Source organism: Magnolia sinica, chromosome 16 (assembly GCF_029962835.1).
Source record: "Magnolia sinica isolate HGM2019 chromosome 16, MsV1, whole genome shotgun sequence".
In the NCBI taxonomy this organism is placed as follows: domain Eukaryota; kingdom Viridiplantae; phylum Streptophyta; class Magnoliopsida; order Magnoliales; family Magnoliaceae; genus Magnolia; species Magnolia sinica.
In genome coordinates, this window is record NC_080588.1 from 14,915,909 (window position 1) to 15,060,087 (window position 144,179).

Below are 144,179 nucleotides of genomic sequence, written 5' to 3' on the forward strand. Positions count from 1 at the left end.
ACTATAATTCAGCAACAACACAATAAAAATCATATAGACAATCCACCCTCATGCAGAGGGATATAAGAACGACGAGTCAGTAGCAATTTAGTGATGTGCTCCTCAGTATGTTAAAGAGCGTCAAGACACAGTTTAATCCCGAAGAGTCGATTTTCACACTGACAGAGGCAAGCTTCTATATTGGACTGCCCTTTATGAAGTTGACGAGCTGGATCGTTCTGGAGAAGAAGATACCTAGTGCTGATTGACAATGGACTTGGTGCAGGCACCACGGTATGACATGAATCCCAACTAGTGGCCATGGGAGTGTATTGAACTTCTTCTTTACCTTGCATTCATGATTGACTTTAAGTGCTTTTAATAGTGTTTTCTTCATAAGGTATACTATAAGATATATTGTATCACAAGTAGGTGGTATAGCTAGAAACTTGGAAAGTTTGTAGATGACGCTTGGAAAAGGAATACTGTAACGTCTCGAAAAAATCCGTACAAAGACACGAGTATCACCTAAGGCAGAAATCACTAAAGACCAAATCATTTAGAAATTAGGCGAGAATTAAGTGCTAAACTGAATTAATCAGTAGATTAGCGTGAACTGCTTTCTATACGAACTGTAAGACCCAAAACCAGTAGAATCACTAACGCTACATTACCTAAAAACGTAAGATCAATCTCAAAACCCAGTTGCTCTCGGGAGCACATTGAAACTCCGCATTGGACCTGGACCGCGCGTCAAAAGTCCGATTACAGCGAAACTATACGGTTATGATCGCCTTACTGGGCTTGACAACCATCTTAGAAATCAAGTCCTAACAGTATCCATAAACGCACAACTTGAGCCCGGAGCGAAGTATATGAGAAATGTGAATATCTTTAGAAAATAAACTCAAACTTAAGTGAATTGGGCTGTTCGCTTGTAGGCCAAATCTAAGGTTTCAGACCATCAAATTCTGACCCAACTACACCCTTAGATCATGTAAATTTTCCTACACATGTCAATGCACTTGTGGCCCTGATCGAGTGACGATGACCGTTGAACTGAAACTAGTCCTCCGCGGTCGATCCGTAAATTCGATCAGACTGAAAACTTAACTTGACATAGACCATTGTCAGAAAACTTTCTTCAGACCGTATGCAGAAAACGGCCCTCCAGATGAGCTCCGTTGGGCCGAAATAGCCGCTCTTTGGCTATAACCTAAGTATACCATGGCCCTGGGGCCATTTACACTAGTTCTGGGCCTATATAAGGGTTTTACCCACCCCTCTCTCATTCATACGAAAATCCTAAACCCTAGGAGAGAGAAGAGAGAAAAGAGGAGAAAAAGGTGAGGAGAAGTGAGAGAAAGCGAGAGGTAGTTGCTGGGATTCAATCCCACCGCTCTACGTGCTGAATCGCCTCTCCTGTGTCGCTATACTAGCGATTCCGATTCTGTTGTTGGGTAAGAAATCCTAACCCTAATTTGTTTTAGAAATTCAGATAGAGTAAATGGTGAAATAGTTAACCTATTTCATACTAGAGGTTATCGTTGTGCCGTAGACGAAGACTTAGTATTCGAACTGAGTTCGATACGAGTTTATCGGCGAAAGGTGCGGACTATAAACGTTTAGGTTATGGTTTTCAAGGCTTTCAATGTCAGTAATGATTTATGACTGACTTGATTACTATCACATATGCTTAGATGCGATGTTTTACGTATATTACATATATATATATATATAAACTATATTGATTTTAATGCATTCCATGTGTTTGTTGAAATGTTTATATGAATATGGATTATGATTTGTGCTTGCCATGATTGTTATTTGGGCATACATGATTGTTGTACGTGTTGCAACTCCTATGTGGAAAGATTTGCTATAATATGTGTTTTAACTAAATTATTACATGTATGCAATATGTGTAGTCCAAGTGTTTGATAAAATGCCTGAATGAGAAAATGCTTGTTGAAATATATTTAAATGAGGGTGTTGAGATAAGATTCTCAATTTCCTTATCTATAGTTACAGTTTCCTTTATGTAGCCTATCTTATTACTATGTGATTTATGGATGAAATGCCTCTGTATGATAACATGTGTACTATTTATTTGCTGAAATGCTCAAATGAGGTTTATATCTAAATTGGTTGTCACATGCTGTCTTTGATTACCACATGTGAATAGTATTGTTTGGAGTGTGATTGAGGCTACGATGTAGTCCAGGCAATCGATGACGACTTTCGATCGAGTGGCTGAATCAGTTTAGCCACCACGGATACATATGATGAATCCAAGTCATACGATGATTATCGACAGTGGTTAGGCCACAAGGAGTGCGTACGCGCTCCATGTCGATTAATTCAACGTGTGCTCGTACTAGTCGAGCTTGTCAAGTAACCTGATTGACCTAATGTATGATCATCATGTATGGACGTTACTGCTTAAATCAAGGTACCAACTTACTAATGAAAAGCCTGTTTAACCTTGGTAGCACAATCTTCCAAGACTCATGAGCTGGGCATGGTATGGCACACCGTGGTCGAGATGTCGGCCTACGCTGGGGTGACGACCCTCCCCGTAATGTCTATTGAGCAACCCAAACTCATGAGTCAAATACGGTGGTATGGGACACTGTATTCGAGCTGTCAGTTTATGCTAAGGTGATGAGCCTTTCCCGTAGTGACCTCGAGTACACACTAGGATTACGCTAAGGTGACGAGTCTTTTCGTAGTTACCTCGAGTATAAACTAGGCCTGCGCTAAGGTGACGAGCCTCTCCGTAGCGACCTGAAACTTGCCTAACGTATGTGATTAACTAGGATTGACGACCCTCGATGGATCATTGTTTGGGTTAACGATATAAAGGGAGGTACCTTAACTTCCTAACCTGCTGTATGAATAAGACTAATTAAGAACTTGGCTAACACAATCATGCACTGCATTGCATGTGCCTTTGGCGTAGGAGTTGAGCACAGTGGAAGGGGTGCATGCCGCGATCGTGAGATGATGTCGCAGAGGGAGTGTAGGCGAGGGCATGCATCATTAACACATATCATCCTTGCATTAAGTAGAGTACCTAGGAATGCTTGTTGTATTGCTTTATCATTACTGCCTGACTGAATTGATAACATGTTAACCTTTTGCTTATAGCTCCACTGAATTGATCACTCACTCCCACTCTGGTACGGTGTTTTAAAACACCAACCAGACTCTGTTGTAGTTTCAGGTGATGATGAGGCTTACGAGATGGAGCCTAATTTCTATAATGACGAGGAGGAGTTCTCCTACATGCAACTCTCTGGCTAGTCTATGTAGACCTGAAATTGCACATCGGGGCTACAAAGATATGAATAGATGACATTACACTTCACATTTTGTACATTTTGGAATTATACTATAACTATTTAACCTGGTATTATGTTCATACTCTGAGGACTTACAATCACTTATATGTTTTGTATACTTATCACAGTCTTCTACTTTCGTAATCTAACTGTCTTTGGAGTATGATATATTAATTTGGTATAGTCCCACTCATGTTTAATGTACTAATACGGACAACATTTAATCATCATTATCTATGTTGGATACGTGATGCGTTGGAACTCGGGAGTTGAGCTTCTGCTCGACCCTCGATTTTCAGGGCGTTACAAATACTTGTGTGGTGAATACTTTTGACCACTTAAATTAATTATTTCAAAATTAGAGTGGGTAGACATATTTCAGTTCTCCGATAGTTATCATATAGGGTATTTAAAACAATTGGTGAGAGAATATCTCCAGAAACTTCACAAGGATATGCATTGCTACTCAGTATCTCGTGAAGTGCTTTTGTGGTATATTTTAGATGCAATGAAGACAGGTAGTTTCTTCTATTTCTAGGTATCATTGAGTCAGCACACGGTGTTCTAGTCACTTCTTTCCAGACACATGGATCATTTAAGCAACGGTTAGTTGGTGAGGTATGTGTGACTGGAAGATTCAGAAGTTGTCCCAACATCAAAGGAGTGATCTCCTTGGTTTGGTTCATATAATTGATGTTGATCGATGGAGGATCATCTTGAGTATTATGATAAGAATTCAAGAATTGATAAACAAGGTCATATTGTATTTCTCCTCCTAAGTAAAGGACGTTATCCCACCCCATTGATCCCAGATAAATGTCTATCCCATATGGCTCTATAAGACTAGATTTAAAAAATCGATCAAAGGTAAATTTGTTTGCCTTGATAGTAGAATGCAGATAAGGAGTATAGGTTCTGATTTTTCTAGATATGGCTTCTCCTTTTACACCCCCCTTTCCTTTGTTCTTGACCACGTTGTGTTGAAATCATAAGTTAAAAACAATAAGTACAAAGACAATAATAACTAATCTAAAAAAAATTTGTATCCTCTGACAGAATGAGGTTACAGTTATAGATTTTTCAATCAAGTGCATTTAGATCATATAGTGAGTTCCTTTAAAAAAACAACCCTTTTTTATTATGTGTAATTGTAATTCAGTAGGTTGTTTAGAACACAATGGTATCCTTATAAGTGTTGATATATGGTATGGAGTGATTTAATTATTCGACCATCACAAGCAACATCAAAACCCCCTGGTAGTGTGTAATGAGACAAAGTTAATCGGGCCAAGTTTTCATTGACATTTTTGCACACACAATCTTTTGTAAAAATTTTGCAGTAATGGGCCTGGAAGGATTAGGGTTTTAGGAAGATGAGGGTTTATAGGTTTGGCTAAATGATCGCCCTCATTTTGGAATGCAGAGTTTATGCTTAGTTCTGGTTGATTCTTCAATGTCATGTTTCTTCTTAGATCGATTTTTGTCTAGGTGGGGATGACTCCATTTTGCAAAATGAAGTGGAATGATAAAGGACCCATCAAGAGAAGACAGACCTAAGGCAAACGATCCTAGTTTTTGAGATGTAAAGAGAAAGCACTAGGAGATATCTTACATTTAGCTGATTTTGGTTACACAGCCCTTCAACCGAACTTTAAGACTCACAAATTTCTACAACGGATTTTCCTAATATACACATAATATTCTAAAATAGGATTCCATGATATGATTAAGAGTGAAAATCTGTCATGGAATTACCAAAATGTTTAGAGGCCAAGAATCCTCATATTTAACAATTAGACCAAGCATCAGGCTTAATCCTTTGGTTTGACTCTAATGCTTATATAGGAGGCATGATCCTCGGATATACCAATTTAGTTCAAATGAACCAATAATCATTTGTTATAAATGGTTGATCAATGTGTTATAAGTTTTTTATTGTAATATGTGTATCAACCTTTTATGATTCAAGGTAAGTATCATATTATTCACAAACATTTTAAAACTTATGCATGATACTTGTTTTATATGGAGTTGTTTATCATAAAGGAACTTTTTATCAAACTCCATGGATAAAGAAATTATTAGTCAAGAATTTATTTGTAAATTGATTCAAAAATAATATGCATTTTAGTGTTCTAGAATCAATTTTAAGTAATTGTGATTCACTTATTGACCAATCAATTTTTTTTTAATTGTTCATTTTTATTTATCAACATCTCCCCCTTTTTAAAGTTCCTGACCCATTACTAAATATATCAAAAGATGGGTCAAGGTAACTTATTGATTTCCATGGACTAGATGTTACAAGAGCCTGACTTACTTTCAGGGCACTTGTATCTGTCTTGCGTTACCCATTTGGAAACCATTTTCTTTGAGCTAGATGAGTATTTCTCTGAGTGACTTCCAAATGATTTAGATGTGACTTTGTGATTTATCTTGGAAGTAACATCAAATTTCTTGACCATAGGACATTCCCATTGTAGTATCATATCATTCCAGAGTGATGGCATTCAATTGAATCTTTCTGATCTGGAGTAGTTGAATTTGTCATCATTGATGAGGTAGATGAGGATTCTGATTAATATCCTAGGTCTGTCATATTTTTTAATTTTCTACCCATGCCTAGAAGTTTTTCAAAATTTTCATTGCTTTGAGTAAATTTCCGAGTTAGTTTTGCTGTTTGATTAGAATATTTTACTTCTATTTTTAGTTTCTTGTTTTCTCTTTTTAATTTTTTAACTTTCAATTCTCGAAGTTCAATTTTCTTGATCAGATTATCAAAAGTTATGCTTCTAATAGTAGTTCCTCTCCCCTTTTTAATTTTCTCAAGATCAAGTTAATCTTCCTCATCCAGATTTTTAGGAATGACTGTAGTGGTGGAGGCTATGAGAATCTTTAGTGATTTTGTGTCTCCATCACTTTTTGTCTCATTTGAATATAAATTTGAGTCATCAGTGTCATCCCAAGTGGCTGTTATAGCTTTCCCTTTGGACTTCTTTGTAGGACATTCTGTGAAGATGTGACCAAACTTTTTACAGTTGTAGCATTGAAGCTCTCTAGACTTGTTGAATTTGCCAGTTTGGCGCTTATGGCCCAACTGAGCTCCCTTGTTGTTGTATGGTCTTCCACGGTTCTTATTAAAAAATCTTTAAAATTTTTTAGCTAAGAGGCAACCGCCTCATCTCCATCTTTGTTCTCGTCATCTTCTTTTTTTTATTGTATTCATGGTTTTAGAGGTTTTGAGAATAGTATTTTAAAGAATAGTGTTGTTTAGAAATTCGCATAACTTAGAGATTTTCTGATACAGCTCCCCATCGTTAAGATTGCGAGGCTGCATAGTATTCCAGTTTCGATCGTCTCTGATACGGGATTCGAAGATTAGTAGGGTTACCATAGTATTGATGATGCATCTTGGGAGGGCGAGGTTGTGATTAGAGAGTGCTATCTTCATCCTTTAGTAGATTGATTGTGCCTTGACTTATATACTTGATGATGTTTCCTCTTTCCTTGTCTGATCTGTAAATTTCAAGGATGAAATTTTTATTAGGAGGGGAGAGTTGTAAGACCCGTATCCTAGCTCGTATTGTTCCGTATGCTTCCGCGGTCCTCTCGGTCGAATTCCGGAGACTTGCGACTCGTAAATAGAAGTGGCGCACGATCCTGAGTTGTATCCCATATTTTAGAGTTGACCGGACCCGAGACTTTTACCTTAGCGTTGCCGGGGTTTCGATGTCGCGTCTTGCGCGCCGAGGCAATTCCCAGGCCATGAGATGTGGGTCCGCGTTCAGTTCGAGGAGACGCCGCGCATTTGCGAAACCAAGGCAATCTTTCAAATCAATCACATCACATCCCATCAATCAAGTAACCTATCACACCTCATGTCAAGTGCACATCACCTTTCACCCATTCCCAAGCAACCCCAAAGTCAATACTCTCTTACAACCAAGTACACTTCCATCACCCATCACCCATCACTCTCCCATCTCTCTCTCTCTCATCTCTCTCCCTCATTCTCCAAGCACTCCAACGTCTCAACCTCTCCATGAGAGAAGCCATGTGTGGCCCACCTTCCTACCTCCCATCCCCACCATCAAAACCTCATCTCCACCGTTGGATCACGTTCCTTGGAGCTCTAGGATGTGTTGATGAAAGAAGAAGTCTAAGAAGATCGAAGGTGGGTGATTTTATTATTTAATTTTGTGATTTGAGGGCCCACTTGTGGTAGGACCCATCTTGATGTTTGTGTTGTAAGAAACGGAGGGCCCATAGTGGCGGGGTCCATCCACCACCATCCATTTCCTCTCTCTTTTCTCTTTCTCCCTCTCCCTTTCGCCTTTTGTATGAGGTGTGTTGGTGCGGCCCGCCATGATGAGTTTGATCCACACCGTCCAATTTTGGGACCCACCATTGCTGCCCGTCCATTTGGATAGGCCTAGATGAAAGAAAAATATAAATATCAAGTTGATTCAAAGCTTTGGTGCGCCACCATGTGGACCCACCTTGATGTGGGTGTGCAGGACGCGCCATGATGCGTGTCCCACATGCACACGTCCATCCATTTTGTTTAGGCCACAGGCCCACCTGATGCTGACCGCCCAGGCTCGGGCGTCTAGCAGCAATGAAAGAGAGAAACAAATTTTAGGCTCGGGCGTCTAGCTGCTGGACCATATGAAAGGGAGAAACAAATTTTAGCTTGGTCTGTGACGTGGCCCACCTGTCTGTGGACCCCACCATGTATGCGTGCCACCTAGCCATCCATCCATTTTGATGGATGAGGGGCCACCTTGATGATGTACCCACCACACGGTCCGTGTATGGGACATGGACCCCACCCATCATATATGTGTTATACTATCCATCGTCCAGCAGCAGGTGCTGCTGGATGGGCAAGCACGGATGCCTACTCTCTGAAGTGCTGGTGGGCCACATGTGTGGACCCACTAGAGGTATGTGTTCGTCCATCTCATCTACCGTCCAAATGGTCTAGATGGTGTGACCCACCTTGATGTGTGTATTACACCCCAGCCATCCGTCCCTTTTTTCTGGAAGCTGGGCCTCCCTGCTGAAGATGTCAGCAAGTTCTGTGAGACCCACGCAGCTGGCAACTGCTGTTCGGTTAGCAAGTTCTGTGGGTCCCATGCTCGATGTATGTTTTATATTCCTTACCGTCCATCTGTGGACGGTGGGACTCACCGCGATGCATTTGCCTTACATCCTTACCGTCCAGCTGTCTGGACGGTGGATGCCACCGTGATACATGGGTTTCATTTGCACCGTCCATGCAGTGGACCATATTATGAAATAAGTATTTTATCCCAGCCGTCCATACGATTTCAAGACAGTAGGCCCACTGTTCTGACGTCAACAGGTTCTGTGAATCCCACCGATCCTGATGCATGGGTTTTATCCCTAGCCATCTATTCTGGACATTTGATGTATATATATATATATATTTATTTATAAATAATACTAATAATATTATATTAATATAAAAAGGTGGGATGGCCACCTACGTGGGACCCACTTGATGGCATTGCTTTATCCACAACGTCCCACTAGGTGGGACCCACTGATGTATTTGCTACATCTCACCGTCCAGTACGTGGACGGTGGATTGCATGTGTTTCGTCAACGACGTCCATCTAAATGAAGAGAAAACACTAATATCAGTTGGATCCTTCCAGCTGGTGGGCCACCACGTGGGACTTGCCGTGTATATATGTTATACTCCCATCGTCCATTTATTTAGACGCTGCTGGACTGATATCCAGCAACTGTGGGACCTGCTTTAATGCATCTGTTCTTCCACCGTCCATTTGTGGGCAGGTGGAAACCCACCTATTGTGTATTTGAACCCCAACTTGTTGTGTATTTGAGGCTCGGGATGCGGCCCACCTTGATGTATTTGTGGCCTATCCATTAAGGCCCACCATGATATATTTGTGGCCCATCCATAAGGCCCTACCTTGAGGTATTTATGGCCCATCCATGGGGCGCAATTGGATGTATTTGTGGCCCATTGATGCAGCCCAACTTGTTGTGTATGAGGCCCATTAGTGCGGCCCATTGATGCAGCCCACTTGACATGTATGAGGCTCATTAGTGCGGCCCATTGATGTGGCCCACTTGGCGTATATGAGGCCCGACTTGATGTACACGAGGCCCATTATGATGTGTATTAGGCCCTTATTGTGCGGCCCATTGTGACGTGTATTAGGCCCATGACGCATGGCCCATTTGATGTATTCGAGACCCAGATACGTGGCCCATTTGATGCATACGAGACCCATGTGTAGGGCCCACCTATTGTGTATTCGAGGCCCATGGGTTGTGGCCCATTGTGATCTATTTGAGGCCCATGTGCGAGGCCCGATGTGATGTATGTGTGGCTGTTACGTTGCGTATAAATCCCTTATGTGAGCCACTCCTTGGGAGCAATGTTGGTTAAATGTCCACATTGATGGGGCAATGATGGTTAGATGTCTTTATTGTGACCTTTCCTTAAGCCTTGTCAAGCTCATTCTTATCGATTCCGATTGAAGTGACCGATTTACTGATTCTGATTATCGATTGATTCCGATTGCCATGACCGATTGCCGATTCCGATTGACGTGATCGATTTGCCGATTCTGATTATCAATTGATTCTGATTGCCATAACCGATTGTCGATTCCGATTAACGTGACCGATTTACTAATTCTGATTATTGATTGATTCTAATTATCATGACCGATTGTCATTCCAATTGTCGTGACCGATTTGCCGATTCTGATTATTGATTGATTCCGATTGTCATTACTGATTGTCGATTCCGATTAACGTGACCGATTTGCCGATTCTGATTATCGATTGATTCCGATTATCATGACTGATTGCCGATTCTGATTGACGTGACCGATTTGCCAATTCTGATTATCAATTAATTTCGATTATCATTACCGATTGTCGATTCCGATTGACCTGACCGATTTACCGATTCTAATTATCGATTGATTCCGATTGTCATGACCGTTTGCCGATTCTGATTGACGTGACCGATTTGCTGATTCCGATTATAGATTAATTCTGATTTGTCGATGCCAATTGTATATGCCTATTCCGGTTGTTGAGGCCGAGTGTCGGGCCGATTTCAATTTTTAAGACCTATGTGATGTATATGCAACCCGTATTTGAGGCCCATTGTGATGTGTAGTCAGCCCATGTTTAAGGCCCAATGTGATGTTTATGAGGCCTATGTGATGAGGCCCATTGTGATGCAATTGAGGGCTAGGCGATGGAGCCCATTGTGATGTACGTTAGGCCCATGTGAAAGGCCAATCGTGATGTGTATTAAGCTCTTGAGTGAGGCCCATGGTATTGTATATCAGGCCCTTTGTTAGGTCATGGGTCCACTATATGTTAGGCTCTGTGTGGGCCACCCCTTGGAGGCAATGTTGGTTAAATGTCCACATTGTCGAGGCTGATTGTCGAGGCTGATTGTTGATGCCGGTTATTGATACCGATTATGAGTATGTGACAGCATAACATCATGATACATGCCCATACACATCATCTGCATGTTTAATATGAGATATGGTTGACCGTTGCATATGTCATGGGGCAGGTTGTTCATGAGACTCCCTGATGGGTGGAGTTGCCCCACATGTGCGCATGGTATGAGCAGGATTGATGCATGAATGGATTATGTGACTCATACATCTTGCATTATGTGACTATTATTACCGTATGCCCTTGCGACATCAGAGCTGTGGCCTCCACATGCATATCGTGGAAGGCCAGATGGGACACCGAAAATCTGTTCTACTTGGGGCGGTATAGATATCCCTGGGTGAAAGTCCCAGAACCCTCTTGGTTCCAGAGGTTGCTCCAACGTCTAGACCGAGTGGATGCATGAGTGCATGAGGGCCGTATACCGTTAGGCCGCATCTCCCACTGTGTCGTGGTCGGTTAGAAGGGGGTATGACCTTACCTACCCGAGAGGAGGGGGCAATGCTAGACTGAGTCTGATTAGCTCGAGGAATGGGTCCGCTATCGATGAGTAGGGCCCGATATTGGCAAGCGGATAGTGAGGTCTCTTCCACCCACCTTTTTGCGTGTGATGGGGCGACAATCTGGTTTGGAGTGTAATAGACCCCGGTGATTTTTCAGAGAGGAACCGTACTGATATATGGACTTATTGAGTAGGAGTTACATACTCATATATTCATTTCATTCACTATCCACTTAGGTTGGTGGTGAGCAACTAATTGTTGTGTATCTTCGCATGGCTAGGATTTCGGTTGGGCGCGCGATTAACCTGAGATCAGGAGTCTACCACATTGGGTCTAACTATCTAAATTTAGGTATGGGACTGATTTGGATAGAAGCCCTTTTTGATAGACCCCGTAGCTTGCGATACTACGTACTACCATCCTGACTTCGCAGTTCAGCTTGGTCATTTCATTCGCATCGCATATTGCATTGCATCCTCAACATATAGGATTGAACTTACTGCCTCCACATTGTATAGCTGATCTACATTTCTTCATTAGTATATGATATTAGTTTATTATATTTTTACATCACATATGTAAGACCCGTATCATAGTCTATACCATTCCTTAGCCTTCCGCTGTCTTTCCGGTCGGATTTCGACAATCCTCGACCTGTATTCGATGTTTGCGGGCGATCCTAAGCCGGGTGCCGCATACCGAAGTCAATTCAACCCGAAACATGTACCTTAGCGACCGCGTCGTCACCGCGGTTCTAACGCCGTGACTTGCGCACTGAACCGATACCCAGGTCAGAAGATGTGGGCCTGCGTTCGATTCGAAGAAAATGCCGCGCGTTGCGAATTTCGAGGAAATCTCTACGATATGTCCCATCAATCAATGTCAAGTACAAGTCAAGTCACTCCATACCCCAAGTACATCAACCCATCCCTTCCCATTCCCAAAGTCAACTCTCCCTCTCTCTCCACCCATCCCTTTCTTACAACCCATCACTCCACCCATCACCCATCACACATCACTCCATCACCTCTTATCAACCCATCACTTCTCCCTCTCTCCCTCATTTCTCAAAAAAATCTCCTAAGCAATATCCCACGTCCAAGCTCCCACCCTGCCAAACAACAAGTGTGGCCCACTTTCCCTACCCTCTCATCTCACATCTCAACCATTCATTTATCATCTACCACCATCAAACTTGAAGGCAATGAGCTAAGGAAGATAGGGGAGTAAGAAGAAGGAAGATAGGTGGGTGATCCACCGTTATTTCTTATCTTAGGGTCCACTTGTTGGTGGGACCCATTTTGATGTATGTGATTTAATCAAGAGGGGCCCATAGTGGCGGGGTCCCTTTATCTCATCGTATCTCTCTCTCTCTCTCTATATCCCTTTTGTATGATGTTTTGTGGCCACCACGGTGTAAGGCGATCTTGACCGTCCAATCGTGAGGCCCACCTTGTAACAGATCCATTGGACGACCAAGATGAAGGAAAAACACAAGTATCAGATTGATCCAAATCAGGTGGGCCACGTTTATGTGGGACCCACCTTGACTAAAATGTGGGCCACGTCCATGTGGGCCCCACCATGATGCTGTGTATATCCATGTCGTCCAGCGTCTCTGGACGCTGGACGTGAGGCAGGGGTTGGCTAACATGGAGTGTATGTACTGACATGGGTGTGTGCTAATAAAGCTAATAAAAAAATTTACTTTTGGGATAGGCTACCCATGTAGGCTCCACCTTGATGTATGGGGCTGATTCACGCTGTCCATTCTATTCTTCAACTCATTTTAGGCGTTGAGTCGAAATATGAAGCTGATCCCATTTTCTGACAGGCCATACCATAGGAAATAGCGGTATTACCATTGAAATCCACCTTGATCCTTATATTCGCCAAAAACAGGCTGTATATTGGACTCATTTGGTCGGTCTTGGACCGTGGAATCCAATGGCTGGAGTGGATCCATCTGATGTGGGCCCCACAAGGGAAAAACCATAGAATTTCTACTTTAAAAAAAAAAACACAACCAAGAGGCAGCGCTGCTGCCGCTGACACACCAGAGATGTGCAGGCAGGGCCTGCGGCTTCTGGGCGGACGGACAGCAGGGACCATTGGGTCCCAGCCGTGGGCCCCACCATGATGTGTATCACACATCCACACCGTGAATTTTGATGGGGGCCCTTAGGGCTATGATCCCTCCAAAGATCAAGCCGCTCTGACGCTCAGGTGGCCCACATCACAGGAAGACAGTGGAGATTTAACGTCTGTCATTGGGACCCTTTTGGGTCAGCACAGAGGTTTTGAATCGATGTGAAATTTGTTTTTACTCTTCATCCAGGTCTGCGTGACCATATGAACGGATTTGATGGCTTATAAACATTATGGTGGGCCCCACGTGGAGCCCACAGTGATGTATGTGTTTTATTCACACCGTCCACCACTGTCGTGGATGGTGGAGCCCACCTAGATGAATGTGTTTTATCTCTGTCGTCCAGCCATTTTAGGTGGCTGCTGGATGGCAGGGGGACCCCACCATGAGGTATATGTTTCATCCATGCCGTCCATCTATATGGGACCCACCCCACGTGTGGGTGCCAACACATAAAAATAATCATAAAATAAAAAGTTACTTTTGAAAGTTGAAAAATAATAAAGAATAATACATACATATATATATATATGTATGTATTATATATACAATATAATACATACATACATATATATATATATATATATGATGGTGGGCCTTTATGGGCCCTACCATGATGCATCTGTTGCATCCAAGCTGTCCAACCATTTTGAAATAAAAATAAATAAATAAAATTTGTAAGGCTTGAGACAAATATAAGACAGATTCATTTATCAAGTGGACCACACTGCACGGTGAGGACTGAACGGCTAACATTGACATCCTTTGGGACCGTATAATCAGATTGAATGGGAAATAAATGTTATGGCGGGCCTTGGAAATTTTAATAGTGGTAAATATTATCACCACGTATATTTGGGGTGTGGCCCAGTTGTTATACACGGGGCCCATTGACGTAACCCATTTGACATACACATGGCCCATGTGGTGTGGCCCACTTACCATACTTATGGCCCATTGTTGAGGCCCACCTTGATTTGTATAAAGGCCCGTTGTTGGGGCCCGCCTTAATAAATATGGGGCCCATGTTATGAGGCCCATTGTGATGTATGCGAGGCCTATGTGATTAGGCCCACTTTGATAGATATAAGACCCATGGCATGAGGCCCATTTGACGTATTGGAGGCCCATGAGTCGAGGCCCAATGAGATGTACATAAGGCCCATTGTAATGTGCGATTCCACCATGGTTTATGTGATGATGCCCTGGGAGCAATGTTGGTTTGACGTCCACATTGTAGGGTGATGTTGGTTAAATGTCCGCATTGTCACTCTCCCTAGGGCCCATTGTTAAGCCCATACTGGTAGTGTAGGCCGTCTAGGCCCATCTTCATTATGCACAGAGCCCATCACTATATAACATGCTTAGTATAGATCCATGATTCATGATCATACGCATCATATGTATGCTTGATATGAGGAGTGATTGATCATAGCATATGCCCTCGGGCAGATTATTATGGGCTCCCTGATATGCGGAGTTGCCCTTCATGGCGCACGGTATGCGCAGGGTTTGTTGCATGTCTAGTAGAGTGATTCACGTACTTGCATTTGTGTGATAATGATTATTGTATGCCCTAGCGACATCAGGGTCATAGCCTCCACCGACACATCGTGGATGGCTGGAATGGACACCGAAAATACTGTTTCTAGCATCAGGGCGCCATAGATGTCCCTGGGTGAAAATTCCTAAACCTAATGGTACCAGAGGATGACTCCAACGTCGAGACCGAGTAGATACACGAGCACGCGAGGGCCGTATACCAGTAGGCCGCGTCTCCCACTGTGTTGTGGTCAGTTGGAAAGGGGTGTGACCTTACCCGCCTGAGTGAGGGGGCTATTTCTAGGTTGAGTTTGACCAGCTTAAGGAATCGGTCCGCTATCGACGAGTCACGCCCGATATTGGCAGGCGGATAGTGAGGTCTTTCCACTCTCCCAGTTGTACGTCAGGATAGGGGCGGTAAGCTGGCGTAGAGTGTATTAGACCCCGGTGATTATTCAGAATGAGAACTATACTGATATTGATATTGTGGATGAGCATTGGCATGCTTGAGTTGCATCTCGTGTTACATGGTCTTGATATGGCCGATAACATTCATATCTTGTACTGCATAGCCTTAGTACGACTGATTGCATTCATGTACTCATCAGCATGATTCCATATTACTCTGACCTTGCATTCTGAGCACGCTCATATTGCGCACACACTTACACCACCCTCTAAGCTTTCTATAAGCTTATGCATGATTGATGCGTGCAGGTGACATCAGGACATAGCCGTAGCATAAGAGCAGTAGGAGCGCGCAATCGATCTTTTGGAGTTTTCGTTATTTGCATTATCTTGTATTTTCCTTCAGATGCATTGTACTCAAAAGTTTTGATCATAGTGGATTTTGTGATGGTGTTCTTGTAGTTATTGTTCGTGGGTTATGCTTGTGGTTATTCTTATACTGAATCAAAATCATGCTTGAAATCTTCCTTGTAGGATCCCAAGATCGGAACCTAGTATATAGATGCCGGGAGCCGAGAATGGGGTACTACGAAGGCTATCGGCGCTGGATTTGGCGATCCGAAATTTTGTGAGCCCGGTTTCTGAGTTCGGGGCGTGACAACATAGCTTGGATAAGGCTGATGGTATTTATGGGCTTATCAGCATGTCTTCGTATTACTCTGATATCGTATGATTTATGAACTTGCTAGTATTTCTAATATTGTATGATTTATGGGCTTGTTAGTATTTTCGCTTACTCTGATTACTCTAATATTGCTTACTATGCACTTACCTTGTGCACACACTTTCACCACCCACTATAAGCTTATGCACGATAGATGCTTGCAGGTGGCATTAGGTTGTAGCAGCGTTGAGCTTGGAGCGTGCAACGGTCTTTTGGAGTTTTGATTTTCAATTTATATATTTACCTTTCAGTATTGTACTCAAATGATTATATTAGTGGATATGTGATAACGATATTGCCTTTGTGATTTGGGTAAACATGTGGTTATGCTTATTATGAGATAAATGTACGTTAGAAAATCCTCTTTGTAGGATCCCAGGATCGGAATCTAGCGTATGTACGCTGAAAGCCGAGAATGGGGTACTACGGAGGCTGTCGGCACCAGATTCAGCATTCAGGATTCCTGTGAATCCGATTTCCGGGTTTAGGGCGTGACATTTAATTTTGTGAAAAACTCGATGAACGTCTCATCTTCTTTCGTCTTTATTTGTTCAAACTGAGATGTTAGGAGTTGGAGCCTTGACATTTTTACCATGTTAGTTCCTTCACGGGTAGTTTCCAATAACTCTCATGCAGCCTTAGAGTTTGGACACATTCTTATTTGATGAAATATTCTTGTAAAACTCCGCAGCAAATTGCATTTATGGCTTTGGCTTCACACATCCTCATCTCTTTGTCATACTGGGTCCATTTGACCTTTAATTTTGGTTTGGTGATTGTTGTGCCATCCTCAAGAACAATTTGTTTTGTAGGTGCAATATATCTATTTTCAACAATCTCCCATACATCATCATTTAAGGTCTGAAGAAAATATATCGTTCTGGCCTTCCAGTATGCATAGTTTGTACCATTCAAGATGGGTGGTCATGAGACGGATGGTCCCTCTCCATTGCCCATAATTCTTTCTTCAGTCATGATCTTCCACTCGGCTGTTAAATCTTTTTCAGAGGAACCTCACTCTGATACCAATTGAATTTGCGGTTTATACCACTGATACTAAAGAATGAATATAAGACAAGGTCCTAGAGGGAGGGTGAATAGGACTTTTCAAATATTATGCTTATTTAAAAGTTCTAATTGCCTAACTTAAATAATCATTCAGTTTTAAGTAAGGCAATATAACTCTTAAGGCTTCCAAGCTAATAGGGGTTATAATCACATAGGTTACTTAACATATGTAAAGTAAGAGACTGTCTTATATCATAATGAACATGTGTATCTTAAACATTCATCTAATCATGCATAAATAATAAATCATTCAACCTTAAATAAACATGATTAAATAGGTGGACAAATGACAATTCCAAACACAAGGATATATAGTGGTTCGGCTACTTGCTTACTCCACTCCCAGCATCCACACTCAATCCTAGAGTGCACCGGATTTCATTATTAATGATTTTAAAAGAGGTTCACCAACACTAAGGACACCAATTTATGCTCTCCACAAGAGCAAAGGTCCTACACTAAGAACCCACATTTAGGCCCACCAGCCAAGTTCCCACACAAGGCACCTCCATTTAGGCCCACCGGCCAAGATCCCACACTAGGCACCTACGTTTAGGCCCATCGACTAAGGTCCCACACTAGGTACCTAATCGAGTTTGTTAATAGCAACTCTTAGCATCAATCCTACACGAGGATAGAGACTGAACTGTGGACTCTTAACAATGACACTTACTTGTCGGATTGATTCATTTTTGTTAGCTCATCGTAGGTTACTTGATCTTTGCGCTCTCGTGCTTGAATCAGCTTCTCGATGCTCCCCCGATCGCATAGCTTGGATTTTCCTGTTAGTTCAGTTTCACGATCAAGAACCTTGAATAAGATATACCTATAAAGGTGACCAAGGTAATGAGAGTTGTTGAATCTCTAACGAAGGTTATGAATGAATTTTCTAAGAGATTCAACTGATGGATGCACTAAAGTATGGTTGAGACTAAGGATATACCTATATGTTTGGTCTCAATACTCTAGTGAAGGCTTAAGATCATGTTCTTCATAAATATGAGCTTTGAATGCTCATGAGTGATGAAACACAATGAAAAGAACATGAATCTCATGTGGATAGAGTCTAGGATAAGTGATTTGAACTTGGGACAACCTAGGGACTCTGAAATGCCTAAATCCACACATTCTACAAAGTTCTGGGTCCTATATTTATAGAGAAAAGGTCTCTATCGAGTGAAGCTTCGGTAGTACCGAAACTTACTCGGTAGCACCGAAATATCATTCAGTGGTACCAAATTAAATCCTGAAGTTGTTGGATGAATTTTACTCCTTTCGGTGGTACCAAAATTTGTACATCAGTAGGAGTCAGCGGTACCAAAATTCCAGTTGGTGGTACCGAATTTTCTTTAAAAGCTGTTGGAACGTTTTGAGCACTTTCGATGGTACCGAATGTATCTTCAGTGCTATCGAAAGTGTCATTCAGTGATACCTTCTCCTGCCAAACTAGAACAAATTTTCATGTTTTAATTCTTTGTCCTATGATTCATCAACAGCTTTAACTTTCTCGAAGCCAAGATTAATAGGATAGAAAGTATGAACTTGGATTTGGCTTTGAATAGATGACCTAAGTGGGTTTTATGAACTTGGAGTTGGCTTTGAATAAATGACCTAAGTGAGTTTTCCTGTTTAGGTTTGAGTCATCTATAGGCAAGGTCATGATAATAGAAGCGGTTCTTTGTTTTCAATGTGGCTCTGGTACTTCTGATCCAGTTGCGTTAGCGATCTTCATTTGCCAAGAACTCATATGACTACTTGACACAACTAGTCATGTAATTGACAAATAAGTGTGCAAAGGTGGGTGCACTTAGATGATCATTATTTGACATCTTCTCCGGTTTTGTTTCCATTAACGCCTTACTCAACCCTTGTGAAACTAGGATGTCCTTGACCTTCCGCTGCCATATACTGGAATAATTCTCCCATCAAATTTCTGTATATCGAATTTTGATCCTGACATCTTCGCTCAAACACAAATGTCCAACTTGACACTCTGATACTACTTTATTATGAGTGAACCCACTCTATATCACACCATAATGATGTAAATTCGAGCCAACAACAAACCTGGATCAAACAGTAAGTGTTGGAAATTCATATATAACACCACCGTCAATCCATGTGCTTTGTGGAAGCATGATAAATGAAAATAGAACAATATAATGATGCAAGATAACCAAACTAAAAAGCAAACGATCACAAACACAATGTTATTTTATGTGGAAAAACTCTTATGAAAAAAAATATGATACAAAGCGACAAAGATCCACTATGATAAAAAACCTTAGTGGTACCGACTCGCCTTCTTCGATTACAAATGTAGATGATCTTCACTTGTGATGCGCGCCTTTAGGAAACCCTAGATCACTCGAGAAATCCTTCATAAGCCTTTTACAAGTGTAAAAAAAACCCCTCCCTTGACCAACCCTAGCCCCTTTTGTAAGCACCGTATCCTAGACCATACCATTCCATAGGCTTTCGCGGTCTTTTGGTCGAATTCCGGTAACCTTCGACCCTTAACCGGTATTTGCGCGCGACCCTGATTCATACACCGTCAACCCGAGTCGACTCAACCCGAGACTTGTACCTTAGTGATCGTGCCGTCGCCACGGTTCCAATGCCGTGTCTCGCGTGCCGATTCGATACTCTGGCTAGGAGATGTGGGCCAGCATTCGATGCGAGGAAAACGCCGCGCATGCGAATTATGAGAGAATCTCTACGAGATGTCACCTCAATCAATCAATCAATCCATCCCATCATGTCAAATACATGTCAAGTACACCATCACCTCTCACCCTTCCCTAAGCAACCCCAAAGTTAAAAAGTTCTTACACCACCCATGCCTTTCTTACACTAAGCAACCACAAAAGTCAAACAGTCTCTTACACATCCATCACCCATCCCTCTCTTTACTTACAACTCTCTTTCATTTCTCAAAGTCATTCCAAGCAACCAAGAGCTTCACGTCCAAGCATTTTCAAACCTCCATGAGAGGATTTTGTATGACCCACTTCCTACCCTTTCATCTTCCATCTCAACCATCCAAACCTCATCTCCTCAGTTGGAATCAAAGCTAAGGAGCTAAGGAAGCCTAGGGTGCAAGAAGAAGCCGGTGGGTGATCTTGGATGTTTGTCTTTTATCCTTTTTTTGATTTAATGGTCCACATATGTGGGACCCACCTTGATGTAGGCTTTGTATCAAAAGGGGCCCATAGTGGCGGGGCCCCTCTATCCTCTCCGTTCTCTCTCTCTATTGTTTTGTTTTCCTTTTTTTGTGGGTATGATGACTTGTGGCCCACTTGATGCAGGACCTTATCCACGCCATCCATTGATGTGGACCCCCACTGTTTTCATGGGTGGTACGTGCTATGGGCAAAACACAAAGATCGGGCTAATCCAAAATAGGTGGGCCATGTGGGACCCACCTTGATGAGGCATACCACCCGTTCGTCAGTGGAGGTGGCTAACAGTGAAGTGTTAACTGATAGTGAGTGTGCAACATGAGTGTGTACTAACATGAACTGTGTACTGACATGGGTGTGGAGTGACGGTGGGGTCCATGGGACCCACCCACGTCATCAATCCATTTTGGCGGGCCACACCATGCTGTATGTGTTTAATCTAAACCATTCACCGTTCCTGGACAGTGGGGCCACGTTCGTGTGGGGCCCTCCCTGACACACCCACATCCATAGCTCACTGGCAGACTGAGTGAAAGATACCTCATTTCAACGCTGAGGTCTGGCATGGGTGGCCGTCAATGAAGTGCGCCCTGACTTGGGGTCCATGGGACCATCTTTGTCGTCCATCCCCTTAGAGTGGGCCACACCGTGCCACGTGTGTGGTGACCACTGTCCCTAGATGGTGGGACCCACCCCATGTGTGGGGCCTCCCTTAAAAGCATGTGACCGTCCAGGCTGTCCAGTGATGACGGTCGAATATTGCATATCAGACCCTAATTAGTGCATGATTTTACATACATGATAAGGGACGGAGAACTAAGATCAAGAATTCACATGCCACCCGAGGAAATCAATCACATTAAAAGGCCCGAAAATGGTCCGTAATGCAAGATCACATGGTTCCCGCCATCCGATTGACTCACTTCATGCATAGCCTGGATGCCATAAATAAACCGGACATATTAAATTTCAACCATTGGATATCTCGAGAAGTGGGTCAATGGACACATTAGCCCATTAATCTCCAATTTTAGGCCCACCTACAATCTGGATATACTTCAAATTTGACTTAAACGGTTTAAAGAAGATGAGCAATAGGATGGACGGATTGGATTTCTCGAAATCATCACAGTGGACCTATATCTATAGCGTGTGTACACAGTGCACATGTGCACTGCCTGAGCACCGACGGACAGCTGTGGGCCCCACCGGTAGCACGTACGGTTAATCTAAACCGTTCATCGTGTAGAAGGGCTCAATATTTACAAAACTATGTTTTCCGTTTATGCCCATACGTGCACACGTGTGAGCTACAGAGGTCACAAGCGGGCTGCCCTATAACGTTCAAAACGTCTCTGGGCCGCGTCCACGCAAATTCAAAACCACCCATATGCGGTCGAAATCTCATCCTGACTGCCAAGTAGAAATTGGTGAAAGATCCAAGCCGTCCATCATGTAGACGTGCCCGACACCGAGCGACTGATCCGAACTCTGAAGTTCCGCAAGCGTTTCAAGACGCTCTCCACCGCCTACACCCATGGGAACCATTCTTCGCCGTCATTAATCTCCATGAAGCCTAATTTGATTAGCTCTTGTATTGGTTGATTTACTTTGAATATTAATTAATTTGTCTCTTTCTCTAAGTGGGCTTTATGGGTTTAAATTCTATACTTCTCCATCTATGAACTTGATTAAAGTATATATATGGATGTTGTTTGGATGCTTATTATAGGTGCTTGTGTTTGATCAAGAACAAGTTTCCTATAGAGGAAGAAACAGTGTGCTTTAATGAATGTACATTCCATGTACCCGACCATATGCCCGATTAAGGACATAGATTGTGCTTTCTCTATATAAGTGGTATCAATCTAGATCAAGGTGAATCAACAGACAAAACAAGGGTTAGGATAATTAGGAATTAATTGTTTTTCATAAAATTGTGCTTAGTAATTCATTCCATTATTTGTTGGATTAGTTAAGGAGAATCATAGATTTGAATTGTGACGACCAGTCCTCGTGGGAACGATCTCGTAATACGTACCGTATCTACATCTGATTCGTATACTTGCGAGTTTAAAAATCATTTAAATCATGTTGGTTTAAATAAAACATCATCCAGGGCCTGGACGTTGTCAAATTTTTTTAATATATAATATTAATATATTATACTATATTGATATAATATATAATATATATTATATAAAATATTATAATATAATATATCATTAAATTTCATGTTGTGGTGGGCCCTACGTGGGACCCACCTCTCTCCTTTAAAGGCAGAAAAGATGCATGTACAGCAGCAGCTAACTATATATATATATATATATATATATATATATATATATATATATATATATATATATATTATGTTACATATGAGGGTGGGCCCTACGTGGGACCACCTCTGCCCCCCTCCCCCTTTAATGCATTTAATGTAGCTACTATATATATATATATATATAATATTATATTATATATTGTATATATAGAACGGTGGGCCCTACATGCGACCCACCTCTGGCCGCTTGATGTATAAAGCTTCATAGCAGCAAGTTTTATGTATATATGACATATATTATATAATATATTTATATACTACCCTGTGGTGGGCCCTACGTGGAACCTACCTCCACAACAGCAATCTCTCTCTCTCTCTCTCTCTCTCTCTCTCTCTCTCTCTCTCTCTCTCTCCCCCATTCATTATCAAGCTGTGCAGGTTCCACGTGATGTACTTGTACATCTATGCGATTCTGATTGATGGTGGGACCCACTCCAGATGCATGTGATTCATCCATGTGGCGTGGGCTCCAACGATGTATGTGCTTTATCTACACCATCTACTGTTTGGATGGTGGGGCCCACCATGATGCATGCGTTATATTCCATGCCATCCAACCAATTGTGAGATTATTTTATAGCATGGGTAATGGGTGAGTCTGATCTAAAGTTCAAGTGTTACCCATCGTTTAAGCAGTGGATCGTAACATCCACCGTTCAAACTCCTAAAGGCCGTGACAATTTTCAATTTGGCTGATGTTGTTTTTACTTCATCTACCTCTATGTTAACTTATGAATAGGTCGGATCTCAAACACACAAGGGTGGGCCCAATTTAATATACATTTGACCCATTTGACTCGGCCCATTTGACTAGGCCAATGTGATGTACTTGGGGCCTAGTTGGTTAGGCAGATGTGATATATGAGGCCCGTTGTTGAAGCCCACCTTGATATGTATGAGGCCCATATGATTAGGCCCATCTTGATGTAATTATGGCCTATCCATTGAGGCCCACCTGATATACATAAGGCCCATGTTATACGGCCCATTTACTGTATCTAAGGCCCATGGGTCGAGGCCCAATTGGATGCACATAAATTCATTATAATGTATGACTCTACCATGGTTTGTGTAATGATGTTTATGACAGTCGTACCTTGGGAGCAATGTTTGTTTGACGTCCACATTGTAAGAATAATGTTGGTTAAATGTCCGCATTATGATTCTCCCTAGGGCCCATTGTTAGGCCCATACTTGTAGGCCATCTAGGCCCATCTTCATTATGAACAACATCTATCACCATATAACATGTTTAGTATAGTCTCATGATTTATGCTCATACGCATCATATGTATGCTTGGTATGAGGAGTAATTGACCATAGCATATGCCTTCGGGCTGGTCTTTTATGGGCTCCCGGATAAGCGGTGTTGCCCTACATGAGCGCACGATACGCACTGGATTGCTACATGACTAGATAGTTTGATTCATGCATTTGCATTGTGTGATATGGTACTGTACGCCCTAGCGACATCAGGGCCGTAGCCTCCACAAGCGTATCATGGTTGGCAGGATTGCATACCGAAAATCTTAATCTACATGGGGTGCTATAAATATCCCTGGGTGAAAGTCCCTAAACCCTTATGGTACCAAGAGGTTGCTCCAACGTCTAGACCGAGTGGGTGCAGGAGCGTCGAGTGTCGATTAGCAGACAGCTACGCTTTCCACTGTGTCGTGGTCGATTGGAAGGGGATGCGGCCTTACCCGCCCGAGAGGAGGGGGCAAAGCTAGGCTGAGTCTGACCAGCTCGAGGAATAGGTCCGCTATTGACGAGCCGAGCCCGATATTAGGCGGATAGTGAGGTCTCTTCCACTCCCCTTATTACGCGCGATGGGGTGGCAATCTGGTTGGAGTGTAGTAGACCCTGGTGATATTCCAGAGTTGAGCTGTATTGATATGTGGACTTAGATGAGGATTCGCATGCTTGAGTTATATTTCACACCGCATGGCTTTGTTATGGCCGACATCATTCATGGATTCATCAGCATATTCCACATTATTCTGATACTGCATAATTGTATTACTACCTTACGCACACACTTACACCACCCTCTAAGCTTTCTATAAGCTTATGTACGACCGTTGTGTGCACGTGACGTTGGCTCGCAGCAGCAATGAGGCAAGAGCGCTTAGCAGATCATTTTGGAGTTTTTGTTCATCATCATTGTATTTCCCTTTATGCTCATTGTACTTGTAAAGTTTTGATCATAGTGGAAATGTGATGGAGTTTTTGGTTGTTTGTGGGTTATGCCCTTGGTTATGCTTTTACGAATCAAACTGATGTTGAAAATCCTCCTCATAGAATCCCAGAATCGGAACCTGGTGAATGGGTGCTGGGAGCCGAGAATGGGGTTCTACGGAGGCTGTCAGTGCCGGATTAGGCGATCGAAAATTTTATGAGCCCAGTTTCCGAGTTTGGGGCGTGACACCTTTAGAGAAAACATGCATATTACTTTAAGCCCTAATGAAAAATCGGGTTTAAATAATCTATTTGCACAAAATCGCAGAACTTGATAGTCGCACCACTATTGACCAACAGTTGACCGTGAACATCACAGCGAGTCACAATTGACCATGAAATTCCTTGGTCGATCGTGAATATCATTGTGACAAAGCATCGGGTGGGTCCTACATAAATGCATTCATACATAAAGTTTTGTAAAACTCAAAGTACCTTACTGCTCCTCTTGGGTGAGAAGCACAACCCCAGGGGTCCCTCCTTCCGAGAGTGGGTGTGAAGACATATATGTATGGATTTCACAAAGCAAAGAGCTTTGCATGAATTCTGGCTACAAGTGGGAGTCTCGGTGCTTGAATATTCTCTCATAACGGAAAGGCCATTGATGACCAAAGAGGAAGAGGAGAAAGGCCAACTCAACCATCCATAGCTCGAGGGAGTAAAATAGGTGATCGACTACTCCTCTTAGTCAACAAGTGGAATGAGCAAACAAAATTGAACAAGTGGGATTCATATTCTTCTAAGCTCCATAGTTCATCAATGATAGAAAAATGCCGGTAAGTTTTTGTCCGTAATCTCTTCATGATTGATGCTCGATGGTCCAAATCATGCTTGCATTTGTAACACCCTGTACTTTCCAGTACTCGAGTGTTACTAAGTAACCTAATGTAATATAAATACAAAAATAATACAACAAAAACATATACACTATGGAAGGTTATTTATATATACTTGTAAGATTTAAGATTTTCATATTGATATGTAACCATAATCCATACTATGTGTATACGCTTACAACATCATAAATATAAATTACAAATTATATAATTTATAATACATAAAAATAAAATATACTAGAAAGATTTATAGTGGATGACATATTTCAAGCAATTTAACAACTTGTATATGATTTAAAACATAACACACGTATCACCATACAAATGAGACACAAATAATATATAATAAGCTTCGCTTACTTACATTCATACATTTTATACATATTAACAATTTGTGAAATTATAAATTAAATATGACAAATTATATAAATGATAATAATAATATAAAATCATAAATGGGACCCACAACATGACTAAAATGCATGCATAGTGGGGGAAATAATAATAATAATAATAATAATAATAATAGTATAATATTATTAAAGGTAGTATAACACAATATTTAGTGTTATAGAAATCAGAATAGGCCATATTTCTATAATCTGACCATTAAGTCTTAGCTTAAATAGTCCCTTAGGCCATTTTAGCCGTTGACGTTCAATTTCGGGCTGATCCGAAAAACAAATCAGTGGGAAATCCATAAAAGAGACCTGAAGGAAGTTGTGGGGCCCACCTAGGCTTTAGGTTTGACTGATCTTCAGTCGGAGGACTTTAGTGAGGCCTATTAAGGGAATGAATGGTGTGGATTTCATCAAATCCACTTGTGGACCCCACGTTTCCTTACACGTGTACACAGTGCAGGAGTACCCGCCGTGCACCGAACTACCAAGAGCGGTCAGAGCTCCTCTTACCGACGGTTTCCTTAAGAAGAGAGGCTCTCTCTCTTTCTTCGTTGGAGACAGCCAACGGACAGCGTCTGTTTACAACGTACTGTGGCCCACCATGAGGATTCCGTAGACTGATCTGAACCGTCCATCTGACTTAGGTCGTGAGGTCGATCAAAACCCAGCTTCATGATAGGTTTTCATGTATGTATGGGCACACATTTCGCGGTGCAAGAAGGGCCTACAAACACAAGTTTCTAAAAATGGAAACTGCCAGCTAGGCGATCCGCATGAGGTGGGATCCTCCAATCCCAACCTTTTGTTTAGAAGAAATCTTGACCGTCCAAATGAGCAAATATCAGTCTTCTATTCTCCCTAATGCGGTTAGGGTCCTCGTAGAAAAACCAACTCCAAAACCATTGTTTCCATAAGCTGTTTCTCGAGACTAGGCAGCGGGATCCAATCCTGGACGCTCGTTGCTCATCTAAGTGTTGTGAGAGAACTAGGGCGTGCAGAAAAGGACCCGAAGGTTGAGTAACGGAAGCTCACCTTTCATTTTTACAGCCGCACTAGAGGAGCGACCGATTTCCCCTTCCTTTAGAACCACCACTCAAAGCCTTTCCAACCTTTGTTTCAATGCGTCGAGAAGCTTCATGGGGTTCATCTAGACTGCCCAGAAGAATCAGTTCGAGGAGATACATCCTAAATGTCAAGCCGCCATAAACGGCCAGCCTTCTTCCTCGTCCCAACTATACCAACCCGACTCAGTTGGGTTACGGTTAGAGTGGGTCTCGCTGACTTCAGATGTTGGATGTGGGTGCGAAGGAGAGGGAGAGAAGTAGGAGAGAAAGGAAAAGGAAGAGAAGAGGGTGAGAGGGTGGCTGCCAGTTTCAGTTCAACCGCGCCGAGTTGGGCTAAGTCAAGCCAAACTCAACACCCACGCTGGATGTTTCCAGTAGACCGAGAGAGAGAACAAGAAAGAAATAGGAGGAAGGAAATACAGAGCAGGGAAGAGAGGAAAGAAGAAAAGAAAAGAGAAGAAGAAAGGAGAGTGAGGAACGACTGCACCAAACTGCTGTCCAGCTTCATGACGGATTGAGTCACGGCCTGACCCGCTGATTTGGCCATTGGGACGAGTCAGATAATTTCTGTCCGAGACCAGATGGTGCTAGACTAGTATTGCGAGTAGGGAGAGAGAGATCGGAGGAAAGAAAAGGGGAAAGAAAGAAGAGGAAGAAAATGGAGAGAAGAGTAGAAAGAGAGAGATGGAAACCATGGCTGCTGAGTTGACTTGGTCGAAACCAGATCCAGCCGAGTCGAGCTGGGTTTGGACTGTCCAGACTCTTGCTAGATTTCCAGCATGTGGGAAATAGATGGGGAAGAAAAGAGAAAGAAAAGAAAGAAAAGAGAAAGAAGGAAGAAGTGTGGGTTGAGCCGAGTCAATCCGGTTTGGGACTGGGTTAGATGGGCCGAGTCGAGCATGGGTCCTCAGTTTTATACTCAAGGAAATGGAGGAAACAACATGCTCATTTAGTGAGAAGAACTTCTCGGGAAAGGAGGAAAATCAACTAACTCGACTCTAACTGAGTCGACTCGCCGTTGGGTCAACTTACATGGGTCAGCTTTCTCTCCTAGCCTAAATTGTTTAATTCACTATTATCATTGGTGTTATTATAACTATTGCGGTTATTAGATGCGATTAGCTACTAGAAGGTTATTTGTGCTAGTACTAGTTACTATAAAACTACAACGGTTAGATGTTACATATTAGTAGTTATTCCTAAATATTTCCATTGACAATAGATCACACTATGTATTACCATTTTTACCACTATTCTATGAGGATTGATAACCTTAGGTACGTTTAGCCATTGGTAAAGTATTTGTGCTCAACCTAGTTATTATAAATAAGTTTTAGTTACTACAAAGTAGAATTTCATGTAACTCTCTTAAACATCATTCTTGATGGTAGATCATAATATCTATTACCGTGACTAAATCCATTATGGATAGTTATTATTATTAGTATTATCATTAGAAAATATTTATCGTTTTCCTTGTGGGATTAGTATAACCCTTATTAATATGATTATAAGTATAAATTCTTATTATATTAGTGTTGGTAAAGAAATCCTATTATTATTACTTGCCCTATTAATCATTACAAGAATAATGGATAATGTCGGCATGTTTAGATAGGACCTTGTGCACCTTCATCATTAATACGGATGGGTTGATACTCCTACTATGAATGTTATCTGACCCATTGTACAATAATAATAATGATGATAATAACATTAATAATAATAAGTTAGAATTCAAATCATAAAATCTAAGTATGGGGCTAGACCATAGGATAAAACCCTAAAACCCTAAAAGATAACCCTAAGCTATGATCTTAAACCCTAGGTGGTATGAAGAACTTGGATCTAATTGTACATCCTGATTTATGGTAGGACTTGATCTTAAGGGAACGCGCATTCCCTAACGATGCTGATAGGCGATGCAAACTATAAGGTGATGATTCTTCCCCTTGAGCTTTCCATATTCTCATTAGCTTAGGTTATAGTTTTTATTTAAATTCATAAATGATATCTCCCTTTCATAATCACATGTGTTAGCTGGTGGAAATTGAATTGTTGTATTATATGCTTTATGATTATCCTGTATAATTGTTCATGCTTGTGGATTTCTTTCTATGGATTGCTTATGGAACTTAAACCGGTACATTAATGGAAAAACTCCCACATATGAATGTACACCCATACTTGGGATGTAACTTGACTAGTTGTGATCGTAATGGACCTTCGACTTGGTGGTTATTGAGTGATGGTCTAGATGGATCATTGATGTGGGCCTACCATCCAGGGTTGTTGTGTCCAATGGCTTTCAAGGATGGTCTTTTATCGCACGGTTCTGATACTCGCCCTATGTGGCCTACTTTGATATCACCCTATGTGGCTTTGTTCTAGTGTTTTCTCTATGGGTCCGATGTTTTATATTATGCAACCATGTGATGCTAAGCCTCGTATATTGTAATATGATTAACCACTAGCTGACGGATTTCCATTAAACATCCTAAGATGGGAGCCTCACTGGCCGGGGATGGTGGTAATGGGACACTATGCCCGAGCTGTCGACCTACGCTGGGTTATGTACTCCCCGTAGTGACCGTGAGCTTACTTAAATTGGCTGGTTGCAAATGGACTAATAATGAGCTGACAAGTCATGCATACATGGCATATTTCGATGACTTGGATCACTCTACCTTGCGATTACGCTGCGTGTTGCGCTTATGACTAGTCATTCGATTATGATATTGATTCAGATTATCATGCCCTGCGATTACGCTGTGTGTTGCGCTGATAACGAGTCTTATCCATGGGTGACGACCCCGTTGCCCATCCGGATGTTTTACCCGGGGCACAGACCGTCTGGATGTTTTACCCGGGTCGATCGTTACATTCATGCATCCATGCATCTAACAAGACTGTATTTACTCTGTTTTGGTTGTCTGTATGTTTTATACTATTTCTTACTTAATGCGACGGTGTATAATCTTGAGGAGAATTCACACTGAGTTAGTCACTCATCCATCAAATATAAAACCGTAGAGGTAGTACAGGTGGCTTAAGTGATATGCATGTTCAGACTTGATAAGGAGCAGGGTACGATCACCAGGAATGCTTGACATATGCTTGGAGGAGTTGTGCGATCTTGTGGCTTATATTTATATGCTTTTTATTATTTCTTATGTATTAGATCATGTAATTCTTGTATTTGTTAATTTTGGAGACATTGGTTTGTATAAGTCATTATGCGCATATTTTAATGATAATGAAATTTTTTAATGTCGATTTGTCCACACTACGCTCATTTGCTTACTCTAATAAAAGAAAAATATTATATCTAACGATCCTTTAAAGTTAACACTCGGGTTTTTGGGACATGAGTCATATACTCGGGTCCTGAAAACCAGGGCGTTACAGTTGGTATCAGAGCATAGTTTGTAGAAACTTGGCCTTGGGAAATGATCTTAGACAAGCTTTGAAATGTCTCAAGTTAGAATATTTGAAACTAGAAATTTGAACTTAGGAGAATTTCCCTTAAACTTACAAGAATGATTGGGAATGTAGAGACCCAAACTTAAGTTCCCTTAGAATTATTAGAGCAACTATTGAGAATTTCCTCTGTAGCTAGGAGGAATTGAGAACATAGGAAATCAAAATGTTATGCCCCTTCAACAGTTGTTTAGTTAACCATAGAACTTAAAAATGGACTTAGGTTCCCTTTGGAATTGTTGGAATGCCATTCAAAACTTATATGAGGTTCCCTTGTGTTAAGGAAGGTTGAGAACTTAGGAGCTTAAAACTTTAGGTCATTTGAACATCGCAGGTTTAGTCATGTTTTCATTTCCATGAAAACTATCAGCATCGTTGTTTAAACTTAGAAATTAAACTCATGTATCATGGAAGAACGAATACCCAAAGGACATTTTAGGAATTTATGATCCAAACCTTTTCTGTAATTTCCCTTCGTAAAAGATAACATGGTCACAACACTTAGTGAATGAAAATGACTTACTCATTGTAGGGATTTCCTTGATCACCAGATTGTACACTCGATTGGACACAGGTGCCCTCTAAGCTTAAGAATCGCAACGGAAAATGTAGTTTGAATTCCTTAACACATCTCTTTACTTAGAATTAATATTCCCTACAAATTCTAGCACATGAAATTAATTAAAGGTGAAGTTATGGGGTTTTGGGTAAGTGGTTAACCCTAGATTGAACATATTGAGCCTATATTCGAGAAATGGGATAAGTTTAAAGTCTTTCAAACAAAAACTTTTATGTTAAAACTCTGGTCTTGAAATTTGTGTTGAGTACTTGGGTACTCAGAGTGCGCACGAGATGCGTGATGGTCGTTCGTGTCTATTCACATAGATTTCGGGTGCTCTCATTTTCAGGACAGAAGATTTTGTAATGGTTCCCATGAGTCTAGAATAGTCGGGATCATGGATTGATGAAATCATGATTGCGCGATGTGTACGCTGTTTGGCTTAGATTCTAAGTCCTAGCTGATCTCGATGATTCCAATGCCCTGATCAGGCAAAGGACCGAGGTTTAACAGGATTGTGAATTGATATCTAAATCCTCTGCTATACGTAGGCGAAGGATCGAGGTATCGGGCTCAAACCCACTACGACATTTATCCGTGACAGCTCGAACACAGGAAACCATGGGATTAGTAGGCATGAAAACAAATTGCTAGTTTTGGTGGGTACTGAGAAGAGTTGTAAGTTCTTATGGAACCCATACGCATTAGCCCATTGATTAGCTTATAGACTTGATGAATTAGAGATCTCTTGGTGGAAGTGGTGATTTCACACTTAGGCACATACGAGATAAGATACACCATTAGGCTAACCCTCTTTCTTATACCGTTAACGATTAGGGCGAGTATTACCAAATCCCACAGGTAAAACCTTCTTTAAGGGGGGTAGATGGAATGATTCGTGTTCTGATAGTAAGTCATAGGCGCTTGCGCACACAAATAAACCCAGTGAGAAAACTACCAAACATCGTAAAATAAATTGCCGCTAACAATCATCGTTAAAGTAGTGAATTTCAGGATGAAATTCTCTTTAAGGGGGGCAGTTTGTAACACCCCGTACTTTCCAGTACTCGAGTGTTACTAAGTAACCTAATGTAATATAAGTACAAAAATAATACAACAAAAACATATACACTGTGGAAGGTTATTTATATATACTTGTAAGATTTAAGATTTTCATATTGATATGTAACCATAATCCATACTATGTGTATACGCTTACAACATCATAAATATAAATTACAAATTATATAATTTATAATACATAAAAATAAAATATACTAGAAAGATTTATAGTGGATGACATATTTCAAGCAATTTAACAACTTGTATATGATTTAAAACATAACACACGTATCACCATACAAATGATACACAAATAATATATAATAAGCTTCGCTTACTTACATTCATACATTTTATACATATTAACAATCTGTGAAATTATAAATTAAATATGACAAATTATATAAATGATAATAATAATATAAAATCATAAATGGGACCCACAACATGACTAAAATGCATGCATAGTGGGGGAAATAATAATAATAATAATAATAATAATAATAGTATAATATTATTAAAGGTAGTATAACATAATATTTAGTGTTATAGAAATCAGAATAGGCCATATTTCTATAATCTGACCATTAAGTCTTAGCTTAAATAGTCCCTTAGGCCATTTTAGCCGTTGACGTTCAATTTCGGGCTGATTCGAAAAACAAATCAGCGGGAAATCCATAAACGAAACTTGAAGGAAGTTGTGGGGCCCACCTAGGCTTTGGGTTTGACCGATCTTCGGTCGGTGGACTTTAGTGAGGCCTATTAAGGGAATGGACGGTGTGGATTTCATCAAATCCACTTGTGGACCCCATGTTTCCTTGCACGTGTACACAGTGTAGGAGTACCCACCGTGCACCGAACTACCAGGAGCGGTCAGAGCTCCTCTGACTGACAGTTTCCTTAAGAAGAGAGGCTCTCTCTCTCTCTCTCTCTCTCTCTCTCTCTCTCTCTCTCTCTTCGTTGGAGATAGCCGACGGACAGTGTCCGTTTGCAACGTACTGTGGCCCACCATGAGGATTCCGTAGACTGATCTGAACTGTCCATCCGACTCAGGTCGTGTGCTCAACCAAAACCTAGCTTCATGATAGGTTTTCATGTATGTATGGGCACACATTTCACGGCGCAAGAAGGGCCTACAAACACAAGTTTCCAAAAATGGAAACCGCCAGCTAGGCGATCCGCGTGAGGTGGGATCCTCCAATCCCAGCTTCTGTTTAGAAGAAATCTCGACCATCCAAATGAGCAAATATCAGCCGTCTATTCTCCCTCACGCGGTTAGGGTTCCCGTAGAAAAACCAACTCCAAAACCATTGTTTCCATAAGATGTTTCTCGAGACCAGGCAGCGGGATCCAATCCTGGCCGCTCGGTGCTCATCTGAGGGTTGTGAGAGAACTAGAGCGTGCATAAAAGGACCCGAAGGTTGAGCAACGGAAGCTCACCCTTCATTTTTACAGTCGCACTAGAGGAGCGACCGATTTCCCCTTCCTTCGGAACCACTGAGTCTTTCGAACCTTTGTTTCAATGCGTCGAGAAGTTCCATGGGGTTCATCTGGACTGCCCAAAAGAATCAGTTCGAGGAGTTACATTCCAGATGTCAAGCCGCCATTAACGGCCAGCCTTCTTCCTCGTCCCAACTATACTAACCCGACTCAGTTGGGTTACAGTTGGAGTGGGTCTCGCTGACTCTAGATGTTAGATGTAGGTGCGAAGGAGAGGGAAAGAAGTAGGAGAGAAAGGAAAAGGAAGAGAATAGGGTGAGAGGGTGGCTGCCGGGTTGGGTTTAACCGAGCCAAGTTGAGCTGAGTCAGGCCAAACTCAACACCCACGCTGGATGTTTCCAACAGACCGAGAGAGAGAACAAGAAAGAAATGGGAGGAAGGAAATACAGAGCACGGAAGAGAGGAAAGAAGAAAAGAAAAGAGAAGAAGAAAGGAGAGTGAGGAACGGCTGCACCAAGCTGTTGTCTGGCTTCATGACGGATCAAGTCACGGCCTGACCCGCTGATTTGGCCATTGGGGCGAGTCAGATAATTCTTGTCCGAGACCAGATGTGCTGGACTAGTATTGCGAGTAGGGAGAGAGAGATCGAAGGAAAGAAAAGGGGAAAGAAAGAAGAGGAAGAAAATGGAGAGAAGAGTAGAAAGAGAGAGATGGAAACCATGGCTGCTGACTTGACTCGGCCGAAACCAGATCTAGCCGAGTCGAGCTGAGTTTGGACTGTCCAGACTCTTGCTGGATTTCTAGCATGTGGGAAATAGATGAGGAAGAAAAGAGAAAGAAAAGAGAGAAAAGAGAAAGAAGGAAGAAGTGTGGGTTGAGCTGAGTCAACCCTGTTTGGGACTGGGTTAGATGGGTCGAGTCGAGCATGGGTCCTCAGTTTTATACTCAAGGAAATGGAGGAAACAACATGATCATTTAGTGAGAAGAACTTGCTCGGGAAAGGAGGAAAATCAACTAACTCAACTCTAACTGAGTCGACTCGCCGTTGGGTCAACTTACATGGGTCGGCTTTCTCTCCTAGCCTAAATTGTTTAATTCACTATTATCATTGGTGTTATTATAACTATTGTGGTTATTAGATGAGATTAGCTACTAGAAGGTTATTTGTGCTAGTACTAGTTACTAGAAAACTACAACGGTTGAATGTTACATATTAGTAGTTATTCCTAAATATTTCCATTGACAATAGATCACACTATGTATTACCATTTTTACCACTATTCTATGAGGATTGATAACCTTAGGTACGTTTAGCCATTGGTAAAGTATTTGTGCTCAACCTAGTTATTATAAATAAGTTTTAGTTACTACAAAGTAGAATTTCATGTAACTCTCTTAAACATCATTCTTGATGGTAGATCATAATATCTATTACCATGACTAAATCCATTATGGATAGTTATTATTATTAGTATTATCATTAAAAAATATTTATCGTTCTCCTTGTGGGATTAGTATAACCCTTATTGATATGATTATAAGTATAAATTCTTATTATATTAGTGTTGGTAAAGAAATCCTATTATTATCACTTGCCCTATTAATCATTATAAGAATAATGGATAATGTCGGCATGTTTAGATAGGACCTTGTGCAACTTCATCATTAATACGGATGGGTTGATACTCCTACTATGAATGTTATCTGACCCATTGTACAATAATAATGATGATGATAATAACATTAATAATAATAAGTTAGGATTCAAATCATAAAATCTAAGTATGGGGCTAGACCATAGGATAAAACTCCAAAACTTTAAAAGATAATCATAAGCTATGATCTTAAACCCTAGGTGGTATGAAGAACTTGAATCTAATTATACATCCTGATTTATGGTAGGACTTGATCTTAAGGGAACGCGCATTCCCTAACGATGCTGATAGGCGATGCAAACTATAAGGTGATGATTCTTCCCCTTGAGCTTTCCATATTCTCATTAGCTTAGGTTATAGTTTTTATTTAAATTCATAAATGATATCTCTCTTTCATAATCACATGTGTTAGCTAGTGGAAATTGAATTGTCATATTATATGCTTTATGATTATCCTGTAAAATTGTTCATGCTTGTAGATTTCTTTCTATGGATTGCTTATGGAACTTAAACTTGTACTTTAGTGGAAAAACTCCCACATATGAATGTACACCCATACTTGGGATGTAACTTGACTAGTTGTGATCGTAATAGACCTTCGACTTGGTGGTTATTGAGTGATGGTCTAGATGGATCATTGATGTGGGCATACTATCCAGGGTTGTTGTGTCCAATGGCTTTCAAGGATGGTCTTTTATCGCACGGTTCTGATACTCGCCTTATGTGGCTTACTTTGATATCGCCCTATGTGGCTTTGTTCTAGTATTTTCTCTATGGATCCGTTGTTTTATACTATGCAACCATGTGATGCTAAGCCTCATATATTATAATATGATTGACCACTAGTCGACGGGTTTCCATTAAACATCCTAAGATGGTAGCCTCACGGGCCGGGGATGGTGGTAATGGGATACTATGCCCGAGCTGTCGGCCTACGCTGGGTCATGTGCCCCCCGTAGTGACCGTGAGCTTACTTAAATTGGCTGATTGCAAATGGACTAATAATGGGCTAACAAGTCATGCATACATGGCATATTTCGATGACTTGGATCACTCTGTCATGCGATTACGTTGCGTGTTACGCTTATGACCAGTCATTCGATTGTGATATTGACTCGGATTATCATGCGCTGCGATTACGCTGCGTGTTGCGCTGATAACGAGTCTTATCCCTGAGTGACAACCCCATTGCCCATCCGGATGTTTTACCCGGGGCACAGACCGTCTGGATGTTTTACCCGGGTCGATCGTTACATTCTTGCATCCATGAATCTAACAAGACTGCATTTACTCTGTTTTGGTTGTTTGTATGTTTTATACTATTTCTTACTTAATGTGGCGGTATATAATCTTGAGGGGAATTCATACTAAGTTGGCCACTCATTCATCAAATATAAAACCGTACAGGTAGTACAGGTGGCTTAAGTGATATGCATGTTCAGACTTAATAAGGAGCAGGGTACGATCACCGGGAATGCTTGACGTATGCTTGGATGAGCTGTGTGATCTTGCGGCTTATATTTATATGCTTTATATTATTTCTTATGTATTAGATCATGTAATTTTTGTATTTGTTAATTTTGGAGACATTGGTTTGTATAAGTCATTATAGGGATATTATAATGATAATGAAAATTTGTTTATGTCGATTTGTCCACACTACGCTCATTTGCTTACTCTGATAAACGAAAAATATTATATCTGACCATTCTTTAAAGTTAACACTCGGGTTTTTGGGACACGGGTCATACTCGGGTCTTGAAAACCAGGGCGTTATAAAGTTACAGTGCTTTAAGTATTTGAGAATTCTCCAAACTTCTTTTAAAACCATGCTTTTGTTTCCTATTTCATATGTGAACTTTTTAAGGATGATTTATGATGAAATTGTGTAAATTTTTTTTTTTAAATGCAAAGTTTGTGTCCTACAAAAATATCACGTGATATGATATCCTACTTTAGTGGACGGTAATTGAAAGTTTTTTTTTTTTCTAATAAAGAGAATTTTTAGACTTAGTCTATCCATGGTGGGGACCAACATGTACAACTGCATGAGTCTATGTGTGTACATGGAAGGGTGTATAGGTGTATGGGGCTAACACATAGAGAGATACAAATCTATGTGTATGAATGAGAGGATGCGCCATGATATACTTATGTAGACATCTTTGTACCATGGGTATAAAACAATTAAGATACGGTCATTTATCTATTGTGTAAAGATGTTTACATAAGCTATACAAACTCATACAACCTTCTAACATGAACACACTCATGTATTCTACATAATACAACAATGATTTAGATTGTAGCTTTAAGACTCAATGCTTATAGTTTTAAGACTCGATGCTTATAGTCATAACTTAATCGAGTCAACTCAAGTCAATGAGTTTCGGGCAGAGTTACAAACTCTCTGACAGCCATGGCTTAGTTGAGACTGGACAAGATGATATGACTCGATGCGACTTGATTGCGTCAACCTCTCAACTAGGTACTTTTATTCAAAAGAAAAAACAAAGGGAATGAGAGCTAAACAAGATACCTCATCGACTTGAGGTTTGGAAATGAACTAAAAAGTACAAGTTTGTCCAAAATTGAGCATTTTGTTTACTTTATATATTTTATAATTTTCATACTAAGGTCCCAATTGGATATACGAAATTAATCAATCCAAGAATTTAAAGTCTATTGATCAGTATAATTGGAATTCACTAACTATCAACTTCATTTGTGTTTTTTTTGTTCTTGTCAAATTATGATTTTCTAGATTTTGTGTTTTTTTGGTTTAGTTAAAATTACATTTTATAAGAGATGTTTTGAGTCCTGAATTAATTAGGAATGAACTATTTAAATAATATAATAAATGATGATCATCAAAATCAGTGGTGGAAGTCAAGTATAATATACAAAATTATCCAATAATAGATTCAAGCCATCCATCGCACATCCCATCTTTAATGTGATGATTATAAACATGCAATTGATGGTTAAAAAAATGGTTGTCCATATTGATTACATAACATAAATGTTTGATCATCAATCTTGGTTGTCTATCATGTAGACTACATATTTGATTACACATCCGAAAGCCACCCTAACACAATGATACTTACTATCTAATTAATGCTTGAGAAATGAACTATTCATATTTATTATATTTAAATAAGTCTTATATGTGATACGGGCTACCTATTAGGTAGGGTCAATCTTGTCTTGTGGATCCCTCATAAAAAGTAAATAGAGTCAATCTTGTGTTGTGGATGCCTCCTAAAAGGTCACTTCAATTGAATTGTTTAAATTATTCAGATCAATAGCCAAGACATCGATGTTTCATATTTATTATGTTAATGAAACAATAAACAATGTCCATCAAGTGAGTCATGTTTAGATCACATGTCCCTCTCATTCATGATTTTCTATCATGTGGGAGCATCATTGGTTACTCATCCCTCTTGAAAACATTTTGATCTAATGATTTTAATCATTTGATTAAAGACCAAGGAAATGGACAATTCATATAAATTATAATTAATATGAAAGTTATGATTATTGATAAATACCATCCATTGTGGTGGGCTTATGTCTAATTGCTTGTCTCTTCAAGGTCGCTATGATAGGATGATCCTAAACATCCGATTAATGTTCAGGAGGATAGATGATTCATATAAGTTATAATAACGAAAGTCTAGTTGTTGATCAAGACTATTTATAACATTGAGGCATAATGGATTCCCATCCTCACCTTAATACGATGATCATAATCTTTGATAGGTTGATAGGAAATGAACAATATTTTTTTTATTATAATAAGAAATATCTTATCTATGATCTAAACCCTTCATTAGGTGGGGCATACCTTTTATTGTTAATGTTTCTTAAAATCACTTCGATCAAATAATCATAACCATTAATTAATAACTAGAAAATTAATAATCCATACTTATCATTTTAAATAAAGGTTCTCTAATATATAATTTCTCTTTGATTGCATATCACTCTAAAAAATGTTCTAATCCAATGTTATTAATCATCTAAGTAAAGGTTTAAAAACTTAATGACCAATATTAATCATACTGATTATACAAAACAACTTCAATGTATTTTGATGAGTTGATGAGCTGTTATTAAAGTAATAAAATAATGTTATTGTTATCATTGTACCATTGATTAGCCAAACATAAGAGTTGAGATATTGTTAAGATAAGTAATTTATAATCATTGCACATTTACATATTTACTTAATAATGTAAAATAAATATAACTACGCCATATGAACTCAAAAGAAGAGTAATGGATAACCAACTTTCGTATAAAACTATCGCAACCATTCAAAACTAAACTTCAAATAATTAATTGATCATTATATGATTTTGACCATTTATACATGTATTGGCTGGGATAACTGGTGAGAACTCTTACTTTGATCATGACCTAATTTGTGATGAGATGCATCTCTTGAACAGTTCTGATCACAAAAGTTCAATAATAATAATAATAATAATATGGTCTTAATGATTGAATTTCGTCCATATCCATATGTAAAGTAAATACATGACTAAGATACATGAAATTACTCCACATGCACCCAAATACACGCGAAAGCAGATTGCTTCCTACCTCGCCCACTCTCCGGCTAGGAACGGGCAGAAGCTTTGTGTGACCACCGTGATGCATGAGTTTTATCCATATCGTCCATCCATTTTTCTATGACATTTCAGGATACATGACTAAAGCCGAGAAAGAACTAAGAAATATGTGGACCACACAATGTGGATTAAATTTTTACCGATGAAAACTTCTTGAAGGCAACCGGAGTTTTGGATTGAGCTAATATCCACATTTTCTCTTCATTCATGTATATGTAACTTTATGAATAGAATGGATGGAAAATAAATATGACAGTGGGCCTTAGGAAAGTTTCAACAGTGAGAATCATTATCATCGCATTTTCCTATTGTGTGGTCTACTTGAGGCCTCGATCTACCTAACTTTTGGTCTAATCCCATAAAATGCCACAAAAAATGGATGAACAGTGTGGATAAAACCCATACATTACTGTGGCCATTCAAAGCTCCCGTCCGTTCCTAGCTTGGGGGTAGGACACAAGCCGCATTGACCACACACAGAGCCTATCATGTTTGTAGTACATCTCAGCCGCGCATAAGCTGGTCCCTTGAGATGGCTCATAAATCAAGACCATCAACTCATTTTTGGGACAAACCTCAATGAAAAAATAATGGATAATTATAAAAATATTGCCAACGGTCTACATTCACTTCACATGGGTGGTCATCCTAACCAGTGGGCGAGATTGATTCTTTGCATAGCTGGCTTGAGGGGCAAGGGCCGCTGAGCCCCATTTGACATTTGTGCTCAGATCTCCCTGCCGATGCCATGTGATGGTTGATGAATGGTCATTTCAAAATAAATATATATACACGTGGCATGTACTAACTAAAATTAGACCACCTAAATTTTGTGACACGATGCAGATAAGTCATCGTATTGAAACCATATCCAGCCAAACAATCAGAAACACTGATCTTTGGACACTTGTTTGCTGGATATAGCACGTCTAATATTTTTCATCTAAACCGTCCACTGAATGTCCACGAAACGCATATCATGCTGCCATTAGTGTAACTATTCTTGCTTAGGAACCATTTTAAATGGGTGCAAACAATTTGGATGGTTTGGATAAATTGGACTGACTCATTTATGGCCCTGGCCTAGCCCATCCACCGAGGTAATGTCAGACTGTAGAGCCAACTCAGCCCAGCCCAACAGCCACCTACTCTAAGGCTGGAAGCTCTTTTGCAAGAGAGAAACTTAATACTCGGGCGGAGTGTGATAGATGATACACGTGCACTTAGAAAATTTTGAAAATTGTACAAGTGAGATATGTTTAATTCAAATTATATTTATAAGTTCACATGAAACATGAGCAAACAAAAAATTATGCTTATTTAATTATATAAATATCAGAGTAATGGTATGGAACAGATAATTATGAAAAATATTCAACGGTCTCATTTTAACAGACATGCGTCCACCAATCAGAGGACAGAACTTTTCAAACAATCTGAGCTTCTGAGTGTAGCTGAAATACGGTTTTTTCTTACCATTTAAACTGTTTAATTTGATTTAATATATTCCAATCGTATTATCTTCAGGTACCTGCGTATCAAGTGTCATATACAGCGGAGTATCAAATAACTCCCTTTCCTACTCCCTTGAAACGGGGAGCGGATTCGGTCAGTTCGGGTTTACACCGAGTTTGGTGAGGCCGTAACTGTGGGGTCATTTTGATATATTTTTTGTATATCCACTTCGTTCATCGGTTTTTTCAAATTATTTTGTGGCATAAAATAAAAAATGAAGTAAATAAAAGTCTCATGTTGTCCACACCATGGGAAACAATGGTAATTGACGCCCACCATTAAAAACCTCTGACAGGCTACTTTAATGCTTATTTACCATCATATGTGATGTTTATTTACCATCCAATGTGCTGATAAGATCAAATAAAGGTGGATGAAAGTAAAAAAACAAATATCAGCTTAGTCCATAACTTTTGTGGCCCATGGAAAGTTTTCAGGGATAATTCGCACTGTTTTCTATGGTGTGATCTACCTAAGATTTTTATATATATCATTTTTGTTCATTTATACCAAAGAGATCTTTAAAAACAAATGGACGGTGTGGATATAAAAAAAAGATATCAAGATGGGCCCCACAGTATAAATTCTTATTATATTAGTGTTATTAAAGAAATCCTATTATTATTACTTGCCCTATTAATCATTACAAGAATAATGGATAATGTCGGTATATTTAGATAGGACCTTGTGCACCTTCATCATTAATACGGATGGGTTGATACTCCTACTATGAATGTTATCTGACCCATTGTACAATAATAATAATGATGATAATAACATTAATAATAATAAGTTAGGATTCAAATCATAAAATCTAAGTATGGGGCTAGACCATAGGATAAAACCCCAAAACCCTAAAAGATAACCCTAAGGTATGATCTTAAACCCGAGGTGGTATGAAGAACTTGGATCTAATTGTACATCCTGATTTATGGTAGGACTTGATCTTAAGGGAACGCGCATTCCCTAATGATGTTGATAGGCGATACAAACTATAAAGTAATGATTCCTCCCATTGAGCTTTCCATCTTCTCATTAGCTTAGGTTATAGTTTTTATTTAAATTCATAAATGATATCTCTCTTTCATAATCACATGTATTAGCTGGTGGGAATTGAATTGTTGTATTATATGCTTTATGATTATCCTGTATAATTGTTCATGCTTGTGGATTTCTTTCTGTGGATTGCTTATGGAACTTAAACTGGTACATTAGTAGAAAAACTCCCACATATGAATATACACCCATACTTGGGATGTAACTTGACTAGTCGTGATCGTAATGGACCTTCAACTTGGTGGTTATTGAGTGATGGTCCAGATGATCATTGATGTGGGCCTACCATCCAGGGTTGTTGTGTCCAATGGCTTTCAAAGATGGTATTTTATCGCACGGTTCTGATACTTGCCCTATGTGGCCTACTTTGATATCGCCCTATGTGGCTTTGTTCTAGTATTTTCTCTATGGGTCCATTGTTTTATACTGTACAACCATGTGATGCTAAGCCTCATATATTGTAATATGATTGACCACTAGTCGACGGGTTTCCATTAAATATCCTAAGATGGTAGCCTCACGGGCCGGGGATGGTGGTAATGGGATATTATGCCTGAGCTGTTGGCCTATGCTGGGCCATGTGCTCCCCGTAGTGACCGTGAGCTTACTTAAATTGGCTGGTTGCAAATGGACTAATAATGAGCTGACAAGTCATGCATACATGACATATTTCGATGACTTGGATCACTCTGCCCTGCGATTACGCTGCGTGTTACGCTTATGACCAGTCATTCGATTGTGATATTGACTCGGATTATCATGCCCTGCGATTACGCTACGTGTTGCGCTGATAACCAGTCTTATCCCTAGGTGACGACCCCATTACCCGTCTAGATGTTTTACCCGGGGCACAGACCGTCTGAATGTTTTACCCGGGTCGATCATTACATTCATGCATCCATGAATCTAACAAGACTGCATTTACTCTATTTTGGTTGTCTGTATGTTTTATACTATTTCTTGCTTAATGTGGCGGTGCATAATCTTGAGGGGAATTCATACTGAGTTGGCGACTCATCCATCAAATATAAAACCGTACAGGTAGTACAGGTGGCTTAAGTGATATGCATATTTAGACTTGATAAGGAGCATGGTACGATCACTAGGAATGCTTGACGTATGCTTGGAGAAGCTGTGTGATCTTGCGGCTTATATTTATATGCTTTATATTATTTCTTATGTATTAGATCATGTAATTATTGTATTTGTTAATTTTGGAGACATTGGTTTGTATAAGTCATTATGGGAATATTATAATAATAATGAATTTTTTTTATGTCGATTTGTCCACACTACGCTCATTTGCTTACTCTGATAAAAAAAATATATTATATCTGACCATTCTTTAAATTTAACACTTGGGTTTTTGGGAGACGGGTCATACTTGGGTCCTGAAAACCAGGGCGTTACAAAGTTACAGTACTTTAAGTATTTGAGAATTCACTTCCAAACCTCTTTTAAAACCATGCTTTTGTTTCCTATTTCATATGTGAACTTTTTAAGGATGATTTTGATGAAATTGTGTAAATTTTTTTTTTTTAAATGCAAAGTTTGTGTCCCACAAAAATATCACGTGATATGATATCCTACTTTAGTGGCAGGTAATTAAAAGTTTTTTTTTTTTCTAATAAAGAGAATTTTTAGACTTAGTCTTTCCATGGTGGGGACCAACATGTACAACTACATGAGTCTATGTGTGTACATGGAAGGGTGTATAGGTGTATGGGGGCAACACATAGAGAGATACAAATCTATATGTATGAATGAGAGGGTGCGCCATGATATACTTATGTAGACATCTTTATACCATGGGTATAAAATAATTAAGATACGACCATTTATCTATTGTACAAAGATGTTTACATAAGCTATATAAACTCATACAACCTTCTAACATGAACACACTCATGTATTCTACATAATACAACAATGATTTAGATTGTAGCTTTAAGACTCAATGCTTATAGTTTTAAGACTCGATGCTTATAGTCATAACTTAATCGAGTCAACTCAAGTCAATGAGTTTCAGGCGGAGTTACAAACTCTCTGATAGCCATGGCTTAGTTGAGACTGGACAAGATGATATGACTCGATGCAACTTTATTGCATTAGCCTCTCAACTAGGTACTTTTATTCAAAATAAAAAATAAAGGGAATGGGAGCCAAACAAGCTACCTCATCGACTTGAGGTTAGAAAATGAACTAAAAAGTACAATTTTGTCCAAAATTGAGCATTTTGTTTACTATATATATTTTATAATTTTCATACTAAGGTCCCAATTAGATATACGAAATTAGTCAATCCAAGAATTTAAAGTCTATTAATCAGTATAATTGGAATTCACTAACTATCAACTTCATTTGTGTTTTTTTTTTCTTTGTCAAATCATGATTTTCTAGATTTTGTGTTTGTTTGGTTTAGTCAAAATTACATTTTATAAAAGATGTTTTGAGTCCTAAATTAATTAGGAATGAACTATTTAAATAATATAATAAATGATGATCATCAAAATCAGTGGTGGAAGTCAAGTATAATATACAAAATTGTCCAATAATGGATTCAAGCTATCCATCGCACATCCCATCTTTAATGTAATGATTATAAACATGCAATTGATGGTTAAAAAAATGGTTGTCCATATGGATTACATAACATAAATGTTTGATTATAATCTTGGTTGTCTATCATGTGGAGTGCATATTTGATTACACATCCGAAAGCCATCCTAACACAATGATACTTGTTATCTAATCAATGCTTGAGAAATGAACTATTCATATTTATTATACTTAAATAAGTCTTATATGTGATACGGGCTACCTGTTAGGTAGGGCCAATCTTGTCTTGTGGATCCCTCATAAAAAGTAAATAGAGTCAATCTTGTGTTGTGGATGCCTCCTAAAAGGCCACTTCAATTGAATTGTTTAAATTATTCAGATCAATAGCCAAGACATCAATGTTTCATATTTATTATGTCAATGAAACAATAAACAATGTCCATCAAGTGAGCCATGTTTAGATCACATGTCCCTCTCATTCATGATTTTCTATCATGTGGGAGTATCATTGATTACTCATCCCTCTTGAAAACATTTTGATCGAATGATTTTAATCATTTGATTAAAGACTAAGGAAATGGACAATTTATATAAATTATAATTAATATGAAAGTTATGATTATTGATAAATACCATCCATTGTGGTGGGCTTATGTCTAATTGCTTGTCTCTTTAAGGTCGCTATGATAGGATGATCCTAAACATCCGATTAATGTTCAGGAGGATAGATGATCTATATAAGTTATAATAAAGAAGGTCTAGTTGTTGATCAAGACTATTTATAGCATTGACGCATAATGGATTCCCATCCTCACCTTAATACGACGATCATAATCTTTGATAGGTTGATAGGAAATGAACAATATTTTTTTTTATTATAATAAGAAATATTTTATCTATGATCTAAACCCTCCATCAGGTGGGGCACACCTTTTATTGTTAATGTTTCCTAAAATCACTTCGATTAAATAATCATAACCATTAATTAATAACTAGGAAACTAATAATCAATACTTATCATTTTAAATAAAGGTTCTCCAATATATAATTTCTCTTTGATTGCATATCACTCTAAAAAATGTTCTAATCCAATGTTATTAATCATCTAAGTAAAAGTTTAAAAACTTAATGACCAATATTAATCATACTGTTTGTACAAAACAACTTCAATGTATTTTGATGAGTTGATGAGTTGTCATTAAAGTAATAAAATAATGTTATTGTTATCATTGTATCATTGATTAGCCAAACATAAGAGTTGAGATATTGTTAAGATAAGTAATTTATAATCATTGCATATTTACATATTTACTTAATAATGTAAAATAAATATAACTAGGACATATGAACTCAAAAGAAGAGTAATAGATAACCAACTTTCCTAAAAAACTATCGCAACCATTCAAAACTAAACTTCAAATAATTAATTGATCATTATATGATTTTGACCATTTATAGATGTATTGACTAGGATAACTGATGAGAACTCTCACTTTGATCATGACTTAATTTGTGATGAGACGCATCTCTTGAACAGTTCTGATCACAAAAGTTCAATAATAATAATAATAATAATATGGTCTTAATGATTGAATTTCGTCCATATCCATATGTAAAGTGAATACATGACTAAAAGGCATGGAATTACTCCACATGCACCCAAATACACGCGAAAGCAGATTGCTTCCTACCCCGCCCAGTCTCCGGCTGGGAACGGGCAGGAGCTTTGTGTGGCCACCGTGATGCATGAGTTTTATCCACATCGTTCATCCATTTTTCTATGACATTTCAGGATACATGACTAAAACCGAGAAAGAACTAAGAAATATGTGGACCACACAATGTGGATTAAATTTTTACCGTTGAAAACTTCTTGAAGGCAACCGAAGTTTTGGATTGAGCTAATATCCACATTTTTTCTTCATTCATGTATATGTAACTTTATGAATAGAATGGATGGAAAATAAATATGACAGTGGGCCTTAGGAAAGTTTCAACAGTGAGAATCATTATCATCGCATTTTCCTGTTGTGTGGTCTACTTGAGGCCTCGACCTACCTAACTTTTGGTCTAATCCCATAAAATGTCACAAAAAATGGATGAACAGTGCGGATAAAACCCATACGTTACTGTGGCCATTCAAAGCTCCTGCCCGTTCCCAGCTTCGGGATAGGACACAAGTCGCGTTGACCACACACAGAGCCTATCATGTTTGTAGTACATCTCAGCCGTGCATAAGCTGATCCCTTGAGATGGCTCATAAATCAAGACCATCAACTCATTTTTGGGACAAACCTCAATGAAAAAATAATGGATAGTTATAAAAATATTGCCAAGAGTCTACATTCACTTCACATGGGTACCCATCCTAACTAGTGGGCCAGATTGATTCTTTGCATTGCTAGCTCGAGGGGCAAGGATCGCTGAGGCCCATTTGTGCTCAGATCTCCCTGCCGATGCCATGTGATGGTTGATGAATGGTCATTTCAAAATACATATATATACACGTGGCATATACTAACTAAAATCGGATCACCTAAATTTTGTGACACGATGCAGATAAGTCATCTTACAGGAACCATATCTAGCCAAACAATCATAAACACTGATCTTTGGACACTTGTTTGCTGGATATAGCACGTCTGATATTTTTCATCTAAACCGTCCACTGAATGTCCATGAAACGCATATTAAATGGGGGCAAACAATTTGGACGGATTGGATAAATTGGACTGACTTATTTATGGCCCTAGCCTAGCCCATCCACCGAGGTAATGTCGGCCTGTAGAGCCAACTCAGCCCAGCCCAACAGCCACCCTACTCTAAGGCTGGAAGCTCTTTTGCAAGAGAGAAACCTTAATACTCTGGCAGAGTGTGATAGATGATACACGTGCACTTAGAAAATTTTGAAAATTGTACACGTGAGATATGTTTAATTCAAATTATATTTATAAGTTCACATGTTTGATGAGCAAACAAAAAATTATGCTTATTTAATTACATAAATATCAGAGTAATGGTATGGAACAGATAAATTATGAAAAATATCCAACGGTCTCATTTTAACAAACATGCGTCCACCAATCAGAGGACAGAACTTTCCAAACAATCTGAGCTTCTGAGTGTAGCTGAAATACAGTTTTTCTTACCATTTAAACGGTTTAATTTGATTTAATATATTCCAATCATATTATCTTCAGGTACCTGCGTGTCAAGTGTCATGTACAACAGAGTATCAAATAACTCCCTTTCCTACTCCCTTGAAACGGGGAGCGGATTCAGTCAGTTCGGGTTCACACCGAGTTTGGTGAGGCTGTAACTATGGGGCCATCTTGATATATTTTTTATATATCCAATCCGTTCATCGGTTTTTTCAAATTATTTTGTTGCACAAAATAAAAAATGAAGTAAATAAAAATCTCATGTTTTCCACACCATAGGAAACAATGGTAATTGACGCCCACCATTAAAAACCTCTGATAGGCTACTTTAATGCTTATTTACCATCAAATGTGATATTTATTTACCATCCAACATGCTTATAAGATCAAATAGAGGTGGATGAAAGTTAAAAACCAAATATCAGCTTAGTCCAAAACTTTTGTGGCCTATGGAAAGTTTTTAAGGATAATTCGCATGGTTTCCTATGGTGTGATCTACTTAAGATTTACATATTTATTATTTTTGTTCCTGCATTCCAAAGAGATCTTTAAAAATAGATGGACGGTGTGGATATAAGAAAAAGATATTAAGATGGGCCCTACAGTTAAGGCCCGATCGAACTCGGTGTTATTCCTTCCTGACCGAATCCGCTCCCCCGGAAGTGGGGTTATTTTTCTCGAAGAACTGAACCACACCGGGGATACATCTTCACGAAGGATACACGAGTTTTCTCGTATGAAACATATGGCCCACATATTGATAATCCAGACCGTTCATCTTTTCATCCTTACCAATTCTTTGTGCTTCAGAAGAGAAAATCTCGAACGTGAAAAAATAATGAACTTTATACTTCCATCTACAGACATACGGTCACGAAGGAATATTATAACGGTCCACATTCAAGTGGGAGAGATTACAAAAATGGATCACTTTAGTGCACAAATCCAGAAATATTTTTGGGAATATTCCATCATTGTTGAAACTCAGCAGATAAACAGTCTAGATTACTAATAAATGGGCCCCACTTGTTGGAGTTAGAAACACGTGTGCACTTCTCAAAGCTGCGGGCCAGGTATTATATACAATTCATCGCCTTTTCCTTCTCTGTGCACTTCACCATTAAAACCCTCTCTCTCTCTCTCTCTCTCTCTCGGAGAAACAGTCAGTTGCTTCCGACGAAGGTAAAAATGCTATTTATTTTTCTCTCATTTTTGTATTATCTTCATTTGCGCTTTGTTAATTCAATTCATCTGGAAAATAAGTTTTCATATGTAATTTTTCCTATGTTTTTTTTTTTTTTTTTAGACCTTTCCTTTGGTATATTTCTCTTGATTTGGATGTATTTTTTTTTCTTGTAATTGTTAGAGAGATTGTTAGTTATATGGATTTTCTTTTCTCGGTATCGACTGATTTCCCATGTTCTTCGAGCTTTGATTTTTTATTTTTTTTTGTAATTTTATTTGGTGGTCGCTGAGCTTTTTTATTTCTACGATTTTGTCAGTTTTAGATCTAGGGTTTTGATCGAATCTCAGAATGGGTTGTTTTGTTGGACTCATGTTGGTCGATCAAGAAATAACAATTTATGATTTTTTTTTTATAAATATTCTGTAATACTTCCTTTTGGATTTCTAGAGATTTTGTTGAGGAAACAGGGGGTTTTTCTCTTTCTTCTTTTTGGCACTCGTTTTGTTTTGGGATTTTTGGGTTTATTTTGCTCTTCATGGGATTGGGCCCATGGACCATCTTCGAGCTTTTTATTTTGATTTTACTGAATTGTACTGGATTTTTTTTGTAGGGTTTTGTTCTGGGATATTGAAGTTTTGGTCTTGCCTTCTGTTTTGGAATTCTAGGGGTTTTGTTCTTTCCTTCTGTGTGCGTGTGTTTTCATGAACAGTGATTATTGGTTGTATAGAAAGTGGGTTTGGTGTTTCTTTTTTCCTTTTTTTTTTTTTTTGAGAAAACTTCCATTGCATCTGCTGTTACTGGCTGTGCTTGTGGCTTTCTGTTGTTTTTGCTGGTAGGGTCTTCATTTGGGTTTTTGTTTATAGGGTTTTGTTTTGAGATTCTCGGGCTTCTCGTTGTACTTTGTCCCATGGGGTTTAGGATTTTTGGCTAGATGCTCCACTTTCATGGAGTTTGCTGCCATTTGTTGACCCAGCAATCCATGATGAACATGCATGCATCTCGTGGGACGTCAATGGTGCACAGAATGTCCTTATCATGTCCCTGCTGTTTAGGGAGCATAGCTGAGAATGGCCAGTAAAACAAAAAATGGTCAATAGCAAAATCAGATGGGTAATATTGTTTTATCAGTGTATTTTTGGTATGATCCAACCCAAATGGGTCTTATGGATCAGTATCTTGACAGTTCGTATAGTTGTGTAATAAACAGTAGCATGCTTTCACTACAGTCTCTACTTGGGTTTTGATTTCTTTGCTGGATTTTAGCATTTGCTTCCATGGCTTTGTTTTGGGGCTTAGGTATTCTTCCTTCTTAAACTCTTATGTTTTAGGTGTCATGGTTTTACCATGATCAGGTTCACTTTAATCACTTTTGCGTGTGTGATTTTACAGTTTTATGGGTTTCATTAGATTGTGCATCTCGATTTCCTAGATGCATTGAATAAAGCTTCTTGCAGTTATTATTATTATTATTATTTTTTAAAAACAGTATTGGGTTCATTTGTTGTAATTTTATGTGGGCTTCTGTGGCTTCCTATGTGCCTTTCATGCTCTTTCCTTGCTCCTCTTTTTATTTTTATGTTTAAAGAGTAACAAGTAATTTATTAAGGAGATGCCGCGATGACACAAAAATTACAACCTAACAAAAAAGAAAAAAAATTAAAAAAATGAAAATTACAATCTTCCACTGATTTGATACAAGAAGCCCACTCAGGCATAAAAAGAGGGCTTTCAAGAAGACCTCCTATGTCCTAAGGGATTCATTACGTAAGCATCTCCAATTTCTTCCCCCCCAAATAGCCCATAAGGATGCTAGAAGAGCCACTCTTCACATAATTGTAGTGTTTCTTCCTAGCCCCGCCCCATGCCAAATCAAGAATAAATCCCACACTGACTCGGGTATCATCCAAGACATGTCGAAGATTATGAAAAAAAAACTACTCCATAATTGCTTGGCAAATGCGCAATGAATGAATAGATGATCTACCAGCTTGGTGTGTACCATACACATCACACATACATCAAGCAATATCATTGATCGTCTTTGGAGGTTGTCAATGGTGAAAACTCTTCCTCTCCCAACCAGCCATCCAAAGGCTACAATTTTTTGGAGGATCCCCATAGTGCCACACCTTAACCATGACCACTCTTGAACCGACCTATTTTGAGTGCCGCAATAAGCCATAGAAGGACCAAACCAAAAAGTGATTGGATTTTTCCTTTGCCAAAGCATTTTGTCCCCTTCATCCCCATTGGCTTACAAAGGTGAAGACAATTAAGGAGCCTCACACACTCCACCTCCTCATCCGTCATGTTCCTATAGCATGGAGGAGACCAAATCATTGCAGTGCTTGAGTAGCAGCTAGATACCATAATATTCCTCCCCAAGGATAGATGAGCTACTCTAGGGAACACGTATTCGAGCAGGGATTCTCGTATCTACACGTCTTACCAAAAGCGAACTCTATCCCCGCTCCTAATAACAAAGCGAATCTTAGTGCCAAACATATGCTTGATTCTAGATATCCCTTTCCAAATCCATGAGGCTCTATAGAGAGAAGAATCTTTCACCCCCTACCCCCATTCTTGGCACCTGTATTTTTCAGCTATGGTCAAACACTGAAGAGAATCTTCCCTCATCTCGAAGCATCATAACCATTTTTCTAGAAGAGTTAGATTTATCTTTTCCAAGTCTCTTATACCATCCCCTCCCTTATATGGTCTACACACCTCTTTCCATCCCACAAGTTGGAACCTTTTCCTGTTGTCCACTCCCTGTGATAAGAAATTACGCCAAAACTTTTCAAGCTCTCTGAAATTGATTTCAGGCACTTGAATAAGGATATGAAATACTATGGAAGATTTTATAATGCTGCTTTAATGAAGGTGGATTCGACCACCCAACAAGAGATACCGAGATTTCCAATTAGAGAGCTTCCTTCAAATCTCTCCACCACTACAGCCCACAAGTGCTTTGCTGGCTTCTAAATACAAAGGGGAGCCCAAGATAAGTAGAGGGGAATGCCCCTACCTTGCATCCAAAGATTGATGCCATCTGCTCGACTTTCTCCTTGACTATATGCACTTCCAACATTTCACTTTTTTGCAATATTTATCTTCAAACCCAATGCCACTTCAAAATATAGAATGATTATTCTTAACTTGTCCCTCCATAGATTCACTTACTTCAAAAAAGAGCACAATATTATCAGCGAATTGGAGATGAGAGATAGGAGCACTTGCATTACTTTGTTTGAAATCGCAAATGATGTCTTCCTGGTGACCTTTGGCTAGCATCCTACCTAGGATCTCCTCCACCACAACAATTAGAAATGGAGAAAGAGGTTCTCCTTATCGAATACACCTTGATGAGCTAAAGAAGCCTTAAGAGTAATCGTTAGCCAGAACAAAAAATTTGGTCGGCCAGATACACTCCCTCATCCAACCCCTCCACTTCAACCCGCAGTCCACTCAACCCATCAAGTAATTGAAGAATTTCCATTTGATATGATCATATGCCTTCTTGATGTCCAGCTTGCGCACTAACCCTTTTGTACCTTCCTTGTAATGAGAGTCAATGCACTCATGGGCTATCACGACGCTATCCAAAAAGCTCATTGTCTGTGATAAACACGTGTTGGTTCTGGTTTATAATTAAGTCGAAAGCCACCTAAAGCCTGGGCACTAACATTTTTGCAAGGATCTTGTATGGCTCCCCAACTAGGCTAATTGGTCTGAAATCCCTCAATTTATGTTCCTTGGATACGTTCGGAATAATAGCGATGAAAAAAGCTCCCAACTCTGTTGACATGTGACACCTCTCGTGAAACTCGACCATAAATTTCACAACACCGGTCTTTTCCACCTAACAATCTTGGAAGAAGGCCATTGGGTAATTGTTTGAGCTCTATTTCTTATCCCTTCCCATTGATTCTATTGCCGCCTTGATTTCATCCTTCGAAAATGGCTTCTCCAAAGAGGCTACCTCAATACCAGAGAGGCCTTTAAACTATATACCAGAGAGGCCCTTAAACCCTTTTAGTCATCAAGAGTGGGTCTCTCCCATCCATCATCAAAGAGAAGGGATTTGTAGCAGTTGACCACCTTAGGGCACACTTGATCATTCTCTTCAACTCTTCTACCATTTACTACCACACTTTCAATTTTGTTACTTCTTGCCACATAGTAGCAATGCAATAGAAGGATTTCGTATTTTTGCCCCCTCAAGCTAGTTTGTCTTCGACCTTTGTCTACATTTAATCTCTTCCTCCTTTAGCTGGTATGAATAGTCTTGCGCTAGCTTCAACCTAATGATTTTTTCATCCTTTGAAAGCTCCAGATCTTTTGCCTTTAAATCAAAGGACCGAATCTTCAAAAGAATGCCACTTAACATGTCTTTTAGATTTGCCAACACTTCCCTTTTCCAAGCCAAGATCTTGCCTTTCAAAAGATACTGAGAAATAGTCTAATTTGGACAAGATTGGATGGTCCTGACCATTCGTCCATGTAAATTTCCCATCGATCATTGGGAGATTAATAAACTCTTTTACAGGTAGACCCACCACTCGGAGAAGTCGTGCATGCTTTAAGTGATACCTCCTCCATGAGATTTCTCAAAAGAAAATTTAGTAACATTGAAATCCCCACCTATGCACCAAGGAAGACCGAACTTGTTGCGTTCTAAAGTGAACTCAGACCAAAAGTCTTTATCTTCTTTGACTAGAGTCTAGAATCCTAGGCAACCCCCTAGCAGAGTCCATTGAGTTGATGGCCACCCAGTCTTTAAAAGAAATCCCTCACATAGAATCCACCAACTTCATATCGACGACCTACAAGTTCGTCTCCTCAGGAGTATAGGGAGCGAGCTCCTTTGTTCGCCATTGCTATTTCCCCCCTTCTTGTGAGTGGAGCTCTGGCCATCCTCGACTCCTTCGCTTTCCCTTAGCTACTCTCTTGACTTGACACCTCCTTCACCACCTTAATTGTCACCCCCTCCTCCCTGACGATAAAGGTAACTATCTCCAGTGTCGTGATCGATTTCTTCTTGTTAAAGATTCTTGTTGCTTGACCTCTGAGCCCTTAGTAGCCAGATCCACCATCAATGTCTCTGTGATACACGAAACCACCATCGCAAATATCTTTGAAAACTAAAGCTCCAACGGAATGCCCTAGACATGATGTTGGACCCTCTCTCATCTGAATGACAACTGATCTTCCCACCTTCGAAGGTGTTCCATCGGGCTATCATTAGAAATGGCCTCAACAATCGATTGAGATCCATTTGTGGCCGGAGAGACATTTGGACCTTTACCTTCCCTAAGGTGGTGCCGACCTTTACCTCCACCAAGCTCCATTGAGCATTCTCCACCACCTTGGGGTTAACATTCACCATAGGGCCTACAATCAAATTCCCTTTCCAAAGCTAGACCTTCATTTCGTCGAAATGTTATTGCAGCCTCCAACTCAGAGATGCAATCTCCTCTTGCCGGACCTGCCTCCAACTCCCCTGAGTCTGTATCTTTCAAGGCGGAGTTAGTTGTAGGAGCTTGGACTTCCACAGGAGCTGCACCCACCCCCACACTAGTTTGTTATCTAGCTGCCCTTATCAACACCTTCTTCCCAATCTGATGGTTAGTTGCTACTAGTCCATACTTGGCTCTTTGAATCGAAATGTTTCGACCTTTAAAGGTTTTCTGGTGAAGAGTCGAAATCACTGCTGGAATCTCATCTTCCCTTTTCCGTTGAACAAAAGCAAAACTCCTTTGCTCCCTGATCCCTTCTTCCTCAAGATCATTGTTGGAATCTCATCTTCCCTTTTCAGTTGAACAAAAGCGAAACTCCTTAGTCTCCCTGACTCCTCCTTCCTCAAGATCACTGTTGGAATCTCATCTTCCCTTTTCAGTTGAACAAAAGCAAAACTCTGAGAACGGCCCCTGTGGGAGGACTACCGCCCGCACGAAAGCCCTCCATGCAACTCTCCCTAGCTCTTTCCCTTTACGCTTGTCTACCTCCACCCTCGTACCCCCTGCCTACCTACTGTCGCTAGCTCAATCTCCCACTCCCAACCCTTGACTTTGACAACACAACTGAGATGTACCTAGGCTTCAGTCTAGAGATCCCCTCCCCCTATATAGCATGTCGTCCTCCCTCCAACCTCTGCCCTGATTGATCCAACGATGTAGATCGTCTCCCACACCTCTCTATGTCCACCAAATGTCACCTTGCTAGCTTGCGCCTAATGTTTGGACACCTCAAAGGACGATCTCCCCTGGCTTACTGAGAGTCCACCTCGTCTCTTTGATCTTCTTGTGTCGCCTCCTCGAGATCTCCCATGATCCAGGCCTGGGATTGCATCTCGCCTCATCTCTCGCCCTCGATCGCGCCTCGCCCCGTCTATCGCCCTAGATTGCGCCTCGCCCCGTCTATCGCCCTTAATCGCTCCTCACCCCGTCTCTCGCCCTCGATCGCATCTCGCCTCAGTCAGGGGCATCTCTTGCCTTGAGATAGTTCATGAGCCAACAAAACTCATTCTGTGAATAAATACTAAGAAATCCCATTCAAGGGGCAGCCCATGCATATTGTTGATCCAAATACCGCTTTTCCTTGCTCCTTAAGGTTTTAGAATTTAGTTTTTGAGTTTACTTGAATTGTTTTGGATTTTACGGTTTTGTTGTTTTAGGGTTTTCTTCAATTGTGTTAGGTCCTTTGGATGGAGGTTCTTCGCTTTTGCTTTTTTTTTTTTTTTTCATTGGTGGTCAATGATTTTGTGTCAAGCTTTTTTTTTTTGTGTGTGTGTGTGTGTGTGTGTTCGTGCGTGGGTTCGAGGGTTCTATTTTGGAGTTTCATAGTCATCCAGGTTCATGCTTTGGGGTTTTAGGATTTTTCTGTTTGGAATTTCCTGACTTGATTGTGAATTTTATAGTGCTTTTGGGTTTCCTATAACCATGCTTATCAATTAGTTAGAGGATGTAGATGAGGTTCTTCTTGCAATTTATTTCAGTTATCAGATTGTTTTGCTGCCGCTTTATTTCGGATTTCTAGGATTTATATTGTAGTTTCATGGTTTTATTATTCCCTTGGTTTGGGTTTGAGGGTTTCGGATGGTTTCTGACTTGAATAGTTATATGGTTTAGTGATTTGTAGGGTTTTCCTAAAACATGCTTCATGTTTGATTAGACACTGTAGGTAGAGATTCTTGTATTTTATTGATTTGATTTTATTTTCAATAGTTTTTTGTTGGAGTTAAAAGGAATTGTGTTGGGATTTTGGAGTGTTCATTTTCCAATATGTTTTGGGCCTTCCAACGGCTTTAGTGTTTTCCTGTTTGCTTGAGAAATGTCTCTGGTTTCTGGAATTGTGCTTCTCAATTGGTTTTCATAAGTCTGTTAAAAAAATCTCTCTGGTTTCTAAAATCATGCTTGGCAACTGATTTTAAGAAGAATAGAGGTTTTTCTTGGATTCTACTGTCTGGTTCGCGGTTGTCTAGCCTTGTTTATGTTTGGGTTCATAGGATTTCGTGTTCAGGTTCCTTCTTCTTATCTATGTTACTTTGGTACGGCCACATGGGTACAGTGTTGGGCAGGGATATGGGTCTACGAGTTCTGCTTGATTTCCAAATCTCAGGGTATGGTGATGCTGCAAGGATATGGGTATGGGTATGGGTCGACAAGATAAACTTGCTTAATTTTTAGATATGTTTTTACAATTTTGAACATTAATTCTACTATAAAATTTCAGGTATGGCTGAGCCATATCGACATGGATCTGGCACCCTCCCCGTGTCAACTCATCTCCTACACAAGTTTTGAGGGATTTGAAGGATTTCAATATCATAGATTTGTACTAGTGTTTTTTGGGTTTTAGTGTTGTTTGGATTGCATGAATGAGGCTTTGTTTGGAATAGGGCACAAATTGTCACTTCTCTCTATTTAAATTACACCAACTACATTTTCAAAATTCTGGGCATTATTCGTATAGTCTTGAAATGTTGAATGATTGGAAAAAAGAAAGTTCATTGAACTGGCTTTGCCATGCGAGTGAGCTCATCCATCCAAATACAAAAAGGAATTGCAAGTGAGCTCAATGTGGCAAAGAGCCCAATTATGCACAATGGCCATTCTGTTCAATGCAAATGTGGTATGGTAGCTCTCAAATGCAGCCTAGCTTATGCTTTCTGTTTTGGAGTTCCTGCTACTTGGACTGTTTATTATACTATGGATTTTAATTCTGTTGATAACTCATTTCAGTAGTAGTAATTTACTGTTTTGGGTGGCGAACATCTCTTTCCTTGTGATTAATACAGAGATTTCAGGCCTGAGCACCATTTTGTTCGTAGATTCACTGCATTAATGGCATCAACGACATCGGGTCCTGCTGGTCCTGGTGCCCAAGTGGTATAAATCATACTTCCATACAATCACTCCCTCTTTTTTTTTTTTTTTTTTTCCCTAATGTAATTTGTTTTAGTTGTGGATCTAATTATTGTTGAATTTATTCACAGGTTGGAAATGCCTTTGTTGAACAGTATTACCATATTCTTTACCGATCACCAGAATTGGTGTGCAGATTTTATCACGATTTGAGTGAGATGAGCCGACCTGAACCAAATGGTGCTATGACTTCTGTGAAAACCATGCAAGTAAGTCTGTGGAAATGAAGGGTATCGCTAGCCATCACTCTTAGATTCCCTCCTCTCAGCATTCAGTGGCTTGTTTGTGGCATTTATCTGCTTATGTGCGTAGTTTATGCTCTTTCTGTCTTTTAATGTTTGCTTATTGTTTGAAATTGGTTTTGCAAAAATGAAAGCTTAAAACTCACCTACTCTCCAGTAACATAAACAAAGCCACCTTTCCAAAAAAAAAAAAGGTAACATAAAAAAGCTGGGAATGCATTGAGTGGCTTATTTTAGGAAATTTTATCAGCTTGTGTATTTCACACACCTATTGTTTAATGTCTGTTTATTGATTTTAATTTTTAATTTTTTTTCCACTGCAGAAATTGGTTTTGTCAAAGGAAGCTTATGTAATCTACTGTTTTCTGCATCTCTGCATGCATTTCCTCCCAAAAGTTTTAGATGCTATGTGATTTAAACACAAAAAAAGCTAGTAGGTACAACAAAATGAATTTTATCATCTCATGTCATTCACGCTCTTTCGATTGTCTAATATTTGTTTATTGCTTCATTTCTTTTCATTTTTCCCACTGAAAATTGGTTTTGTCAATGAAAGCTGGTCTAATCCAGTGTTATCAAAACTTTACAATTTACGATTCATATTGTATCATATGGGTGTACGATTTGAATCGTGCACCAAAATACAAATCCCAAATAATCGTATCGAATCGTACGATAATCGTAGATTACATAAATGGGCCCAAAAATTACTTAAAAAATCTTTTTAAAATTTTAATTTTAATTTTTTTTTTAATTCAGTTTTCTTCTTTCTTCATACCCTTTTGCTCATAAAACATGAAAAAGGCCTCCCCTATTAAATATATCCTCAATTTTTTTCTTTAAACAAAGAGAGCCAAGAGGATATTTGTGGGGATTTTGATCTTCAAAAACCCAAAACAAAGAAATGAAGATACTATTCACAATGGAATTGAATGCCATTTTTTCTAACATGATTCTACACTTACGAAATGTATAAAGGAACAAAATTATTAAAGGACTCTTGTATGTTTTTTAAGGTAATTTTTTTGAAAGACAGCAAAAGAAAACAAAGGAAAAAGACAAGAATCCTTTAATATCACAATATATATACCATATACATTTTCTCAATTGATAATATCATGATATGTATTTTTTTTTGGTACAATTAAGGGAAATGGATGATTAATGAATTTTTAATCTTTTCTTATTTATATTTTTTCATTTGTTTTTTATATGTAAATTTTTAAATCAGAAAAATCTTATGATTTATGATACGATTTGCGATTCGATATGATTCAACCCTTTTTATGATTTGCGATACGATAACGATTTTGACAACATTGATCTAATCTACTGTTTTTTGCTGCGTCCGTCTCCTATGCATTTCTCCCCAAAAGTTCTACAGGTTCTGTGATTTAGATGCAGAACATGTTAGGTACAACAAAATGTTGACTTGACATGTTGCTGTTGTATTATATTGGATGATACGTGAGTGCGCGCGCGTGTGTGCATTCATGTTTGCATGGGTGTGTCTCTCTTTCTCTGTTATGTATATAATACATATGTACCTATGTATATTGTTCAGATTCATGACACTGGCTGCCAACCTGATGCAACACCCCTCCTTTATCCTTGCTTGGAACTGGCAATGAGAGCACAAAACTCTCATAAGTGCAATGTAGTACTATCTAATATTCTAGTACATAGGTTGATTACAATCAAGTACTATCTAATATTCTAGTACATAGGTTGATTACAATCAATGGGTTTTATTGGATAGCTAATCAGCCATGCTTTATGGAACAAAATGTTGGGTAGTTAAAGAACAACATGTTCATCGGATGAGGGTAGCTGAATTGAGGATGTTGATATGAATGAGTCGCAAGAGGAAGGATAGAATTAGAAATGAATGAATCGAGGGAAATTAGGAGTGGTACTAACAGGCAATAAGATGAGGGGAAGTAGACTTTAGATGGTTTGTTATATGCAATGGAGACCAAGAACCGCCAGCAGGTCTCTCACCCCCATTGAGTCACCATTTTTGTTTCTTTCTTTTCTTTTTTGAATCGCCAGTTAGGAGTGAGTTGGTAATAGTTGAAGTCTTAAAGGGTCGTTCGGAAGGCCCAAAAGGATGTGGATGTAGTAAGAAAAGATTTCATGAGTGGATAACTTCCAACCTATTAAGTGCATATGACATCAACACCGTGCAATAAGTTGGCTCCATCATGAGAATCATGTTGTGCAAAAAATAGCTCAAACTATCCATCAGGTGGGCCATGCCATAGAAAGTAATGTATAGCCATTGATAAATAACAAAATATCAAGCATGGTCCTCTCGTTGAGTGGATGGGCTGATTTTTTTACAAGGTGATCCTCATGGTGGGGCCAACATATTGGATGGGTTGGATGTCGGCATGTCGACAAACATGATATGCTGAAAGTTATCTACTGGATGGATGTTCACATATCGTCCAACCCGTTACATGCATGCATACATATGTATATATATGTACTTTGTACATAAGTACATATGTATGTACGTACATATGGCTGACCCATTCATCAGATGAGAAATGCATATGGGAAATGCTCTAGTGCTTTTGAGCACTATAGGTTATAGGATTCCTAGTTGCATTAGGATGAGCAGTCATATCCATTGATCTAAACAGTTTGTAAATATATATAAATTAGACGTAAATAGATATTTTAAAGTAACGGGAGACCATGAGAAAATAAAGATGTTTGTACATTTCATTCAAATTTTTTTTTTTTTCCTTTTCATTTTTCCCATTGGAAATTGGGTTTTATCAATGAAAGCTTATGCAATCTACTCAAGGTGTTCAAAAATGGTTACGTACCGGCCGGTAACGGCCGTGACCGTTACGCGTTACCGGGTTGTAACGGCCACCCCCTCTTTTTTGTGCCCGTAACGGCCGTTACAGTCCATAATGGTTGTTACGGTACCGTTACAACTATTACGGGCCTAAAGAAAATAGGAAAAAAGAAAAAGAAAAAAAAAACATACTTTTTTTTTTCCCCCTTTCTTTTCTTCTCATTCTCCTTCTCCTCCTCCTCCTCCTTCTTGAGCTGCTGCTGCGGCCCTTCTTCTTCTTCTTCTTCTTCTTCCTCTCTCTCTCTCTCTCTCTCTCTCTCTCTCTCTCTTCTTTCCCTATTTTCTTTTCGGTTTCCCTCTCTTCTTTTCATTTTAGTATTGGAAAAAGGAATGGACTGCGTGGCTGTTTCACAGCCATGCACTTCAAATTTATTTTTAAAAATGTTCCTTGGTGCATGCTGCACAGTGCACTTGCACTGTTTTGTTACGTGGGCCCCACCTTGATTTATGTGTAGTATATCCATGCTGTCTACTATAATGTTTATTTTCCATCGAACCTGTTGATAAGGTCACATAGACTTTGACCTTTATGAAGGGAGAACACAAATAATAGCTTGATCCAAAAAAAAAAATGTCTTAAGAAAATTTTAATGGTGGGAATTAAATCCTTTTTTTGTGGTTCACCTAAGATTTGGATCAACCTCATTTTTTGGACCATGCCCTAAAATAAGTTGGCAAAAAGGATGGACCACATGGATATACAACAAATGCATTGAGGCGGGCCCCACTTTTAAAGGGATACTAGTGGTCCACCGAAGATTTAGATCTACCTGAATTTTTGGACCATGCCTTAAAATGAGTTGGCAAAATAGATTGATGGCATTGATATACAAATACATCAAGGTGGCCCGCCTGGCCCACTAGTGGTCCACCTGAGATCTGGATTTACCTTATTTTTTTCCAATGCTCTTAAATGAGTTGCCAAAACGGATGGATGACATGGATATATAATACATAATCGAGTGGACCCCAGTACATGGCCTTAAAAATTTATACACAACGTATATATTAACTCAAAATCAGCCAATTAAATTTTGGGACCATTGTTGCTAAGTCACAATCCCAAAATTAAATAACTCCAACAATTTCCATCATTAGTTTGCAAACACTTGTTTTTTGAAATAGGACCATTTGATTTTTTTCATTTTTCACTGTCCAATTAATGTCCACCAATCCATTAGTGGGATAAGTGCCAATAGATTGCATTAATTTGAGGCTAGTTTGGGGCATCAAATGGTCCCTAAACCAGCCCCGAATCAGCAACAATATTTACCTCAATTTAATTTTAATTTTTTAAAAGATTTATGGGGGAAAATGATATCAAACTGTTAGGTATGTGAATTACATAATAGGATACAAACGTCCCTAAACTCTGTATTGAAATAAAATGCATGTGAGTCACGAAGTATGCAATGCACTAGCACTATAAATAAAAGGAAAACTTGAAAATATAAGATGTTTTGGTATTACATTTATTATAATAAATTTATATAGATATTATATAGTTAGAAAACTAAATATAAAAGGTTTGTAATTAATTTTAGGTTGTTAGGTTCATAAATCCATCAGACAACCCGATATAGCATTCTCACCAAAGAGTGGACCGTTACACCACCATAAACATGTTCCAAATTATAAATGAATGCATATTTGGAATATTTAGAATATTCCAGATTTAATGAATATTTTTCCATAACTTTTTGACCCAAAAATAAAAATAAAAATTTGCACCATTACACACCCCGTATCGGCCGATATGGGGTGTATCCATATCGGTAATGGTGGGCACCGTTACGCCCACCGATACTGTTACGGAACACCTTGAATCTACTGTTTGCTGCATCTTTTCGTGCATATCCCTTCAAAAGTTCTACATGTAATGAGATTTAGACACAGAAAAAAAGTGTTAGGTACACTGACATGCTGACATAACAGGAGAGAAACTGAGATAACAAAGATGAATAATTTTTTATTTTTTTCAATAGACGACATTTTGGTTTGTGTTCCACACTTGGATCCCATGAAAAATATTTCAAAACAGGGAGTGTTCTTGTTACATTAGTCTGCATGGTAGTCTTGCCTTCCTCGACTTTAAGAGCGATTGGAAAACTCAACCCACAATAACATGAAATGATTTTGAATGATTGATTTAGCTATGCTATGGAGCTAGAAGTATTTACACTGATCCTTTCTACCTCTGTAATACAAAGGCCAAAGGGTGCCCCTATCAACCAGGGTGGTTGTAGAATTTTATGCTCGTATAATCATATATATTTCCAATTGTGTGCATTACAACAGACATTTTGAACTTTTCTGATTTTCGTATGATTTTCTTGTAAATGCTGAATGTAGAAATCTAATTATCCAAATAGAAATTAACTTTGTAACTTCTTTTTTGACAAGTTATGTTGGACTGTTATTCTTCTTGGAGCAGGCAATCAATGACAAGATAGTTTCCTTGGGATACAAGGGCATCAAGGTGGAGATAAAAACTGCAGATGCACAGGAATCTCACCAGGGGGGAGTGATGGTTCTAGTCACTGGATGTCTTACTGGAACGGACAATGTGAGAAGGAAATTTGCTCAGTCATTCTTCCTCGCTCCACAAGACAAAGGTTACTTTGTCTTAAATGATGTTTTTAGGTATGTGGACGAAAGTGAATCAGTGGAGGCTGATCCCATATTAGTTAATGGCGTTGCTGAAAATACCCTGAGTGCTCCTCTAACTCCTGATCCAGGTAAATTTTGTTCCTTCCTTTTCTTCTTCTATTGTTTTGCTTCTTAAAATTTTATCTTCAATATGGCATATTTTATGATCCTTGTTCAAAAGGAACATAACTTTCTTTTTGACACAAGAATGGGGGAGGTTTGGCCCACCTCTTTGTCCCTAGGCACTCCATATCCCCTACTAGATGATTTGTTGAGTCTTCTCATGGGATGAGCCATGAACTAATAACTGTGGCCTGCATTTGATGATGCATCATGGCGCCTATCAATTGTTCCAATCCATCCAAAGGACATGGGTGGTTAGAACCAGTTGTCGACATTTAACAGCCAATGGGGTAGATTTTCATTTTATCTTGTATCACCATGTGCCTCACCATATGAATGATTTGTATTGCCAACCTCTCATTTACATTTATTGGGTGATCAAATGCTCGATCGAACATTTTATATCTCCTTTGAAGCCATTTTGTTTTTGGTTTTTGTTTTTTTGTTTTGTCTTTAATATTTGTATTCACTTTTCAGAGGTTGGTCCAGCTCCAGATCATCATGTAACTGACCCCGAAGCTTTGATTTCCGAAGAGGATCTTCACAACGGTCAGGAAGTTTGTGACCCATCAGACAACGAGGAAGGTTCTGTCATTGAAGAAGAAGAGGTTGTTGTGGAACCCCCGGCTCATTCAAGTCAAAATGAAGTGCAACAGGTTACTGAATTGACTTCCACTGTCCAAGAGGATGCTCCTAAGAAGTCTTATGCATCAATTGTAAGTTACATGATAATTTATGCTCCTTTCCTGACCAGACCATACAGGTGTCTTCCTGCATATTGCTTAATGAAGTGGAACCTTGGGAACAGGTGAAAGTTATGAAGGACACTGCAGGTCCTGTTGCAGTGTATGTACCTACCACTGCCATCTGGGTGGCACCTGCAAATACTGAGCGACAGTCCGTCGAGCCCCCAGCACCTGCTCCAGCACCTGTGATTAACTCTCCTACTAGCAACAATACCCCCGAAAGCAGCAATCTTCACGAAGAAGGTGTTTAGCTTCTCTTTCTCATACGATGAATTATTGGGTATTGATATGCAGAGATCATACAAGAGGCTCCCCTGCAGTGGATAGGGCATGCCAAAAAAATCTTCCAAAATAGAAGAGAAGAACTTTTTTTTCCCCCCGTGGATTTTTGCTGTATGTTTTTAACCCTGTATTGGTAGTGCACCCATTTAAAGGCTAGAATCTAACTTGGAAGATTTTTTACCGTCCATCATCCACATGGGCCTATTAGATCGATTGTCCAGATCACCAAGCCATGGGCTCCACCTGTATGGAGTATTGACCAGGCCCATCAGGGCATCATTTACATCCTGGTGCATCAAGACCCACAATTCCCATTCATATTAATGCACGTTAAAGTTAGAAGTGTTAATGTAATATATGTTTCTAAGTTTAGCACACTTGTTCCTTGCAGCTGAGGGTCACTCAATTTATATCCGGGGTTTGCCTTTGAACGCCACAGTTGCCCAACTTGATGAAGAGTTCAGGAAATTCGGGCCTATTAAGCCTGGCGGCATCCAAGTCAGAAGTAATAGGGTTTGTTTCTGTTACCCTTGTCCTTGTGATCCCTTCTCCAATCAGGCATTGCTTTTGGTCACCATTTTATTCTCTTACCCATGCAGCAACAGGGATTTTGTTTTGGCTTTGTTGAATTCGAGTTGCCAAGTTCAATGCAGAACGTAATTGAGGTATATGAGCCTCTCTCCTCATGACCTCTTTTCCAAAATTGAACTCAAGTCATCAGTTACTCATCTGGCACGTTGGTCATTTGATAATATTCAAAGATGATCGAGTATGAGTCATGAACTTCTGGTCATGGTTACCTCCTCTGTTTGGAGGATGGAAAATCCACGCATGTACAACCAACTCCTTTATGCAGTCGCATGTACCAATGTGGTGTTCATGTACAAGATCTGAGGCGCCCATCAAGTTGGTACTATCTTGTAGTCTGGTCCACCCATATTGGCCAGTGCAAAGCTAATATGGCAAAAAACTTGGCCTAGTTATCCATCCATTTGTTTTATGCATTGCAACCCTCTTGATGAGCGTAGTCTGATTTTGAGGCCAGAGAACCCACATGGTGGGGCCCACCACATGTACAGCGATGTTGCATAAATGTGCCAGCTTGGTGCATGTGCTCTGTCTTGTGTAGAGGCTGGGTTGTACATGTGGGTGGACTTAGCATGCTACTGACAAGGGCACTACTTGACCAGTTAGCTCACAATTTTTTTAAATCCAACAAAGCTTTTCCACAGAATCTACAAATGGTTTGGTATTTGTGCTCTAAAAGTATTTGTTTTTGTCTCCTCATGCTGCCAACCATTTACCAGTAAATCATAAACTGGAAGTTGATTCCCTATTTTATCGTATCTTCCCAAACCAAAATTTCTTTAATAAATTGTCATGGAAAATGAACAAATGACAGAAATATGAGAGCAAAAATCTTGGACAAACTTGGAAATTGAATCCTACATATAGATATTTACATACTATAATCATTCTTTAACTCCTACATATAAGCAATTTTCATACTTGCGGTCGGTAATCATTCTTTCAGTCAACGTATAAAAGTACCACTCCATTCAATGCCCAATGGACTTGCAAAACACTTGCCAAGAGAGTGGCACCAGTTGAAAATCTTGTAGAAGTGACAAGCAGTTTGGAAGAATCTTGACCCTTAACAGGTCCTTTTCGGAGAGTTAAGTTTCCTCGATGGTTACAGGGTCAATAGCTATTCCAAGTGATTGAGATAACAAACTGCCTGCGGATTTCTCATTGAAACCATTGTCTAATGTTTTATCATCACCAACCTCTCACCTATAACACTTCCACTTTGACTGCCTGAGAAAGCCTCCACAAATCTTTTGTAAGAGTTATTGCTAATGCACACTGGCCTGCGGCCAGATGTCCCACCATGTGTGGGACACCTGACCTGTTCATCAGTATAGATGTCCTAGCCAAAAGAAGACTGGCCCATTAATCAGGCACGCCAGATGGACGTTGTATGTGGGCTATTGGCAATTTTTAAACTGTCCATTATTTTCATACATGTGTGTTCCATCTGTTGAGTTTGATTGACTGTATCTGTTGGTCAGACCATTACATAGTGGGATACACCTATTGCCCAGTTGTCCAATATGTGGTGTCGCCGCATATATTTTGAAGCTCCATTTCTAAACTAATAAACCCCTTAAACATAATGACCTTAAAACCTTAAATAAGGCCTGCTTGGGAGCTTGATAAGCAGTTGGGTGGAAAATAATTTCTAAGAAGATGACATTTTCCCCTGATTGGGAGTTCAATTTTTTGTTGAAAACATTTTCCAAGAATTGTTTTCATAGTTGTCCTAAAAATCTCCCCCCCCCCTTTTTTTTTTAATTCTCTCCAAACACTTCCTTGGAAAATAACTTTTAAAGAAAATGTCTCTCCTTTTCCTTTCAAAGCTCCCAAAAAGGCCCTAAACCACTTGTCCTCTGGTTTTATTCATCTGGGATTGCCATCTCCCTGAATTGGTCAGCTTTAAAACCTCACTGTGTTACAAGTGACTTGAGATAATGCTCTCAAGGACACGCCGTTAAAAAGAAAAAAAAAGGAAGTAACCTCTCATGGATATTATGTTAGCTTCAGGATGCAGTGGCTTAGATGCTGATGCTGATGCTGATGATGCAGTGGCTATGCTATTCAATCCATAAATGATTCACAATGAGTAACAATATTACATGTCTTCCAATATGTTTGCAGGAATTTACTTAGGTTGCTACTCCTGCTATCAAATCTTACAACTCTTTGGATCATGAAAAATAGCTAATTTCGTACCTTCTGTTGCCAAATCTGCACCTGCTCCCACTCCCACTTGTGACTATTAGCTCCATGGCTTAATGTTGTTTGGAGTGTTATGAGCAACTTCTTGGAGCTCATCAGTAGATATTTGTGCAAATAGGTGGATTGGTATATTTGGTTTTTATTTTTAGGACAATTTCAAGATTACCCTTAAGAAATAGTTAAAAAATATTTATTAAGATCACCCTCTAAAAACTCATTATCAATGATGCCCCCTTCTACCATCTTTCATGCTTATGTCGGATGGCTTTTGACTTGCCCTCAGTTTGTCGTTTGTGTGGTTTATGTCAGGTAATATATCGGTACTGATATGAGCATTTGACATGAATTGGTACTGATAGGAAAAAATTGATGCTGTGCATATCTACTGATAGGTTACATGACTATATATAACACAGTACTTGATCATCGTCTTTACAAAGTCCCCATTCTTGTCTGCTAGACACAGGAGCATATGGTAGCCATTGGTGGCTTTGATTTGCAAGATAGCAGCTTACAATTTCAGTACAGCGGTTGATGTCATTTTTTTAAGGACCGCCGTACTTTTGCGCAGCGTGAAACATGTCTTGAGTTATATATAGTCATTAAACCTAAAGCACTGGCATTTGTAACATAAATTTTTTTCCCTATTGGTACCAATGTGTAATGGAAAATGCTTATATAGGTATTGATATATTACATGGCTTAAATGTCAAAGGAAGGGCAGGACCGTTAAAATTAACTGATGAAGGCATCAGACATATCATGGACCTAGTTGCATGATCCTTCTTATTAGGCGCTGCTCATGCTTTGAATCACATTTTGGGCTCACACACTCCTGCTCTTGCTCCTGCTTTCAGTAGAAAGATGAGAAGGAGAGAGAAGTACGAGAGAGAGGAGAAGAGGCAGAAGATGAGGAAGAAAGAGAAGGGGTGACGGAAAATGATAGAGTTTAGGGCAAGTCAACTTGTGCCAAGACCACTACGGTTAACACTTATATTATCATGAAACACAGATATGGTACTCTGAAGGATGACACAAAAAGATAACACATACGCATATTTGCTTACACTTCTCCTTAAGTAGGAGCATAGATATTGATCATGCCCACCTTTGAATACATACAAAGCAGGTGACGACGACCAATTCCCTTTGTTAAGAAATCAACTAGTTGATTGTTAGACTTTTGATATGACATCCGAACATCCTTTGATGCCATATTTTAAAGGATAAAACTCAATCAACCTCAATGTACTTGGTATCCTCATGATAAACCGGGTTAGAGGTGATATTAATAGTAGCAGGGTTGTCATAATGAAGAGTCACGGAAGAAGAAACTGGAAGGCCTAATTCAGTCAATAAGGTGTTCAATCACAGAAGTTCATAGACGACATGAACCATTGCCTGATATTCAGCTTCTGCACTAGGGCGTGCCGTAAGTAACTATTTTTTTAAACTTTTCCATGTTGCTAGATTGCCACTAACCAAGGTACAAAACTTGAAAGTCGAGTAGTGATTGGAAGGAGAGCTAGCTCAATTCGCATCTGTATAGCGTAGCCAGCTCAAGTTGAGCAATGCTCGGAATGGAGTATACCCTGACTTGGTGAACTTTTGAGAAACTTCAAGATTCAATGCACAATATCTAAGTGACTAGAGTGTGGAGCATGCATAAACTGACTCCCTACGCACATGGTATAAGCAATATCTAGATGGGTAATTGTCAATAGATGAGCTTACTGACTAAGTGTCGATTCATGCTGTCATCAGGTTATAGATCGCTACAATCAAGCTGAAGGCGGTTATTCTACTTAGTGGGAGTGTCAATAGGCTGAGTACCACAAAGTCCACTGTTTCGAAGTAGATCAACTGTTTATTTTTGCTGAGAGATGACAATACCATGTCTGGAGAGAACAACTTCAATGTCCAAAAAAATAGCGGTGAGAGCCAAGTTTTTTAATATCAGATTCCATACCAAGGAATGACTATACGGACAAGATGACACCATGGTCGTCTCCTGTTACTATGGTATCGTTCACATAGACGATGACCATAGAGATGCCCACAGATATGCACAACTTTGGGAGTAGCCAAACTTTTTGGTGCCTAACAAAAATGCTTGAGCTATACACCTGGGGATTGTTTGAGACTGTAAATAGCTTTGTGAAGCTTACATAGACCTGTTTTCAGTTGTGGGAAGAAAGCTAGGAGGTGTGGTGTATCTGATTTTTTTTTCGAGGGCGTGCATTTCCTCCAGCATGTCATGTTTCCACTCGGAACAGGTGAGGGCTTTACGAATGCAAAATGGAACTGTGACGGAAGAAAGGTTGAAAAGAGAGGCACAATAGGAATGTGAAAGAGGATTATAGAAGATATAGTTAGCAATAGGATGAGTTGAATATGACCATTGTCCTTTACACAGTGCAATAGGAATGTCTAAAGAATCCGATTGAGCATTCATACCTGGTTCTAAAGCAGAAGAATGATGGGAGTCAGTGAGAGGAAGACCATTATCCCTTCATTTCCATCAGACATAAGTTTTGAGACTACCAGCTTGTTGAAAAGGTGGGACACTAGGAGAGAAGGCGACATGAGATGATGGAGAGGTGGAGGTCCCTTCTAGAAGAGGCAGATGCCAGACGGTGATGAAAAGCAACAAGTTCTTTAGCTAGAGATTGGTGAGTGCCACTCGAAGATAATAGACTCTTGGCTTCATCATGGGCAATGTCCAAGGAATCAATTGCAGCTGCATAAGCCTTCCATGGTGGTTGATCAACAATGTCTTAACAAGTATCCTGTGTATGCCTAGGGCAACCACATTGTGTACAAACTAACTTCTAATGCTCATCACTGGTCAAATTGCTTTGGCCCTGTCCACACTCTTTATGACCACAACCTACATGTCCATAACTGCCTCTAGAATCACCACAGCTCTATGGCCAGAAGTATTGCAACCCATGCTATGGCTACCTGATCCGAACCTCTCACCTCGATTAGATCTTCCTTTATGACTCTCGCCACGACCCTGTCCACTGTGACCTCCCGTCACAGAACTAAAAATGCCGATCGATCTTGAGAACTAGAAGATGTATCTAATATCACTTGTGGGCAACTTTCTTCTTGCTTAAAGCAAAGACTGTCCCAGTAGTGGGAAGAGGCTCTTGAATGAGAATCTATGTACGAATGGTCCCATAGTTTGAGTTTAAGCCCAACAATAAAGATCAAAGATTTGTCGTTATTCAATCTCAACCTTATGCTCCTGAACACAAAATGAACAGACTGGTCTATAGTATCCCAGCTCAAGCCACATTCCTTGACAAGCCGCGTAGTAGTCTCCCAAGGATCACTCCTGTTGAAAATTTGCAATCTCACGGATCAAACTGAAAAACATGATTGCCATCCTTTTTCCGAGAATATGTGGCCGCCACAGAGCCCTGAATCTATAGTATCCCAGCTCAAGCCACATTCCTCGACGAGCCGTGTAGTACTCTCCCAAGGACCACTCCTGTCGAAAATTTGCAATCTCACGGGTCAAACTGAAAAACATGATCGCCATCCTTTTTCTGAGAATATGTGGCCGCCACAGAGCCCTGAATCTCTTCAGCAGTCTCACAATACATGAATGTGCCACTAATGCTAGCCTTCACGGAATGGAGCAACAATCTCATTATCATCATGTCTATCTGCTTCCCAATCCGCGTAAGTGGGTTCAGATATTTCGGGTTCAGGAATCGATCCATCAATATGCCTCAAGTTCTTATGGCCTCCCATGAACATAGGAAGAGACTTGGACTGCGCTACAACTTGGATAATCACTCATTCTTGGTACATTTACTCCCCTCGGAATCATATAGGAACTCGAAACATCACTTGAATGAGAAGAGGTATCATAACACCCCCAATGCTTGACGGCACACAAACACGGCTCAAGGAGCACACCAGAGCTCACATATAGGAATAAAAGCAGATGCACATTTATACGTACCTTCAATTGTGACAAATAAGACCAAACCATACCCTGCAGATGTCTTAAATTGGGTTGTATGACAATTTTTTTCCCACTAAAATCAATATATAGGTCACTCAAATCTGAACAGAATTGCACATTTCTTGTTCTTAGAGATCGCAAATGTCCAGCCATACCTAATCCATATGATAAATCTCCGCAAAAAACCCCAGAAAATTAGTGCAGCCAAAAAAAAAAATCGGCTGGTTCTCTGAACTTTTCATATATTGGGCAAAACACCTATAAAAAGCCAGACTGAAAATTCCCAGAAAAAACCACTATAAATCTTATAAATTCACCCTCTTCCAGATCCCGTATTTTTATGCTTCAAATGACCATCCGGCCTCCTGCTGCTAATGTCATGTGTATGACAATGTTAACAATGGGCCCCCACTGTAGATGCTCTTGTTGGAACAAGATTGATAAAGTTTTAAAATTAGTTTATTTACATAGTACTCCTAACTGCAATGGTATGCGGAAGTAACATTAGTTTTAAACACCCATTGTTCCGTGGACCCAACATTTTCCACTTTCCCTTTGTGTTCGTAATGACTGGTGGTATGGTATAACAGTGACAACTGTCAATCATTAACTCTTCCAAAAAAAAAAAGAAAAAAGAAAAAAAAGGAAGATAGGAAAAAAGAAGTTTTGGACTAGCTTACTACTATACTTTTTGGTTTTATAATTTTGCTTCACAGAACATTATTATTATTTCTACTTTATTTAAATCAGTACCTTTAGCAGATGGAAGAAGAAAAATTGAAAACAAGTACCCTTTTTTTTTTTCCTTTTCTTTTCTCAAAGTACTTATTATTCTTCAAATTCACTAGATTACCCAATATCTATTGTCATTGTTCGAATTATCCCTGATATTATGAAGTATACTCGATATTATCTTTATCTCCAGCTTGGCGATACCGATAACACTGTTGGTATAAAAAAATTCAGTTATCAACAATGTATCACTAAGTTTCGCCAACGTATTGATATCGCCAATCTAATCGCCAATATTTTCAATTGTAGATTCCAAGTGTTGCTTGTTGTCAAATCACCACTTGCTCTTAAAAGCTCGAGCCGTTAGGGGATGGTGTATCAATGTATATCAAGTGACCCTTAACACTCTTCCGCATGTGCGGGGTGGAACTCCGCACGGGAACGGGAACATACTAGGCAAGGGTGGATGGACACAGAACTCTCACCATAAATGGCCCCCTGTGAAAGAATATATTAGGGAGGCATATTTGCTACTCCTGGGATTCAAACACTTGACTATCCGCTTTGATGCCATGTTAAATCACCGCATTCTCTAAAAGCTCGAGCCGTTAGGGGATGGCATATCAATGTATATCAAGGGACTTTAACACTTGTATTGCCAATGTATCAATATCACCAATGTATCACCATTGTATCGTTAATATTTTCGACTGTGTAAATTCTAGGTGACGCTTGTATAAGTCTATGAACGATATTTCAATAATACCGCCAACGTATCGATGTCACCAAAAATTTGTTTATTAAAAAAATTCATTTCAAATTTTTTATGGGCATATGGTTGTGTGCAGTGTTCAATTTGTTGTTGATAATATTGATAATATCTCGATATTATCGTTATTGCAACATGTGCAATATCGAGACCACAATCTTTTATTTCCTTTCCAGCTGTTGATGATTTCTTGGCAAAACATCTTGTGTTGTCGATATTTTGCAATATCAATGGATGTTTAGATGGAAGGTTGGATGATTAGATGGGATGGATGGGATGGTTAAGACTGATTTCTTACGAAGGCACATGCTTTTAGGCCCCCATAAAATGGAGACTTATTATGTATGCATTCTTTTTGCAATTTTTTTTCCCTAAATATGCAAATGTGTATTTTTACATCTCCTGAAGTTTCACTAAAAATTCCACCGTTTTTAATATGTTTTCCTGCATTTTTGGTTATCAGTGATATCATCGGCGATATTGATATTGTTTCCGTATCCCCGGCCAACGAAACTTGTAGCGATACCGATACTTCGAACACTGATTGTCTCTAAAAATTGGCTACCACTGTTTTTGTAGGCTTCACCTATCATGATTGGGGGCCGCCAAGCATTTATTGAGGAGAAGAGAACTACAACTCGAGGCAAGTGAATATTGTTTGGGATTTGTTATACTTGATAGGGCACCATCCTTTCAAAAAAAAAACAGAGAAGAAACCAGATAGGGCACTGAAGATGCTTCGACTTGAGAATTTTTAGAGCACTGTCCAATCAACTTGACTCTGCTGAGTTAACTCATTACAGTCACACTCAATAAGATTCAGATTCTTATAAAACTCAGCTGAGTCATTGATTGGCTCTGGTGATTATTTACGAGTGGAATGCTACCTGCAGATGCCCATTTGCAAGCATGCAAGACATGGAAATGTGTAAGATCTCGGCCATTCATGACAAGGGCCCCATGGTGAACCTAGCAATCCCAAGAATTGAGTCTGGTTCATTCATTGTGTGGGCCACATAGTTGCATTCAATGTGGAACGTTAGTAGTCCTTTCTTAACAGTCCTTTTTTCCTGTACAAGTTGGGCCCACTGATGACTGGACCAGGTGATGCTTAGTCTGGGGCACATTCCTGTGGGGCCCTCCTGATTAACAGCCGATATCCTGCACAAATATGTCACGTCCATGCGTCATACATGTCGGGGCCGCTTTCCTTTGCCATCTGCGTTTGTGCATCTGATAGTAATTGGTGGGTTTTCAATTGTTACTCTGGATTTGGAATGCCAATTTTTGGAGTTCTTTAAGAACTGATGGTGAAAGGAATGAAGTCGGGTAAAAACCTGAATTTGAGTTTTGTATCGATAAACTATATCTTAAATAAAATCTGTGCTGGGTATTACTTCCGACATCGTGTACTGTACAAGTGAGCTTCCAAGTTTTCACACTGACTAATGCTGCGGGTTTCTCCAGTCAGTGGTAGTGGGAGAGGGCGGTTCCCCACTGGAGGAAGGGGTGCTTTCCGAAACAACGACAGCTTCCGTGGCCGTGGGAGTTTTGGCAACCGGGGATATGGCAGAAGTGACTTTGGAAGCCGGGGTGAGTTTTCGGGCCGTGGGCGGGGCCCATCGGGCCGTGGTGGCACCGGTTATCAGCGGGTTGATCAAAATGGGAATGCCAGAGCTGGCCGTTCAGGAGGGGCAAACCACACAGCTGTTCCGGTCTGAAAAAAGTTACAGTCGAAGTTACAGTGGGCGACGACAATGCATAGTTATTGATGATTCAGTACCTCAGTATAGCCGAGGTATGCAATATCATAGTTATAGTGATTCGTGAAAAGCATTTTTGTGACTGCAGATAGAGTTTAGGTTAAAAGGGTTGTATCTGTGTAATCTCGGGATTTTTGTTTTGGTTTTTTTTCTTTGAGATTTATTGGCATAGATGATGACCTGAATATAAGAAACTTTTTTGGGTAAAACTTTTTTGGGGTAGTGATATTTACGCACGCGGCTTTGTGTTTTTTGGAAATTCTGGATTTGTTATCCATATAATGTCCGAATCAAGAAGAACCAAGGTTTAAAAATGAAAGAACCCAACTCAGGCTTTGCCGCCATCTGCTGTGCAGTTGGGACTTGAACTCAATCAAAGAAGTTGAATTAAGATCAGTGTTCCAATTTTCGGTGTTATTATTGATAGTATTGCTGATATCATCAGTATTGCCACATCAGCGATGCTGATAACACCGAAATTCTAAAAAATCCTGTGTTGGCGATATATCACCATGTATAGATGATACACTGCTTGTATCGGTGATATTATTGCCTATATAAGTTGACTTCCCATTCATTTATGACAAGTTTGTGCATGATTTAAAAAAAATTGAGAAAAAAAGAAGATAAAGTTTTCTGAAATTCTTTTTCTAGATTCAAGTGGAGGGGAGGGGGATTTTGACACCTTATTCATTTCTTGTGGATTGAATCTCTTATTTTGGAGATTGTGGATCAGAAGCTTGGTGAGTTGGAATTGCAAAGATAATAATAATAATAATAAAAAGAATAGGAAATTCGATTTTTTTTTGGGGAGTGGAAGTCCTCTCTAATTTTTGTGAATCATATCCCTAATTTTAGGAAAAAAAATAGGGAAGGGGAAAAAGTGTGTAAATACTACGAAAATTAGAGAAAAAAAAGAAAATTTTACTTTTTGTTGGAATTTTTTTTTGGGATCTGGTTGAGGGGTGGATTTCGACCACTCTTTCATTTTATTTATGCCAAAAATTTAAAGTTTCGAAAGCATTTTTTTTTTTTTTTTTGTGGATGGATGGATGGACAGGTGCTTAGATGGATAGTAATGTATGTGTGTATATGTGTGTATGTATGGTTGGATGGGTCATGTATGGTTGGAAGTTGGATGCATCATGTATGTATGGTTGGATGTTTGGATGGATGGTTGGATGTATTATGTTTGGATGGATGGTTGGATGGATCATTTATGTGTGGGTATGGTTGGATGTTGCATGGATGGATCATGTATGTGTGTATATATGTATGCACGGATGGATGGATGTATGTGTGGATGTATTAACTCGTGTGGATGGATGCATGTATGTATACATGCATGCATAGATGGATTGTTGTATTACTTTTTTCTTATTTGGAAACAACTTTAAGTGATTAGTGTTCCTAATGATATTATTGTGATATTATTGGTATAAAATAAATTCATTCTGGTTAATATTGCACCGATTTTCTATGATAGCACATGCTTCTAGGCTCCCATTAATGAATGTATGTATGAATGGATGGAATGGATGGATAGACGTGGATGGATGTCTGTATATGTACATGGATGGATGGATGTATGACTTTTAAAAAAAAAAAATTATTTAGAAGCAATGTTAATTGATTACTTTATTCTTGTTAATATTATAGGTATGAAATAAGTTCATTTTGGTTACTATTGCACTGATTTTCTATGACAAGCAGTCCGCGATATTCCAAGTATGGGCAATAATATCACCAATATTGGTAAATGATTTTGTATCTCCGGTCGGTGATACATGTCTGATACTATGAACACTGGTTAGGATGCATTTGGTTACCCCAAATATCATGAAATTTCATGAATTGAATCAGTCTAATGTAGAGAAAAATTCCACCTCAATCTTAGTATTTGGATCTGTGTTTCTATGGTTTTTTTTTTTCTAAATCTTTTAGTTAGAAGAGTGGAAATTGTATATTGAAAATTGAAATGTAGGTATGCAAGTGTTATATCACTACCCCCCATCACTATTCTCTGTTTTCGTGGCACTTAGCATTTCCTATCTGCTGGCTTTTTACCTTGGATGTGGCAGAGTATGAAGTTTTCCATTGGAGAAATGATGGGGTCTTAGTTTCATTGGAGCACTTGTTCAGTCCAATGCATAATCATTCAGATTGGATGGATCCATTTCCAAGTTGGCTTTTTTTTTTTTTGTTGGTTTTGTTTTTATAGCTAATCTATTTACCAAGCCATACATGGTATGGTTATAGGAGCCACTTCTGTCAAAACTGATTCTTTAGGGCATTAAGAGGTTCAAGAGGGCCACAAACATATAGATGGCTCAAATTGTTTAATTCTTGTGATTTTTCACATGGTAGTATGTGATTTATTTATTTATTTTTATTTTAAAAGTTGCCAAGTTGGGTCTACCCAAATGTGTGTGATCTGGCTTGCTATCGGCACCTAGGGCGTGATCTTGATGCAACCTCCAAAATCCATCCGAAATGTTGGGTCCTGACCCACATCCATGTTCTTCCTGATCCGCTAGGTTGACGGCTAACCGAAACCTGTTTCTAGCTTTGTGTCGTCAATTTGTGTCATGGGGTTGTGGTTTAAGGTCCGTTTGGGTGATCATATGATCTAAGTGATTTTTTCGAGCGATAGGTGACTAAATGTGGGTCCCACATGATGTACGTTTTATGATCTACATTATATTCAATATAGACCAACTATATATATATATATATATATATATATATATATATATATATATATATATATATATATATATATATATATATATATATATATATAGTGGTCTCCTACGAACCGTATCGCATGAGACTTCGTGCGCATTAAGGCCAGCTTACTTAGATAGTAGGTTGAGGGTGGACCCCACTGTGATTCCTTTGTGACATCCATTCCAACCATTATCTGCCTTGTTAAAATTCATGCAAGGTGATGAAAATTTTATACATGTACTATTGATGTGACCACACCACATGAAAATGTAGTTATTGAAAGAAAATGTAGTTATTGAATGCCCACCATTAAAAGAATTTTAAGGGCTATAAACGTTTTAGAATAAGCTGATATTTGTGTTTCCCTTCATCTAAGTTTGTATGACATAATCAACAAGTTGGGTATCAAATAAACGTTATAGTGGACCCTGGGAAGTTTTTAATGGTTGGTGTTTAATCACCATTGTTTTTTATGGTGTGGTCCACATTAGATTGGATCTTACTCATTTTTTGAGCTCATGTCATAAAATGAGCTAGCAAAGTGGATAGACTTAGATAAAACCCATGGATCATTGTGCGGCCACGAGCTAGCACAACCAATAACAAGGTCGTGTCGGCGAAATTGGATTGCGTATTGAGTTGATCAGTATACTCTTATTTTACTGAGTAAACTCATTTGGGACCACCTTGAATGTATGCGGTCTATCCATGCCGTCCATCCATTTTTTCATCTAATTTAAGGGGTTGAGCCCAAAATTGAAGCATATCCAAAGATCAGGTTGATCATACCACAGGACATGGTGGGGATAATGATTTCCACTGTTGAAACCTTTCTAGATCCCACAATGATGTTTATTTGTCATCCAACCTAATAGTAAGATCTTAAAGACATGGATGAAGGGAAAAAAACAATTATAAGCTTGATCCAAAACTTATAGGGCCCTTTACAATTTTTAATGGTAGACGATTCACATGCATAATGGAATCCACGTCCTGCTAGTCCTGCCATCCTATGCCAATAGGATGTGTTGGGGATGCCAACCTCGATGTGTATGTGAAATCCACTCCAGCCATGAGGTGGGTGATAAAAAATTATCAATAGGGATCAAACATCAGCATGATCCATAATTTAGGTAGGGCACATTAATGGAAATAGAGTGGGAGGATGCTTACCATCCAAATTAATTCACTTGTTGTAGCCCACATAAATTATATATGTGCCTAATTTTTTATAACCATGCATGAATATTCATGAGACATGTAATGGTTGGAGTGCATCACGGTGGGGCCCTTTAAAAATTTAACGGTAATTATTCTCTTCTCCCACTTTTTCTTTTATTGTGGCCCACCTAAATCATGAGTCTAACTGGGTTTTGAATTATGTGGCTAAATTTTTACCACAGACCTTGTGGTCATAGTGGATTTCACAAAATTATTGTGTTGGACCCACCCCTAGCCTACAGGCTAGTAAGTTGGCCTCGATGTGCATGAAGTCTCTTACGGCTCATGTGAATGCCTTAGTGCGCACGAAATCTCGTGCGGTACTGTTCGTAGGAGACCACCTCTCTCTCTCTCTCTCTCTCTCTCTCTCTCTCTATATATATATATATAATATATAGGGAAATGGTACTATAAGGTCGAGTGTATAGAACCATAACATACGGTCGAGTCGTGTCTTAGTGTGAGCCGTTGGATGATAAATTTTCAAAATATTAAGTGGAGATGCCATCCTAGAAAAAAAGGGTAAAATCGGATAAATCGGAGTTATACAATCTTGGGGTGTGTTGCGGTCACCAATTGTGTGGGGTCCTCTATGATACGTGTCATATTTATACCGTCTATCCATTTTGAGATATCATTTTAAGGCTTTACTATTAAACTCAGGCAAATCCAAACCTCAAGTGGACCAAGACACATAAAGTGGGGACAATGATGCCCATTGTTAAAACCTTTCTAAGGCCCATCATAATGTTTATTTTACATCCAACCTGTCCATAACGTTACACAAAACTGGATGAAGGGACCAAACAAATATCATCTTGATCCAAAACTTCTGTGGCCCCAAGAAGTTTTCAATGGTAGGCATTCAATCCCTATTACTTTCTATGTTATGGTCCACTTGAGCTTTGGACCTGCTTAATTCTTGTGCTAATGTCCTAAAATGATTTTTTCAAATGGATGGACGGTGTGGATATAATTCTTATATTATGGTGGGGCCACGGAACTTAGCGCCGGTTACACGATCAGTGGCATGTGGCACACCAGCCTTTCCGCTTCCCACACAAAAGGGGACACGGATTAGATACTGAAAGGTTGAGTAGCAAGTCTACTACTGAAGTTACTTCACCAATTTACATGGGTTCCACTATAATGTATGTGTTATATCCATACTGTCCATCCATTTTTAGATATCATTGTAGGGCATGGGCCAAAGAATGAGGCAATTAAAAAGCTGTAGTGGACCCCACCACAGAAAACAGTGGCGAGAGTGATTTACACTGTTGAAACTATCCTAAGGCCCACCATAATGTTTATTTGAAATCTAACCTGTTCAAAAGTTAAAAAGAGACATGAAATAAGAGAAAACACAATATCAGCTTTATCTAAAACTTTTGTGGCCTTTAGAAGTCTTTAATGGTGGGCGTCGATGTCCCACTGTTTTCTATGCTAGGATCCATTGGAGCTTTGGATTTAACTTGTTTTTTGGATATTGCCCTAAAATGATCTCTCTAGATGGATGGAAGGTGTGGATACAAAACATACATCATGGTGGGGCCTATGGAGCTTGGTGACGTCACTTCGGTAGCTAGTCTCGCTACTCAACCTGTCAGTAGCTAATCCATGCCCCGTGGAAGGGAGCAGATTAGGTGCAGCCTCCACCTAACCTAGGACAATGCGTCCCTCATCGTGGGGCCCAACTTGATCTATATATTGTATACCCACATTGTCCATCTGTTTTGGAAGACAATTTTAGGTCATGGTTTCAAAAATAAAGAAGATCCAATTCTAAGGTGAAGGTGATTGAATAATCATCTCGTAGACAGCCTGTCCTTTGGATTGTGTGGGAATGAATTTTTATCTACACAGATAGGTGTGCCCATTATAATGTTTATGAGAAATCCACCACGTTCATTCATTTTTTCTGGTCATGTTAGGATGTGGGAAAAATAATGAGGTATATCTATAATTCATCTGGGCCACACAACAAGAAAATGTGAGTAGTTAAATGCCTACTATTGAAACCTTTCTAAGGTCTACCATTATTCTTATATGCCATCTATATTATTCATAGGGTCATTCTTACTAGGATGAACTGAAAATACAAAAATATTAGCTCAATCCAAAACTTCTGTAACCCACCAATTTTCACCAGCACACATCCATTCCTCACTATTTCTTGTCGTGAAGCCTACGTGATTTTCAGATCTGCCTCACTTTTTGTCTCATGCACTAATGTGAAATAAAAAAGCAGATGAATGGTGTGGATTTCTCACAACATGATGGTAGCCCTAACTAACTTCCTATCACATTAAGCTTCCCCAAGAGGTTGTCGCATCTTCCTGTACATTTTAAATGTTTATCATCCAACGGCTCACACTAAGACACGACTCCACCATATGTTATGGTCCTATACGCTAGACCTTATAGTATATATATCAATTGATGGAATGCTTGAGGATCATCCAATCAAATTGAAAAATTGATGGGATAAAAAAGAAAAGAAAAGATGGGTTCTATACAATGGGAGCGGTTTAGGTGAGACCCCGGATCTACCCAGGTAGGTGGGACCCCTGACTGTGGGGTCCACTGTGATGTATGTGACTATATCAATGCCATCCATTCGTATGGAAAGCTCATTTTAGGGCATGACCCAAAAAATGAAGCAGATCTAAAACTCACGTGGACCATAATATAGGAAACAGTGGTAATTGACCATTAAAAAACTTCTCGTGGGCCACAAGTTTTGGATGAAGCTAATATTTGTGTGGACTCTTCGTCCAGATCTTTGTGATCTTATCAACAGGTTGGATGGCAAATAAACATTCTGGTGGCCCCATGAAGTTTTTAATGGTGGGGATTCAATCACTACTATTTCTGTATCTGTAGTATGGTCCACATAAGATTTGGATGTGCTTCATTTTTAGGATCATGCCTTATGATGAGCTTACAAAACAGTTGGACGATGTGGATTTAAGGCATATACATCACTTTGAGCCCCACAGTCGGGTAGGTTCCCACCCACCTCAGTGGATCCAGAGTCTCGCCTAATCTGCTCCCCTATACAATGGATGGTTGAGTCCATTGATTGTACCCTTATTTATTTATTTAATAAAAAAATAACGAATATGGTCTATCCATTTACTATCATTAACTGAATGGTTAGGATCATCCAGTCAAAGTGAATTTTAAGAGTGATTGGAAATTACAGGTGAAGTCTGCATGATGGACTGCAAAGATCAGTGATTGAAAGCTTTTGTATAATAAATATGTACTGACTCACATCCTATCCATTGATCATATGGTTAGGATCACCAGATGAGAGTGATATTTGGAAGGGATGGGCAATCAAATTCAAAAGTTGCCACTGCATAGGGAGGTTCCGGATCAATGATCGAACCTTTGCTACAATAAGCAATATGGACCGTCCCCTTCCATAGCCATGATTGGTATTGTCAGTTGTAGAATTGAAAGTGGGCTCTGCATGATGGATGGCCGAAGTCACTAACTGAGCCTTTTCTAGTATAATAATTATGTAGAGTCCATTTCCTATTGATTGATCAGATGGTTGGAATCACGATATCCCTGGTTGAATGTGCTCCCACCAGATGGTTGGTATTTTATAATTTATAAAATTACAATGCGGAAAAATTTTATACTCCAAAATGGACCTTTAGTGATCTCCAAACCGTTGATATCATGGCCTAACCACCTAAATCTCCCTCGTGGTAGGATCTTAACCGTCCAACTGGTAGCTAGAAAATACGGTCAATGTTGAACAATAGAAAACCCAAAAATGAAGCAGATCCAAATCTTAGGTGGACCACACCACTGGAAAGAGTGGTGATTAACCATTAAAAACTTCTTGTGGGCCACTACTTTTGGATCAAGCTGATATTTGTGTGGTTGCTTCATCTAGGTATTTGTGACCTCATCAACTGGTTGGATGGCAAATAAACACTCTGGTGGCCCCAAGAATTTTGTAATGATGAGTATTCAATCACTGCTGTTTCCTGTGGTGTGGTCCACTTGAGATTTGGATCTGCTTCATTTTTGGGATCATGGCCTAAAATGAGCTGTCAAAATAAATGGTTGGCCCGGATGTAAGGAAAATACGTCACGGTTGGCTCTATAGTTAGGGATCCACCGAAGCCTGATTGGGTTGATTTGGCATCTTTGATGGGGGCCATCATAGCAATAGTTTAGATTAATGAGCAGTCACCATGTATTGCTACTATGAGTGTGATGTTGGAAGAGGTATATACTCGCCCCATTGATATATTTTTTTTATTGATCTTCCTACGGCGATACAAATTTTGTTATTAATGTCGTGGCACGGAATCATATGCATGCCTTTAGGAGAGCGAAACGTTGCATCCCACTTAACCATGATTAGTGTGATATATTAATGAGGCACCATACCCAACACATCTATAAAAGACCCATCGAGAGAAAGAATCCTATCATGGACCTTGTTATGATACACTCGGTGAAGCTATCTCTTACAATTCTTTTAAAATGAGAGATCTTTTCAAAGACATTCGAAAGGTCTGTGGTGATTATGAAGATTATGAATATATGAAAATCAGACCAATATCCAAGCATATTGGTTGCAACACAGACCCAAATCAGGAGAGGGTGGACGCCAATTGATCAGGTCCTTATCTTTACATCAATCAAAATTAAAAGAATAGAAGAGCTAAATCTGGTGGATTCAGTTCCACCAGTTTTATGATAAGAAGGCGCTAAGATCGTGGAAAGGTGGACAATGTCAATTGGGTCATTTAGATGCAACGATGACTTGATCGATTCGAGGTCTAAGATGAATGGTGAAGATGGATTTGATCGATCACAAATCTAGATGTAGTAGGGTCATGAAGGTCTACAATATGAGAGCATTTACGTAAAAGTGTAGATATGAAAACCAACAGATCTAGATTTAAAAAATATTTCTATTCGGAATGCATGTCATAGATGCGAAGGATCCAAGGTTAGTAAGGAAACTCAACAAGGGTTTTGCTTCATTAACAATCTATAAAAGAAGTGTACGATAAAGAGCTCGAGGCCCACGCCAAACATAATCTATCTTTTATATTTATCTTAACATAGCTTAGTCTTAACATAAATTGCTACTGTTCAGTACTACTGCTATGGTGTCGTAGGATTATATTAAACATCTACAACCTTAAGTTGTTGGATTTCGAATTTCAATCAACCGAGTCCTTACTTGGGCAATCATCTTTCTGGTCACATCTTGTTAACCATTCACGTTGATCATCTCTTCTTACAACGAATCAGGTATTTATCTATCTTTTTATTTATTTATTTTAGTTTATTTTGATACTATGTTAATTGGAATGAGCTTCATTCAAAATATTAATAAAATTTATACTGTTTTAATATTTTTTTATTTTTTGTTTATTTTTATTTCTTTAAGAAATATTGATTATAATTATTGGTGAAAGAACAACTTCTTAGACATAAGGTAAAAAGAATCAATCAGGAAGGACTCACCCCTATCCTTTTGCAAATTGGTTGATCGCTGATTACAACTAGTGTCTCACTCGACAGTTGAATTTTTGAATTTGGTCTTACTCAATCGTTTCAACGCAGGGGTTACCAGTGTTCAATCAAACGTTGAGTCGAGTATGACTTTGACACACTCACATTCTTAATCACACATGTAAACTGAACAGAGGCTCTCAATCATATGTGTGACTTTATATACTTTAACTTTTCTTTTTTATAGTGATAACGAGGTGTATCGTACTCCCACACTCTTTCCTAAGATAAAATTTAATTGATTCCTTCATATAAATCAAAATGTAAGATCATTGAGATTATTATCTTCCTTAGGGGTGACTTAGTATCAAATGAATAAGTGGACTAGAATAGATTAGTTTTAATATCTAATCACTTGTCTTAGACTATTAATTTAGTATACTAAATTGGGCACATTTTATTCCATACATGAGCACGAAGAAATGTCAATGGTTTAATTTTGAGGCATACTTTTGTACTTTTAATATTATATTTTTATAAAATTAATTGGTTAAAGTCAATTGAAGATATTTAATGTATAATATATAAACACATTTTTAAAAATATTTGTAATAAAGTCCAATCATCCATTCTAGTTGGTGCATAGATAAATCTCTCATGTATCATTATAATCGTGTGATTATTTACAATCTTCCTCTAATTCATTTTTAATCTTAACTTAGCCACTTTTTTTATCATGCTTCTAATTTAACCAAATCAATAAACATGAGCACGAGAATTCATACTAAAGTAGCATCTTATCATAATCTTAATATGCATACTAAAATGATAAGAAACCAAATATGTAAACCTGATTATGAGAATCCAAACCAAAATAGCGTCTTATTGTAATCTTAACACACAACTTAAAGTGATAAGGGGACAATAGACTTTCATGGGATCAGCATAGTTGCACAACAGTAAGGTTGAAATAAATCATTCGCTTATAAGTAATTGTCGAACAACTTGTGTGGCTTAATTCACACATTGTGAATGATCAAACATTTGTCATTTACAAGATCATCACAAGTTAAAGAATCAATTATGCTAATCTATGTGAGATCTCATCCTAGTCATCTTATTGATTAGGATAGAGGTACATATTATATATACATGCATCTCAATATGCATTACTCCTATTATGTATATAGGCACAATGGTCTATGCTATATGGGAAGCGGACCAAACCTTTTATCAATAAGAATTGGCCATATCTCATCATAATGCCAATCTAAATATTATGTATATATTATCATGAAACTATAACATCCATGAATATCAACACAACCATAAAAAATTTAAAATTAATGAATAAATATGTGCATGTATTAATATTAGTTTAATAGGCCACACAAAGTCCAATACATGATGGATAGTCTAAATCAATGATTAGATTATATTAGTATTACCAATATAAATCATCTTTTTACTAGCATTGAATGGGCGGTTGGGAATATTATTGGCTTTAAAGTTAAGCTTCCCTTGTTGGTGAATATGTAAATCAACACAATTAATAGAGGAGATAACAAATCAGAATTCTCGTGGCTAGAGAAACTTTACCTTAGTGATCAGTTGATGTTTGAGTACTCTTGACTCTAAAGATAGGCCTACCTTATTGACGAAGGAGCAAAATAGCTTAATCCTTATGCCTGAATTATAAAATGAGATTCGTATGACCAAATTATCAGCATTTTCAATGCTTTAAAACACATTAAGACTCTAATAATGTTCATAAAATGAAAGTTATGAGACTTGTGCTAAATTATTAAGTAATATTTATAGGCATATCAAGATAATGAAAAATAAACATACATAGAAGTGATTTTTTGAGAGGGATAGTCAATCAATAGCATTGATCAATAATCATATCATTTTTATTATAACCAATATAAACTATCTGTTTACTTGGCATTGAATGTACAATTACAGTACTATTGGGGCCAAGAAGATGATATTAATCCCATTCGTCCAAATTGCTACATCAATTGTAGAAAGTCTTTACACCTATTTTGATACACCTATGTGGACCAATAAGAAGCTGCCACATGTCAATACTACGGGCCTAATAATGATAGAATCGTACTCATGCCCAAGGATATCTTTGCCCATTTTTCCTTCAACGATATGCCTCTCGTCATAAATACAATGGCACCAAATCGTTGCATACATTTTGAGTAAATGACCAAACACGAATTGAACCTTGTTTAACTAAAGGATCTAATCAAAAGTTAGGTTAGAACAAAGAATATGCCTATAACCAAAACAAGGCCATTGATACTATGTTAAGAAAAGATTGTGGAGGAGTTGTTCCTTAATGTATAAATGGAAGGAAGGGGAGAGAGAGAGAGTCCATATTCTTGGCCATAGTTGGATTAAAACAAGGATAAAGTATGAGACCCTTAATGGACAAAGATTCATTAGGAATTAAAGTATCCGGAAAAATATAATTTTCGAGACAAGTAATGATGGGTTCGGGGGTTGAGAATTCCATGATGATCGATTAGGATGCAGATGCAGAGCTGTTAAAAGAAGAAGAAGCCATTGAATAAAATGACTAGAGAAGGAAAGAAGGATAATAAGGATAATTGTGATGGAAATGAAATTATTTAAAGATGAAATAAGCTGTCGGGTTTCACATCCACATCTAAAGATGATAATCATGATAGGGGAATTCCGATCTTTTCGTTAATCATATTTCGGCCGAGCGTAAACCTCGTGCCGGTTGCCACATGTTGCATATCAGAGTAATTGCCAAATACCAAATGTCAAATGTCCCATCACATCTTCCAATGCAAAGGGATGTGGGAGCATTATTTACACCTATTTTGACACATTTACGTGGACCAATAAGAAGCCGCCACATGTCGGCACTATATGCCCAGTAATGATAGGTTCATACCCGTGCCTGAGGATATCTTTTACCCATTTTTCCTTTATTAATACGCCTACTGTTATAAATGCAATGACACATAACTATACTCACACCTCTTAAGGAAATGAAGTGTCAAGTGACACATAGTACTAATTCGTGTGGCATGTGACCAAGGAAATATATCCAACACATCTATACAGGATCCACGGATGTAAGGATCCTATTATAAATCCAGATATGTTTGGTAATGCCATCTCTCATAATCCTTTCCAAATGGGAGATCTTCCCAGAGATGTTGGGAGCCCTCACGATGATTACGAAGGTTATGAAGATTTAAAGATTGGACCAATATCTGAGCGGATAAGGATCAGTGGATTGTGGCTCGATCTAGATATGGTTGGACTAGTTCCACCAGTTCGATGAATATTCATGGTCACGATAGGGGATCTCTGAAGAAAGTACATGATTAAACTGGATCTGAGATAAGACAGAGCCTTAAATATGATTTCTGATATATATAAATCGTTGCAATTACATTGCCAAGAGATCTGAAAATAATTTTATATTTACAAAGATCTCTTGTGGGAAGAGTACATAAAAAGCCATGAATACTAAGGATCTTAAACCAATAAGAAAACCGAACGAGGGATTCACCTATTCCATAAGCTATAAAAGGAAAATGCGATGAAGAGCTCCATGCTCACTGCAAACACAATTTATCTTTATAGCCTATCTTTTATCTTAGTATCACATAGCATAGTCTTAACTTAGATGGCTAGCATTTAGCGTTACCGCTACAGTATACTTAGGAGTAGAAAAAATATCCACAACCTTCTTTTGTTGGATCCCGATCGACCCAGTTCTTATTTGAAAGATTAAGATTTCTGGTCACATTCTTGCTGACTATTCTTTTAGATCATTTGTCCATATGGATGATTCATGTATTTGTCTCTTTTTATTTATTTTCTAATTTATTTGTTACTCTATCAGTTGTAATAAGCACTATTTATAAATTAATAAAAAATTACCATTGTTTTAAAATATTCTTTATTTTAGTTTATCTATTTTTGTTCCTTTAAGAAATACATTGGCTGCAATTACTGGTGGAAGAACAAGTCCTTAAGAAACAAGGCAAAAAGAATCATTTGGGAAGAACTGTAATACCCAGATCTTTTCAATTCTCAAGTATTGAAAGTTCTATATTACATAACCTTACATCTATTCTCTAACCTGAATCTGACAGTTTGGAATAATCTTCATCTATAGATCAAGTCATCCGACTGTTACTTTTTAAGGCAAAATTATCATATATCAAGTATTCTTACTTATCCATCATAACCAATCGTTCATTCAGCTATTTACAATTAGGTAAAAGATATCTCACCGTCCACTTTGAGTTTAGATTACCTGATTATAATAAATTAACTACCTGATCTCTACTTCCACTCATATATGTATTGAATTAAGATGCTGATTCGTTCATCTTGTTCACTACCTATGAATATGCTTAACCCACCATCAAAACTACAATCGGAGGAGCTTATATGTGAACAAGTCACTTAAATCTAATAGTATATAGGTTCTAACTCTTGATCATTTTAAAAACCCATTTCATGTTCGTCCATTTACGAAAATGGCCGTACATCCACCTACATACATGGTCAAAGTACTAACCATCAATTTTTCATATTTTCAACATGTTCTCTGACCATCCATCATGTTTGGATCCACCAAACGGGCCGTCCAAACATCAGAACAATCTGCACAGTTCGAAGATTATAAGATATATGCCACGACTATCGACTAACTTCTCTATTGGATGTATGAGAATGTTGATTTAGACCATAGGGCGATATAACCCATTAACAAGAGATCTTGATCATTTGTAAGAGATCAAAACCCAAACTGGGGTGATGGGAAGAGTAGGAAAAGCAAGAAATGCCTACTAAATGTCAATGTATTCGGAAGGTATATCCCACCGTTACGGACGACAGAAGTCAAAGAAATAGGAGATGGTATAACTGTAAATAAGTGATGCCATGTGCATGGCATCAAACAGACGTGCGATTGTAGGGAGAATATAATAGATGAATGTCACCCACACACTATTTGATCGTGTGGCCCACCCAAGGGTCAGATTTGCTTCATATTCGGGATTATGGGCCAACACGACTTGGCAAAGCTAATGGAGGGAGTGGATTTCCTAAAAAATCATCACAATGGACCCACTTGTTCTGTACAACTAAGCCAAAGTCGAAAAAATTTCATACGCTATAATATCGTCTGAGATATGCGTGCTTGTGAGAAATCCTCCCATCATAGCTTTTGAATTCAGCTCCTCTATTAGATCTGAGCCGTCCAAACTCCATTAGAGGAGATCCGACTCTAACTTAGAATTCCAGAAAGGCCAGGAGAATCCCATGTCGTCGAGATTGCCGAGTTTCATGAACTTAGAAATCTGCCATTGAAATGGAGGTCATCTTCCTCGATAGAATGCCGAGCATTAATCATTGTTCTTAACACCATTCATAAATCAAAATCGTACACCTGATGACCCACCTGAATGTCTACCATTCCTCGAAATACTAGAGGAAATGAACCGTTGATTTGGATCATTGTTCAAACCAAACAATCACCAGCACTGCCGTGCGCAAACAGGCCCAGCACAAGTCGCAGTTGCAACAAGATCGGACTCGTTCCTCATGTTAGAATCGACCAAAATCTCTATAAGAGACCACCCAACCTAGAAAGAGTGACGGCTTGATAATCTGTGGAAAAATCAAGGCAAAGTGGAGAGAGAATGGAGGAGATTGTGAGAAAGAAAGTGACTCGCTGAGTCGCTGGTCCGAGTCCAGATTCGAACTAGCTTTTCCTAGCGCCATAGGTGTGGGATCCCGATCTTTTGCAACATCGCTCGTATACACACGTGTCCCAACTCGCATGGTTGATAGACCACACACTGCACCCTAGTGTACCTATAAAACTCACTTAACTGATTTGTTCTAGATGACTTTCTCTATCATGTGGACCGTGTTGTCGTTGCGGTCGCAACGGCAAAAACCGTGTGTTAATCCAATGCTCCGTTAGTGAAATATGACCCATCGAATGTAAGGCCCAAATTATGTATCTTATAATACAAGCAACCTTTATTATATTAGGCCTATTGGACTTGTGCCCAAGTGGGCCTAAAACCCACTTTTAGAACATGAAAATTACCAATAAATAGGACAATTGCTATATGATAAAATAAGAAGCTAGCACATATAAGATAAGCATTATAAGATAAAATTAGATTATTTTCTAAAACTCATCATTAGCTCTCTCTCCATGCCTTAGAAACTAATCATGGCTTATGTCCACCTCATCCTATATATGCATCCAATGCATGTCTTGATTTGTGTTACATCACTTCAAACAACTAATTGCAATACTCCATTTCATCATCCACCATACATCACCTACAACCCACAACCCTTATCTATCAATTAGTCAATGCATGTCTAAATTTCTTCCACTTTGGCTAATGCATGCTTAGCACCATCCACCTCATCCATCCACTACCCATACCATATATCACATTTCACTTCACTTTTAGAACCAATAAGATCTTATAAACTTGCCACATCATCTTGCCACCTCAACCCCAATTCTCCATATAAGAGTAGGAGCTCTCTTGCACTTATTCTTTTCCTATACTAAGAAAAATTCTGAGATTTTAAAAGAGTGGGGCCAAGGTGTGGCTCACCATTAATTAAAGAGAGAGTAGATCACACATCATCATCCAACCATCCATCCATTGAGGTGAGTCTACACCCCTCCTCTCATCCTCCTCATCCTCCTCTTTCTTTCTCTTTTTATTTTCTTGATGTGTGGGCCCCACTAGTGTGGAGTTTTTGTGTGCATGTATTTATGGTTATGATGGTTAGCAAAGTGGCCCATGTCAGTATGGTCCACCATGATGAACGTCATATCCACACCCATCACATGTAATCCTCCTTTTTTTTTTTTTTTTTTTTTTTTTTTTTTGTATCTGGACAGCAAGTTCTAAAAATTATATAACATCGACCATGCTAAGATCAGAGTTGAAACTTGGAAATAATATGAACCACAATATGAACTAACTCTGGACCATACACTGCATCCAACGGTCCAATCATCCGTAACATCAAGTTTACTTGGCTGTTGTCCAATAGCACATGCAGGATTCCGAATTTAGGGCGTGACAATAGGTAAGTAGATTACTCAAAGAAATCTACATTGTAATATTTATATGATAATATAATTCGAGTCTGAGTTAAAAAAAAATTGTGTATAGAGGTGAAACGATACGCTGAACCTCAGGTTTTTTAGATTGGAACTCGTTAACGAATAAGGTATGCGGCACATCTAAAACATGTCTTAATCAAGGCTTTTTTAGATTAATTAATAATTGAGTTAAACCTAATATTATCATAAGCTGAGCCTTAGCTTAATCTTAACCGTTCAAATCATGTGGTTTATGGTAAAATTTGATCTTAAGGTGTGTATCTAGACATTTAGCCTTGGTTGTGGACGATCAGACAACTAGAGGTGAGGGATTTTCTTTAAGAATACATTAATATAAATTTGATTTATGATTGGTTTATTTTGTTCCTGCAAACTTTGAATTGTTGTATCTTACTCACATGATAATCATGATTTACATCACGACCTTATTTCCTTGTTAAAGCAAGTAACATGTTGAAGACCTCACATCTAATGATTCATATATTTTATCGGGGACATAATGCACTCTGGGTAGTGACCCTTTTGATCGACATGTAATTCTATGGATTTTGAGTAGTGGTGTACAAATCAATGTAAGTAATCCGTAATACATGTTATATTACTTTCGTGATTGGATGTCGCATATAGTCACTTCATGAACAAATCGTGTTACGTAATTCATCTGATTTATGTGTTGTGCCGTCTTGAGGTGTTTACGTAAATCTACGATAGTGTTGAACATACCGACGAATCTTTATAGTATGAGATGTAGAGCAACCTTGGTTTCTATTCTACATTGTAATGATCACTACGTATGATGGACCACACACACTATGCTAGGCACGCTTTCATGTAGAATGATTGCTCGTATCGATATCACTCATAATGGTGGAGTATAAGGTGTATCAGAACCCTTATTTGGTCAGTATGAATCACTTGAATTATTGTAAACCTTAAATGATAACCATCACTATGAGTAGGGCATTAACCCTCTCCAACCATATAGATGATGCATGTGATGCACATGTTAAAGATATGGGCGATGCATGATCTCCCTATGAATGACTATGAGTGACATGTGATTATGTTGTCGATGCTTTTATTTTAGTTTACCTTTACTTACATTTTACATTGTAATTTGGATAATTGTAATAATCTCCCACCCTAGTGGGTAATAAATGATTAGTTAAACTTTTGTGTTTAAAGGGAATAAAAATTTTAGTATGGTTGGTTTTATTCTCATGAATGGTTACCTTTCTGAATGTGATATAATGCAAAAAAAATGTGTAATTTTAAAACATCCAATTATTATTTTATTAACACTCGTAATTCTCGGGCAAGAGTTTCTACTCGAGGCGTTATAAGAACTAACCCCTATCCATCCCCAAATTGTCCGTTCACTAATATAACTGGTGGTCGAGTTCTAAAACTTGGCCTTAATCAGTCCATCTCACCACGAGAGTTACCAATGTTCAATCAAACATTAAGTTGAGTGCGAGTCTAACATGCCTGCACTTTCCTAATCACATATGTAAACTGAATACAAGCACTTGCCCACACATGTGGCCTAGTGTTTGATTGAATTGCTTAAATATACATCTTAACTCAAAAGTTATAGCACTATTGGAGCTGAGAAGATGATATTAATCATCAAGTTCTGATCCATTATTTTACTTTTAACCTATTCTAGAGATTCACTTCATCGATAGTATGCCCCACGATTTGGATAGTTGCTCTTGAGCACCATTTGAAAATGGCAGTGACCTGAGCAGGAGTTTAACATGTATGAATGTTAGTAATATATATATATATATATAGTTAACAAAGATCTTGGAGTGCAGCTCTTTCAACCAAAGTTATCTCTATCTTGTAACTTGAGGAATGCAAGTAGCCTGCTAAAAATCATGTTAGCTAAAGCACCTGGGAGCCTGCAATGAGGGATTTTTGCATTCTAAACTCACGTTACGTTGTCAGCTCAAAAAGAAAGAGAAGCGCATCTAAAACTCAAGTTGACTAAAACACCAGAAAACGTGAGACGGGTGGCCCACCATTGGAGAACTTATATTACATCTCTCTTCTTGATTATACCTGTCCAAGTACATCTGAATCCATTAAAATAGTGCCGGTAGACCAGTCCAGAGGGTGCAGCAGATATCTCAGGTGGACCACACTACAGGAAACAATAGCAGCGTGGTCCACCAAAGATTTACATCTGCTTCATTTTTGGTCTCATGCCCTATAATAATCTGTAAAAATGAATGGATGGCATGGATATACACTACACATACATTGAGGTGGGGGCCCCACGGTCAGGGCCACACCTAATACGCTCCCACCAAAGACACCAATGCGTCTACTCGTCCTACTCCACCCTTTTCCCTGCCAACATGTTACACGTGGATGCATCAGAACCGTTAAAAAGGTTAACTCCATCGTCAGGATCACCTAGCCCGAAAATCACGTCGTCTACGCAATCGAAAATTGAAATCAATGGACGCAGGTAACCTTTATGATGGGCCCACCTTATGAACGTCCTGGATGTCCTAGACACATCCCACGTTGGCTGTGTGTAATCATTTCTCAGGTTTTTGATAGAACGCAGAGCCCCATCATAGCTGTTTTTCTAACCGTCCACTAGAGGCGTGATCTGCCTGACCAGTGAACTATTCCATGACATGATGACAGTGTCCAATATGCGATGAATGGCCAGGATCTCCCACATACGTGACATCCAACGGTTGAAACGAGGCACCATGGCAGCTGTGACGCAGGCCGGCATCACACCAAAGTAGCTTCGTTAAGCCCACACGCGTGTCCAATATAGCACATGTAGACGCCACACGTGTGATAGCATCGGCACGTGGGTCCGAGATCCCATCCATCCATCAGAAGGAAGCCAATATATCGTTGCTCTAATCCAAAATTCAGGTTGATCCACTAATCAGGTGGACACAGTTTGCAAAATAAATGTACGGCTGTGAAAAACTTAGCTCAAATAGTCTAATCCCTCTGCCTATCTTCAATATCGGGTCCCACCTCGGCAGTAGACCAGAAAATTTCTGTTTTTTTAAGGAAAACTATCTCAGACCTACGTGTCATTCTGGCACATGTGCGGCTTGTACGTGAGCCGTACCGAACGGACGCGGATATCCTGTGGAAACCTTTCAAAGGAAGTTCCTGCCCAAGAATGCTGGGTGGGGCCAACATGATGTTTGTGAGCAATCTAACTTGTCCATCCAATTTTTCGAGATCACTTTACAACTTGAGACAAAAAATGAGGTGGATCTAAAACTCAAGTGCATCACACGAGAGGAAAAATTAGGGAAAGAAATTTTTACCATTGAAACCTTTACGGGCTCCACCTTATATTTATATGTCATCCAAAGCATTTATAAGGTCAATCCCAATGGGATTAAGTGAGAATACACAAAAAAAAAAAAAAAAAAAAAAAGAAAGAAAAAAAGCAAAGAAAAAATACCTGTTATAGTACTTTTATGGCCATAAGAATGTTTCAACAGCGTAAGTTAAATTTTCTGTCACGTGACTCAATTGAGTCTTGCATCCACCTCTTTTTTCATCGCATGTCCTGAAATATGCTCTCAAAACACCCAGGTCCATGGCTCAACTGGCAGACTCAGTGGAGATACCTCGTTTCAACACTTGAAGTCCTGGTATCGATCCCTAGTGGGGGTGGCTAACACGGAGTGCGTGTACTGACATGGGTGTGTGCTAATAAGATAACCCAAAAAAAAAAACAAAAAAAATGCCTCAAAGTAGATGGACGGGGTGGAATTCTTACAAACATCTCAATGGGCCCACCCAGCATCCTTGCGCAGTGAAAAATTCCTGCGAAAATCCGCGTCCTGGCGTGAACTATCTCCTTGATTTTTTGAAATTTGTGTTGGATTCCTCGTCACCGTTTTTGGGCGGTGAGAGATATTTATGCACCGGAGCCCGGAGGTTTGGTAGAATCCCCCCCCGGAGTTCGCATACATTAAGTCAGGACTTTAGCCATTGGATAGGATTTGTTTTAAATGATCAAAGCCGTTTATATGAGATGCACAACCGTGGATTGGTATACCCAAAGATATTCTCAGTTATAAGGATTTCAACCTTTGATTATTTAATTTTTCAAGAATCCAATCATCAAATATTGAAAACGGCTCATTATAAGAGATTTAGATTTTCTCATATAGCCATCTAAAGCTGAGTCACATCATATCAACGGCATGGATCACTAAAAGATGATCCCAACTCCAAAACCTAAAGTTGTTTTTGAGAGCAATATACGTCGGGATGTATTCTAGCAAAGCTTTACGCCGCGCACCGAAGCGGGGACAATGGATATATACGGTTAAGATTGCGTGAAACCCAAAGCCGAAGCTTTCCTATAACGGTCGCGGATTAGGCAAGGCAGGGGTAACATCTTAGTGGGTGAGGTACGGTGCTCGATGTATGTGTTGTATATCAAAGCCGTCCATCTGTTTTGGTAGCTCATTTTAGCGCGCATTCCCTTAAAATGAGGCATTACCCTAAAATGAGGCCCACTTTTTTGGAACCACGCCCTAAAATGAGATGCCAAAACAGATGGACGGCGTGGATATACAACAAATTTATCGAGGTGGGCCCACGGTCAGCGCCCCTATCTAATGGCTTTGATATTCAGACAAGTATCCGCGAGAGGAATTATAAGATCCTCCACTACTGCACAATGTCCTCGGGTCTTCTGTTCTGAGAAGTGGGGTTCACAGTTCAGTAATCCACTGTTAGTCTGTTCTGTCCCACCGTTGATGGATCATGCCCAACAACACTAACCTTTCGTTTTTGGCCTACAAATGAGCGGTGTAGAAGCCGCTGAAAAAAAGAAAGAAAAAAAGGTAATCTTCCAATGGGGCTGGTTTTCGGGGGCATGGTCCATCGGCGTGGGTCCCAACAAATCAATTCAATTGCTGAGATCCGTTACAGTAGGCTCCACTTGTACAATCGTGTCCCTATCCTAACTGACATCACTTATCAATAACGTGATACTTGGATATGAACAGCCCCACTTGTGTTCTGGCTTGTACCTCTCTCTCTCTCTCCATATATATAGATATATAGATATGGGAAGAGGTACTATGCGCTCGACCTCAAGATAAGCTCCCGTGAGGTCGAGCGGTGTGGGCCCCACCGTGATGCGTGTCGACCATCAACACCGTGCATTTGATGGGTCCCCTCTAAATTATGGGATATCCCAAAAATCCGCCGTATACGAAACTCAGGTGGGCCATACCATCTAAAATCATGTGAAGACATGCCAAAAACATATAAAGGTACTTGGTGGGGGCCCACCTGAGTTTTTAATGCTGCTGAAACTTGGTATAAACCCTCATCCAAGTGGGATACACATAATGGATGGGCTGGATTTGCAACCACATCTCGGTGGGCCCAAAAATGACTATGAATGTTTTAATGGTGCACGCCCCTCTCCACTTCTGTATGTCGTGTGGCCCATAAAAGTCACAGATTGACTTGATTTTTGATACCTAGACCCATGATGGAATGGTGCATATGACTGATGGGGTAGATGTTTGAAACACATCACGGTGGGGCCACACAGCTCGACCTCATGGGACGTTCCCATCAGCTCCGGCGCATAGTACCTTTTCCCATATATATATATATATATATATATATATATACACACACACACACACACACAGAGAGCTCGACCTCATGGGAAGTTCTGGCAAGGTTGAGCTGTGTGGGCCCCACCGTGATGTATATCGAATATCTACCCCATCAGTTAGATGCATCATTCCATGGTGGTCCATGAGGTTAAAATTCAATTCAATCCATGACTTGGGTGGGCCACACCACATGCAACAGTTGAAAGGGGTTATCCTCCCATTCAAACATTCAAAATCATTTATTAGGCCACTGAGATGTTGTTCACAAATCCAGCCCATACATTGTGTGTGTCCCACTTGGATGAGGGGTCAGACCAAGTTTCAGCCGCATCTAAATGTCTGGTGGCCCCCACCAAGTGCTTTGAAATGTTTTAGGCATGTGTACACATGGTTCTAAATGGTATGACCCACCTGAGTTCCGTAGACAGTTGATATTTGGGATATCCCATAATTTAAAGGGGACCCATCAACTGTACGGTGTGACGTGCGACACACATCACGGTGGGGCTCACGCAGCTCGACCTCATGGTAACATTTCCCTGTATATAGACACACAACCTTAAAAAATAAAAAAAAAAGTGTGTGGAACCTTTCCATGCACCTAGCTGCATTTGGACTTCGTAAGCACCTGGGGGCGGTGTTCCCACACACTTGCTTATATCATATCAGAGGCACTATCCATCAGGCCTACTCCACTCTTCTTCTGCTAATCACAGCAATTGAATGGTCCTAAACCTTCACGCATGAATGATCTTCTCCATCCATTATTGAGTGGATGGTTTGGATGCCACAGATTGGATTATTTTGATCACCCCGATGAGCTTGATATTCAAGGCTGGCCATCAATGATGGACTTGTCCTAATGGACGGTCCAGATAGGTGATATGGATGCCAAGGAGCCCAAATCCAAGTAGATGCTCCACTAGATCATGCAATCCCGTAGACTTCCAGTTGGAACGCAGGTGGGGACTGGAGATTCTACAACTTGCGCACAAGTGGGGGAGAGAGGTTTACCGTACGAGCTAGCTATGGTTCGTTCACGTACCACTGTCCTATTAGCTTTATCGTTATTTAATCCATACCGTCCATCTTGTGTATCTGACTATCAATGACCCATGGTAAGAAGAACACATCGACCATGTAATCTTAGCTCTCCGTCCAACGGTCTTCAAGGGATGATGCGCATCCAAAGGTGTCAATGGTCCATGTTGAACGAAAAAACATACATTAATCAGATGTCTAACCATTGTCTTGTTTTTAGCTGGGGCCATCCATGACAAACCCTACCAATCAAGACGTCCAGATTCACTGAGCCTTAAGCCACGTATACCAACGTGAGTGTCGATGAACCTAGATCGATTCGTTGAGATTGACTGAAAGATCTCTTTTAGACAAGGCTGCGTAAACAAGCTGCGTTTATAAAATGGTGACAGGACCTAATTACGGCGGAATGGCGTTGCCGTCGTACAATGATAAAGTTGCTCAGAAAAGAAAATTCGGAGAAGGAAAAAGCAGTTTGGTAGGCGTATGAAAATAGGTTATTTCATTCTAGTTAGTTATAACTATGTATGGCATCTAATATAGTTAATGACTTAGTTATAACTATGTATAGGATCTAATATAGTTAATGACTAACTAAAATGAGATGAGCCGGTTTTGGTCTACAAAAAGTCCTATAATCTCTTGCAACGTTTAAAATGAGCTAATTTTTCTTAAGTGCCTGTTTGATCTTTTATTTACAACTGTAATTCATGGTAAATAACTCGTGATTATTACACATGTAATTGTAGCAGTGGTCCCAGTGCTGATGCTGACGTTGATGTTTACAGGGAGATTGTTTGCAATTTTGAGAGAAATTTAAAAATTATGGGGTTTACTGTGATGGATTTATCTTATCCACATCATCTATTTGTTCGGCCAACCCATCTTATGGCATGAGCTGAAAAATAAAGTAGATTTGAAACTCAAGTGGACCGCATCATAAGACATAGTGCGAATTGAACTCTTAATGTTGAAAACTTTTTCGAGGCAATGGAAGCTTTGGATCAAGCTAATATTTGTGTATACCCTTATACATATCACCCTATTCTTATGAATAGGTTGAACGTACGATAGATATATATCCTTTGGGCCCTACGAAGATTTCAAGTTTGAATGGCCCTATTCATTGTTTGTTGTGGTACGGTTCACTTAACTTTCAATCTACTTCATTTTTGGGTTCGTGCCTACAAATGATATGGTAAAAGGGCGGACAACGTGAATCACACACGCATCATAGTGAGACCTATAGATTTAGGGTACCCAATTCCGGTCCAATTTTATGCATTTGGATGCAGTTTTTGAGGTGTAATTATATAAGTATTTTCTTCTTATTCAAACACATCTCAAAAGTTATTATTAGCTGTTTACCACCATTTACACCCTTCAAGTTGGGCTATGGTACCTAAAATGTTAGAATCTGACTCTAGAATGGGCCTCACATGATAACTATTTATATATGCAAGATTTCGACCAGTTTGATTGTTGTGATGAGCTTTTGAGTAGACCTCACAGAGATTTGTTTGTAATTCAATCCAATAGGACCATGTAGTACCATATGTAACTCTTGTTTAAGAGTTGTAATAAGCCGTACTTCTTTATCAAAGAGGGAAGTAGGGAGATGGCAGCCGATGGAATGGATGGAGTGGAACTGGATGATGGGAAGGATTCCACTATCAATCAACTTTTTAAAAGAAAGTTCTCGGTCTCCGCTAGTCTCTCATTTATATGGAAAAAAAAAAAAAAAAAAACTGAATCCCATTATTATGAGAGAGAGAGAGAGAGAGAAAGGAGAGAGATATGAAACGGTGGGATTAATATTCATCATCTCCTCCAACAAATGCAATGTAATTGCCTTATTCAAGCCTTCACTCGTGCGATTAGTAACTGAAATCCTTATTGTTACATGCATGAGATCAAGATTGACACGGGGTATCCTAGTGCTAATAGCTAGTATCAGAGCCATCATACATCCGACTTGGGATCCAATTATAAAAGGGGCGTCTCTATCCCTTGCATTTGGTGACTGCAACTGTTAATCCAGATGATCAAAACAGAGAACATTTTTTATGACAATTTTAAGCACGATTAGGGATGTGAATTAAGTTTGAAGGAGAATTTTATTTTCTTAGGGATGTGAATTAAGTTTGAAGGAGAATTTTATTTTCTTTTGTCATCATATTTATGGTTTAGATCATGGCCATTACGCAACAACCTTTTGTTGATCACACGATATATGTAAACAAGAATATTGAATGATCATCTTTATTGTTTTAACTCTTAGATAGGTGCTCTAATCCATTGTTGGGAAACTGTGGAAGCACACAGAGTAGAATCAGGCAAAGTATATGCAATTGCACAACCAACCCCAAACAAGAACAATTTGAGTTTTTATTTGGAAAGATTCTTTCGGGAAAAAAACCATGGCACAAAGGGACGAATAATGTACTATGAAAGTAGAATTACAAGATATAGATGATCTTATTAATTCGAACAGGCCTCGAATCTCCTTCAAAACCTAGATATACCCTTAAACACCTTAAGAACATTTTAAGAAACCCCAATACACCTTTTCCGTGGAAACTTTCTTTATAAGTATGTCAATTAGATTCACGCTTGTGTGAATATCTCTAGAATCATGCCTCCTTCCTCAAGCACCCGTTGGATAAAATGATGACACACATCAATTGTTTAGTAGGTGAGTGATGAACAGAATTCTAAGCCAAATTAATCACGCTTTTGGTGTCACAATTGACTGATACGATCTCCTGCTGAAGCTCCAACTGATTTATCATTCCTCTTAACCAAACACATTCATTAAATGTGAAAGGATGAGCTATATATGTCCTAGAGAGGGGGTGAATGAGACAATACAAAATATTTCAATGCAATGCGGAATAATAAAATAAATATACTCAATTGCTTAGAGTATTGAATTCTTGATATTAAATAGTTCGTAGGACAACCTTCACCTAAAAGATTTAGGCAAGATAATCTTATTTCATAATGTCTTTGAGATCAAAATATCAAACTTAGCAAAAGACAGTCAATCACAAAGAAAAAATATAAAGAATAAATCAATCATCACAATGCGCAATGAGCTATAGTGGTTCGGTGCTTAACTCCACACCTACTCCACTCTCAAAATTAGTGTCCTCGTAATTTTGGCTTTTACTATTCAAGGTTTTTAAAGGTTCACCTTAATAACCTTATATAGTTTGTATGATTTTTATAGGCTCACTACAATAAAACCAACTGTGTGATTTTCATGGGCTCACCACAACAAAACTCACTGTGTAATTTTCATCAGCTCACCACAAAAAAAATCCACTTTGTGATTTTCACGGGCTCATCACAATACAACCTTTCTGAGATTTTCGAGCTATCTCAGAAAAACCCAAATAGAAATGAAAGTAAAAAGTACTTATCTTCAATTGGTGAGTTGAAGATGTAACTGTAGCTTTGAATGCAATGATCTTCTTTCTTGGGATATAGATGAAGCCGTGTATGCGTTCAACCCAAAAAGAATGTAGGAATCTAATGTATTTTTAATGAAATGAACAATACCCTAATGCTGCAATTTCAATTCTCTAAATCTCAAGTAGAGTATGTATTACTCTATTAAAACAATTGAAATAAACTTGAGAAAGAGAATAGAATTAGCTAAATCAAATATAAGAATTACCGTTCAAATAACTTAAGAAGGCTTGAACTTTCACTCTTTTTTTGGAGAAGATAGATTTATGTTTTTTGCTCTTTAAAAGAGTGAGAGAAAGCCTTTATATATAGCCAAAGGAATTAGAAATTCGGCTGGCCGAATTCCAACGATTGTGTTTCAACGGATCTTCGGATTTCGCAGGATGAAATCTTTTAAAACTTCGGCTGGACTAAGCTAAATTCTACTAGCCGAACCTCCAATTCGGCTGGCCGCTGGTCGAATCTCAATAAGATCTGAAATCTTATCTCATTGGAAACTTGATCGAACATCCTTCAGGTTGGCTGAACCCAAGGTTGGGCTGGCCGAACTTGCTCTGGAAAATTTCTGTCTTGCTGTATACTTGCTCGAATAATGTTGGGTTGGCCAAAGGTAGTTAGGCTAGCTGAACCTAAGGTTAGGCTGGCATAACTCTAGTATATTTTACTTAGAATAATATGTTATTGTGATATTATGTGAAATACACCTAACTTAGGGTCAATCTAAGGTAATACAACCTAATGGTTGACATATACAAAGTGTTCCAATCTTCGAACCAAGTAAGGCTTTAAAGTCTTGAGATGTTGAGTCTTCCTTGAGATGTTTATCGAGTCTTTATGAGATCTTCATGAGTTGTCGAAGCATATCTTCATGAGTGCTTGTGCTCCTTTCAGGACTGCGAAATTGGACAATCTTAATTGTGCTTAAGTATAAGCACTCACAAAATCACCACTGGATATGTATCATGTTGACCTAAATAGACATATTTAAGATTAGTAAGCATTGGTTTTAGGTGTTGCTTCGGTGCCTTGACACTAGATGGTAGAGACTTTTTATTAGTTTGGGGGTAATCTTTTAAATTCAGGTATCCATCGGTTAGTTTCAAGTACCGATGCATCGTTAAGCAAGGCATCCATCTCCCTAATAATGTCATTATCTAAATTAGTGGAGTGGGCCATGCACATCTCTAAAGTGTCGGAGTACAAAGTCAAAAGTGACTTATCTTCTAAGAATCAATCGATCAAATTTATTTCGTGGACATCATAACCATCCTTAGGTTGTTTGCACATGTTAAACTCGTTCAACTTAAGTATCATGTTCCTAAAGGATAGTTTCATAACTCCATTCCTACAATTCATTATAGAGTTTGATGCGGCTAGGAATAGTCAACTAAGGATGACAGGAATTTGAGTCCTAGATCAATGATAGACTGAGTATCTAAAATAATTAAATCTACTGGATTGTAGAATTTATCGACTTGGACTAGCACGTCCTCTATCATCCCTCTTGGTATATAGATTGAGCAATCAACAAGTTGTAGTGTGGTCTTGTTGGGTTTTAATTCACCTAGGCCAAGCTATTCGTAGATCGAGTATGGTATCAGATTCACGTCAGACCCTAAATCAACTAGTGCATGTTCGATCCGGTGATCCCCAATCATACAAGAGATGGTTGGGCTACCGAGATCTTTGTATTTTTAGGACACATCTTGTTTGAGGATGACACTCACTTTCTCTATCAAAAATATTTTTTCTGGATGTTTTTTTGTCTCTTGGCCGTACATAAATATTTCAGGAACTTGGCATATGATGAGATTTGTTTTATAACATCCAACAGAGGGATGTTGATTTTCACTTGTTTTAGTACCTCTAAGATATCCTAAGTTTTTAACCGATATTTTGGTGAGATCAACCTTTGTGGGAACAGAGCAACCGACGTATAGTATTTTTCCAGTTCTTTCTCATGTGTAGCGTTATTTCGCCCATCATTTCTTTCAGATTCTTCCGAGTCCTTGGGCTTCTTAGCCCTTATTAGGACGTTCTTGTTAATTTTTTTTATCACTTGTAAGAGTGGTGATGGACTTTGCTTGTTCCACATGCTGGTTCGAAGAGCTTGGGTCACTTATTTCATATTGTGGTATTAGGTTAGGTAGAGGTTGGGTTGGAAGCATCCCCTTCTCCCTAACAACAAATTATAAATCTATTCTTTGAATAAATGATGCAAACACTCCCAAGGATGTTTTAATTTCCTGAAATGCTTGCAAAGTATTTTGATTGAACTTTTCTTGATTCTGAATAAATTTCTGAACCGTATCCTCTTGGGGTCTTTTACAATTAAATAGTGTATTGAAGATCGAAGGAAGAGCCCCTTAAGGATTTCTCTCTATATTAGCCGTTTGCCCATTCTTCCAACTAAAGTTTGGGTGGTTTTACCAACTAGAATTGTACGTGTTTGAGATGGGAGTGCTGAATGACCTTTGATAATTGTTCACGACATTAGATTGCTCATGTAACAACTCTTGGAATGTAGGAATTGTAGGACAATCCCGTGTCAAGTATATGTTACTAGCGCAAATACCACAAACAATTTCAACGGTCTCGTCGGGTTTGACCGTTTCTACTCTTTTTAGTTTCATGGCTTTGACTTTTCTTGTAAGGTAATGTTTCGACCAGAAACAAAAGGTATTCAATTTGGGGATTATCTCACTTAATAATAACAAAGAAAAGCAATAAAGAGAATAGTTATCTCATTTTATTCATTATGAATTCATGGATTCGTTTACATCATTCTTATCCTTTGATTCTAAGATAAAGTCTTTATGATTAAAAAAATACAAGTATCGAATGAATTTCAATATTGATTATGGCAGCATTTCGGCTCATATCATTCAAATCTCCATGAGAGAAGAATTGTGTGGTTCTTCTTTCATACATATGCCTTCATGAATAATATGTAGAAATACTGAAATATCCTAAAGAAAACTCGAAGAATAATACGAATATGCAGTTTTGGCAGCCATCCACGCAACTCATTATCGAGTTACCCGAGTCTGGGAGTTGCGCGGGTCTGCGCAACCTAATGAGAGCTGTGCGGTTTCTGCTTCGTTCTCTCCTTCTCCTCTCTTCAATACCTTTCAGAGGTATGGGTCTTCTGAAAATTCAATCCCCCAAATAAAGGGGGAGGGGAGTATTTATAGGCTTTCACACGTATGAAACCTCGAACCTTGTGCCATGGGACCCACTTCGCATGATTATAAGCCATTTATACAAATCTCTCGATGATGAGTTGTGTGGACCCGCGTAACTCGATCCTACCCACGCAATTGCCTGTAATCTACTCCTTGAATTTTTCTTTCTTTAATCTTCTTTTTTTCAATTGATTTTTATGCTCCAACAGATGCCTCCTTGATCTAATATTTGACTGTTCATCAGGTTAATTTGAAGGGTCAAAATTACTTGCTTGTGAGCCGAGTTGCGTGGACCTGCGTAACTCCTCAAATCGGGTCTTGCGCAACTCCCATTGGGCCTCGAATCAGCTATAAACAGCACGCCTCTTCCTTTCATTTCAAAAATTTTCTCTGGACTGAATATTGGTCACGCAACTCCTTATTTCTACGCAACTCATCTACTCGTGCAACTGCCTATTCGCGCAACTTGCTGTTCGCACAACTCTCCTGCACTTAGTGCAATTTCTCCTAATTCTAAAACCCTGCCCAATTTTCTTTAACTTTTCAGACTTAGTTAACGTTTCAACCTTCTTAGGATGGCTCATACGAAAAGAACCTATTGTCTCATAGAACCACCAACAGATCAACCTTCTCATGCCGAACTTCCGTCTTCCCGAACTCCTCAAATTCCTGAATCTTCTTCTCCAGTCCCCGCACCTCCTTCTTCAGCCCCCGTACCTTCGTCTTCAGTTCATGAACCTTCTTCTTTCCCTCTTGTGCACAAAGATCAGCTAAAAATGAGAATTAAAGTGACCAAACAACGCCCAACTTATATTAAATAACCTGTCCTACCTGTTTTTGATTTCTCTGAAAGAATCAAGGCACTATCTTGGCTGATATGCCAAGCCATCATTGTTGGAGATATAACAACATCTCCAAAGCAAGGATGGGAGACATGGCTGAAATCAATAGCCAATCCTCGCACTGATCTCACCCACTTACCTATTAGAGAAGATACACCGCATCCCTCTTTCTCCAAAAAGAAACGCAGCAAGTCGAAGAACCAAGAGCTTCAGGAGAAAATTAAGGAGCATAAGAAGAAGAAACTTTAAAATACCTAGGACACTGTGAAAGTCCAGGAGGGCATTATAAAGTTTAATAGCCCTTTTAGAGATATGTTGATAGTCATTCCCTTGAACATATGCCGTCACGACCAAACAACGCCCAACTTATATTAAATAACCTGTCCTACCTGTTTTTGATTTCTCTGAAAGAATCAAGGCACTATCTTGGCCGATATGCCAAGCCATCATTATTGGAGATATAACAACATCTCCAAAGCAAGGATGGGAGGCATGGCTGAAATCAATAGCCAATCTTCGCACTGATCTCACCCACTTACCTACTAGGGAAGATACACCGCCTCCCTCTTTCTCCAAAAAGAAACGCAGCAAGTCGAAGAACCAAGAGCTTCAGGAGAAAATTAAGGAGCACAAGAAGAAGAAACTTCAAAATACCTAGGACACTGTGAAAGTCCAGGAGGGCATTATAAAGTTTAATAGCCCTTTTAGAGATATGTTGATAGTCATTCCCTTGAACATATGCCGTCACCTGTCCATTCTTCAAAATGAACCCATGGATCGGATTACTTAGAGTAGAATGATGTATCCCTAAACTGGTCTATGAGGGAATTAAGAATGTTGGAGGGTATTTTGTCAGAGTGGGGGTCGAAGCAACAGATTGGTGACATTCATCCCATGTGATTCCTCATCCCTTGTTATAATCCTCATGAACTGTTTCCTACAACCTTTTACGAAACAGTATGTCAACGCTTCAGGGATAGGGCTTCTTTATAGGGAAATGAAGAATTTCACACACGCGGTTTCTTGTCTTCTCGCAACTACTATACTGACTGGACGATGGCAATTCTTAGCAAGCATTCCACCATACTGATAGAAGTCGGTCTTTATGGTGCCATTAAAGTCACTTTTGAATACTTCTACAAAGACCCTATGATTTACAAGGGATTCCTTAGTTACTGGTGTCCAACCGCTAACTCTTTCCATTTACCTCTGGGCGAAGTCAGCATTACCCTTTGGGATTTGCATAGGATGATGGGACTCTCGATAACAGGTTGCTTCTATAATGAATATATTCCCACCAATGAAGAGTTCTCGCACTTTTCGCCTTCCAAGAGACAAGCATTAGTACCCAATACTACGATCAAATTATTCAGGGAAATGTCCAAGTTTCCTGATATTTGAAAAATTCCCCAGTTTCTTTGGCTAGCTCACTTCTCACAAGGATTATGGTAAAATTCCCAACTTATTGTATCGCATGTTCATGAACTTTATCAGCATGCACTTTATTTACTTTCTTCTTTTCTTCTTTTTGCAGCTTTAAGAATAACAATTCTAATAACATGGAGAATGCACATCAGAGGATAAAGAATACTCCGGAGTACACTTCTAAGGGCGAGCTTGTCACTTTTCTTGCATACTGGCTTAGTATTGTAGTACTTCCCAGTTCTAAATGGGCTGATGCAATTAGACCTACTGTATTTACTGTCGCGGGAGGAGTAGAAGGTTGAAAATATTCATTGGCACCTCCTGTTCTCTACTCATTGTACAAGGCTTTCAGTGATGTAGCTGTTGAGGGTCAAATATTGCATATTAGACCCTAGTTATTACTTGATTTCATATACATGATAATGCTTAACGTTCTATTTTAATCATGTTTGTGTTGCAAGGTGAATCTAAGAGCTTGGATTGGATAGAGTAGTAAAAGCATGGATTTGATGCTCAAAGATCACCAAGGCAAGGGATGGATCTTAGGAGACCAAGATTGAAGAATTCACATGCCAAAGATCCAAGGAAACCAAGTGATTGAAGATAAAGAAGCTTGAAAATCATCTTAAATGCAATATAATAGGGTTCCCACCATCCGTTTGGCACGGAACCTTATATTTGGCCTGAGTATCATAAAGTAACCGTACATGTAAAATTGTAACCCTTGGATCTTTGTGGAAGTAGTCCAACAGAAAAATCAGCCATAAATCACTGATTTGGGGCCCACCTGATCTTTGGATATGCCTCAATTTTAGACTTAATTCCTTACACTATATGAAAAGAGGAACGTACGGTGTGGATTTCCCGAATACATCTCAGTGGGTCCCATCTGGGAAGCACGTGCACACCCTACATGCGCTCCTGCTTCACACCAAAATAGAAAGTCGGTCAGCGCACACTGACCCGACTTCTATTTTGAAAACAGATTCTTCCATTTTTATCCTGCTATGAAACTGGATGCTACATGTCCTCTTTAGAGACGCTGTGGGCCACCATCATGGCCCACGTGGACAATCCAAGCCGTCCATCATGCAGAGGGGTTCGAACCGGTTAAACCCATGTTGACCATGTGCACTTATGCATGCACACGTGCTGGCCACAACGGTCATAAGAAGACTATTTTTCAGCATTCAAAGCAGTTACAGCAGATTTGATTCCCTAGGCCGCACTAAACTTAAGCAAAAACATGGTTTCTTAGGCCAAGATTCCGAGGGGAATCCAATGGACGGAGTGGATTTCCTTATTGACGCTGATCATGAGCCCACTAAATGTCTCAGCGCAAGAATGTGCACAGAGACGTGCGAACGCAAGGAGCGGACGCCGCCCGACCCACTGTAGGCCGTTGTAGAATCAGGATCAGGGTCGGATCAATGATCTAGACTGTCCAAACTCCAAAAAAGGGGGTTTCGACCCTACTTATGGAAACAGAATGAGCAGATTAGATGATTTCTTTGCCGAAAATCACTTCAAACGCATCTCATTTTCACTTTTTCGCTGCGTAAGAGAGAGGTGCGAAAGTAGAGTCGGTTGCTATTACGCCGCAAACTCGGAACTGGGCTTATAAAATTCTTGATTGCTAGATCCGGTACCGACAGCCTTCGTAGTACCCCATTCTCGGCTCCCAGCTTCCATATACTAGATTCTGATCTTAGGATCTTCTAAGGAGGATTTTCCAACATACATTTATCTCGTAAGAAGTATAACCATAAGTTTACCCAAATCACAAGGACAACATCATCATCACATATCCACTAATATAAACAGTTAAATATAGTATTGAATGGGAAATACATATATTAAAAATTAAAGCTCTAGAAGACAGCTGCACGCTCGAAGCTCATTGCTGCTGCGACCTAATGCCACCTGCACGAATCTATCGTGCATAAGCTTAGAGGGTGGTGAAAGTGTGTGCGTAAGGTAAGTGCCAAGTATGCAATATCAGAGCAATGCGGAGACATGCTGACAAGTTCATAAATACCATCAGCCTTATCCAGGCTATGCGATGCAAAAACATAAAAGAGCTACGAATACCATCAGCCTCATCTAGGACATATAAATGCAAAAATATAGCAACCCAAATGCTATATGCCGCGGATGTAATGTAATATGCAGATCCTAGTGAGTCCATAATACCATCAACCTTATTCATACTATGCAAAACAGAAGCATAATAAACCAGATGCTATGTCCTGAGGATGTAATGCAATATGCGGTGCAAATGAAATGACCAAGCTGGAGTGTGAAGTTGGGATGATAGTACGTAGTATCCTAGGCTATGGGATCCATCACAGGGGACTTCTATCCAAACCAGTCTCTCATACCTAAATTTGGATAGCTAGACTCAATGTGGTAGACTCCTAATCTCAGGTTGGTTGCGCGCCCTAACCGAAATCCTGGCCATTGCGAAGGTACACATAACAATTAGTTGCATACCATCAGCCCGAGTGGATAGTGAATGAATGAATGAATGAGTAAAATGCTGAGTACGCAACTCCTACTCAGTAAGTCCACATATCAGTACTGTATATCTCTGGGATCATCACCGGGGTCTAGTACACTCTACACATATCGCCGCCAATTTTACGTGTAACCATGCAAGTGGAAGAGACCTCACTATCCGCCTGGACAGTAGTCAGCCAATATCTACCCAGCACATCGATAGCGGACCCATTTACGAGTTGGTCGAACTCAGCCTAGCATGCCCCCTACCCTCGGGCGGGTAAGGCCACACCCCCTTCCAACCGACCATGACACAGTGGGAGACGTGACTTACTGGTATTCGGCACTCAGGCACTCATATATCCACTCAGTCTAGACGTTGGAGCGTCTTCTGGCCACAGAGGTTTAGAGACTTTCACTCAGGGACATCTATAACACCCCATGTAGAAAAAGATTTTTGGTGTCCCATCTGGCCATCTACGATATGCCTGTGGAGTCATACCATCCAGTCATGCATCAAACCTGCGCGTACCGCGTGCTCAGGTGGGGCAACTTCGTCTCTCAGGAAGTCCCACAATAATCTGCCTAATGACATGTACTATGATCAATCACTCCTCATATCAAGCATGCAGATGATGTGTATGGGAATGTGTTATGATCCTATACTATCATGTACTTATAATCGGTATCGATAATCGGCTAAACAAAGGGCCTAAGGGAAGGTCACAATGTGGACATTTAACCATCATTGCCCATCAATGTGGACATTTAACCAACATTGCTCCCAAGGAGTGGCTCACATAAAGCCTGAAATATAGTGGGGCCCATGGCCTCACACAAGGGCCTAATGTACTTTTCAATGAGCTTCAACATACGGGCCTTGTATACTTCTCATCGGGCCTCATCATATGGACTAATATACATCACATCGGGCCTCATCATATGGGCCTCATATACATCATATTGGGCCTCATCATATGGGCCTCATATACATCATATCGGGCCTCATCATATGGGCCAGTATACATCACATCGGGCCTCATCATATGGGCCTCATATACATCATATCAGGACTCATCATATGGGCCAATATACATCACATTAGGCCTTACTCATGGGCCATATACACATCATAATGGGCCTCATCATATGGGCTATATATATATATATCATATTGGGCCATGTCCCATGGGCCTCGAATACATCACAATGGGCCACAACCTATGGGCCTTACACATTGCAATAGGCCGCATCTCATGGGCCTGATATACATCACAATGGACCGTATCTCATGGGCCTCACTCATGGACCACATATACATCATAATGGGTCACATCCCATGAGCCTCATGTACATCACAATGGGCCTCAACACATAGGTCGGGTATACATCACATTGAGCCTAAAACGTGGGTCTTATGTACATCATAATGGGTCATATCCCATGGGCCTGAACACTGATGGATGGCAAGGATAAAACATATATATCATGGTGGGTCTCAATAGGTCCACACGTGTGGCCCGCCACATGTTTTGAAGCAAGCAGATATTTGTGTTTTCTCTTTTGTCCAGGCATGCTGGACACGTTACTGACGGACGGCCTGGATGTACACATTATCAAGGTGGCCTCGTGTTCTAGATGGTCTGGTGAACACATCATCAAGGTGGCCCCATGATCTGGCAAAAAGGACGGACGATGTAGATAAAACAAATACATCACTGCATCAACGTGGGCCATTGCAGCTGCTGGACAGATGGTCCAGCAGCGTTCCACCCATTGGAACGGTGTGGATCAACACATACATCATGGGTAGGCCCCACATGGATTGGATGGTCTAGATGAGACCTGTCAGTGGATCCACATCCAGATGAACAGTTAAGATATAACACATTCCCATGATCAGACCCTCAAAACTTGCTGAAGTCAGTCAGTAGCTGCATAGTTGGAGTGAGGTATCCCAGCCAATCCAATCCAATCCCAAGGTGGGCCACACGAGTGGGGTGGGTCCCACCGTCCATGTGGACGGTGTGGATACATCCATCCAGGTGGGTCCCTCCATCTGGTGTCTGTCCAAGAAGGATGGCTAGGATAAAACACTAACATCAGTGGGTCCCATTATCCAGGGACTGGATGGTGCGGACAACACGCACATCACTGTTGGGCTCTCTAGCAGCACCGTCTAGATGTACGGCTTGGAGAAGCACATACATCGTGTGGCCTCACATGGGACCATGGATGCACGAAGTGGATACAACACTACATCCAGGTGGGTCCCACCAGCAATGGATGGCTAGATGAAAAATACATCATGGTGGTCTCTAAACAGCACTATCCAGATGGACGGTGTGAATACAGGATACATACAGTAAGGTGGGCCCCACCCCCACACGTGCAACATGTGTGGGGTGTGCCCCACATTTAGCCAAGTGGACGGATGGTTTGGATATACACATGCCTCATAATTGGTCCACAAAACTTGCTGATGTTAACTACAATAGCTATGTTGCTGCATGTGGTGCTCCAGCCAATCCACTTCCAGGTGGGTCCACACGTGTGGGACCCACCAGCTGCATTGAATCAAGTAGATATTTGTATTTTCTCTTCATTTGGGCCTGTCCGGACGGACAGGCCATCGGGCTTATTGCCGGACGGTCCAGAAGGTCGGCCCAACATATGGATGGCATGGATATAATACATACTTCATGGTGGGGTGCATCAGGGTGGGCCACACACAAATCATAAAAGGAGAGAGAAAGAAGGGGAGAGAGAGAGAGAGAGAGAGAGAGAGAGAGAGAGAGAGAGAGAGAGAGAGAGAGAGAGAGAGAGAGAGAGAGAGAGGGACCCCGCCACTACGGGCCCCTCTTTGCTTACAACACATACATGAAAATGGGTCCCATCACAAATGTGCCTTGCATCAAAATCAAGATCTAAGGTTATGAACACCCATCAATTCTGCTTCTTCTAGGCTCTATGGACTCCTTAGCTCCTAGACTTGCCCTATGATGGTAGAAGATGAAGATTGAAGGGTGGAGATGGGAGATAAGGTGGTAGGGAGTGGGCCACACTTGGCTCTTCTCATGGAAAGCTTGGATGTTGTCTCTCTCTTGGTGCTTGGGAGAATGGGTGGAGAATGAGAGAGAGGGGATGTAAGGAGAGAGGGATGGGTGTGATGGGTGAGTGATGGATATGGTTGTGTTCACTTTTGGGTGATAGAGATATGGGTGTCGTACTTGATTGATTGATGGATTGATTTGATAGATTGTAGAGATTCTCTTCTCAAGATTGCAATATGTGCGTTTTCTCGAAATAAATGTGGGCCTACAACTCCTGGCCTGGGTATCGCATCGACGCGTAAGACGCGGTGTTGGAACTGTGACGACGACGCGGTCGTAAGGGTACAAGTCTCGGGTCGAGCTGACTCAGATCAATGGGATATGACTTAAGGTCACGCGTAAATGCCGATTACAGGTTGCGGGTTGCCAAAATTTAACGGGGAGGATCATGAGAGTCTATGGAATGGTACGGACTAAGATATGGGCCTGACAGTTGCCCAACTCCAGCCGACCTATGGACGACATGTCTATAAAAGAGGAGAGGACGTGAGGAGCAAGGGGAGGCGTGGACGTGTGAATGTGGAAGCAAAGGAAGAGAGAGAGAGGATCAGACAACCATCACCTAGAGTTCTTTCTTATCTTTTCCTAGTTGTTTTATTTTAAAGAGATTTTAGTTAATCATGTCTATAATTGGCTAAAGCTCTTAGCTAGGGCTAAGAGGTGAAGCTTGTAGCTTGATGGGATGTTTTTTAAGGTTTTGATTCATGTTTAAGTTGAACTATCTTTGATTCTAGTTTAATTATAAGGAATGCTGGAAGTTTTTAATGGTTTGTTGTGACTTGAATTACAATAGATCTGTGATAGTTTTGAGTATGTTCTTTTCATTATTGAGATTGTGAATTTAGGAAATCCCATTGTTCACCATTGTCCCATAGGCTGGTTGGATGATGAAATCCTTCTTAAATCTCACAATTCTCTTAGAGTGGTTGTGGACTGGTAAATTCTGTTGTTTACTTTGTCTCATGGGCATGGTTTTGTGATGGAATCACTTCTAGTTCTAATACCTCTCACCCATTGAGAACTAGATCAAAGGAATTTCATATTTGATCTTTAATGAGATATCTTCCAATTGGATGAAGATGGGACTCTGATTCCAGATGTGTTCGTGAATCAAGCATAGATCTCCCTGATCTCTACAAGTGGATCCTTGGAAACCCTAGTTTCTCACCTTTGAATTTACAAGTTTTAGTTAAGTAATTTACAATTATTCTCTTACATTCTCCAGATTTAGATTACATCTTCTTCTAGTTCTAGTTACTTTAGAATACGTTCAAGGTTCAGTCCCTGTGGATTCGACCTCGGTCTTACCGAGATATTACTACATCGCGACCCTACACTTGGGGTTGTGAACAAGTTTTTGGCACCATTGTTAGGGACTAACAATTGGGTTTTTCTAAGATTAGTTAGTTTTGGGATTAGTTTAAGATTAGGTTTTTATATTTTCTAATTTTACGATTAGGTTTTTTCTGTTTGATTTTAGAAACTAACCTAACTTTCCTGTTTTGCAGGATCCTGATACAGACTTTCTAAATTGTTAAACTCTTTCTATTTTTTTTATTTTCTGTTAGGGTTTGTTTTCTATTTTTAGAAACTTTCTAATTCTAGATTTAGAAACTTGCTATTTTCTGTTTTTTGAAACTGACTAATTTTGTTTTGTTTAGCAGGATCTTAATTTAGGAACGTCTAATTTGGTAACTTCTTTCTAATTTCCTCTCTCTTTCTAATTTTAGATTTCTATTTTCTTTCTCTTTTTAGATTTAGGTTAGAATATGAATTTGAGGGTTGAGAGTGTTTCATGCCCAAGTGGGTCCGTGATAACACTTGACGTTTTTTGAGTGAAGGAGGATTGGTTGAGGGGTTATCTATCCATTGCAAGATTAGACGCCGCTTGAGATCCTCAGAGTTAATTGACGTGATGGCTGCAAATCAACCAGTAAATCAACAACCTCAACCTATGGTTGGGCAAAATCCAGGATGAGAATGAGGTGCATCAAGCACCCCCGCCTCATACTTTATGAGATTATTTACAACCGACGGGGGTGAATGGTTTTTCCAGAAAATACGGGATATATGGATATTAAGCCAGGGGTGATCCAACTCCTTCCAAAATTTCATGGACTTTAAAATGAAAATCCATATCTACACTTGATAGAGTTTGATGAAATCATAACCACTCTATGTTTTCCTAATGTGTCTGACGACACGGTCAGGCTGAAACTCTTTCCTTTTTCTTTGAAAGAGAAAGCTAAGACATGGTTGCATTCATTACATCCTCGATCTATTGGTAGATGGAATGACATGACAAGGGAGTTCATAAAGAAAATTTTCCCATACCATAAGACGAACAGCCTTAGAAAGTCGATCTTGAACTTTGCCTAAAAGGAAGATGAAACATTCTTCCAATGTTAGAAGTGGTTCAAGGATCTTGTCAGTTCATGCCCATAACACGGTTTTGAAATGTGGTGCATCACGAACTTTTTTATATGATGGACTGACATCTCCCATGCGCCAATTAGTTGAGACAATGTGTAATGGAGAATTCATGAATAAAAGTGTCGATGATGTGTGGGACTACTTTGATAAGCTTGCTGAAAACGCATAATCATGGGACGTCTCCCCAAAATCAAACACCATGTCTAGGCCGAGTCAATCCAAAGAGAGGGGTGGAATGTATCTCCTGAAAGAGGACAATGATATCAATACTAAAGTGGCTAATCTCACTAGAAAACTCGAGGCCATGGAATTAAAAAAGGATAAGGTTAAGGAAACTGTTTGTGATATTTGTGCTCACAACGTTCACACAACTGAAAATTGTCCAACGATACCTGCCTTTCAAGAGTTGTTGAATGAGCAATCTAATGCCGTGAACAATTACCAATGACCTTTTAATGGACCTACCTCCAATACATACAATCCTAGTTGGAGAAATCATCCAAACGTCAGTTGGAGGAATGGACAAATTGCTACCTCTTAAGGTTTATTCAACCAAATTCCAAATAAAGAGAAACCTCAAGAGGATCAGGTTTTAAAACATCTTCAAAAGCAAGTGCTTTTCAATCAGGGGATGCTACAAGCCTTTCAAGACCTTATAAAAGCCATCCAAGGGCTTGACACAAGGAATACGAGTGGAAATAAGGGGAGCCTTCCAGCTCAACCTCTTCCCAATACAAAACCACAATATGAAGTTAGCGATCCAAGCTCTTCAACCCAAATGGAGGAAGCTAAATCTATCACCACTCTTAGGAGTGGGAAGACCATTGACAAATCTATTCCGGTAAGGGATGAAAAGCCTAAGGATCCAAAAGAGGATAATGATGATAGACCTATCACTGCTCCACAAGAATTAGAACTGGAACTTCAAGGCAAGCCAATTGCCCCATTCCCCTAATGGTTGGTTGCACCAAAACCTCTCTCTAACTCTTAGGACATTCTGGAGGTGTTGAAATAAGTGAAGGTCAATATTCCTCTATTGGATGCGGTTAAACAAATACCTTCATATGCCAAATTTCTAAAAGACTTGTGTACGACCAAAAAATGGTAAAATATTTAAAAGAAAATCTTCTTAACTGAAAAAGTGAGTGCCATCCTAAATTAAGATGTGTCACAAAAATTCAAAGATCTTGGTAGCCAAATCATACCTTGTGTAATTGGGAGCTACCTAATTGAGCATGCACTTCTTGACTTAGGGACAAGCATAAATCTGATTCCCTACTCGGTCTGCAAACAGTTAGGTTTGGGTGAATTGAAACCCACTCTAACCACATTATAACTTGCTGACTGCTCAGCTCGTGTATCGAGAGGGATAATTGAGGATGTGTTGGTCCAGGTTGATAGATTCTACTACCCAGTAGATTTTATCGTCGTAGATACGAAACCCATCAGTAACATGAGCACTCAAATTTCTGTCATTCTTAGTCACCCATTCCTTGCCACTTTAAATGCAATCATTAATTGTAGGAATGGAGTCATGATTATGTCTTTCAGGAATATGACATTGGAGTTGAATATCTTTTTCAACACAGGCAAACGGTTAGAGGATGATGATGATTTTTACGACATTAACATGATTGACTCTTTCGTAAAAGATAGAACTCTAATGACCTTATCCTCTGACCCTCTAGAAATGTGCTTGGCCCACTTCCATGATTTAGATGATGATATGATTATGGAGACAGGTGCCATGCTTGAGACTGTACCGGTACTTGAAGTTAACCGGTGGAGGCCACAATTTGAAGAGTTATCCCAAACGATGTAGTGCCTCTATCGTCTAGTTTTAAGGCACCGAAGCTTGACCTAAAATTGTTATCCTGTGATTTGAAATATGTCTATTTAGGTCAAGATGAGACGTACCCGATGGTGATTTCATCCCACCTTGAGCAAGAACAAGAGATATGTCATATCTACTCTTATTGAGCATAAAGGAGCCCTTGGAGGGGCGATTGTGGACCTCAAGGGAATTGACCTGTCGGTTTGTACTCTTCGCATTTATCTTGAGGATAATATGAAGACCTCTCGATAACCGCAACGTAAAATAAATCCAAACATGAAGGAAGTGGTTAAGGCTGAGGTTCTTAAGCTATTGGCTGTGGGTATCATATACCCTATATCCGATAGACAATGGGTGAGTCCAACTCAGGTGGTTCCTAAGAAGTTCGGAATCACCATCGTAGCCAATGCCGACAATGAACTTGTGCCAACTAGAGTTACTACTAGTTGGAGAATGTGCATTGACTACAGGAAGTTAAATACCGTCACGAGGAAGGACCGCTTCCCTTTGCCCTTCATTGATCAAATCTTGTAAAGGCTAGCTGGTCACTCGTAGTATTGTTTCCTTGACGGGTATTCGGGCTACAATCAGAATGAGATAGCCCTCGAAGATCAAGAAAAGACCACATTCACATGTCTTTTTGGCACCTTTACTTACCGAAGGATTCCATTTGGACTGTGCAATGCTCCCTCTACCTTTCAGCGATGTATGATGAGTATTTTTTTTGATATGGTAGAGCAATATCTAGAGGTCTTCATGGATGATTTCTCAATTTTTGGTCCATCCTTCAGCGAATGCTTGAAAAATTTGAAAAAAGTGCTGAAGCGATGTAAGGAAAAGAATTTGGTACTCAATTGGGAGAAGTGCCATTTCATGGTTCGTAAGGGAATTGTCCTTGGACATATCATCTCATCCAAGGGAATTGAGGTAGATAAGGCTAAAATTAATCTTATCTCTAATCTACCTCCACCCAAGAACATACGAGATGTACGATCCTTCTTAGGACACGTCGGGTTTTACAGAAGATTCATAAAGGACTTTAGTCTCCTCTCTCATCCTCTATGTAATATACTTCAAAAGGATGCACCATACGAGTGGACTGAGCAATGCCAGGAAGCTTTTACTAAGCTCAAAGACATGTTAACCACTGTACCTATCATGTCGTCACCCGATTGGAGCCTTCCTTTTGAACTTATGGGTGACACGTTTGACTATGCTCTTAGGGCGGTTTTAGGCCAAAGAAAAGAAAAGAAGCCTTTCGTTATTCATTATGCAAGTAGAACTCTAAATACTACCTAAGTGAACTACTCGACTACGGAAAAGGAACTCTTAGCCATAGTGTTCACTTTGGACAAATTTAGGTCCTACTTGATCGGATCCAAGATCGTCATTTACACAGATCATGCGGCGCTTAAGTATCTTCTTTCTAAGAATGATGCTAAACCCCACCTGATTAGATGGATCCTCTTACTCCAAGAATTTGATTTAGAAATAAAAGATAAAAGTGAGTAGAGAACGTAGTGGCTGACCATCTTTCCCGCCTTGATCTCTCTAATTTCCTTGAGACGACACATATCAATGACATGTTCCCTGACAAATAATTGTTCAGTCTCCCATTCACCTTGGTTCGCTAATATTGCTAATTATCTTGCTACAGGTTTCACACCGTCACATTGAACTGCGCAAGATAAGAAGAAATTTTTCACCGAGGTGCGCAAATTCTTCTCGGATGATCTGTATTTGTTTAAATATTACTGAGAACAAACTTAAGGAGATGTGTGCCAGACAATGAACACCAAAGTGTCATTTTCTTCTGTCACTCTCAGGCCTGTGATGGTCACTTTTCTACTAAAAAGCCCAAGGCCAAGATTCTGTAGTGTGGCTTTTATTGGTCCGCGATGTTTAGGGACACTCATGAGTTTTACAAAGCTTATGAGCATTGTCAGAAGTTGGGGTCATTGTTCCATTGAAATATGATGCCCTTAAACCCCATCCTTATCATAGAAGCATTTGATTGTTGGGGCATCGATTTCATGGGACCATTCCCCTAACCCTTTAGAAATGTATATATTTTGATCATCATAGACTATGTCACTAAATGGGTCAAAACGATTCCGTGCCAGAACAATGACCATCAAACGGTCATTAAATTCTTAAAAGAAAATATCCTTTCCTGGTTCAAAACGCCTCGAGCCATCATTAGTGACGGGGGCTCACACTTTTGTAGTAGGCCGCTTATGAATCTAATGAAGAAATATGACATCTCCCACAATGTAAGCACTCTATACCATCCACAAACAAGTGGGCAAGCTGAGATTTCTAATAGAAAAATTAAACACATCTTGAAAAAAAGGTTAACCCTGATCGTAAGGATTGGTCAATACGATTGACTGATGCCTTATGGGCTTACCATACCGCATTTAAGACCCTTATTTGAATGTCTCCCTTTAGACTTCTCTATGGGAAAGCTTGCCACTTGCCTGTGGAGTTGGAACATAGGATCTACTGGGTGATTAAAAATTTGAATTTTAATCTGGACAATGCTGGTTCATTATGCAAACTTTAATTGAATGAACTTGAAGAAATCCGGAACGATGCATACGAGAACTCGAGAATTTATAAGGACAGGATGAAGACGTTTCATGACCAACACATTCTTTGAAAATCATTCACACCAGGTCAGAAGGTCCTCTTGTATAATTCTCGGTTACATCTCTCTCTGGGTAAGCTCCGATCTCGCTGGACTGACCCTTTCACTGTTACTAATGTTTATCCTCATCGGGTTGTCAAGATTCAAAATCCAAACAATGACAATGAATTTAAAGTGAATGGACATCGATTAAAGCTATTTGTGGAGCAATTTAATTCAGAAGACATGTCCATACCTCTGAATGATCCTGTTTATCAGGATTAATCTCCTAGTCTGACGGAGGTGTAGTTAGGTTTTTTATTTTCTGTTTTAGGATAGTTTGCTTTACGCCATTTTAGGATAGTCAGCTTTATGCTGTTTAGGATTGGTTGCTTTTCATTTGTTCTAGGATAGTTTACTTTTTGTTGGTTTAACTCTTGTGCTCACCCACTTTCACGCTGACACCATTGCAAAAGACTCTTGATGCCTTCCTTAGGTACTACCTTTCCATCATTTCTCCTTTACTTTCATTGTCTCATGTGCATTGCATGCTTATATCTTTTACATTGAGGATAATATAGATTTTAGGGTGGGGATGGGATATTAGGTTACCTAATCAATGTTTTCTCAGTCTTGAGCAAAAATTGTGAAAATTTTTATTTTTAAAATTTTTGAAAATTTTGTGAATTCGAGTGATTTTGAAGGTCATCCTTGATTTAGAAGTATATGATACTTAATGTTGGTGATTTATGACTCTTGGGTTCGGTTACTTGTTAGATTTCACAGTTAAGTTTGAATTATTAATCCATGATTAGAAGTTTTAAACATTGATGAGTCATGACCACACATGTCACATCTAGTTTACACGTTAAGGTGTCCGTTTGATATTGAATTGTTAGTTGGTTATCACTAAACATGGAAGGAACCAACCTGGGAAATTTGTCCATCATGTTCTTAAAAAAAAAGAGAGAATACCCAGCTAAAAAAAATAGAGAATACCCAGCTAAAAAAAATAGTTGTCATCGAAAATAGCTACCTATTAAAGATCTTTAAAAAGGTTGATATAGCGTGAAGTCATCGATGGAAAAATCAAAATCTGGAAGAATAAAAAAGCTGAACTATAAGGCAAGTTTCAGTTTGGGTTTGGTTATCCGGAATACTCTTTTTGATTAAATAATGATTCGTGAAAATTGAGAATTGGACCTTTAATTGTGATAAGTCGAGGTTGCACTCTGCACCCATGGAACTTAATGTTTAGAATTGTTCTGATTGATGGATTACTACTTCGAATTTGACCATGAAATTTACTAAGCACTCGAACTTAGGAGGATGTAAGACTCAACATTAATTATTTTAGAGCTCTATTATCTAGATTGCTTTTCAAAAATCATTTGAGTTTATAGAAATTGTCCTGTGGTTCTTAAAATATTTTTTTCGCATACTTTGCTCGGGACTAGGAAAATGCTGGTTGGGGATTGTGTTGAGGGTCAAATATTGCATATTAGACCCCAGTTATTACTTGGTTTCATATACATGATAATGTTTAACGTTCTATTTTAATCATGTTTGTGTTGTAAGGTGAATCTAAGAGCTTGGATTGGAAAGAGTAGTAAAAGCATGGATTTGATGCTTAAAGATCACCAAGGCAAGGGATGGATCTTAGGAGACCAAGTTTGAAGAATTTACATGCCAAAGATCCAAGGAAACCAAGTGATTGAACATAAGGAAGCCTGAAAATCATCTTGAATGCATGATAACAGGGTTCCCACCATCCATTTGGCACGAAACCTTGTATTTGGCCTGAGTATCATAAAGTAACTGTACATGTAAAATTGTAGCCCTTGGATCTTTGTGGAAGTGGTCCAACAAAAATATCATCCATAAATCACTAATTTGGGGCCCACCTGATCTCTGGATATGCCTCAATTTTGGACTCAACTCCTTACACTATATGGAAAGAGGAACGTACGGTGTGGATTTCCCAAATACATCTCAGTGGGTCCCATCTGGGAAGCACGTGCACACCCTGCACGCGCTCCTGCTTCACACCAAAATAGAAAGTCGGTCAGTGCACGCTGTCCTGACTCCTATTTTGAAAGCGGATTCTTCTGTTTTTATCCTGCTACGAAACCGAAAGCTACACGTCCTCTTTAGAGACGCGGTGGGCCACCATCATGGCCCACGTGGATAATCCAAGCCGTCCATTATGTAGAGGGGTTCGAACCGGTCAAACCCATGTTGACCATGTGCACTTATGCATGCACACATGCCAGCCATAGTGGTCACAAGAAGACTGTTTTGCTACGTTCAAAGCAGTTGTAGCAGATTTGATTCCTTGGGCCGCACCAAACTCGAGCAAAAACATGGTTTCTTGGGCTAAGATTTTGAGGGTAATCCAACAGATGGAGTGGATTTCTCTATTGATGCTGATCATGAGCACACCAAACCTCTTAGCGTAAGAACGTGCGTAGAGACGTGTGAAAGCAAGGAGCGGACGTTGCCTGACCCACTGTTGCCTGTTGTGTGATCAGGATCAGGGTTAAATCAATGATCCAGACCGTCTAAACTCCAAAAAAAGGGGTTTCGACCCTTCTTATGGAGACAGAATGAGCAGATTAGATGATTCCTTTGCCAAAAATCGCTTCAAACACATCTCATTTTCGCATTTTCGCTGCGCAAGAGAGAGGTGCAAAAGCAGAGTCGGTTGCCCAACTCCAGCCGACCTATAGATGACATGTCTATAAAAGAGGAGAGGACGTGAGGAGCAAGGGGAGGTGTGGACATGTGAACATGAAAGCAAAGGAAGAGAGAGAGAGAGAGGATTGGACGACCATCACCCAGAGTTCTTTCTTCTCTTTTCCTAGTTGTTTTATTTTTAAGAGATTTTAGTTAATCATGTCTATGATTGGCTAAAGCTCTTAGATAGGGCTAAGAGGTGAAGCTTGTAGCTTGATGGGATGTTTTCTAAGGTTTTGATTCATGTTTAAGTTGAACTATCTTTGATTCTAGTTTGATTATAAGGAATGCTGGAAGTTTTTAATGGTTTGTTGTGACTTGAATTATAATAGATCTGTGATAGTTTTGAGTATGTTCTTTTCATTATTGAGATTGTGAATTTAGGAAATCCCGTTGTTCACCATCGTCCCATGGGCATGGTTGGATGATGGAATCCTTCTTAAATCTCGTAATTCTCTTAGAGTGGTTGTGGACTGGTAAATTCTGTTGTTTACTTTGTCTCATGGGCATGGTTTTGTGATGGAATTGCTTCTAGTTCTAATACCTCTCACCCATTGAGAACTAGATCAAAAGAAGTTCACATTTGATCTTTAATGAGATATCTTCCAATTGGATGAAGATGGGACTCTGATTCCAGATGTGTTCGTGAATTAGTTAAGTAATTTACAATTATTCTCTTACATTCTCTAGATTTAGATAACATTTTCTTCTAGTTCTAGTTACTTTCAGAATACGTACAAGGTTCAGTCCCTGTGGATTTGACCTCGGTCTTACCGAGATTATTACTACATCGCGACCCTACACTTGGGGTTGTGAACAGTAGTGACTCACTATCAAAACCCATCCGTCGGAGCCATTTCTGCATTTACACCATGGCATTACTTCTCAGGGTGGCTCCATGTCTATTTTCCCTGGACATATGATGACCCAGAGAAAGCTTATATCCACCCTTCATACTTCCTGCTATGGCATGATCAAAGGTAGTCAATGTCGAGAAAAACATACGAATAGGGTCTATTTTCCATTGATTTCTATAAGTTCTCATTTTCTAAATATGCTGATGATTACGAAGCAGTCAATAACAAAGATCTTCCACCAACTGACCGAGTCTTCTTTATTTCAATTAGATCCAACAGTTTGCCATTGAGGGAGGGCAGTGAATTCTAGAGAGCCATACTACCTGAGCAGATTCGCTCGCCAATTTGGCTATGACCGGATAGTGCCTGAGCATCCTGAGGTAGTAACCCATACTATGAGAAGCTATGGTGTGGGACCTTACAACTGGGGATTGGTCTGGAGACAATTGCTTGCTACATGTATTAACTCAAGGTTCATCATTCTTGGTATTAGACGTGTTGTTCGTACCACGTATCCCTGGATGAGATGGTGGGTGCATCAATCTCTCCTAATACGTCATTACATGGCAATAGATCCCCCCATATGGATACCCGCTCTTAGAATCAGAAAGCGCAATCTGGTGGAAGGAGTAGGGCACTCTGTTGAACAGGATCGTCCTCCTGCCCTCGGTGAGGCCTGCATGAGGATTTCTCTAGAGGAGCTGATTCATGAGATTAAACCTGCAAACACCCTTGAAGGTTGGATTGTTCATGGATTTCCTTTGGAACATTTAAGAGCTCGAAGGAGGCACACTGGCCAAGAAGATATCACGGGAACTGTAGAAACTTCTCAAGTTCTTGATTCTACTGTTCCATCCTCAACTCTAAAGGCTGTTGGACCTTTCGAACCTTAAGCGGTATCTCCATCTGTTCCCCAGCCATCATCTACTCACAGAGATTCATCATCTCCAGTCACCAGATCACAAAATCGAGCTAAATCTTCTGTCTCCCATGTAACTGCTGCCATAGAAGAACCTATTTGTGTTGATAAGATAAGATCTCCAAAGAAAGGAAAGTAGGTAGTCATTGAAGAACCCATTTTGGATTCATCATCATCCTCATCATCATCACCATTAGAAGATAAAGATGGAGATTCTTCCTCTCGTAATACTTCTTCTGTTGAGAGTGAATCATCCTCTGACAATTCGAAAGAGGAAGGAGAATTGAATATGGATGAAGAGGCAGAAGGGGAAGTGGACATTGGCGAGGAGGAGTAAGTCATTGCAACTACTGAGGTAGATGAAGGAATGCCTTAAAATGCCTTAGATAATGACTACAGAGGCTGCTGAAGAGGAAGAGCCTCTTGATTATGGAGACTATGAAGATATACTTAGAGTTGACTTGACTATGTCATTTAGTAACAATTATTCTCCTCTCCCGCGTATAATATTTTCAGGTCTAATAGCTGGTACTATGATAGCTTCAAAGACTCTTTTGATTTCCTCAGACGTGGTTCAAACTATGACAGCTGTTCCTGCTTCAGCACACATTCTACGAAAAGGGCTAGAATATCTCTTGTGCCTTTAGTCAAAACCAACACAGTGGCATGTGAAATAATCTTTCCTACACAGCTAGTTGATACAACAACTCTGACTATAGTCGTTTCTGGTACTGAGGCTAGAGCGCCATCTTTTGTAGATATGGCTTCGGACATGCTTAGTCCTTTATTCTGTCCTGAGAGAGTGCAATCTATGGAGATACCAACTTCGGTTCAAGTGGTTTCAACTGTAGGTATATTTATTTAATATTTTATTTTATGATGGTATTTTATAAGTTCCATTCTAACTCGTATTTCCTCTATTTTTATTGTAGTCTATCCGGCTTCGAGTGGTTCCACAAGCTCCAATTCCGTCGTTATTGTTTCAAACATAATATCTTTAGATAAGATTCCTCCTCACGCATTAATCTTGCTGAAAGGTTCCCTGTCAGCAGCCATATATATTTTCAAAGATCCAACATAGTCGCCGGATTTGGACATAGCATTAGCATCTTTAGACAATGCTGCTAGGATGACGAAGATTAATATCTCTCCTTTACGCGAATCTCTCTCTCACTTTTGCACCACGCTTCGTAAATTGGAGTCTGCTCAAGACATGACTATTGCCCCTAAAATACTTACTCATCAAAAGGAATTACTACAACTCAAAGATAAATTTTCAAGGGCGATGACAACGATCTCCGGATACAATAAAGAATTCAACTCCCTCCATGAGCAAGTGAAGATTTCTAAACATTCTTCATTAGTTATAGGTGAGAAGATTTTGAGTCTTAAACAATAGATTTCTGACCTTGAGGCTCAACGGTGTGAAGCAGATTTAAAGACCAGCAAGCTTGAAGCCAATATTGAAGACATCGACCGCATAACCAATCTTGAGCAATCAGAGATCTCGAAAGATGAAGCAGCCATAACTTCGTTGAAACAGGAACTGTCTGATGTTCCTCATCAAGTTAGACTTATTGTTGATGCTGAATTAGACATTGTGGTTGCAGAAGTTTAATTGAAGTAGGATTTCCAAAGATACATGGTTGCATTAGGAATATCAGAAGACTTGTGAATTTTCTTGTTGCATCTAATGTAATTTCATGCTTATACTTTAATATATCATGAATGAATTTTAACCGTTTTAGTTTTTTTTTTTTGTGAATGTATGAGAAATGATTAGGCATATATTTGCATGCTATTTACTTTATCAGTTCTTGCAAGCATACTTTGATAATACATGCTATTAAAGTAACAACTTATTCATGATTGTTAGTATGATGACACCTATATGGTATTCTTTTTGATAGGTGGAGCTAGTTTTCATTTTTAGTTAGTTCCACACAGTTTAAGCTCTTGAGTAGTGGACCAATCATAGTTTTTTAGACTCTTAAGTAGTTGGAGTCGGGTCTTATACGAATGGTATCTATAACTCTTATGAGTTCACTAGGCTTATTGCGGCTGGGGAGTTCACAAACCGCGATCCATCAGAGGGGCCCAGTGAAGCTACCAGGGCAATGAACTCGATAAGTTTTACGCGCAGGGTTGGTCGTAGTAATTCTTTTGAGTTTATGGGGCTCGCAAGACTACCTTAGGGTACCAAATCTAAGGCTGTCAGTCCATCGATGAGAGGGTAATTTATTTTAAAGACCCGTTCTCATGAGTTTTTACTAGAATCAAACCAAGAATCTGGGGGGTCTTACGCGTGGTTGGCCTATCATGGACGAGCTAAAGAGCGCACACTGCAGCCTAATTTTTCTTCGTTTGCCAGGTTGGACCCATTCACAAGAGGAAATTTTCTCTCACCTTCTCCCTTGATGTTATTGGAAGCTGTACAGACGACATTGGTATCACGCGTAATTGGCCGTTGTGGGCTTTTGGTTGCCTAGGGCTTTTAGTCGTTAGCTCTCTCCACTGCTCGCATGAGTCTAAGCATGTGATAGCCTTCATGGGCTTTTTAGGGCCACTAGCTTCTCACTGCTACCCGCATAATATTTGATATATCACTGATTGTGGTAGGTCTTATGTGTAGCATTCCGTTGCCGTAGATGATAAATTGCCATCGCCATTGTAGTACTTATGTGTAACATTCCGCTACCTTAGATGATAAATTGCTAAATGATATATTGCCTTTGCTGATAATAGTATTCTTGATAATATTTATGCTTAAAATAGTGTATTAACTTGGCAATAAGATCAGTTTGATGATAATGGCTTTTGTAATAGTGGTCAGCAGTGATTAACGATGTCAATAATATCAATTTGACGATAATCATTGGCGCTTGGCGATAATCGGTGATAGTATTAATTTTGGTGATAATCATTGGTGTTTGACGATAATCGACGGTAAATTTGATATACTTAACATACTTGAAAATCTGCCTTTTATTCATTAATATAGGAAGAAGAATACATGGCATGGCCTTTTGAGGCTTTTTCATCATTTTGCGTCTTGCTCCCTTTTGATTTGGAAGTATTATACTGGTAGTCTTTGGAATCAAAATTGCAGCGATATTCAGGGATAATATATTTTGATGAAGCGAGCATTGACAGGTATACTAATGCCTCGTCCATTCTGATCCACAACTTTGTAGGCTTCGTTTGAGTATACCTTAGTTACTACATATGATCCGTTCCATTTGGGATCAAACTTGCCCCCAATTTTACAAGTGACCACTATAGGTCTTTTTTACATTAACACCAAGTCACCTTTCTTGAAAGAGAGATGTTTGACTTTTTTTTATTGAAGACAATAAAGATTCTTGCCTGATATAGTTCTAGTCGCTGTTGAGCCGCAAGTCGCTTTTCATCGAGTAAATCTAGCTCGGTCAGCCTTATTCTTGCATTTTCATCGTTTGTCAATGATTGATGTACTGCTACTCTGAGTGATGCGACTTGCATTTTGATCGGGATGACAGCTTCAACACCATAAACTAGTGAATACGGTGTGGCTTTTTTTTTTGTAGTGTGATGAGTATTTCTGTAAGCCCACAGAGCCTCTTGTAATTTTTCGTCCCACTCACGCTTATTTCCTGTGACAGTTTTTTTCAATATTTTCACAATCGTCTTATCTAATGCCTCTGCTAACCCGTTGGCTGACGGATAGTAAGGTGTTGAGAACGAGTGATGAATGTCAAAATTTTGGCATAATTTCTCTATACCCTTGTTCTAAAAAGGAGTACCATTGTCAGTGATGATTCTTTTTGGAATACTATGATGATATATTACTGCATGCCTGATAAAATTCACGACATCTTTTTCTTTGACATTTCGTAGTACGATCGCTTTAGTCCATTTGGAGAAATAGTCTGTCACTGCCAGGATGTATTGTTTTCCTTTAGACGAAGGCGGATTTATAGGACCGATGACATTAAGTCCCCAAGCAGCAAAGAGCCAAGAAGCTATCGATTGATGGTCTTCAGGAGGGACATGTATGACATCGTCATGTACCTTGCATTCATGACATCGTTTAGCATAATCAATAACGTCCTTAAACATTAAGGGCCAATAATATCCCATTCGATGCACTCGATGGAATAAATTTTGACCAGCTTGATGTGCTCTGTAATCTACGGAATGAGCTTCTCGCAATACTTGATATTTACTTCCTCTATATTCAGACATCGTAAAGTATTTCATTATAAGATCTCTTATATAATACTTCATTGCATATGATGAATTTCTTTGATCTCTGCTTAATTTGTAGCCTCTGTGCTGAATTTTCTAGTAGTATATCATATTTGAGATAATCTACAAAAGGCTGGCACTAATCGTCTGTAGTGATCTCGAGACATGATACAGGAAGTACTTCAGCAGCTTCTTCAATGACTTCAGGCGACTGTAAGAATCTCCTTTCTTCAATTGTGACCTGAAGAGGACTTCTATTGGGATAGGATAAAGCTACAGCCAAGCTAGTTAAAGCGTCTGCCTTTACATTCTCGCATCATGGTATATGCTTGATTTTAACATTATGGAATTGCTCCAATAATTGCTGCGCTTGCCGATAGTATGGTAGGAGTTCTTGCTTTCTTATTTCGAGCTCAGTTGTTAGTTGGTTTATGACCAACTTAAAGTCTCCGAAGATCTGCAGCATTTTTAGCCTAATCTCTTGTGCTATTTTCATTCCTATGACGAGAGCCTTATATTCGACCTCATTATTTGTACATGCAGTACCTAACGTGAAAGAGTATGTCAAGAAATTGCCCTGAAGGCTCATGAATATTACCCCCACACCTGCTCCCGAAGACCTAGAGGCACCATCAAAGTACATTTGCCAAGCATTAGGCAATTCAATCATCATTACTTGTTCATCTGGGAAGTCATCACTGATCATTTCGTTGTTTGTCACTGGATGAGCTGCCAAGAAATCTGTCGCCGCTTGTCCTTTTACTGCTTTTGTTGGCTCATAGGTAATTGTGTATTCTGAAAGTAACAGTATCCATTTGGCTAATCTTGCCGATAACATCGGCCTTGTCATTAAAAATTTTATGGGATCCACCCGTGAAATTAAGATTATATCATGAGAAAGACGGTAATGTCTTAATTTCTGCATCGCAAATATTAGTGCTAAACACACTTTTTCGATGGGTGAATAATTGCATTCTGCGCCTATGCGAGTTCGACTTAGATAATAGAGCTCAATTTCTTTTCCTTGCTCATTCACTTGCGTTAATAAAGTTCCTAAAGAATTCTCAGCAGTGGAGATATATAGAATGAGAGGTTTGCTTTCACAGGAGCAGCTAATACTGGAGGTTGTTTCAATAATTCCTTGATAGAGTCGAATGCTTTATGGCACGACTGGTCCCATACAAATTCTGTTCTTTTCTTCATTAAATGAGAAAATGGCTGACATCTTCCTGCCAAGTTAGAGATGAACCTACGAATATATGCCAATTTCCCTTGCAAGATTTTTAACTCTTTCAACATTTTCGGCGGTGGCCTGTTCTGAATAACTTTGATTTTTCCCGAGTCGATTTCAATTCCTCTGTGTCTAATAACAAAACCGAGGAATTTCCTGACGAAACACCGAAGGCACATTTGGATGGATTCATCTTTAGCTGTTTCTTTCGTGTTGCTCTTCATATGTTCATTTGATCTAATGACTAAATCATGAACATAGCATTCTACATGTTTAAGCATCATGTCTTGAAATATGTTTTGCATTGCTCTCTAATATGTTGCACCAACATTCTTGAGACCGAACGACATAACCTTATAACAATAAATTCTGAGGAAAGTCCTGAAGGCTGTAACTTCTTCGTCTTTTAGAGCCATTCTTATTTTATTATATCTAGCGTAACCGTCTATGAAGGACATGACATCGTATTTTGTCATGCTATCGATTATCAGCTCTATTATTGGTAACGGGAAGTCATTCTTTGGGCAAGCCTCATTTAGGTTCTTGAAATCGATACAGACCCTAATTTGTCCACTTTTGTTTTTCATTGGGACAATATTTGATATCCATTTAGGATATTTAACTTTTCTAATGAAACCAACCTTAATCAGTTTGTTTACTTCTTCTTCTATTAGAGGAATTAAGTCTGGATGGAATTGTCACTATGTTTGCTTGATTGTTCTCTTGTCTTTAGAGAAGTTCAGTTGATGCATTCCTACTGATGATTCCAGGCCTGACATTTTTGCATATGTCCAAGTAAACACATCTTTGTTTTCTTTCAGGAGCTTTATATGTTGATCAGCTTCTTGTTCAGAGAGATTAGTACTTATGAATGTATTTCGCGGCTCTTCTTTTGTGCCTAGATTTATTTCTCACAGACTGTCTATTGTCAGTTTCTCCCCTTCCTCTATCTGTTTTGGAGCTATCTTAGGATGCTTGATTATCTCTGAATCTATTTCTTCTTTGCTGTTGGATCTGCTGTGACCATATTTACTGAAGATTCTGCCCCCAATTCGTGGAATTTTTCTTGCTTATTCTCATTTGCTCCGATTGGAATTTGGATTCTCATTCTGTTAGTATGACTATATCTTTTTAGGTCTTCAGATGTCAATCTTTCATAGCTCATTCTATTGTTGATCCTTTCTTTTGTTTTTTCTTTTAAAGGTGCATAAAATTCAATGGGCTTGGGATATTTTGAGTTAGATTTGACGTGAAATCTTTTTGGGATAGCCTGGAATGACTTATTCCTTTTAACATATGGCAATGGCACTATATAATTCAACTGTAGAATTTCTACCTGTTCAGGTGTTAGCAGCCTTAATAGAGCCTGTCCTGGTTGTCTCAAGGGTTTTGGCATGAAATAAAACTTCTTCTTTGTGTTCGCTTTCTTAGAGGGCTCTATCTCTGTGATTTCATTCTCTATTGTTTCCATGTGACTGTTTCTTAAAATTTTATTTTCATCATTCTTTTTCTTATCTTCTGCTGCAAATCTGTCGTAATAACTGGCATCAGTGAAAAAGAACTCTGCTTCCATATATGGTCTTGCATCGACTATTACCTTGTACTGAATTCCATCTTTGCAATATTTAAAACATTGGTATAAGGTGGATGGTATAATGCCATATTGATGCATCCGTGGTCTTCCCAGAAGGAGGTTATATGTCGTCATCGCATTGATGACATGACAAAAAACATTTGTCTTTAACTCTCCTATTTCTAGGGTTAATGTAATCTTGCCCAGCACGCGTTGCCTGTCTTGGTTAAAGCCTTGTATTATCATTACATTAGGGTGTAGATGGGAGTGATGATATCTAAGTTTATTCAGCACTGTTAATGGCAATAGATTCACTACAGATCCATCATTCAACATTATTTGCTTAACCTATTTATCACGAATATGTCCTACGATCATCAACGTCCTATTGTGTTCTTTGTCACAGGTCAGATCGTCGTCGAGGAAGGATACAACAGGCATGCAACTCTTTTGTGGCTTCTGTTTCTGTGCTTTCGATCTCTATGAGTAATGCTTTTCTAACATCGTTATCAGATAGAGGTTGTATTAGGGTGTATCGGCATCCTTCTGACAACCGTAGTGCATTGTATATGCTTAATCGAGCCGGTATACCTTTCAGATGATTCATTACATTATAAGTTGCTTTTTCAGCTTTGTCATTTTCTTCATTTCTACCGTTATCAACATGCGTCCTAGATACTCTTTCTCATGTTATTTCAGTTTTTTATTTTTGGAGAGGACTTATTACTCTTTTTCCTGAGCGTAATGTAATCACTGCAGCTTTACTTGTTCGTTCTACAGAGTCATCAATACTTGTACTGTAATTTTCTTTCTTTTTCAATCTGTCCATCTTCTCATATATAGTCTTTCGGCTAAAGATCATGTTTATTGCTTCTTTTCTGCTCCTTTCTTTATCTTTGCCTATTATAATCTCACCTATGTTTATTATTTTTTGTATAATGCATTTCAGTGTTAAGCAGTTTTCTATAGGATGTCCTAATAGACGATGTTAATGACAAAAATTTCTTTCTTTCATCATTTCTGCTTCTTCAGGACATTTGGATGGGGGTAATTCTATCGTTCTAACAGTCAACAGTTGTTTCATCATAGGGGTGACATCTTCCTTGTCAAATGTGAATCCTTCACAGGAATCAACCTGGTCTTTTGTCACTAATTCTACCTTTATAACGACCTGGTTCTTCTTTCTTTTCTATCCTTTTTCTGTCACGAGGGACATCATTTTTCTTTTCTTGATCTACAACATTTACCATCAGTCTACTGTGTCCTCTTCTGCTTTTTCGTAATGAAATGCTGGCATCTTCTTAGTCATTAGTTCCAATGCATGGGCTTTTGTGGCCAAGTCATAGAAGGTTCTATGTCGGTGCTGGTGAGGCCAAATGCAATTCTAGTCTCCATAGAATTTAGGCACATTTTTACTTGTTCCTTTTCTTCGGGTAACTATTTGTATGAAGCTCCTAACGTTTTCCATCTGTCTATGAATTTCTCTATGGGTTCGCCTTCTCCTTGTCATACAGAAGCTAATTTCGTAATGCTGACATTGCGATCCGATGAGAAGAAGTTTGACATAAAGGCATCTTACATTTGTTCCCAAGTTCGTATCGATTCTGGTGTTAGGCTAGAGTACCATCAAAACACCTTTCCTGTCAAAGAAGAATCGAACAGTCGCAAACAGTACTGGGAGACAATAGAGAAGTTACCCATAGTCGTAATGAAGTGCATGAGATGTTCATCTGATGATCATTCCCATTGAAATTTTGGAAGTCAGGATGCTTGAAATTGACCGAAAATAGTATATCTTCTACTTCTCTTGGATATGGCGTTCTATAACGAAATCTTCCAATATTTTCGTGTTCTCTTTCTGTTCTGATAGCTTCTGCAACCACCTGTCGTACTTCTTCTTAAGTTATTGCCCTTACCGCAGGGGCAGATTTGTATGATCCTGCTCTCGGTGGTTGAGAGCTTTCAGGTCATTGTTCTCGCTCATTCATAGCCGCCATCATCGGAGGAGCCACAATTTGAGCTACATTATGTGTGAGAGTGGCCAAGGCTTCCCGAAGATTCCTACATTCCTTCGTTAATGTTCTCTATGCTTGGGCCATTTCAGTTATGCGGTCTTCAGTAGTTGGAGGTGGACCTTGACTTGTCCCTGTCATGCATATGATGACTTTTCCATTTCCTGACAAAGCAGTCATTAGAGTGAAGCAGGAGTTCATTGGTACGATAGGGCTTATTGAGAAAGGAGTCTTATTTGATTCTTTTGTACTTCCATGGAATTCGGCTGATTGCGATACGACCTGTGGAGGTGTATTTTGGGGTGATACGGGGACTGACAGCTCTCCATCAGTGATCTTGTCCATCGAGTGTTTGCCACGGTCAGAGCTAGAAAATCCTGTGATGTCAGACAAGGAAGGGATTTTCCTGTATATAACGCTGGAGGAGCAAGTTTAAGGTTCTTTTTGGCTGCATTTCGTGTTACTGGTCCTCTGATTTTCTGTGGTAATGGACTCATCCTGACAGTCACGGTGTTTCGGACTTTAGGTCTTCGGTGTGACACGACAACCTAATCATTACTATTATCTTGTCCCCGTGGCGTGACAGTTATGACTTCGGCCGTGGCTTGAGACTTGTTGTTTCTAACTGACGCAGGCTGCTTCTTATGATTCAGAGATTGACCATAGGCATGTTCTACCACAAATCCTGTCGGCGTAAAATAAAAGATCGTCTTGCTTGCAATGGTTGCCATTGGTTGTAGTTTGAACGTATTATAATTCTGTTAGAGAATGTGAAATGCTATTAATTAGTATTTACTTAAAGGTAACTTTATCTTGGAGATGAAAGGGAGAATGTTCCCGTTAAGAGTCACCATTTTGGCATATATATGACGCCAAACTATGTTGAAATTCTCTAAATAGTTTCTAAGTTATATTGAGTGAGATAAAACAAAAAATAATTCCCCAGCAGAGTTGTCATTTTCTTTCGACCAAAAATGAAAGGTATTCGATTTTGGGATTATCTTACTTAATAATAACAAAGAAAAGCAATGAAGAGAATAGTCATCTCATTTTATTCATTATGAATTCATGAATTCGTTTACATCCTTCTTATCCTTTGATTCCAGATAAAGTCGTTATGATTAAAAAATACAAGTATCAAATGAATTTCAATATTGATTCCGGCAGCATTTCGGCTCATATGATTCAAATCTCCATGAGAGAAGAATTATGCGTGCCTTTTTTCATACATATGCCTTTATGAATAATATGTAGAAATACTGAATTTTCCTGAAGAAAACTGTAAGAATAATACGAATATGCTATTTCGGAAGCCAGTGCAACTCATTATCAAGTTGCGCGAGTTTGGGAGTTGCGTAGGTCCGCGCAACTCAACGAGAGTTGCGTAGTTTTTACTTTGTTCTCTCCTTCTCTTCTCTCTTCAATACCTGTCAGAGGTATCGGTCTTTTGAAAATCCAATCCCCTAAATGAAGGGGGAGGGGGTATTTATAGGCCTTCACATATGTGAACCGTTGAACCTTGTGTCGTGGGACCTATTTCGCATAATTATAAGCCATTTATACAAATCTCCCGATGACAAGTTACGCAGACTTGTGCAACTGTGATGAGTTGCGTGGACCCGCGCAACTCCTTATTTCCCCACAACTTCTAATACCTACGCAACTTGATCCTACCCACGCAACTGCCTGTAATCTACTCCTTGAATTTTTCTCTCTTTAATCTTCTTTTTTTCAATTGATTTTTATGCTCCAACAGGTTAGCCACCATGGAATTCACATCATCTTACGCCCTTAAGACGTACATCCCTCCTTTCTCCTTGTATTGAGTTGATTTGGAGTTAGTGGGCTTGGATGAAGTATCCCATGACTGCTCGTTTTCAGCAAGCATATCAAAATAGTTCCACGCGTCATCAGGATCTTTGTTCATAAATTCCCTATTACATATCATCTCTAGGAATTGGCACATGGGTGAAGTCAGTTTATCATAGAAAAAGCTTATGACCTGCCAAATTTCGTAGCCATGATGTGGGTAAGTGTTTATAAGATCCTCAAATCTTTCTAGCATTGGAAGAATTTTTCTTCCTCTTTTTGTGAAGAATTCATGATCGCCTTCCTTAAGGTGTTGGTTTTATGAACCGGGAATAAATTTTTAAGGAACTCTTAGGTCATCTCAACTCATGTTCCGATCGATCTTGGTCTCAAGTAATGAAGCCATGACTTGACTTTCTCCTTCAAAGAGAAAGGGAACAAGTTTAGTCGTAGGGTGTCATCAGACACATTGTGGAAGTGTAGGGTCGCTACGGTCTCATCAAATTCTTTGAGACGTAGGTCTGGACTCTCAAAATCTAGTCCATGAAACTTTGGGAGTAGTTGGATCACTCCCGGCTTGAAATCCACTTTCTTGTATAATGTGGAAAGACCATGCAGGAAGGTGTACTTGTCCTCAATGGTTGTAAATAGTCATGTAGCATTCTTGGTCCGTGCACATCATTCTCATCTTGTTGTTCCTTAGTTCCTTAATAGGATGATGAAGTTGATTTTCAGCCAACTTAGAGGATCTTAAGTGTTGTATAATATGGTGATGGATATGTAAACCTTTAACTAATCCTCATTTGCTTAAGAGACATAGATTGTTATCATGGACCTACTTGGGCATGAAACACTCTCAAACCTAATTCTAAACTAAACTTACTTCTAATAAAATAAAAATAGAAAAATAAAGAATATGAAATACTTAAGCAAGAGAGTTGGAAGGATATTACCTGATTGACGATTCTAAGTTAGATTCTACAAAACAGAAGGAACAATGTTAGTATCTAAAGAGATTCAGAAAACCCTAATATAGAAATGAAGCGAAAAACTAGACCTATACTTATGTATTTCAGAAAAATGCATCCAAAGTCCCTAGCGATAGTGCTAAAAACTTGTTACAACAATCCCAAGTGTAGGGATGCGATGTAGTAATGACTCAGTGAGACTAAGGTTGTACCTACAGGGACTTCCGATTGTGCGATTTTTGGAATGCTTTAGAATAAGAACTCGAACTAAACTAACTACTAAAATTTAATTTAAAGAGTAACTGTGAGAAAAACTATTAAGGATAAAACACTGAAGTACCAATGATCCACTTATAGCTATATCTTAATGTTAATTCACTTGATTCAATTGGATTACTCAATTGCAATTGAAGTCCTATCCTATCTAACCAGATAATAGAGCAGTTAAATCATCATTCATAAACTTAAAACAGATTTGAACTTCAATTGGATTAGTTCTCACATCATGTACCGAAGTATTGATCGCAGGGAATTCAAAGCATTTATTGTGTCCGGAGTCTACGATAGATCATTGGATTTTGCAGATCAATTCCTTGCAAAAATAAATAAGAAATATTCTTAGCTTTCATAAGCATCCAATATGCCCGGAGTCTACAATGGATCATAGTAAATTAAAGATATATTTTTATTCAAACCAAATATCAATGAATTGTTCAATAATCAAATTAAATAACTTGAATCAAAGTAAACCAAGAATTAAGAATAACTACAAGCTTTACCTCTTATCCTTAGCTAAGAGATTAGCCAATCAAAGACATGATTGGACTAATACTCCAAAAGAAAAATATAAAAACTAACTAAAATCGAATGATTTGAGAAAGAGGACTCCTTAGAGGCTCCACAACTTCATGCTCCACACCTTATACCCTAATTCGTATATAAGAAAGCTAAAATCACTCTTTTAAATAGGAAAAATTAGAACCAACTTGAAACATACTTTAATTTAAGCACATTTATTACTCTTCGATTGCAGCCGACGATAAGCTTCGGTCGCATTGAACATGGTCTTCAGTCGTATCGAATTAACTCTCTGTTGCCGCCAAATTTTTGAGATTTACATATGAAGTCTGTCTTCCTTAAGTCGCACTAAATATCACTTCGGTGGCGTTGAACCTAGCTTTGGTCGCATCGAAGTGGTATTGGATTGCTATTGAATTAATTCTGAAAATCATTGTTTGTTGCTGGACTATTCTGTGAACATTCGGTCGGACCAAACTAACCTTAGGTGGGACCGAACAGTCTGTTTATTTTGTTATTGAATTCGTGATTCAAGCAATCGTTTCTCTCCTTTACGCTTAGTTTTCTTGGATCTTTGGTACTTGAATTCTTCATTAATCACCTCTAAATTTTCAAATATTCTTTTAGTCATTCTTTGAACATTAAACATTCTCGTTAAACTTTCTTTGTTACCTTATCTATTAAAATTACCTCGCATAGGAAAACATACGTAATTAGATCGATTAATCGCATCTATATTTATAAAACAAATGCATAAGAAGGGAGAAATACACAATATTTTACACGCAACAACCACCATCTCCGACCCAGTTAAGCTCAGGTCAATGGAGTATAGGCTGGGTCCAGTTAAAATATAATAATAACGTTATATGTTAAATATATACCGATGTTGGCTAAGCCATGTTTATATAATAGAATCCTTTTATGCCATACATGTGTCGAAGTGGAACATCTCTGTGATCTAATCCATTTATTTAGCCCGGCCCGAGTGCATAAATGCCTTTATTCAATATGGATCTGATTAAAACTCAAACTCGAAACGAAAGCCCAAAGACCTGATAAGTACTAAACTCGATCGGACCCAAGTCTGGAATCAGAACCTGACCCAAATCCGAATAGACACGGACCTGGCAAGAACTGAACCCGATCAGCCAGGTCCAGGATCTCAAGGACCTGGCCTGTTGACAGCCCCACCCTACATGGCTAGTCACCCCCTGACCCCAGCAATTAAAAAACTCTATTTGTAGACCACTAAAACAGGGGTTGCTGGCGAATCCATCACCGCTGATGGCTGTCCACGAATCAAATATCACATGTGCATTTCATGTTTGTCTAAATCCAAACATGTGAAGTGCTGTGCATTAACGGATCGTTTGGAAACGAAGATGTTGTGTTTGGATGCATGATTTAGGAGGCTATGGTAGAAGATCCAGGGCGAGCAATAATAAGTGGGTGTTTAAATAAATGTGAACATGGTTTTTCTTGAAATTGGGCTGTGAATGGTTGGGTATCATTTGCCGGAGCAAAGTAGAGAGCACTTTAAAGAACTAAAAAGGCCTTTTTCCACTGACAAATGCATTCACGCGTCCCCATTGGACAACGCAATATTATTCAAAGCTGAACAGAGCCGCATCCAAACGGAAACCTGGACAATGACAGTTCCAAAAGAAAAAGTGCACCTTTGAACGTAGATGTCCATGTTGGAGCTTTACATGCATCGCCCAAAAAGTGTACCTCGACCCAACATATTAAAGGTAAGGTTTTTATTTATTTATTTGGTGGACCTTACATGATAAATGGCTTATGGATTAGATTGATAAAATGTATTGACCATTGGATTACAAGGATTTGAGCATATTGGTGGGTCCTATGTTACTTGTGATCGGTTCATCTAGTAAGGGGTATGCAGGTACTCTAAATAGACATGGATTCTTAAATAATGGAGACATATGGAAGGGGAGCAGCTGTGGTGGGTTACCCTCATCTACCATAAATACAATAGGTCTTGGTTCCCTCATCTACACACATTATTCAGAGTGCACCTGATATTATCGAAATATTCTTGATATTATCGGTATCTCCAGTTTGGTGATAGTGATAACATTAGTAGCGATGCTAATAATAATGGTAGTATAAAAAAATTCTAGGCATTAATGATATATCACTAGGTATCTCCAATGTATTAATATCACTAATGCATTGCCAATATTTTCTACTATTTTAATTGTTGAAAATTTGATATTCTCAGATTACATATTTATAATTAGGGTAAAAAAGAAGGAAAGAAACCGAAAGTATTAAGGGCAATCTGAAGCACGTGTGATCACGCTTGCCTTAAAGCATTATTCACCCCCTTTCAAACTAATTGAGATTGCTAACAGGTTGCAGGCAAATAACTTCGAGGATATGATGAGCCTATATGTGGTTCTGTGCTCAGGAAGCACGAAGAAACCACTAATGGAACTATGTAAACACAATTCTTGGTAGATGAAAACTAAAAGGAAAAATTTCAAATTAGAGAGAAAATAGAAAACGAAATTTAACTTTGTTGGATTAGACCACAACACTGGTTTGGTTCTTACTGGTTTAGACCACTACACTCGTCTAGTTCATTTGGACTTGTTGGCTTAGGTTCATATTGAACCTGCTGGCTTGATCAGAGAACACTTTGAGCTTTACTGGTTCATATGAGAGAATGAGTCGAATGGCTTTTGATGATGCAATGAACTAGCCAAGCTCAATTTATATAGGTTAGGGTAGTTGGACGTTTTGGTCCAGGGTCATAACTATAATTGATCGTTTATGACTGCTGGTGAGAAATTAGCTGTTATTTGATAGCTTTTGACCATTTTGCATGTGGGAAAACCAGCTGCATACTAGCTATTGATGCAAATTTCTGGCTAGCCTTTCCTGGACCTTCGTGTGACCTTTGTGTCCCTGCATAAGAGACAGACAAATGAGACCCTGGTTAGTGTAGGGGACCCTCCGATGCCCAAGTCAGGAAAGGAATCTAGGTCTGATTGAGTAAGGGGTTTTGGGCTAGAGATTCTCTGTGTACCTTTCACCATTAGAGATGCTCCTATTTATGGTTGAGGAGAGTCAGTGACGTAGAGGAGATCTTCCTATTTAGTAGGGACGTACTGTAGAGGGATTCGAATCCTACGTATGTCGTAGATATTCTCTAAGATCTTCGGCCGAGATCTCGGAGAGATCCATGTTGCGGTGGTCTCTTGAGATCTTTAGTCAGGATCTTGGGTAAGGTCAGAACCTTTGAGGATGATGCTGTGCAGACCCAGGGTTTTGCTAACCTGACAGCTTTGTGAAGGGCGAGCGAAGCTTAGTCGACCTTAGGCTCCCTGACCTATCTTTGATGGTGGTCATGGAGCCGAGTTCGAGCTGGTTCCTTGGTTGGAAGTGGTCTTAAACTGAGTCGGCTGTTTGATCAGACTTGCTTAGGCCCTTCGACCTGACTTTTTATTGGCTGACCTATTTTTCCCATAACATTAAGCCCCTTACTTCCGAGTTCGTGGAGCGAGCTCAGGAAGTACGCTGGATTAAGGTCGGGTCGGATCATGTCATACTTGGTTCGTCAGATTGGCTTGTTATTAGTGCCAGGTAAGACGGCACGCATAAAGATAGGGGCGTATCTGTGATCATGACACATTATGCCTGAGGCGTTACACGTTGCTCAAGATCAAGTGTGTTGGTGGCACGCCTACTCGGGTTCTGCCCTATAGAATGTTGACGTGTGATGTTTTTCTCAGAGAGTGGGCGGTCGACGAGGGGGGAAGCTCCATGTGTCAGAGCATGGTTATCGAGGGGCCTTTTTAGGCTGCGCATTAAATGCTGGCATTCAATGCTAGGTAGTTGCTTTTGCCTATAAAAGGGGGAAAACCCCAATCGAGCAAGGCTTACTTACACTATTGACACTCTGCCTGTTTGCCCATATTCCTGTACTTAGACGATCCTTGGCGTGAATTCCGGCAATCTCACAAGCTCTAGTCTCCTTCTTTATTATTGGTGAGGCTTCATTTCAACCACTTCTCTCCTCTTTCCTCTTTCGGTTTTCTTACTAGATCTCAGCTCTTAGTTGCTGCCTATGAAAGACGGATGATGAACCCATTAGCTCGGGGGGGCGGAGTTGCCTCAGCATGATGGTGGACCAAACGTTCTTCAACACATGTCAAACCCACCATCGTTGCTGATGATAATGAGTGACAGGGATTTCTGGGCATCCCATGAGTCATGAGTGGTTGATCGTCCTCGGTGGAGCAGCCAGAGAGAGTAGAGGAAACAATCCTGGTGTCATGCCCCAAACTCAAAAAACGGGCTCACAGAATTTTTGATCGCCGAATCCGGTGTCGACAGCTTTCGTAGTACCCTATTCTCGGCTCTTAGCGCCCATACGCCAGGTTCCGATCTAAGGATCCTACAAGGAAGATTTTCAGTGTGAATTTTTTTTTTTTGTAAATAAAGGAGCATACCACAAGGGTACCCAAATCACAAAGGCAACATCATCATCACATATCCACTAATATAAAAAACTTGAGTACAATACATGAAGGGAAAATACAGGATAAATGCCAAAAGATCCAAAAGCTCTACCGCATGCTCCTGCCTCAGCTCGACTGCGTCCTATCGTCACCTGCACGCATCTATCATGCATAAGCTTATAGAAAGCTTAGAGGGTGGTGTACGTGTGTGCGCAACGTGTGTGCGTAAGATAAGTGCCAAGCACACAAATATCAGCGTAAGCAAAATATTGGCAAGGCTATAAGTCATTCAATATTAGAGTATGTATTGCAGATCAGCTATGCAATGCAGAGTCATAATGAGCCAAATATCAGATACCATCAGCCTGATCTAGGCCATATAAATGTAGAAACATAGCAACCCAAATGCCATATGCCGCGGATGTAATGCAATATGCAGATCCTGGCGAGTCCATAATACCATCAACGTCATTCAGGCAATGCAATACAGAAGTATAGTAAACCAAATGCTATGTGCTGAGGATGCAATGCAATATGCGGTGCGAAAGAAATGACCAAAGTGGAGTGTGAAGTCAGAACGATAGTACGTAGTATTGCAAGCTGTGGGTCCATCACATGGGACTTCTATCCAAACTAGTCTCATACCTAAATTTAGATAGCTAGACTCAATGTGGTAGACTCCTGATCTCAAGTTGGTCGCACGCCCAATCGAAATCCTACCCATTGTGAAGGTACACATAATGATTTAGTTGCGCATCGCCAGTCCGAGTGGATAGTGCATGAATGAATAAATGAGTTAAATGATGAATATGCAACTCCACATCTTAGTATAATACATCTCTGAGATTATCATCGGGATCTAGTACACTCTACGCTAGCTTGCCACCCCATCAAGTGTACAACTGGGTAAGTGGAAGAGACCTCACTATCTTCCTGTCGATATCGTCACGGCTCATCGATAGCAGACCCATTCCTTAAGCTGGTTAGACTCTAACTAACATTACCTACTCCCTCAAGTGGGTAAGGCCATACCCCCTCCTAACCGACCACAACACAGTAGGAGACGCGGCCTAACTGGTATACGGCCCTCATGCGCTCATGTATATCCACTCGGACTAGACGTTAAAGCATCCCTTGACCTCGGAGGTTTAGGGATTTTCAACCAGGGACATCTATCATGCCCGTATGTGAGAACCAGACATTTTTGGTGTCCTATCTGGCCATCCATGACATACATGTGGAGGCTACGGCCCTGATGTCTCTAGGGTGCACGGTGGTCATATCAAAAAATATGAAATGCATGAGTCATACCATCCAGTCATGCATTAAACCTACGTGTACCTCGCGTTCATGTAGGGCAACTCGGTCTCTCAGGGAGTCCCATAAACAATTAGCCCAATGACACATGCCATGCTCAATCACTCCTCATAACAAGCATGCGGATGATGCGTATGGGCATGTATCATGAAGGATATCAAACATGATTATAATCACATACATCATAGTGGGCCAGTATAAGCAGCCCATGGCCCGTATAGGTGAATGGGTGGCGTGCAATAATCACCGACACAGGGTGGGCCTCACACATACAATGGGCCTCAAGCATATGATGGGCCTCTTACATCACAATTAGGTCTTATACAATCATAATGAGCCTTATACAATCAAATGGGCCTCATACAATTACAATGGGCCTCGTATCATCATAATGGATCTCATACAACCATAATGAGTCTCATATAATCACAATAGGCTTCATACGATCATAATGGGCCTTATATAATTACAACGGGCCTCGTACCATCACAATGGATCTCATACAATTATAATGAGTCTTATACAATCACAATGAACCTTATACAATCACACAATGGGCCTCATGCAATCACACAATGGGCTTCATATAATCACAATGGGCCTCATACAATCACAATTAACCTTACAATGACCTTATACAATCATAATGTTATACTAACACATACTTAGTGTGTATACTAACATAGTCGTAATCAATAATCGACATATATATGGCGGAGTCCATAGAAGGATAATAGATCTAATCTATAAAATGATGATCAGTCCTCAACAGTGGATATACTAAATCTAATACCACAAATTCTTCTACCTATGGCCAGAGGTGATGATGAGTCCTCCTCATAACAAGGATGGGTCTAGATGGTCTACTCATGGGCCTAAGAGTGGGCTTCCAGGTTTGAGTACTTCTACTAGCATTAATGGGGACCCAAAGAATTGGGATAGCCTAATAAGGAGAGATGGATCATACTAATAATAATAGGGGCCCGTCAATTTGGGTTAACCTACAAAGGGGAAATGAGAATGAGCCTAATACAATTACAATGGGCCTCATACCATCACAATGGCTTATATCATGATGTTATACTAGCACGTGCTCATAGTCGACATCGATAATCGGCCTATACATAAGGCGAGGTCCATAGATGGACAACAGATTCATAACATGAGGGTTAGTCCTCAACAGTGGATATACCAAACCTGACAACATGGATCTCTCTGTCAACGGTGATGATGAACTCTCCTCATATCAAGGTTAGGCCTAGGTGGCCTACCATTAATCCTAAGGATCTGAAAAGGGTTCCTTCTCCATACTACCATATAGCCCACTAGATGCCCTAGGGGGCCCAAATAAGTCCTAGATGGACTCTTAAGATAGAAGAAATAATCCTACTAACAACCAATGGGGGCCCAACATCTTGGGTTATCCCAATACGAATAGATGGATCATGTAAACATCAATGGCCCCCAATGATTTGGGTTAACCCACGTAGAGAATGATGAGAATGGGCCTAACAAAGGCCT

The 144,179-nt window shown here is 39.3% G+C and overlaps 1 protein-coding gene across 3 annotated transcripts; it reads left to right on the forward strand.

Annotated features, from left to right (window-relative positions):
• Positions 1-235: 235 nt before the first annotated feature.
• LOC131229729 (nuclear transport factor 2) lies at positions 236-75,177 on the forward strand. Of its 3 annotated transcripts, none has more exons than XM_058225727.1 (10): positions 236-273; positions 57,883-57,973; positions 58,081-58,218; positions 63,558-63,861; positions 64,373-64,611; positions 64,704-64,884; positions 65,315-65,436; positions 65,523-65,588; positions 73,785-73,852; positions 74,677-75,177. In XM_058225727.1, the coding sequence occupies exons 1-10, from the start codon at positions 251-253 to the stop codon at positions 74,924-74,926; spliced, it is 1,482 nt and encodes a 493-aa protein (XP_058081710.1). In that variant the 5' UTR covers positions 236-250; the 3' UTR covers positions 74,927-75,177. The 3 variants fall into 3 exon arrangements, with proteins under 3 accessions (XP_058081710.1, XP_058081708.1, XP_058081709.1); XM_058225725.1 differs by lacking the exon at positions 236-273 and adding an exon at positions 57,192-57,235; XM_058225726.1 differs by lacking the exon at positions 236-273 and adding an exon at positions 57,192-57,229.
• The last annotated feature ends 69,002 nt before the right edge of the window (positions 75,178-144,179 follow it).

Excerpts from the sequence above, each read along its gene's own strand:
- LOC131229729 (XM_058225725.1), top strand. The coding sequence starts at position 57,207 with ATGGTGATGCTGCAAGGATATGGGTATGG. Across the intron at positions 57,974-58,080 it reads CTGGTCCTGGTGCCCAAGTG|GTTGGAAATGCCTTTGTTGA; the intron begins GTATAAATCATA and ends ATTTATTCACAG. Across the intron at positions 65,589-73,784 it reads CAATGCAGAACGTAATTGAG|GCTTCACCTATCATGATTGG; the intron begins GTATATGAGCCT and ends CTGTTTTTGTAG.